Source organism: Juglans regia, chromosome 5 (genome assembly GCF_001411555.2).
Source record: "Juglans regia cultivar Chandler chromosome 5, Walnut 2.0, whole genome shotgun sequence".
Lineage (NCBI taxonomy): Eukaryota > Viridiplantae > Streptophyta > Magnoliopsida > Fagales > Juglandaceae > Juglans > Juglans regia.
Genome location: NC_049905.1, coordinates 4,159,304 through 4,300,931, shown reverse-complemented (window position 1 = coordinate 4,300,931; position 141,628 = coordinate 4,159,304). Strand labels below are relative to the sequence as shown.

General features: G+C 35.5%; 15 protein-coding genes, 1 long non-coding RNA gene and 2 pseudogenes across 23 annotated transcripts; 10 read left to right on the top strand and 8 right to left on the bottom strand.

Annotated features, from left to right (window-relative positions):
* Positions 1-1,081: 1,081 nt before the first annotated feature.
* On the top strand, positions 1,082-3,264 carry LOC109019925 (calcium-dependent protein kinase 1-like). Its single transcript, XM_035690259.1, has 4 exons — positions 1,082-1,880; positions 2,315-2,458; positions 2,596-2,748; positions 3,128-3,264. Exons 1-4 carry the CDS (start codon positions 1,082-1,084, stop codon positions 3,262-3,264), a joined length of 1,233 nt encoding a protein of 410 aa, XP_035546152.1.
* A 5,415-nt stretch (positions 3,265-8,679) lies between these two features.
* On the top strand, positions 8,680-19,174 carry LOC109019924 (nuclear pore complex protein NUP1). Of its 2 annotated transcripts, XM_019002305.2 has the most exons (9): positions 8,680-9,077; positions 11,273-11,340; positions 12,753-12,868; positions 13,185-13,383; positions 13,530-13,832; positions 13,919-13,999; positions 14,091-14,825; positions 15,079-15,626; positions 17,003-19,174. In XM_019002305.2, the coding sequence occupies exons 1-9, from the start codon at positions 8,765-8,767 to the stop codon at positions 18,720-18,722; spliced, it is 4,083 nt and encodes a 1,360-aa protein (XP_018857850.1). In that variant the 5' UTR covers positions 8,680-8,764; the 3' UTR covers positions 18,723-19,174. The 2 variants fall into 2 exon arrangements, with proteins under 2 accessions (XP_018857850.1, XP_018857851.1); XM_019002306.2 differs by lacking the exons at positions 8,680-9,077; positions 11,273-11,340; positions 12,753-12,868 and having other exon boundaries at positions 13,305-13,383; positions 13,561-13,832.
* Positions 19,175-22,377: 3,203 nt separating this feature from the next.
* LOC109019921 lies at positions 22,378-25,078 on the top strand (annotated as a pseudogene).
* Positions 25,079-25,645: 567 nt separating this feature from the next.
* Positions 25,646-31,510, bottom strand: LOC109019929 (7-methylguanosine phosphate-specific 5'-nucleotidase A-like). 2 transcript variants are annotated; one of them, XR_002000847.2, is made up of 11 exons: positions 31,315-31,509; positions 30,993-31,140; positions 30,173-30,233; positions 29,945-30,077; positions 29,647-29,770; positions 29,376-29,432; positions 29,157-29,253; positions 28,472-28,679; positions 26,695-26,755; positions 26,307-26,408; positions 25,646-26,119 (listed from the first exon to the last, which is right to left on the bottom strand). XR_002000847.2 is itself a non-coding variant. In XM_019002319.2 (10 exons), the coding sequence occupies exons 1-10, from the start codon at positions 31,407-31,409 to the stop codon at positions 26,358-26,360; spliced, it is 1,035 nt and encodes a 344-aa protein (XP_018857864.1). In that variant the 5' UTR covers positions 31,410-31,510; the 3' UTR covers positions 26,121-26,357. The 2 variants fall into 2 exon arrangements, 1 of the variants encoding a protein (XP_018857864.1); XM_019002319.2 differs by lacking the exon at positions 25,646-26,119 and having other exon boundaries at positions 26,121-26,408; positions 31,315-31,510.
* Positions 31,511-32,707: 1,197 nt separating this feature from the next.
* LOC118348407 lies at positions 32,708-35,625 on the top strand. The gene is made up of 2 exons (XM_035690008.1): positions 32,708-32,798; positions 35,081-35,625. Exons 1-2 carry the CDS (start codon positions 32,708-32,710, stop codon positions 35,623-35,625), a joined length of 636 nt encoding a protein of 211 aa, XP_035545901.1.
* A 7,125-nt stretch (positions 35,626-42,750) lies between these two features.
* Positions 42,751-45,648, top strand: LOC109010603 (annotated as a pseudogene).
* A 2,902-nt stretch (positions 45,649-48,550) lies between these two features.
* Positions 48,551-60,808, top strand: LOC109010599 (zinc finger CCCH domain-containing protein 19-like). Of its 6 annotated transcripts, XM_035690258.1 has the most exons (12): positions 48,551-48,606; positions 48,880-50,329; positions 50,440-50,519; positions 52,449-52,636; positions 54,820-55,741; positions 55,839-55,966; positions 56,162-56,221; positions 56,301-56,351; positions 57,118-57,188; positions 58,202-58,356; positions 58,429-59,191; positions 59,231-60,808. In XM_035690258.1, the coding sequence occupies exons 2-12, from the start codon at positions 48,960-48,962 to the stop codon at positions 60,660-60,662; spliced, it is 5,220 nt and encodes a 1,739-aa protein (XP_035546151.1). In that variant the 5' UTR covers positions 48,551-48,606; positions 48,880-48,959; the 3' UTR covers positions 60,663-60,808. The 6 variants fall into 6 exon arrangements, with proteins under 6 accessions (XP_035546151.1, XP_035546150.1, XP_035546149.1 ...); XM_035690257.1 differs by having other exon boundaries at positions 58,202-58,332; positions 58,438-60,808; XM_035690256.1 differs by having other exon boundaries at positions 58,202-58,332; positions 58,429-60,808.
* A 741-nt stretch (positions 60,809-61,549) lies between these two features.
* LOC109010598 (blue copper protein-like) lies at positions 61,550-62,393 on the top strand. Its single transcript, XM_018991477.1, has 2 exons — positions 61,550-61,784; positions 61,897-62,393. Exons 1-2 carry the CDS (start codon positions 61,550-61,552, stop codon positions 62,391-62,393), a joined length of 732 nt encoding a protein of 243 aa, XP_018847022.1.
* An 8,347-nt stretch (positions 62,394-70,740) lies between these two features.
* Positions 70,741-82,709, top strand: LOC109003835. Its single transcript, XM_035690007.1, has 15 exons — positions 70,741-71,469; positions 71,603-71,881; positions 72,018-72,026; positions 72,343-72,544; positions 73,246-73,880; positions 74,185-74,919; positions 75,143-75,624; positions 75,716-75,779; positions 79,755-80,489; positions 80,607-81,287; positions 81,404-81,472; positions 81,583-81,957; positions 82,046-82,124; positions 82,229-82,378; positions 82,492-82,709. The coding sequence occupies exons 1-15, from the start codon at positions 70,741-70,743 to the stop codon at positions 82,707-82,709; spliced, it is 5,442 nt and encodes a 1,813-aa protein (XP_035545900.1).
* Positions 82,710-86,469: 3,760 nt separating this feature from the next.
* On the bottom strand, positions 86,470-86,949 carry LOC109003834 (RING-H2 finger protein ATL70-like). Its single transcript, XM_018982147.1, has one exon. It carries the CDS (start codon positions 86,947-86,949, stop codon positions 86,470-86,472), a length of 480 nt encoding a protein of 159 aa, XP_018837692.1.
* Positions 86,950-93,373: 6,424 nt separating this feature from the next.
* On the bottom strand, positions 93,374-93,913 carry LOC109020220 (RING-H2 finger protein ATL70-like). Its single transcript, XM_019002642.1, has one exon. The coding sequence runs from the start codon at positions 93,911-93,913 to the stop codon at positions 93,374-93,376; it is 540 nt and encodes a 179-aa protein (XP_018858187.1).
* A 6,844-nt stretch (positions 93,914-100,757) lies between these two features.
* Positions 100,758-101,249, bottom strand: LOC109015402 (putative RING-H2 finger protein ATL71). Its single transcript, XM_018997874.2, has one exon. The coding sequence runs from the start codon at positions 101,247-101,249 to the stop codon at positions 100,758-100,760; it is 492 nt and encodes a 163-aa protein (XP_018853419.2).
* Positions 101,250-104,559: 3,310 nt separating this feature from the next.
* Positions 104,560-105,575, bottom strand: LOC118348485. The gene is made up of 4 exons (XR_004801555.1): positions 105,545-105,575; positions 105,354-105,446; positions 104,951-105,253; positions 104,560-104,686 (listed from the first exon to the last, which is right to left on the bottom strand). It is a non-coding gene; the product is annotated as an uncharacterized LOC118348485 (long non-coding RNA).
* Positions 105,576-112,097: 6,522 nt separating this feature from the next.
* Positions 112,098-115,819, top strand: LOC109003855 (glycosyltransferase BC10-like). Its single transcript, XM_018982175.2, has 2 exons — positions 112,098-113,513; positions 115,304-115,819. Exon 1 carries the CDS (start codon positions 112,420-112,422, stop codon positions 113,500-113,502), a length of 1,083 nt encoding a protein of 360 aa, XP_018837720.2. The 5' UTR covers positions 112,098-112,419; the 3' UTR covers positions 113,503-113,513; positions 115,304-115,819.
* LOC109005597 (vacuolar protein sorting-associated protein 60.2-like) lies at positions 115,781-119,906 on the bottom strand. The gene is made up of 7 exons (XM_018984606.2): positions 119,613-119,906; positions 118,976-119,127; positions 118,242-118,335; positions 117,212-117,283; positions 117,010-117,121; positions 116,435-116,592; positions 115,781-116,217 (listed from the first exon to the last, which is right to left on the bottom strand). Exons 1-7 carry the CDS (start codon positions 119,679-119,681, stop codon positions 116,164-116,166), a joined length of 711 nt encoding a protein of 236 aa, XP_018840151.1. The 5' UTR covers positions 119,682-119,906; the 3' UTR covers positions 115,781-116,163.
* Positions 119,907-120,841: 935 nt separating this feature from the next.
* On the bottom strand, positions 120,842-129,634 carry LOC108987561 (exocyst complex component EXO70A1-like). The gene is made up of 12 exons (XM_018960490.2): positions 129,342-129,634; positions 128,930-129,025; positions 127,069-127,274; positions 125,254-125,511; positions 124,146-124,284; positions 123,861-124,073; positions 123,114-123,319; positions 122,301-122,495; positions 122,106-122,205; positions 121,836-121,945; positions 121,597-121,743; positions 120,842-121,237 (listed from the first exon to the last, which is right to left on the bottom strand). Exons 1-12 carry the CDS (start codon positions 129,501-129,503, stop codon positions 121,120-121,122), a joined length of 1,950 nt encoding a protein of 649 aa, XP_018816035.2. The 5' UTR covers positions 129,504-129,634; the 3' UTR covers positions 120,842-121,119.
* Positions 129,635-132,446: 2,812 nt separating this feature from the next.
* LOC108987563 lies at positions 132,447-134,552 on the bottom strand. The gene is made up of 4 exons (XM_018960492.2): positions 134,239-134,552; positions 133,800-133,970; positions 133,386-133,596; positions 132,447-132,828 (listed from the first exon to the last, which is right to left on the bottom strand). Exons 1-4 carry the CDS (start codon positions 134,452-134,454, stop codon positions 132,707-132,709), a joined length of 720 nt encoding a protein of 239 aa, XP_018816037.1. The 5' UTR covers positions 134,455-134,552; the 3' UTR covers positions 132,447-132,706.
* A 1,720-nt stretch (positions 134,553-136,272) lies between these two features.
* Positions 136,273-140,675, top strand: LOC108987564. Its single transcript, XM_018960494.2, has 7 exons — positions 136,273-136,470; positions 136,645-136,771; positions 137,196-137,279; positions 138,772-138,811; positions 139,580-139,648; positions 139,753-139,862; positions 140,132-140,675. The coding sequence occupies exons 1-7, from the start codon at positions 136,320-136,322 to the stop codon at positions 140,265-140,267; spliced, it is 717 nt and encodes a 238-aa protein (XP_018816039.1). The 5' UTR covers positions 136,273-136,319; the 3' UTR covers positions 140,268-140,675.
* The last annotated feature ends 953 nt before the right edge of the window (positions 140,676-141,628 follow it).

Sequence of the window (141,628 nt, the reverse complement as noted above, 5' to 3'; positions counted from 1 at the left end):
TCCAAAAGTTGTTTTTTTGGTTGTTATTGAAAACAATTTAAAACTAATAAAAACAAAAAATATCAAGACAATGAAGTGATGATTTCTATGTCAATATGACAGTTAAACTGTCATTGGACAAGAGGCCAAGTATGGTGGACCCGCTGATTGAAACCGAATGCATTTGCGGGTTTTAAGATAATCACACTTCTTTCTTTTGCGTTCAAAACTCAAAAGATGTCTGGCTTGAAGTTTATTTATTTTATTTTTTTGAAAGCTTTGCAAAACCAAGCATAACCTAAGATTTCTTCAAAGTTGGTGAGAAATGTACCGATAAAATAAAGTTGGTTATAAATACTTTCATTTTTGAGTAATTCTACTGTAGACACACCACACCTTACCTTACACGTCGTACAAAACAACCTATTATTTCACTCTCTCTCCTTAATCTCATCTGACACCTCTCTCGTCAAGCTCTCTCTCTCCTCAAACTCTCTCTTATCTCATCGGACTCCCCATTTTCTCTTTTCAATTTTTTCTTTTCTCTTCAGACTCCCCTCTCTCATCATTTCACTCGCTCTCTCTCTTATCATTTTCATCCATCATTTCTCTATCTCTCATCTCATAGGACCCTCACTCTCTCTTTAAATTCTTTTCATTTTTTTTTCTCCTCATTAGACCCCCTCTCTCTCATCATTTTCACCATCATTTCACTCTGTCATTTTATCATACTCCTCTCTCTCATCAAGCTCTCTATCATCTCATTGGACCCTCTCTCATTTTTGTCAAATTCTCTCTCATTTTTGTTAATAGAAAGAAGAAAGAGAAAAAAAAAAGAAGTCCACGTAAGGTGTGGCGTGTAGGAAGGTATTTCTTCATTTTTTTCTCTATTGGAGCTGTGTCATGATTCACATCACATGCTATCGAGATTTGATTTTGTTATATTTGTGAAGTTTAGAGCAAAATACGGGGTGTTTAACTTAAATATATCGCTCAAGTTGTGAAGATCAAAGCTACCATGTTTTGTGTTTGACACATCTAGTGGAATTATATCTTGGTGTTGGGAGTAAGGAGTTTCAGAAAGAAATCTGTTTAGGGCTACATGGGAAATGCTTGTGTCGGACGCGGCATTACTAAGAGTGGTTTCTTCCCTTCGGTTTCGCCTGCAATGCAGAGGACCCAGATGCCTGATGACACGGTTTCTCCTCATACTAAGGGAGAAAAAGTCAATGAGTTGACCCTTAATCAACCAAAATCAACTTTGCCGGTAAAAAATAAACCCCCGGAACAAGTGACGACGATACCAAAACCAGACACTAAAACGGAACCAATACAACCCACAAGAGTCGAGAAGAACCCTCATAAGGAGAGGGTGGCGAGCGCAGGGCTTTGTGCTGAGGTGTTAAAAACGAAAACCGGTCGTTTCTGGGAATTTTTCAGTTTGGAGAAGAAACTAGGACAAGGGAATTTCGGGACAACGTTTCTATGTGTGGAGAAGGCAACTGGGGAAGAATATGCATGTAAAACTATTGCAAAGTGGAAGTTGAAAACAGACAAAGCTGTTGAGGATGTGAGAAGGGAAATTCAGATAATGCACCATCTGAAGGGGCATCCAAATGTTATATCTATTAAAGGAGCTTATGAAGATAAAATGGCGGTTCATATTGTGATGGAACTATGTGCAGGAGGTGAGCTTTTCGATAGGATTATTAAATGTGGGCACTATACAGAAAGAAAGGCAGCTGCACTTACTAGAACTATAGTTGGGGTTGTAGAAGCTTGTCATTCACTGGGAGTGATGCATCGTGACCTTAAGCCTGAGAATTTTCTCTTTGTCAACAATCAGGAGGATTCACTTCTCAAAACCATCGACTTTGGCCTATCAATATTCTTCAAACCAGGTATATTCCAGCAGTTGTCCTTCTTTTGGAAATTATTCAAATTGCTGCATTGGTGTTTTTCTGAAGTTGATAGCTGGGTAAGATTTCTCTAGTTGATGACGGGATTCTATTGTATTAATTATTGGTGTATGTTTTCTGTGTTAATTATAAAACAGCCTCTACAATTCTCTTTCTCCTAAATAGAGTGAGTTGCTCATTTTATGTCTTAAAATTATTTTAAATCATAAGTTTCTGTACTACATGCATTAAATAAGATGCAATGATACTGCATACTTGCAGGTATAAGCATGTTTTTGACTTCTTTTTCTTTCTCAAATAATTGTTTGATTTGTGGTTGAATGTGTAAGTTACTTATTGGCTTGATGGTTCCACCACTCCTTGCTCTGTTTCGTGGAGACTGCTAATAAGAAACCAATGGTTTTATACCCTTCTAGGTGAAGAATTTTCTGATGTGGTTGGCAGCCCAAATTATATAGCACCAGAAGTTCTGCAACAACGTTATGGTCCAGAAGCTGATGTTTGGAGTGCTGGAGTGATTCTTTACATTCTATTATGTGGTGTGCCTCCCTTTCGGGCTGGTAAGAATTTTGGAATTTACTTGTTCTTGAAACTTCACGCAAAGGTGTCTGTGTATGTCCAAGTATGTTCCAGATTTTGGTTTATTGTTTCCTTTTCGCTGACATTCTTTTCCATCCTCGCCATGATCTTGTAGTAGTATCTAAGCAAGGGATATTCCAACAGGTCCTGTATGGTGATCTTAACTTCTCATCTGACCCGTGGCCTAGTATCTCCGATAGTGCAAAGGATTTAGTGAAGAGTATGCTTGTTCAAGATCCTAGAAGGCGTCTAACTGCAAAAGAAGTTTTGCGTGAGTCTTTTTTTACTGCCGTACCTATTTCATTTGAAATGCATGTGTGGTCAGTGTAACCTTGAAGTGCACAAATATTCTTGGTCTATCAAAAAGGCACTGGATTTTAGCTCAGTGTTGAACTGGGATAATGGTAAATACAGTTCTAAATTTCTAATTGCTGAATTCATATTTTTCTTGTTTCCCTTTAAGGTTTTTTCTTTTATATCCTGATTAAGTGACTAATATATACTAAAATCACATTGAAGGAATGATGAGTCATTTGCTCCCGAAGTCTGTCTTGAATCATTGACGTCATCCCTTGTTCATGTATAAACCATGTAAGATTTCATGCAGGGTTTTGTTTTTGTAGCTAATCTACTGTTCAAATTCCTGTCAGGTCATCCCTGGTTTCAAGTTGATGGAGTTGCTCTTGACAAGCCTCTTGATTGTGCAGTTTTGAGTCGGTTGGAGCAATTTTCTCCCCCGAACAAGCTGTGGAAAATGGCTCTTAGAGTAAGTATCTGTGAAAGCTGAAGACTTTTGAATATCAGATCATTGAAAAGCTCAATAGTTAATTGTTTCTGCATAAATTAACATATTCAGATGCAATTTTTATACATAAAACTGCTCGAAAATGCGGTTAGAAATTTGCATTCCTCTCTTTCTCTCTTTCCCCTACACTCTAATGCGATAATATAAACGCTCTTGCCTTGTCCTCAAATCCAGTTTTCATTTGACAAAGCACATAAAAAGTGCTAAATTGTGATAGGGACCAACTATTTTTTCTAATAGTTCCACTTTTTTTTCAAGGACTTGCAGGATTTGCAGGAATCATTTTCCACTGTGATATCACTGTAATGTTCATCTCCACTCATGATCAGGTAGCTGATGTGTTAACAAAGAGACCCCTTTCTCTCGATTTCATTAACTCTAGTCCAAGTTGATGGTGGTTCTTCCCCCCACCACCTTGTGGGGAGTTGTTACAAAATGAGAAGCAAATTTCTGATTTGAAGGTAGTGGCAGATCATACTGCTAAAGATAAACTTCAGGATAAACTTGGTGTGAATTTTCAGCAGATAACAGTGTTTGAGTACTTGGAGTTTTTTTGGAATAAAGCCTTTTTTAGGATAAATCCCCTTTAAATTACATCCCAATTTACAAAAAATTGCAGAGTATCTACCCATAAAAGAATTTGATACATATACCCTTGATTAAAATGAAAATTGAAAAAATATAAAGATAAATATTAAAAATAAAAATTAGAATTATACAGAAGTAAAAAAAAAAAAAAAAAATTAACAACATGAAAAATTTAAACTACTTTTTACAAAAATTCTAAAATATTAAAAAATGAAAATATTTGAAGAACATAAAGATGTTAAAATAAATAAAAAATAATAATATCTTTATTTTCTTAAAATATATATTTTTTAAATTATGTTTTGATAAAATTACTTCTTTAAATTTAATTGGGTATTTTGTCATTTTTTAGAATTTGCAGGAATACCCAAGTCTTTTTAATGGAAAATTGTGGTATATTGCAATGTTTTGGTAGTTTAAGGAATGATTGCTCTGTTCAGTCACATTCTGATGCATACCATGTCAATGAGTACGTTGGACGGACGCATAGATTACGATGAGCATGAGGCCATGATGCAAATAGATTTTCTTTTCTTTTCTTTTGGAAAAGTTTGAATTTTCTATATGAGTACAATTTGGTACTTATATTTTTCGTGCTCTATTTGTAAGCTATAAAGTTAAATGTCAGCATGCGGAACTTATCGCATGGTAATGATTTGATCGAATTATCCACTGGAGACCGCATTCTTGAGGGAAGGTCGTATCGGGCGAGTAAGGGCGATGATGATCAAACGGAGAATGAGCATAGCACTGGACGAACAAGACAAAGGCGAACAAAGAGTAAGCGAGCAAGGACGATAGCGAGCAAACGGTGAACGAGCATAACATTGGGTGAGCGAAGTAGAGGGTGAGTATAGCATTAAACGAGCAAGGATGAGGGCAAGCAAAGGGTAGGTGAGAAAGTTGAAGACGAGTATAGGACAGGCGAGTAAATTAATGAGCCAGCAAGATAATACTAGTCTGAACTCAGTTCCCCGCCTTACCATGAGTCTGAGCTAAAGCTCGGAGTACATTCCTTGCACTGTGATGCAAATTCGAGCAAGTGCTTGAATTGTGTTTCCTCGCACCTTGATGTGAATTTGTACCTCATGTTTTCATGCGAACCCAAGTTGCTTGAAATCCACTTCCTCATGTCTTGAAAAAGGTTCGAGAAAGTGCTTCAAAGTGACTTAAAAGTGCCCAAAAACGTACCAAGTGCTCTCACGAAATCCTCATTTCCTCCAATATGGCATCATTTGCAAGAAGGATCACGGACTCCACACTCCACCCTGACCGTTCGCAGTTGGCGTCAGAAACTTTATCAACACGTGCCTTACATTCACAAGTGACAAACAAAAGGGATCAGCCACGATGGAGGAGCTCGTACCTCCTTGGTGGAGCACCAGGATCACAATAGAGCACATCATTATTGTATCTGTCTCTCCTTCAATCTAGCATACACCTTGACCAACGGATGCCACCCAGCCGCCAAACCAATCACTAGTCAAGTGTATAGAGAACCCGTGAAGGTTGTTTCCTCTTTTTATCTAACCAGCCACGATGTTATATGTTCAGTTCAATTCACAACTTTTGTATCGCTAAGAGTAACTGGGTGATGATCCTATTTCCTTCTTGTATCTCGTTACCTCTCCGATTGCTTTGCAAGTTGTCTTGCGGTTTCCAAATGTTGTACAAGGACTATATATTTATGTGTTTTCACTTTTGTACCTTGCACTTTGTTTGGTTGGATTTTCTATATCTTGTACGTTAATTTGGTAAACGATTTTAGTGTTGTATCTCGCCTTGTTTAGATGATAAAATAAATATTTGCTTCTTGTTTCAATAAATGGGGGTATGTATGGATAATTCAGGATCTAAGTTAAGATGGAGTAATATCTCGGTGGAACTATCTTAGTCATTTAAGAGCATGTAACAATAGATTAACATCCACTAGGTTAATGTTGGCTATCAATGGGCTCAGACGAGATTGTAACGATCTCAAGTCGAGTTGTTGCCTCTCGGCTAGTGGAGACTAGATATTGCTTGTGGTGAATGACGATTATGTGAAGTCAAATTGATTATTAAGAGGAAGTCACATCAACGGTCGTTATCCACAATGTGGCAAAGGGAGCTAGGGCCTGTGCATGCTTGTTTTAGGGGAGGTCGTGGTGCACGTGTTAATAAAGAAATTATTTTAGGTGGTTATTTGGATGATTGGAGAACCTAGGGATCTTAGACTTAAGACCTTTCATTTGATGTTAGGCATTGAATGCTCGGGTTGTATATTGTGTCGAGGAGGTATATATATATATATATATATATATATATATATATATATATATATGTTGCTCGGGGAATTTATGTGGTTAAGTTAACGAGTGTTTGCTTGGGCTTCTCAAGGTTTTAAGGTTACATATATATATAAATATATATATATATATATATATATCTGTTGCTCGGGTTTCTTGATTGTTTTAAAGTTCCATGACTGCTGCTCGGTTTCCTTATTGTTTTGAATATATATACATGTTGCTCGTGGTGCTATATTACCCTAAGGTAAAATATTTGTTTTGCTCGGTTTCCTCGTCATTGTAAGTATACATTGTTGCTTGGATCTTTATGTTTTATAATTATATATTCATTGTCATTACATGCATTGTATAAATTGTCGTGATTTTTAACTTATTGAGGTTCTTGAAATCTCACCATGATAATTTTAATATGGTTTAGCTCTTTAAAACCGTAAATTTTGATGCAGACGTAGGCGACGAAGGTGCGTACAAATAGAACGACTCAACTTAGCTCGAGGAGTGAGAATGTGAGACGGGGGGCTTGTCCCCATTTGGGCTATCTTTTCATAGTTTGATTATTTTTGTATTTTTAATGAATCTGTTGGACAATAATTTGTAGTTTGTAATTACTTCCTAACGGTTATGGAGTTAAGACATTATGACTTATTTTAGAACATCTCCAATAATACATGTCTATAGTTATAATACATGTCGCTTTTATTTTAGAACATCTCCAATAATTTATCTTAACTGTTATCTATTTAGGATCATCAAAACTTACTTTATTTTGCTATAGCTAATAATTTTTACAATGCATTTGCTGCACGTTAACTTATTTATTCTTTATTTTTATCATTTAAAAATAATTTTTATTTACTTAAAAAACCATATTTATTTCCTCTAACTATCAATAAATTTGCATTATCACGTATATTTCAATATTTGCAGCGTTTTTATATATATATATATATTGAAAAATACGAATCAAAAGATGAATAATTGAGGATTAAGATGAAGGGAAAAGAAAAATGTAAAAATAATAAGGAAAAAGAGAAGGAGAGAGACAAATAATAAAAAGGGCTTAGGCAGATGAATTATTTTTTGCATAATCTGATAGCTCATTTTTTTGCATTTCATTAGTTACTTTGCAACGTGTATTTTATTTTTTAATTTTTTTAATGATTAAGGATATGACTACTTCTAAATTTGTATGTATTTTTTAAATATTTAAAAGTAAAAAAAAAATAAAATTACACTAAGGACACGCCCAACCGTACATACTGGATAGCAAAGTAGTATTATCCTTTCAATATATGCAATGTATAATAAGCATTTGATGCTCCACATCTCACTAGGTCATATCCAGCACTTTCCAATTCTCTCTAGACAAATGCTATTCATGTTAAATTTAATGATTTTCCCTTGTATCTATTGATGTCACATATTTTAAATAGTATTTATATTAAGTACATGACTTCTGAAACTATTTAAAATATATATATTGTTTTTTTTTTTTTTTTGAATTTGAGAATAGCTGAGAACGGTCAAATCATCTTAACTATCCAAACGACACATTACATGTAAAACTATTTCATCTCATATTTATCAACTTTTCTCATCTTTCTTTTAGACTCTAATCCTACTAAGAAATTCAATGGATGCATATTCAGATTCAAATTTAGAGAATTCATATTCGAATGAGAGTCATAAGGTCTCGTTTGTATTTAAAACTCATCTCATTTCATCAATTTTTTCAAATTTCTATACAAAATTTAATAAACAATTATACTTTTTTAAATTCTAAAACAATAATAATATTAAAAAATAATATTATAATAATATTTTATTCAACTAATCTAAAACAATCTCAACTCATCTCTGAATACAAACCAGACCTCAGACTTTATTAATTGTCTATGGTGAATCTCTATTTGGATTCAAACTTAGAACTTAATACATATCAAATCACTTGGGAGTATTACTAGAACCTTTGAACCACTATATTTAGTGTTAACATATTAAATCAATTTGTATGATTAAAGATCACAAAAATCAAAATCAAAATAATATTCTTCGTGACATTTGAAAATGTTCCCTCACAATCTCAAACAAAATTACAATTATAATGACAAGAGTAATATATATAAACTCATACTCAGTTAAAAAAAAAAAAAAAAAAGGCAATTCGGAAATCAAAATTGACATTATATTATTTATCTTAAAATTTTTTATTTTATATTAATAATTTAAATAAAAGTTACTTCAAATATATAATATTAGATGTTGAAATAAATATAAAAAATATTTTTTATTTTTATAAAAAAAAATCAACAGTTATTTTACTATAAAAAAAATTATATTTACCAATGATCATAGAAAAATAGTAATATTACACAATTCAACATTTTTTACATTAAAAAAAAGTAGGATATACTCATTCCAATTTTAAAAAATAACTTTTTATATTTTCCTTTAAGAATAATTTCTCATTTTACTAACAATTTAATTTCATTTTCTCGCTCCGAACATTAAAAACCCTAATTTGCACTTTTCTCGCGCGCGCTCTCCAGACTCTGGGTTCTATTCCAAGACATTCCAAACCCCTAGCTTTCTCTCTTCCTAGTATGGAGACGGCGCGTCAAGGGAACCATTACGACGTCGTTTCTGAAGAGGGTTTGGGCACCGGCGGCAAGTTCCGGAAGCGGCCCTTTCGGAGGAGCACCCATACGACGCCGTATGATCGACCGGCTACGGCCCTCAGAAACCCCATCGTCAGCGTCGACACCAACAATAGCAGAAATGGGTGGCTCTCGCGGCTTGTCGATCCGGCTCAGCGGCTCATCACCTCCAGCGCCCAACGCCTATTTTCCTCCGTTTTCCGCAAGCGCCTCCTTCAGCCGCCGTCGTCGTCGCCTCCGCCTCCACCGTCCACTTCTGGTAAGATTTCATTGTTTTTGAAAAGTTTAGCGTTATTAGTTGTAAAAAGGGAGTATTTCATTTTGGCACATTTTTCTAGGGTTTAATGCGAGTGTTTGTTGCTCTCTATTTTGGATGGGTTAGTTTGCCCCCTTATTTGAATGTTAATTTAAAATTATTATTTTTTAGTTGTGATGTAGGTTTCTTTCTCTTGGGTGATACTGGTGTAGTGTTGTGGAAGCAGCTTTTGGGACTAATCTAGGGTTTCTTCGCTCTTCGTATTTGTTAAAATTAGTTCTCTTTGTAATGATATTTCTATTCGAGATGCTATATATTTCTTGAAATCCCTTTCTGCCTGTTATTGATTTTTTTATTCCTGCCAATCGCATATGGTAAAGTTTAGTTAATTTTGTTGTCCGAAAATCCTAGGCATTTTACGCTATATTGAACTCAAAGAAAGACAACGAGTCTTTGCGTTATAGGATATGAGAGACCTCTTCTAGGCCTGATAATCCTGGTCTATGCAGTGGGTAGGGAGGGAGGGAGATTACCTCTTACGATGCAACTGTCAAGTGTTACATTGGAAATGTCAATTGTTGTCACTTTGTCTCAAAGACTCGTACAGTCTCTTTTTCCCCATATTGATGAGTTTCATAGTATCGTTTATTTTTTCACTTTGTATTTCAGGAATTTGCTCATGAGTTAGGGCATCTTCTTGTATACTTTCTGCATGCTTGACTACGGGTTTTGCATTTTGATAAAATCTTTGATTACTTATAAAAGAAATCTTGGAAAAATATTGGGGAGGTGTATCCAATTCGGGCTTGGTGTATTTTGGGTAGGTTTCATGGGATTTTTGGGTCATTAGGGGCTCTCTTGTATGGGCTAGGTGTTTTCTTGTATACGTCTAGTGTACTTGTTACTCCTATTAATAAGAATTTTATTACCAAGAATAGGCACAACCAAAGTACCCAGGAAGTATACAAAGGAAATACCTACTGCACACTAGAAAGCAGGAAACTACGACAGAAACAGATTCAGTACAATATCATCATTCCTTACAAAGATCCTAGCCCAAAAACTCAAAGTAGAAAAGAAAAAATAACGAAGATCTTCAAAAGAATGCTCTTTGTCTTCAAAACATCTCCCATTCCTTTCCAGCCATAAACACCACATTAAACACAAAGGAATCATTCTCCATCTGGCAGCAGCACATTTCCTTGCCTCGAAACCACACCAACATGCAAGGAGATCCACAATTTCCTTAGGCATCACCCAATAAAAACCTGACCGACCAATAACCTCATTCCACAAAGACTTTGCCACCTCACAATGTAAAAAAAGATGATTTATAGATTCACTATCCTTCTTGCACATGACACACCAATCAACTATACAGAAACCACGTTTTCTAAGGTTATATGTGGTCAATACTTTCCCTAGAGCAACCACCCAACTAAAGAGCGCCACCTTAGTAGGTACCTTCACCCTCGAAATGCTTTTCTAGGGGAAAACACAACCAGAATGACAATTAAGCACCTTATAAAAAGAACTGACTGAAAACCTGAAATTTCCAGCATGATCCCACAATAGCCTGTCCTCTCTTCCCTGCATCACTTTAGAGTTATAAATTCTTCCCATAAAATCTGAAACAACATTCACTTCCCAATCATTTACATCTCTAATAAAGTCAACATTCCATAGAATATTATTATCCGTACATTGAAGATAATCTGCCACAGCAACCTTTCCTAATTCCCTTCCATAAACTCACCCCATACACTTCTCTGACTTCATTAGAACACCATTCTCCCCACCCACTCCCATATTTAAAAAACAACATTCTTCTAGAAAGCATCTCTCTCTTCATGATATCTCCAAAGCCATTCTAATCTATATTCAAAATATCACTGGAATTTCGACTGTAAAGGTTCTATTTTGCCTTTGATTTATACTCAACATAAAGTCCAAGGAGATTTTCATTCTAATTTAAAGTGGGCATTGTTGACTGTGATTTTCCTGAATCTGTCGCTTATCTTTAATTTCTGTTATTTTCATCGTGCTTTTTCTGCCAGTATTGTTGTTATATTTTAGCTCTCGTATTTTGTTATAATTTCTTATTTGCTTTTCTTAGTTGCCTAACATTTTTGTTGAACACATATGGATTTGCTTGCATTATAGTAATCTCATGTAATACAAATGTAATGTTTGGCCAGAAGCAAAGCATGAAGTAAGGGATAAGCACCGGGAATCAAGGGATCAGCACCATGATGGAGTTGTCACAGTAAGTGCAAATGCTTTTATATATCACTCATTGATTGTATCCAGTTGTCATCTGGATAATGCTATAATTCAATTTTAGCTTTTTATTTTTTTTTATTTTCTACAGATAGAACTTTTGCATATTTTTAAGTTTTTAATAAGCCTCATTGCTAAAAGGTTCTAGCTAAGAAATTTGGGAAAGTCTCTTGGCATGGTACTTGAGATTTGGGACCAAATTCTGCCTTTATGGGCAATAGGTTCAACAGTATGCTCTCATTTTCTAACATATAGGTCCACCGGACATCAAATCCCAACCCTATTTACAGTAAAAAAAAATCTCATTTATTTATTTATTTGTTTTATTTGTTACTATGGTTATGTGATTAGTTACCGAGTTCACGGTTTTGGAACAGAATGTGAGGTTGATAAAGTGGTGAAAAGTATCTCCTATTTAGTTTCCTTATAGTTCTTTTACATGCTAATGCAATTTGGTTTTAAGCTATATGAGCGTCTAGTTGAAACCATTAGAGGATATTCTACAATTTATATTAGGTCGTCTCAACCTGCTTCTTAGATGGGTAGCTTGTATTAATTAAATAGACGTGATCTTTAATAGGTCAATTATTATACTTAATGGTCAACCACCTACATTATATGTTTATTTGACATTTCTGCAAAATAAATCTTTGAGTCAAAAGAAATATGCATACTTTCCTCTGCATTGTGGTGTGCTTAAAGAAGTTAAATGAGTTCCGATACTTGACTTTCTATTTCAAGCTCGACTTATAGCGAGACTCCGCTTTGATCAATGTAGAGGTTCTGAGGGGAAAGCATGAAACGAATTTTTCTTGTTAAGGATGAATTTTCTCAAGCAAATTATTGGCTGTGAACTTGGTTTTGGAATGTAATATCTTAGTGTCGCCTAGTTAATTGAAGGGACACGGCTGAGTTGCTCTGCGTCTGGACTTGAAGGCAGGATTTTTTGAAGGTGTGCTATTGCTGCAAAATGATCTCCATTTTTTTTTATTCGAAAAGAAAAGGGAGTAATAGGTAGCATTTTTCTGTCTGGTATTTTTTCCCATGGGGATGGGAAGAAAATAAGAACATAAATTTTGAATAACGGCATGTGTGAGGGTACCTCACAAAGGTTTTTGGTACAACTCCTATTGGATGGTAGAATTCAACTGCATTCCAAATTCTAATTGGGTACTCATTAGTCTTGGTGATTTTTTTGATCACATTTCTCAATGTTGACCGGTTTCTGTAGTTCTGTTATCCATTTGGTTCCGCGAGCTGTATTCTTTAAGTGGAACAATGTGTGGCCAACTAGGTTTATATAGTTTAGTTTGGGTTTGTTGATTTTGCTAGAGTATTGTTATCTACCGTGTGTATCTATTTGATGTGTCTGTCTTGTGTGCAAATTTGCACGTAAAGGATTCTTCTGGAGTGCAGCACGTAGTCATTGATCGAGGTGACAAGTCAACGAGTAGTTCTGACGGAGGTGGCTTGACTGAGCTTGAAAAAATTTTAAAGCAGAAGACCTTTACCAGGTAGTCTTTGTAATATCAATATTTTAGTGAGGTCTTACTGAAAAGCTTCCTGTTTTGGAACCTTGGACGATGAATATTTCTCATCTCATGATCTATTGTACGCTTTATGCAATTTTTCTATGCACTTTCTATCTAACTTTAGCATTGTGGCCTGCATTCAGCAGCAGCTCTGATTCTTATGTTCCAAATTAACCATTCTGTTGTATATCCCTTTACGGATGTTTATATTCCTTTTAATCATGTAGATGCGTCCTTTTTTTAATATTATTTTGTAACGACTTCTTTTGATCCTGAATGAAATTCAACTGCTCTGCAGATCTGAGATTGATCATCTTTCAGCCTTGTTGCATTCAAAAACTGTTGATATACATATTGGGGATAAAGAGAAAAATGCTGAAGTGATTCCACGAGAGCTAGTGGTGCCTCATGACCGGAAGGAGAAATTTCCAATAGCTCAAGCTTTAGGAAATTCGATTGGGGAGCACCTCATATCAGCCCCCGTCAGTAGTTCAAGAGTGAGAAAAGCAGCTCATCCTCTTTTAATGGGTTACAAATTTAAATTTCTTTTTGGGGGTTGTGCATGAGGCTTTATCTCATAAAAGTAAAGTATTTGCATATTGCACGCACTTCTTTCACATGTAGTGGCTAAAAATGTCTTCAGGTCCTTGATGAAGGTGTTGCTTCACCTGCAGAGCTTGCAAAAGCATACATGGGCAGTAGGCCTTTAAATGTCTCCCCATCAATGCTCGGTATTCGCAGTCGAGCCTTTGGGGAAGATTCTACCATTATAAGCAGCCGGCCTTTTCCACCAAAATTGCCTGTTATGTCACTTGTGCCCCGATCTTCTGGTAATGTTGGGTATACTGAAAATGGTTTTACAACGCCTAGATCTCGAGGCAGATCTGCAATATATAGCATGGCTAGAACGCCATATTCCAGAGTTCACCCAGCCTCTTCCCTCAAGGTGTACATGCTTGGGAATATAACTCCCTTTTTTATGTCAATGTAATTCTAGATTTCAGTTCTTATATTGTTTTCCTTATTTTCCAGGGTGTTGGGCCCATTGTTTCATATGATGGGCCATCTACAGCTGCATGGGAGCAGGATAAACTTCATGGCTCTGGGCAAGGGGTACAAATCCCAAAGATTATCAGATGCTATGCTCTATGTTTGGTGTTCACCAACATGATCTTATCACTGAATATGTTTCTTTCCTTTTCAGGCTTTAAAACGCAGAAGTTCAGTCTTAGACAATGATGTAGGATCTGTTGGTCCTATACGTAGAATTCGTCATAAACCTAGTCTTCTATCTTCAAGAGGTTTGAGTTTGCCAGTTCCTAATAGTCCACTTTCTATTCCTGGAAATGGAGTTGGTCTTGGTGCTGCTCAACACCCTTCCTCTTTGACGCAAACACAACTTTTGTTGGGAAAATCTAAGGAGAACTCAGCAAAGGCATCAATAGTAAATGGAGATAACAGTGTGCCAAGTACAAGTTTCCCCCCTGTTCCATCCAAGTCCAGTGAGATGGCTTCAAAAATATTGCAGCAACTTGAAAAGTTGGCTTCACCAAAAGAGAAATCATCTGAATTCAAGGTAGTTTCTCTGAGGGACAGCACACCCACTAAATTGTCACCATCTATGTTACGTGGAAGGGCTCTTAGAAGCCTGGAGACTGTAGAATCACCAAGATTTCTTGAGAATGTACAAGATGATATACTTGACACCTCACTGCCTGATGCTCTAGGCAGCACTTCTCAAAAGCAAAACAAAGCTGAAAATGGCCCATTGAAGCTTGTTGCTCCTTTAGAAAAATCGGTTCCAGTAGTAAAGGGCATAGATTATAGATCTTCCAACAAGGACACCTTACCCGGTGTCAAAACTGCAGATTCTGTTGTGATGGACTCTGTCACCCATCCTCCACAAAAGAAACGGGCATTCCAGATGAGTGCACATGAGGTATGTTGTTTTTTGGCAAGCCTCTACTGGCCTATGTATGATCAGTTATTGTTTGATAAATTCCATGGTTGAATTTTTGTTCTGCAACCTGTCAGATATGACACAAAGGCTTCTTACTTTTATCAAAATTTTGGTTTTTTTTGGGCAACAGATACAAAATTACATTATTCCTTTAATGAACCCTCCTGAGGTTTCTGATGCATCACTTTCATGAACCATCAAATAAATTCAATGCTATGGATCTGCTTTGTAGGATTATTTGGAGCTGGATGATGACTATCCTGATGGTGCAGCACCTACTCCTTTGGTTGAGGAGAGAGAAAAGGGTGATGCTTCTGTGGCAGAGAGGAAGACCCATTATACTGAAGCAGTAACAATGGAGAAGCCTCCATCTCTATTGGGATTTAAGTCCCCTGCAAGTTCTTCGTCAAACCAAAACCATGATTTGGCGTCTTCTGTTGGACCTGTGGTTGCTGAAAAGGGCACTGGCTTTGCCTTTCCCAGCGCCACCTTTACCAGCATGGCTGCCCAACCTGCTGTGCCGGTGACAAAGTCAACCTTCACATCTGATAAATCTGCACCACCTGAGCAATTAAAGGTTGCACCTCCCATGTTTGGCTTGGGAGGTAAAGCTGCTTTGCCCAAGGAACCAAATGCTACTCCCCCAGCTGCTAGCTTTGCATCTGTTTCTAGCGCTGACAAGGTTCCACAGTTCGTATTTGCTTCCTCATTTTCAGCTAGTGAATCTGCAGGCCTCAAATTTAGCGTTTGTCCGGATGCAAAACTAGAAAGCTCAAGCAGGTCTGCAGAATCATTAGAACTAACCATTTGATGTTTTACTGATTTATCTCCTTTTTCTTTATGTTTTCTTGTGATGGGGGGGTGGAGGGGGTGCTCAATCTGATTATGAATGCATGCCACTTTATATTCTTCTTGTTGTTTTAGATAGAAAATGAATTTCTATAGAGGAATGGACTGGTAAAAGTAGAGAAAGGGTGCTCTGAGTTTCTTAAAGATGACAACGACTCAATAATGACATAGTTCTTGCATCCATCTGAGGGGAATGGTTTGAAATCTCTCTTAATTTGTGCATCAACGACTTCTGATGTCCAGTTTTGACCCATTTTAGCAGATCACATCAGTAGTATGCCTTTTATAAGTGCCGTTGAGACCAAGACAAGTTTGTTCTCGAGGCTAGGACCAGTCGAGAATTTTACCATAACCATGAAAATCTGTGAAAGCATGGTGATGATTCCCATTTTGTTTAAGAAAATTCTCTTGAATATCATCTGGCTGTGATACTGGAAATAGAATACTGTCAAGTCCATGTTCAGTTCTTCTGTTTGGTATTATAAGGCTATTTTAGAACTTTGGTTTGATTTGTGCAAATACATGCAGCTGTTATAGAGTAGGGGGTGCAGGGCTTCATTAGAATTCAGCAGCACCATGGTTTGATTTAAGGCTATTTTAGAACTTTTTCTATGTTGGCTTAGGGATGTGAGACTGTTGATTTATGTTCTAAAAACTATTCTTATAGACAAGGTGGTCAATTTTCTTTTTGATAAGTACGTTTACGTATAAAAATTCTTTTTGATAAGTAGATAAGCTGGTTGATTTCCATGTGAAGTTTTAAGTTTAAAGTTAACTTAGTTTTTTTTATATATGTAATAAAGCCTCACTAAAATTACAAAAGGGGCATCTTGGTATATGGGGTTTATACAAGACAGTCACCTATCTAGAAGTAGAAAATGATACAAGAAATTAATGAAGACATGCAGAATGTCTAGATTATGGAGATTGCTTAGTTTTATAAGAGCAGTTCAGATATATCATCCTTTGGAACTTGAGGGATATGAAATGCATATTATCTACTTCAGCAGTGCCTTGTCATGTTTTTGTGATTAAGTTATAATGTCCTTAGGAGCTTATGGGATACAAAATGCATTATTGACGTCCAGTTTCTCTGTCATGTGAATATTCTCAAAGGTGCTAGTACATTTCTTGTATTTGTGAGACCATCTATGCACTTTTCTCGTTATCAATATCACTTCCCGAGTTAAAGCCTGATGTCTAAAACACGATGTTTGACTTCTTAGATTTAGATATAATAGTCTTACATTGAATAATTGATCTTCATGAATTGGAGAACTTGAATTTGTTTGCATCTCCATGTGCAGCTTTCCAACTGTTGATGCCACTGATTCTGTACCCAAAGTACCTGACATGGATAAAGCTGATAATAAGAACTACTCAAATGCTGGAGTCACTTCTAGCATAGCAGAAACTGCACTTTCATCTGCTGCATCATCACCTACACCTACTGCAAGTATTGGTGCCAGCACCTCTGTCAATACTTCTATCTTAAATAATGGGTCTGTTGCCTCAAGCCCTTCCTCATTCTCTTCACCCATTGCACCTTTTGTTTCTAATAATATTTTCAGTCAACCTTCATCCAATAGCTCTGCCCTGACTGTTACTTCCACCGGTAGCAGCAGCAGCAGCACCACCACCACAACCACTGCATTCACTGCCATTAACAGCAGAAGCATACTGTCTACCTCTTCTGTAGCAGCACCTTCATTTTCGACAGCACCTATATTTAAATCTGGATCTATAGTACCATCAACTTCAGCGTCACTAGTAACAGCTGCTTTTGGAATAGAATCAGAAGCAGCCAAGACCAGGCCAGAGAGAAGCGTTGGCAATCTCAAGAGCTCTCCTTTTATTGGCACTTCTGCTGCAAATGCCAGTGCAGGAAGTAGCATTTTTGCATTCAATGCTACAGACACTTCAACTGCTAATAATAAGCCGAGTTCTACTGTTTTTGGCACCGGCAGTGGATCTGTGCTCAGTGCACAGGCATCCCCCGCTGGTACAGGGGCTGCATCTTTTCAATTCAGTTCATCTGTGCCATCCGCCTCGTTTGGATTGGCTGGGAATACAGCTTTCTCTTCTGGCAGTTCTCTGTTTGCTGCTTCTACTCCTGCTTCTGAACTTTCCAATTCAGGTACTTTTGGAGTTAGCTCTTCTGCTTCCTCTTCCGAGGCCAACTCCAGTAGTGCCATAGGTGGTACCACTTCAAGCTTGTTTAGTTCCAGTTGGCAGCCTACGAAGTCTTCTATATTTAGTTCAGCATTTAACTCTAAATCGGCCTCAGCTGGTTCGTCCTTCGCGGAGTCTACAGCTCCTGTTGATGGAACTACATCGCCCATAACTGGATTTTCCTTCCCAGCTTCTACTGCTTCTGTTCCCACTACTGCATCGCCCCCAACTGGATTTTCTTTCATGGCATCTACAGCTTCTGTTGCTGCTTCATCACCCTCTACCGTGTTTCCTTTCACAGCATCTACAGCTGCTGCCGCATCTACCTCTTCCTCGACTGGGTTTGCATTTGCATCATCGACTGCATTTGCGGCATCTACACCTGCTGCTGTTACTAGTAGTGCATCTGTTGTATTTGGATCGAATCCTGGCTCGTCATCTGGTCCCACTTTCTCGTTCACTTCAGCTATGGCTACTCCCTCATCACAGCCTGTCTTTGGTAACCCCAGTCCAGGCTTTCTATTTAATTCAGTTTCCTCAGGAACTAATGATCAAATGAATATGGAGGACAGCATGGCAGAGGATACTGTTCAAGCATCTACGCCTACAGCTCCAATATTTGGTCATCCTCCTGTCTCACCTCCTCAATCTGGCTTTGTATTTGGTTCAGCAACTCCATCAGCAGCAAATCCCTTCCAATTTGGAGGCCAACAGAGTTCGGCCACCCCATCGAACCCGTCTCCATTTCAGGCTACGAACAGTTTAGGAGGGAGCTTTTCAGTGGGTGCTGGTGGTGGGGACAAGTCTGGCCGGAAAATTGTCAGAGTTAGTCGTAACAAGGCTCGGAAGAAGTAAATATATCGACCATTATAGACGATCGGTTTCCTTGTCAGGAGCTACTGTTGCAGCCGATGCTCAAATAATTATATTGGTAAGAGGTCAACAGCAATAGACTACTGTTTCTGTTGGTAAGCTGGATTTGATTGGGGCTGAAAAAGGTAAATGAGCCTCATTAGGTGCAAAATTTGATGATTCTCTCTGCTCTTTTACAAATTTTTTTGCGTTATCATGGTTGCGGTGCAGTCACAAAGGTTTCACAATTTTGTATCAGTGTAGCAAATCAGAGAATTGTGTTGTACCAATAGTTGTCTTCGACTTTCATAGAATTTGTGTTGTGTACTCTTTATTTGTAACATAAATAGAGAAGCTGAAGGGCATGAATCTGTTCAAGAGAACAGATTGCTCCCAATATGATTTTTCTCTTGGCCCGGAATATGTGATGAAGCTATCGTTATTTGGCCTTGTTTTATTTTGTTTTAACATGCTACCATTAATTGAAATCTGAAGCCAATGAACCCATTTATGAATCGGTTGGGAGAAAAACTAAGCAACAGAAGGCACTGGCTCTAGAACATTTATTCATAAGCAACCAGAATAAGGAAAGAATATTATGAGAATATACGGCTGGGGACAAGGTATTCTTCTCGTGTGCATGAAATTGAAATTGTTCCCTAAACTCTTTCAGATGTCAAGTAATATTTTTCATTTTCCATGGAATTCCTCGAGGATTAATCAGAAAATTTATGAATTCATGCATTTACAACCAAACATCATACCATAGTCCACATCCTGTTTTGGTGGTTAATTTGGGGGAGAGTTTTTTCTTTTTAAAGGAAGTAGCATCTCTTATTGAAAAGCCTACATGAAATGAAGGAATGAGTACAAGAAGGATAATCTTCCATATCAACCACATCCTCCACCAACTCAAAAGTGCTCTTAGCTAACATGTGAGCAGCCCCATTAGCAGTTCTTCTAATATGATTAACAGATCAACTGTCAAAACAAGAGAGGTGTTGTTTAACATCAGAGATGATCATCCCTGCACTATTCCACATCTCAAATTTTTGAGTGATACTCTTAACAACTTAAGAGGGAATCCCCTTCCAAACTAATCTTCCTCATACCAAGTTCAAAAGCAACAATCGCTGCATGTAAAGCTCCCATTGATTCTGCCAATAGAGGATCACTGAAGCCTTCTCTCTGCATCCTCTTCCTCGTGATCTCTAACTATAATGCCAAAACCAATACTGCCCCTAGACTTGTTGATAGTTGCACCCCAATTCACTTTATAGAAACCTTCTGGAGGGGGCTCCCATTTACAGACCTGTGCAAGAGATTCCTGAATCTCAGGACTATTACTTGACTGCACTTCTTTAAAATCCACTAGTAGCTGTTTTGACTGCTGCACCACCAAAGATGGATGTAAAAAAGAGCCTTCTAACACAAACTCATTTCTTCTCAACCATATTCTCCTTGCTATGACAACAAATTCCTCCGTAGTATGCTGCTCAGCTACTACACTAAGGCCTTCAAAGAGTCCTCCAAAACTATCTGCACAGTACTTTTTTGAATAAGTTTTAAGTACCGACTCCATACATTCATTGCTGAACTACACTTCCAAAGAGCATGAACAATAGACTCCTCTTTCAAACAGATGGGACACATTGGAGATTCCATAATTTGTTTCTTAGACAAGTTCAGGTTTGTGGGTAGGGAGTCTAGATAGGCTCTCCACAAAAAAACCTTGGTGACATTAGGCACTTTGAGCTTCCAACAGTTAGCCCATTCTTCTCTCTTAGATGCAGAATTAGAAGTTTGCCCCTTCGTAAGATCATTGAGCTCCTCCTATAAATGGTAAGCACTTTTCACTGAGAGTTGGCCATTAGCAGTGCACCTCCAAGTCAGCTTATCTAGTGCATTGGAAAAATTGGTTGGGACCCTTTTATAATTTCTGCTTTACTACTTGAGAAGATTTCCTTCACAAGATCCAGTTTCCATTGTTTAAAGTCAGGATTGATCAGCTCTGCCACAGTAGCATCTTCATCAAGTACCATAACTGCACTTTGAACCTTGTATGTTGAGGGCTTAGGCAGCCATCTATCCTTCCAAATTCTAGTTCCTTGACCATTCCCAATCCTCCACATAAAGCATTCTGTCACTAAATTCCTTGCTGCTACAATGCTCCTCCATATAAAAAGAACGTCTAGACCCCAACTTGGCTTGAAGAAATGTAGTGTTAGGGAAATACTTCAATTTTAATATATGAGTAGCAAGGGACTCAGGTTGTTGTAAGATTCTTCATCCTTGATTGACCAGTAAAAAATTGAAACTTTCCAAATCACGAAAACCAAACCCTCCTGTAGACTTTGCCTTCCCCATTTAGCTCCATGAAACCCAATAGACTTTTCTCTCATTTTGTTGTTGTCCCCACCAGAAATGATGCATCACCTTATTAATCTTGTTGAGCAAAGATTTAAGGAGTTTGAAAACCCCTATGCAAAAAGTAGGAAGCGCTTGAACCACAACCTTGGAGAAGGATTTCCTTTCCTGCCTAAGAGAGGAACTTTGACTTTCAGTTGCTAATCCTGCTCCTAACTCTGTCCGGAATGCTTTTAAAAGTTTTGTGCCTTGATCTACCAATGAGAGCTAGCAGTCCAAGATACTTTTCATAAGATGAGGAGGATCTGACCCCTGCAATAATGATTATAGAGCCCTTTGCAGCACTGATGATATTTGCACTAAAATGAATAGAGGTCTTCTTTTTATTGAGCTTCTAAACTGAGGCAAGCCTGGCTCATTCAAGTGAATTTTCTCTACAAAACAGTAAGCCATCATCTGAAAAAAATAAGTGATTAATACAAAGCTTACCTCTTTGCAATTGGAATGCTAGAGATTAATTTCGATGCCTCAGCTTGATTTAGTAAAGAGTTTAGTGCTTCAAAGCAAAGGATGAAAATATAGGGTGATAAAGTGTCACCCTGCCTTATTCTCCTCGTAGAGAGTAGGAAAGATCTGATCTACCTTCCATTGAAACCCACTCTCAATTTGGGGGAGAGTTTGCCAATCATATGTTGTCATGTGACTAATTAAACGAGTAATTAAATAAATAAAAAATACTAAGGAAATAAAAGATTCTAAAAAAATTATATAGGAGAAAAATCTTAGCATTTATTAATATTGGAATCGACTATCTTGTTTGGCAACTTTTTAATGTGCCAACGTGTGGAATTAGGACGATAAGACAGCATAGCAATGTGATGACTATGAATTATTCTAAAGTCTATACATATTATATACTATTTACATGGTATAATTTAAAATTTAAATAATAAAATTGGATTGATAAACTTTAAAATAAAAATTTATTTTGTAAATAAAATTATATAAAATAAGCAATGTGTGATATAGAAGGTCACAAATATAAAATTTTCTTAATTATCTATCGACTGTATATAATGACAAGATGATGACAAAAAAAGACGATAAACAGCACTTCCCTTTATCGAATGAAGTCAGTTCGAATCAAGATCAGATGCAAGGCAAGTCCATCTTAATACATAGAATGATAGAAGAATGCAAGGAGGTTTCTAGCATTCTTCTATCATTCTATGTATAGAGTATTTTTTAGTCAATGATGGTAAAGCTGATAGGGTGGCCCACTGTCGTCGAAGAAATTGGAAGCCATAATTGTCGTTCACCGGCTCGAAGGTTTGACTTCAACTCAATTTGAGAGCGGGAAGGCATTGGTGTGTGAGCTTAAGTGGAAAGGTCAGAAGGGAGCTTTGAGTTCACTGAGGCGCTCTGTAAAGAGAAATTTCACCAAAGAAGTGGGTGTTGGAGATGATGGGGTGTTGGAATGGAACGAGGGGTTTCGAAGTTTGTGTAGTTTCTCGGGCTACAAAGAGGGTGTGTTTAGTCCATGGGAGGTCTCATTTACAGTGCTTAGTGTAAGTTCTTTTTTTTTTTTAATTTTTTTTCGTTTGCTTGTGATTCTTCCTTTTTAGGTATTAATTCTTTTGGCCTTTGGATATTGTAGTTTTATTTTTCTCAACCAATAATCTTTATTAAAACCAACTGTCCTTAGTACATGAAAGTAGAAATGAGATAAAAACTAAGAAAAATGATTTGTACCAAGTATCGAATAAGTCTTTGTAAAAAAGTAGATCTCACGTTAAAAAAGTATTTAGTGAGATTTACTTTTTTACAAAAGACTTACATGAGACTTGTATCTAGCATTACTCAAAAATTAAAAACGGAAGGCCGAATGAAAGCTATTATATCTAGATAGGTGGATCCTTTCTTTGGATATTGGAATTACTTCTTAAAGTTGGCTTCTTCTTTTCTTTAGGGGTTTATTTTTCATGTTGAATGAAATGTTTTTTGTGTGTGGAACTGACAATTCTTGAGTTGAAGTCATGCCATGTTTTGATAGCCGCAGTACCTGCAAACACTCTTGGTGTTGGATTTTCCTTGAAGGTGGATTGTTCTGTGAAGTACTAATCTTTACTTTGTGGTTTGTCACCTATTCTAGGCTAATATATAAAGAAGACAGGTTTTTGCCTCATATAAATATATCACATCAGACATATTTGGAAATGATTTGATTTGCTCAGTGTTTATTGTAGAGGTTGAGATTCATTAGGTGGGCCGAAGATGATATTGATGCTGCATTTTTTTTTTTATCCCTTCCCAGTATGTTCTATACTGTTTCTGGAGCTATCGCCAAGATCTTTCATCACTGTTTTTGTATACAACAGGTTACTGTGTCTTATTGATTAACCGTTTTGATGATCAGACCTTTCTTTTTTCAATTATAGGGTATGAAGGAAGGGTCCAGGAACAGGGTTCGAGTTGTTGGAACTGGATCATTGAACTTGGCAGAATATGCTTCTGAAGCTGATGGAAAAAGAGACCCAAATCAATGTTTCTGTCGAAGTCCCAAATGGCACTACTGAGTGTAGTCCCTCACTCTGGGTGAGTGCGTTTTTATAAATGTTTCTCTTATTCATGCCCGCTTGCATTTTTTGAAAATTTCTTTTAACTCATCCCAAGTTCATCCGTAATGCAGTTATCTGTGAGTTTACTGGAATTGGTAACTGATCAACAACCTTCAGAGACGGTGCAGAAGTCATAGTGTGCTTTCCACTGTCACCCTGTTATGCAAAAGCTAACTCAACTAAAGCTGGTCTGAGAAAAGTGAAAAACTTCACAGATTATTTCTCAGCAGTTAAAACAAAGAAGGCAAGCTGTGAAGAAGAGGGAAGTGATGGTAGGTGTTCCGAGAAAAGCATGGATCCCAAGTACAATTATCCCTTTTACACAGATTCACTTGATAATTATGATGAGTGGCAATCAGAGGAAACGAAGGATGATTGTAGCATTAACGGCCAAAATGACTTCTGGATCTATTACAGCACCAGTAAACTGGATGATGTGGGATGCTGTAATATTGGCAATTCACATGCTCTAATTTCTGAGCAGATCCTGAGGTCAAATTTGAAGCGCAATATCCTTTCTTGGAAGAAGAGAAAACTAAGCTTCAGGATTCATAAAGCCAAAGGGGAACCTTTTCTGAAAAAAAATACATTACGGAGAAGAGGGTGGAGATGATATTGATTATGATCGTAGGCAGCTTAGCTCCTCTGATGAGTCTAGTTCAGGGGTATGTATCAAACCTTCTGCTTAGCTCATATTTTTACTAGCATTTCAATAAAGGTATCTGATTTTTATCCAACTAATGATAGTTTTCTGGCAGTTGCTTGAGAATGAAGGTTTTGGTACGGATGGGTCATCAATATCTGAGTTTGATCTATTCGAGCGCATGTACAGCTCTGGTTGCAGTCATTGCTGATTGGTTGCATTCCAACGGAGATGAGCTTCCCATCATGTCTGAATTTGACTGGCTGATTAGAGATGGATCATTGGAATGGAGAAATCTTTGCCACAATGAGGCACAATGAGGCCTACATAGAGCAGTTCCCCGACAAACACTACGATCTTGAGACAATTCTCCAAGCTAAAATCCGTCCTCTTTCTATAGTTTCAGAAAATTCCTTTATTGGATTCTTCCATCCAGAAGGACTGGAGGAGGGGAGTTTGGACTTCCTACACGGTGCCATGTCCTTCGACAATATATGGGATGAGATCAGCAACCGTTCTACACTAGACTCTGCTCAAGCAATGATGAGCCACTTCTTGCTAAAGGTTTTTTCGTGCTAAAGGTTGAGGAGGATGCTTACTACATCATCGACACTTCTGGGGAGAGACTCTATGAAGGATGCAACAAAGCATATGTCCTCAAATTTGATAAAGACATAACAATTGTACAATTGTCAAACTGAGAGTCAAGCATCAGATTAAAAACCTGCTAGTGATAAGGTGCAACATAAAAGCTACCTGTATTCTTCAGCTGATGGAGCTCCGGTCGTCCAGTTGAATGAGTCGGAGAACAGTGAGAGAGAAAAGAGGTTGTGTGTAAATCATGCAAGGAATATATTAAGAGCTTCTTGGCTGCAATACCCCCTAAATCGCAGGCTACAAATCGAGTTATACCATTCCCGGTTCTTGCAGCCAATGGTTGAATCTCCGATTTCGGAGTCAACAGGCGATATACAAGGGACGGCAATAATGGTTACATAGGTGACATGAGAACTTTATAAATTGCAGAAACTGTTATACTCACCATGTCTTTTGCATGTTTACTTGTGGTGACAGTTTAGGTTAGTGGCTTGGGGGAGGGGGGGGGACTCTTTTTGATGTTTTTTCTCCCATATCTGACAGGGAATGTAAATTAGTGTTTATTCACACTGCTAATTTCCTTGATTTGTAAACTATTGCTCCTTGTAAACTTTAAAAGTCTAATTTGAACGTTCGACTTTCTATACAGCCCAAAAACACTGTGTCATCCATGGTTGCCAGGCTTAGCCCTCCATGTGAGTTTTTTTCATGGCCGGATTTTTTATTGACAGAAACTAGAGAAAAATCTAAAAACCACTTTGTGAACGAAGAATGCATGCAACAAATCAGCAGTCTGTGGGGGAAAAAAGAAACAAAAACGAGAGAAGAAAATGGGGAAGTAAATTTAGATGGTGGTGCTGCATGTTAAAGAAGCTGATGAGAATCTGATAGATTTTAACAACAATCATGGGCCACTAACTGAGAAGGCTTGTTTGCACGAGCCTACAATTGGATGATTTATCTTCTAATAGTCACCGTAATTCCTGCCCACCTCATAAAACTACCCATCTTTATAGCATCCTCCACGGTAAAAAATGGGCATGGAGCTTCCTAGATAAACAGCAGCCATGCCAATATTTTCTAGCTTGAAGCCATGAAATCACTGCGGAGGTAGCCACTGGAGCCCGAAACGAGGACCATAGACATGCAATATCTTTGGGTGTAGAGGTTGTACACTAATAAAACCAAAATCAGAGATTAGAAAACGTTCAAGTAGACATATTTCAACAGCCAATACCATTCTAGTAAAAATAAATAAAGGCCATTAAATGAAGAATTTATTCATCAAAGAATAAATAAATATTAACGTTAGCATAGCTTGTCCTGGTAAGGAATATGCCTCCGGTGAATTTTCATAATCACCTCCAAATAAACAAAGCTGATAGGTTAGCTGGCAGTCAATCACGTCGGAGTCTAACATAGCTGAGAAACAAGCTCGACTACTCCCCACATGGGTGTGTCATTCTGCAAGTAAGATGAGAAGCTGAAATTAACAGTATAATACTTATTCATGACTCCAATGCGGCATGGTCAAGAAGACTACCAAAGGATGAAGCCATACCACCGCATTTATGTTGCTAAATTTTAAGTCTAGATAAGATCTCTCATTAAATCTTTAATTGCTTAATTTAGTAAGCTCTCTCATTAAATCACTTAGAAAAAATAGTCAGATGAAGTGATTACCTAAATAGTCAGAACAAGGAAATAGACAAACCAAGACATTTTGTATAGCAAGAGGCATTCAACTCACCAGGTAAACGATATCAAAGGACTTCCTGTAGCTATCAAGAGAGTTCTCAACATTGTCATTCCTGAAACGGAATTTTACAGGGATTGGTAACTAGATCAAATTACAAACTATAACCTTCTAGGACTATAGCTGATTACACAATTAAATAGTAAACAGAGGAAATGCACAAGTAAAAGAAGCCTCAGTCTAGCCATTAAAAGTCAACAAAAAAAAAAGAACTTCCCTGTTTTTAGTAGTATTTGATGCTTTAGCATGGCTGTGCAACATTAATAGCGCTACAAAAATTTCATTTAAAACAAGTGAAATTTCCGTTTGCCTATGAAATGACCATACAGCTACACCTTCCATCTTACCTTCCTGCAGAAACAAATCAATGATCCATTTCATTCATCAGCTCTCACACTCCACACAGTTATATTAATATCCATACAAGTTCCAACTTGCCAATCGTTAGGGATGCACCAATCTCAAAAACCACTTAATGAATCCCTTGTGCTAATCTGTAACATAGACATCTCTTTTTGGAGAATCTTTTGCTCATTATTTGAAGAATCAATTGCTCTCTCTTTCATGATTGCAGAGAATATGTTATATTGTCCATCCTTACTAACATCCTTACTAACCTGCTGGTTGTAAAGCATTCCACAATCCTTATCTTGGGCTGTTGGACCAATTGCAATCTCTACAGCATGAAAACGCTTCCATGAACAATCTATTTTCATCAGGCTTGCTACCATTCTTACCTTAAAACTTGGACATTTCTGCCTTCACATTTTTTCCTTTTGATTTGTATATATGAACTGCACGCCTGCCTTGTTGGTTTGTGTCCTACATGAACTACGCAGCTCTATATGTGATCGTTCTTCAAAATTCGGTCAACGATGAGATTCATTGTTAAACCCAGAACTCCCTCCTTGTAATTAGATATTCTAACAGAGAGTTGCATGCAGCTGATTTGTTGGCTAAACTCAAATGACAATGTGAGCAATCCCTATCTCATTCTCTCCTTCCAGTTTCTTGGATTGCACTAATATCATCAAGTAATTGAATTACCTTTCCACTCCACTTTTGATCACTGTGATACCGAACCTAGGCCCTGTTGGGTCACCTCCGCAACACAAATATGAATGACATCATTTTTTTTTATAGGTAAAATATGAATGACATCATTGGTTCTCATGCCCTTTCTTTGAAACATCATAGCAACCAAAGTAATTTGTTATTATCATTTTGAGTAAATGAGTGACATACCTCATTTTTTTTACAGGTAAAAGAAATTTCATTTTGATATAGCTCATATTTGTTTTGGTGGTTTCAATGTCTTTTACAAGGATTTGGGAAATTGAACATGTTTGAGATTTTCTAAGAGTGTGTAGTCAAGATACTAGGAAGCATTTTGCATTCTATATGCCTTTACAATTATGATTGATAGACATTAGTCACTCAAAAACTGTTGATTCAGAGGAGAGGTTGACAGAACATTACTCAAAATGTGTTTCAAATCATGACAAATGAAAAGAAAGAACCCACAACCATTTTGCATTCTGTTGATTCGGTGGAGAGGTTGGATATGATGCTGAAAATGAGCATCTAAGTACAAGTAGACAAAACTCCATAGATAATAGTCTACTTAAAACCAATGAACTTTAGAGTGAACATAGATAGAAGAAAGCATGCATGTCTAAAAGGGCTTAAAAAGACGGACGTAACTTCAAAATCTATCCAGGTGATATAATATATATCTGGTCGATGGAGTTGAGCAAGTTTTAAAACTTACAGAAAACCCACGGATATTCGTGTCTCATAGTTTAAACCATCAGACATCCCCAAGTCTCCTATGTGATCACCAAGAAGCAGCACGTTGGTCCTCTTCTTCACCAAGGCATTGTTGTTATTTGGCCCATCAGCATCACCCAATTGCTCATGTAAAGGAGCAGCCATATCAAGAGCATGCTCGTTTTTATTAAGGCTATGAATTGTCTTTCCTGTAAAAAGTTTACCAAGGAAAAATAGAAACAGACCTTGCATTCAAAACTATACACAAATTCATCATAAAGAAACTCATCACTCTCTTCATCCTACAAGAAACTATATTTTACTTTTTAGGCTGTCTGAAAGTAGACTCAAAAGTAAAGATTCATTATCCATTTAACTTTCAATATTACTCCCCTTAACTGTTGTATTTACCTATCAAAAAACTTTCTATATTACTCCCAGAAAAACTTATCACAGATTAAATGTGAGCTCTATTGTGTGTCAGTTTTGTCAAATAGACCAATTTTCTACAAAAGAAATAACATCTGCTGCCTCATGAAAAAGTTTATAAATACCGTTGCAAGCCAATTATACTGCAATGGCATAGGAACTCCCGATGCATGTCAACTTTACATATGTGCATGCAGTGGATCACACTCATTACATATATTATGATAGTCTTTTAGGTGCGAAGCATTAAAGGATACCTTTAAAAGAGACAAGGCAACCATCGCTGTCAAATACCATTCGGTTTGAGACAATCTTAACATTTTTAAAAGATCTGTGAAGTTTCTGCCTCAGGACCTAGTACAGTGGGAAGAAAGACACGGGCATGAAAAAAGGATGCAGATCAGAATTAAAGTTGATGAATAATGCTATATGTGCAGAAAATGGCAACTAGAAAAAGAAAATTTTGTTTAACTAACCTCCTCTATGATATCTGCAAGCCCTGCAGAAAATATAAGAACGGGAATGTCTCTTTCCTGCAAAAATAAGAGAAAGTAACATATGCAAGATTAGCAGAATGGTTTGGATAACAAATAGCCAAGATAATGCAACTCTCAATACCAGCTAGTACTATATAAAGTAGAAACAAAACCAGAAGATCAATCTCCTCATTGGATTGCTTGTTAAACAACTATCCATGTGCCAAAGTCGTGCTAATATAAAAAAGAGATTGAATAAGATTAGAGTTACCTCCAAATACTCAAACAGTTCAGCAACACCCTCCCTAAAAGCAATCGTGGCATTAGCAACGGATTGCTTTATCGCATCATATGTAAGGCCTCCCTCAATGAGAAGAGCATGAGTTTTTCCCCACCTGTACAAATGGTACAACAAGTTTTATTCATTAGCCACTTACAGCAGCATACCTTCCAAGGAACACAGATGAATAATTGATTTATCTCATTTAGATGCTTAAAAGCTACAATTGAGGCTATATCAAAGCATATTTGATCAACATGAAGGCAGCACGGTCGTTGATTTCACATACCACTCCTCCATGAGCTTTGTTTTCTCTTCAATTGGAATTTTTGGGGAGAACTCTAATGGATGATAATATTCATATAATTGCTGCCTCTTGGCATCATATTCTGGATTCCCCTGTTGCAAGAGGCCATGACTGCCTACACATGTTATTAGAGAAAACTGAAAGCAAATCCTATAAAAAAAATCATAAGGAGAAAAAAATTAAAGACAACATGTTGCTGAAAAGACTTACTTTGCCCAGGTTGGCCATTGATCGAATACCTGGTTAATGTGCGATCAAAATCTACAATCACCTGATATTGAAAATATTCCTCAAGGAGGTAACTTAGAATATCCATTCCAAAATTTATTCAAAAGGAATGCACAATTGAATAATCCTCTTTTTTTCTCCACTTCCACAAAAATAAAGAAGTCCTACATCAATCCATTTCTTCCCTTCTCTATTTACAATAATTATAAAGGGAACGAGAAGGAAAATAAACATAACAATTTCTGAGCGTCAGGTGTGATCATCCTTAGCATTTGAGATTAAATGAAAGAAGTGAAATCCAGAACTCGGAGAAAATCGAGATCCAATCTCACTAAGACAAATTTATGCACACATCATATATTATTTTCCCATTTCATTTTTTTTTTCCAAGTGTAGCATTTGAAACCAGGGCGTGAGCTCATAGTAGCACCAAATTACCACTAGCCATAGACACCAAGGATCACACAAGTCACATCATACGATTAGAAAAAAACAGAAATGGACTGAAGTTTTTTTTTTCCTTTTTGCCTTGTTTGGTTATTAAGTAGTGCGAACCCTCAGTTTGGCCTCATGGAATTAATTCTGTAACAGAAGTTGATATAGAATATAATTGATGCAAGGCTACACTAAATGTGAATAGATTCTCTAGTATAAGTTGGGCATTCTTTGGTTAGAATCATCGATCCAACTACATCATATCAAGAGCACATAACTTGTTTCACGATGTAGGATTAATCTCCCTTGAAACCCTGACAATAAGCAAGAGAAATATCGAGAAGAACAATATAATGCAGCAGATAACCTGCATTTTTTGAGGACCCCCACTTCGTATTGCAGCGATTTTCTTGTCCAGCAGCTCACGGTCACCGACTAGCACCTCAGACGCCACGGAAATACCATTTCCGTCCATTCCAATTCGATTCCTATAACTACCACAAGGAAAAAAAACCCTACCCAAAAGAAAGGAAAAAATAACAATATATACCTTAAACACAGCGATTACATGAAAGAAAACAGTCTGTCTGTCTGTGTGTGCGCGTGAAAAAAAAAAGCAGAAAAAAGCAGAGAGAATTTGTGGGAGACGCAGCAGAGTTCGTATGTATTTGCAGGGTATAGATTAGGACCTGGGAGTGAAGCGGGGCGGAAGAGATAAGCAACGACTGCGGACGGTGGTTCGGAGAGGCTTGCAGATGATGATGCTTTGTACCCGATAACTCATTTGGCAAAACCTCTACTGTGCACTTACTCCCTTAGCATTTTGAACCCAAAACATATACTACGTTCTTCATCATTGATACCCATGTTCCCGATGATTGTTTGTGACCCACTCCAAAGAATCCATGATTGTATAGATAATATGCTCATTACTAATCCATATCAAAATGAGTTATTAAATTGTTGAAAAATTATAGATATAAGTCTCACACTCTGCACACTTATTTAAAAATATATCATTTTACTTTTTTTACTCAGGTAATGAAAATGATTCCAGACATATTTGTAAGTAAAATAAGATAAAAAAAAATAAAATGAGATGTTTTTAAGTGGGTGTGTAGGATATGAAACTTATAGATAACACTGCTCTAAATTGTTATGTCGGTACGTAGATTATACCGTTAACATTATTTAAATGGTAAGATTCGATTTATAATTTATAATTTATAATTTTTTTAAAAAAATTAAATTATGTCACTTAAGTATGTATCTATATCGACTTATAAATTTAATTTTTTAATAAAAATATTCTTAATTTGTTATGTTAATTAGTGGTATAAAAGTTGTGTCGTACTCAAAATTAGTGAAAAATTACTTATCATCTTAGTGAATAATTACGAGAAAATATTTTTCAAGTTGTTGTCCGAACTTAAAAGTTTTAAATAGAGAAGAGATAGACAATCATGTGGACTTTATAATTTTTACTTTTACTTAATTTAATGGTGTCCAAAATTTTATATGGATAATAATAAATATTGTAGATCTCACTTTAATGTATTTATGTTTAGCATTTAAAATCTTCAAGTTTTGATAAAAATTAAATAAATCTTTATCCAAAAATTCCTATCCTAGATCTGCGGATCAAGTTCATTCTTATTCTAATAAATTTTGATTTCATTGATGAATCGGTTTATATCGATTTTTAAATTTTAAAAATCAGTATATGTTAATTTGGTTTCAAAATTTCTCCAAAACTGGACTCGTTATACACCTACTTATTCATATCTATTCTCGTATGGAATGACAAGTGGCTTCCCAAACCTATGACTTATCCAACCCAATCCCTAGCTACTATACTTCCCCTCTCAACAAAGGTGAATGATTTGATTGATGTTAAAAATTGGAGATAGAATGCATAAACTATAAGGGCAAATTTTACAGGTGTGGATGTAGAAGTTATATTGCAAGTTCCTTTAAGTATGATAAACTGAGAAGATAAGCATATTTGGCAGTATACAAACTCTAGTATTTACTCTGTTAAAAGTGGTTATCACATACAAAAAACATTGATTGATAAAAGATATGGAGAATACTCAAGTAGATTGCTTGAAGAGACTTTCTGGTTATGACATACAAAAAACACTGATTGATAAAAGATATGGAGAATCCTCAAGTAGATTATCTGGAGAGACTTTCCAAAAGAGGTTATGGAATTTATCTACTCCCATGATGGTTAAGGTGCTTATATGAAAGGCACGTCATAATGGATTGCCAACTAGAACAAATTTAGTCTTAAAAAATGTGATTGACTCTAATCTATGTCCTATCCATGGATTGGATTCTGAAGATGTGGTACATGTTAGAATATTTTTAAATATGGGCTTCATTTGATTGCACATTTTATAAAACAAGTTAGACATATATATATATAGCTGACAATGATATTTTGTTTTAACCCACTAAGTTGAGTGATCATTTGGGGTTTGTTGCACCTTAGTAATATAGGATTATATCCTATTTATATTGTGGTATAATTACGTATGTAGGCCTGGAAAACCAAGGGTCTTGATTATGAAATTTTTATAGACCCATATTAATTTGAGTCCTTAATGAGTGGACTCCATTAGTTTTCATTTATAAGAGGCTAGGTCCCTCCTCCTCTCCATATGTCCATTGCTTGCCCTATTGATAGCTGATAATTTGTGAGGAGCAAGGAGGAGAAGATCTGTCTATATGCATTCTGCAAACATGGCTTCCGCAGGTATATTTTCACTATTTTCGTTTTCAGCATTGCTATCTTAGATTCTGATTTCTAGCAAGTATTTTCGTGTATTTTTACATTTGGTATTAGAGCCACCATGCTAGGATTAGAATCTCTCGTTAAGAATGCGATGATGCAGTTTTTGTTGTTCTGTTTTCGGTTTTATTTTCTTTATGCAAATCGATCTCTCAAAATGAAATGTGTAGGATTTATTTGCTGTAAATCTTCAATCTGGTTGGGTTTCTATTTTCTCTTCATTGCTTCCGCAACTTTACTATTATGGTTTTACCATTTATATTTTTGTTTTAATTTTCGGAACCATTTTTTGGGCAAGAAAATCATATTACATAATCGATTGATCAAACTCTTACCAAGATCGATTTTTTGGAATGCTATTTACTTGTTTTAGATGTGTTTAATCGATGCTTTGTTTCGGTTTTGAGTTTTTACAAAACTAGGTTTAATACCCATTTCAAAATTTGATTAATCTTTCTTAAATATAGATACCCATTGTTTTAAAACACCATATATGTATTTTTCGGCCACTATATATTGTTTTCCCTAAATTAATTTTAGTTTTTGATCCAAGAATTGCAAGAAATTGAGAAAAATCCATTTAAAAACTCGTAGACCCGGTTTTCAGACCCGCTTGCAGACTCGGCTGGAGGTTGAAGATGAATTCACCTCCAGCCAGAACGTTGCCCACGCGCAACAGGTGGCGCGTGCGGCGCGTGTAGCACAATGAACAGTGTTTTTTCTGGTTTTCTTTTTCCAGTATTTATGTACTCGCCCTATTAAATCTATATATATTTTTTGAAAATTTTTGTAACATCATAAGACACTGTTTTATATTTTTGAATGTTATTTACACATTTTTCTGTGGGTTACAGTGTACTGAATTTTATAATATTTTTTGTGGTGAATAGTCAATATCTTATATGATCTGTGCATATGTGTACTCTCTCTCTCAACATGTTTTGGATGCGTGTTAATTTTGTGACTTGTTATAAGTATTTTGCATATATATGCTTTCCAAATTCATATTTAATTTTAGACATATTTGTTATCTTATATATTTGATCTATTCACACTGTTTTAGTATCACAATCACATTTGAATTCTAATTTTGATTGTATCAAGTTGATGATTATTATTATCATTTTGCGATTGTAATTCATGGGCATTTAGATTATCCTTATTATTCCTTTAAATAAATTTTTTGAAATATTTGTGGGTGGTAGCCGCCAAAGTGGCACACTCATTGATATTTAAAAAAAACAAAAAAAAAGGGATATCTTTGTTTTCTAATTTATTGCACATAATATCTTGTCCAAAGATGTTATTGTGTGTGATATTTTAGAAAATGGTGTGAATTAGTTAATGAGATTATATTAGTCTAGAAATTTCCTTCTGCCTAAAGGTGATGGTATTTTGAAACTGATGTGATTTTATTATTTAGTTTTGTGATATATTTTAAGAGTACCTTATAGCATGTTGTTTAGTTAGCTCAAATGTGACTTTACAATGATGCACCAAGGCTCTTACTGTAATGAAGCTCATATGGTTCCGAGCTTAATTATGGATTGTCTAATTAATAGCTCATATTAATTAGATAGATTTGATATCATCTATTGACTGCATGCTATCTGTTTGGATGATAATTAAATAAAATGTATTATTTCATGTTTCCACAGTTTTGAGTGCCTCCTCTATTTCAAGTCAATTATCTGCTATTGAAACTTTGACTGAGAATAATTATGTGAGATGGAAACGAGACGTAGAAATTGCTTTTGGTCTTTTGGGATTGGATTTTGTCCTAGAAGACCAACCTTCAAAACCTACTGATAAGAGCATTGCCGAATATGTGGCTGAATATCAAGAGTGGGATAGGGCAAACAGACTTTGTCTAAAGATTATCAAGCGTTCTATATCAGATTCCATTATGGGAGCTATTCCAGACAATGATAATGCTAAGCAATTTTTGGGTGCCATAGGACAAAGGTTTGTTGAATCCAATAAAGCTGAAACTGGAGACCTGATGGATAGACTGATGAGTATGAAATATGATGGTTCTAGTGGAGTTAGGGAGTATATTATGAAAATGATACATATAACCTCTAAGCTAGAAGCCCTCAAAATTCTCATTGCTGAACCTTTTCTGGTTTATCATGTTCTTAATAGTCTTCCTAGCCAGTTTAATCAGCTAAAGGTAGCTTACAATGCTCAGCGAGATAAATGAGATTTAAATGATTTGATAGTAGTATGTGCCCAAGAGGAGTGTAGGATGCGTCATGAGACTGTTGAAACTGTGCAATTAGCTTTTCAACCACAACAGAACAATGGGTCCTTTCATCATCATATGTCTAAGTTCAACAAGGGAAATAAGTTACACCGAAATCAGCACAGTAAAAGGTTTGAAGGTCAGACTTCTGGTGGTCCTAAAGAAACTGTGAAGAAAAATGATCAGTGCAAGTTTTGTAAGAAGAAGGGTCATTGGCAAAATGATTGTTTTAAGTTTAAAGTTTGGTTGGAGAAGAAGAAGAAGAACTCGACAGGTACCCTATTGGCCTTAGTTTGTTTTTAGTCTTCTTTAGTAGATGTGCCTTTAAATTCTTGGTGGATAGACTCAGGTGCAAGTATTCATATTGTGAATTCCTTGCAGGGGTTCGTAAGCAAACAGAGGCAAAGTGAGAATGAAGTAAACTTATGCGTTGGGAATGGAGTTCAAGTGAAAGTCGAGTTTATAGGAGTAGTAAAGTTGTCTTTGGAGTCTGGTTTTTCTCTTGTTTTGGAGAACACAATTTTTGTACCGTCAATGAGACGAAATTTGATTTCTATATCAAAACTTGATGAATCTGGTTTTTCTTTTAAGTTTGGCAATGGAAAAGTTGAATTGTTCTATGATTCTCGTTTGGTTGGAAATGGTCTTTTGTGTGATGGTTTATATAGAATGACTTTGGCTTCTTTTGGTGAAATCTCTTGTGTTACCAATGTAGCGAAGAAAAGGTCTTTAATCCGTGAATCATCTTCTATATTATGGCATAAGAGATTAGGACATATTTCAAAGGAAAGAATGGAGAGATTGGTAAAAGTTGAAATACTTCCCTCTCTTGATTTAACAGATTTTAACACATGTGTGGACTGTATAAGAGAAAAGCTGACTAAATCCACAAGAAAGGGTTCTACTAGGAGTGACGGTATTTTGGAATTAATACATGCCGACATTAGTGGACCTTTATCTTCTACCATATGTGGGAATAAGTACTTCATAACTTTCATTGATAATTTCTCACGCTATGAATATGTTTACCTGATTAATGACAAATCTCTAGCTCTTGAGAAATTTAAGATATTCAAAATGGAAGTAGAAAATCAATGTGGGAAAAGTATTAAAGTTGTAAGATCTGACCGAGGCGGCGAGTATTATGGCAAGTATGATGAGTCTGGTCAAAATATGGGCGATTTTGCAAATTTTTTACAAGGGTGTGGAATAGTGCCTCAATACACTATGTCAGGAACACCCGAGCAGAATGGTGTCTCTGAAAGACGAAATCGGACTCTAAAGGACATGGTTAGGAGTATGATGAGCAGAACAAATTTGCCAGAATATCTATGGGGTGAAGCTTTGAAAACTACTATGTACATTTTAAACAGGGTTCCCAGTAAAGCTGTTTCAAAAACCCCTTTTGAATTGTAGACAGGCCGTAAGCCAAGTTTGGCTCATTTCAGAGTTTGGGGATGTCCAGCTGATGTTAGGATTTATAATCCTCTTGAAAAGAAACTAGACCCAAAATCTACTCCTGGTTATTTTATTGGGTACTCAGATAGATCAAAAAGATATAAGTTCTATTGTCCTAATCGTGGCACCAGAATTGTTGAGTCCATTACTGCAAAATTTTTGGAAAATGATGTTGGTGTCAGTAGGAGTTCTGTATTGAAGGAGTTATTTGATGATCCTAATCCAATTGTTATTCCAGTTCCTGTTGTACAGGAAAGAGCTGTTTCTCCGCAAATTGAGATTGTTAGTGAAGAACCTGAACAACAAGAAGAAATTCCAACAATGGTAGAGTCAGTTTCTGAGCCACAAGTCAGAAGATCTCAAAGAGAAAGAAGGTCAGCATTGCCTAATGATTATATTGTCTATTTGTTAGAAAGTGATTTTAATATTGGGCATGTAATTGATCATGTTACTTTTAAGCAAGCCTTGACATGTTCTGAGTCAGATAAGTGGTTAAGTGCTATGGAAGATGAAATGAATTCTATGGAAAAGAATAGAGTCTGGGAACTTGTTGAACTTCCTCCAGATGCTAAAGCTATTGACAACAAATGGATTTTCAAAAGTAAATTAGACTCGAAAGGGAATGTTGAACGAAAGAAGGCAAGATTGACTATAATGAAACATTTTCACCAGTTTCGTCTAGAGATTCTTTTAGAATTATCCCGGCACTCGTGGCACACTATGATTTGGAGCTTCATCAAATGGATGTAAAGACAGTATTTTTGAATGGAGATCTTTATGAAAAAGTTTATATGAGACAATCTGAAGGTTTTGTTGAGAAGGGAAAAGAAAACTTGGTTTGTAAGTTAAATAAATCCTTATATGGCCTGAAGCAAGTGTCTCGACAGTGGTATTTGAAATTTGATGAGGTTGTAACTTCGCTTGGTTTTGTTGAAAATACAGTGGACCAGTGTATATATCGCAAGACCAGTGGGAGAAACTTTATTTTTCTTATTCTGTACGTAGATGACATTTTGCTTGCCAGCAGTGACTTGGGACTACTTCATGAAACAAAGAAAATGTTATCTGCTAATTTTGAGATGAAAGATCTGGGAGAAGCTTCTTTTGTGCTTGGCATTGAAATATGTCGTGATAGAGCTCGTGGTTTGTTGGGGCTTTCTCAGAAAGCTTATATACGGCGTGTACTGCAAAGATTTGAAATGCATAACTGTGCACCTGGTGATGTACCAATCATAAAAGGAGATAAGTTCAACAAAACTCAATGTCCCAAGAATGAACTTGAAAGAGAATCTGTAAAGAACATACCATATGCTAGTGCTGTGGGGAGTTTGATGTATGCTCAAGTTTGCACTAGACCAGATATTGCCTATGCAGTTAGTGTTCTTAGCAGGTTTCAGTCGAATCCAGGACAAGAGCATTGGAAAGCAGCTAAGAAAGTTATGAGATACTTGAAGAAAACTGAAGGTTACATGCTCACATTCCAGCGTTCAAATCACCTTGAGGTGGTAGGCTACTCAGATTCTGATTTTGCTGGATGTCAAGATGATTTGAAATCGATCTTAGGTTATGTTTTTATGCTAGCTGGGGGTGCTATTTCTTGGAAGAGTGTTAAGCAAACTCTGGTGGCATCTTCTACTATGCAAGCTGAATTTGTGGCGTGTTATGGAGCTACTATCCAAGCTGTTTGGTTAAGGAACTTTATTTCTGAACTAAAAGTTGTTGATTCCATCTCGAGGCCAATTACTATTTATTGTGAAAATAATGCAGCGGTATTCTTTTCAAAGAATAATAAAAGTTCTAGTGGATTCAAGCACATTGACATCAAGTATTTGGTGGTCAGAGATAGAATTAAAGAAGGGCAGACAAAGATAGAGCATATTAATACAGAGGCGATGATTGCAGATCCTTTGACTAAGAGACTCGCTCCTAAAGTTTTTAAAACACATGTTACTAATATGGGTATTGTGGAAACTTTTGATGTTTTTGGTTAGTGGGAGTTACTTATGTAAAAAGAACTACGTTTTGGCTTGATCCCTTTACAGGGTACGTAGGTAACCCATTTGTTTTAGGGTGCAGCCCCTTTCCAATAATAATAAATCTCCCCTATTCATACACTAAGTTTTTTGTGCATGCATTTGGCTTATGTCTTTTATTATAATATCATTATGATCTCGAGATATATGGGCAAAAGACATAAGATGAGTCTCTTTTAGAGACATGGCTTCATTTTGAAGCATTATGAGGACTGATATGAATTATCACAGCTTTTGATCACATTGGTGCTAAGTTCATACTACATACTACCACATTGGTCGGATGATGGAGATCCATGTCGATAAGGATATTAGCATTTGTAGCTGTGGAGTGGTCTTACATCGTTTAAGTGGTGTAACGATTTCCATATTCGATGTTGATATTCTTGTTGGACCGGATCGTGTTTTCTAAGGTGCTATCATTTGAGCTATGTATTTGTGTGGCCACTTATGTAGTCTAACCCGAAAGTCATTTTTTTTTTAATTTTTTAAAACAAGTTTTATTTTATAGCAATCAATGTTTGCCCAAGTGGGAGAGTGTTAGAATATTTTTAAATATGGGCTTCATTTGATTGCACATTTTATAAAACGGGTTAGACATATATATATAGCTCACAATGCTATTTTGTTTTAACCCACTAAGTTGAGTGATCATTTGGGGTTTGTTGCACCTTAGTAATATAGGATTATATCCTATTTATATTGTGGTATAATTACGTATGTAGGCCTGGAAAACCAAGTGTCTTGATTATGAAATTTTTATAGACCCATATTAATTTGAGTCCTTAATGGGTGGACTCCATTAGTTTTCATTTATAAGAGGCTAGGTCCCTCCTCCTCTCCATATGTCAATTGGCTTGCCCCATTGATAGCTGATAATTTGTGAGGAGCAAGGAGGAGAAGATCTGTCTATATGCATTCTGCAAACATGGCTTCCGCAGGTATATTTTCACCATTTTCGTTTTCAGCATTGCTATCTTAGATTCTGATTTCTAGTATGTATTTTCATGTATTTTTACAGTACATACTTTGTGGAATTATGTAATTGTAGGTGATGTGTGGAGTCGAATCATTTAGAAAATGGAAAGTTGGGAGAGGAATTTTATAACTCTGCTAGAGCAAATGAATAGCAAAGTTGACCAACAACAATTTGATGAGATAACTATATTATGAGAAAAAAAATGGCTAAGGTGAAATTCTGTTATGTATGAAAAGTGTTTTCTTCATCCTACTGCATTAGTTACACAAGCAATGATGCATTTGCAGGAGTTTCAGAATGCCATAGTTGAGAAGGTGCAGCCTAATAGTATCACTTCATATAAGCAACAATGTTGGTTGCCACTAATATCTACATGGATAAAGGCAAGTTAGGATGTAGCTGTGGAAAAGAAGCACAAAAGGATGGGATTGGGGTGGTGATCAGAAATTCAGAAGGGGAAGTGTTGGCAACAATGAGAGCACTTGTTGAGTTTTCTACAGATTCCATTGCAGCAGAAGTAAGGGCAACACTAAATACTTATTTGCTTTGTAGGAATTTGGGACTGTATAATGTTATTTTGGGAGATGATGCAAAAATAGAGTTGATGTTGTGAATAAAGTGGAGGAAAATTTAACTATGGACATATGGTGAAGGACATTACGTTATTCACAAGAGGCCCAGCTGCTTGGAAGATACAATATGTCGAGGGATTTCAATCAAGTGGCAACTCATTTGAATACAGAAACCATCTCAACTCATCTCATCTCATCATTACAACTTTTTCAAATTTCTACACAGAATATAATAAACAATTCAACATTTTCAAATATCAAAATAACAATAATATTAAAAAAATAATATTCTAATAATATTTTATTCGCTCATCTAAAACTATTTCATTTCATCTTATCTCACTATTCAAACTATCATTAGCAAATGATGCTTTATTGAGTAATTTTGTAAGAGTTGATATAAAAGAGATACATAACTGTGTTAAAGTGGCTGTATTATCTTATATGAATACTTAGTAATGAATGTAAGTATGTGTTTTTTTTTACATTTCATACTTATTCGTGTAAGGAGAGTTATTATTTATTTTGAGGTGACATTTGAGGTTATGTTCCTATCATCTGATAAATTGTATTTCATGTAATTATAAAAGAATTAAAAAACAGAAAAAAAATAATTAAACTTTCTAAATTAAATAGAAAATAAAAAGAAATCCCATTAAATGACACTCACGAGCCAACTTCATTAGAATTAAAAAAAAAAAAAAAACCCAAGGCCCAGCTCCCAAACTGAAGCTCCGATATGTTCGCTCACAAGTTCACAAACCCTAATTTAGAGGCTAAAAGAGCCAATCCCTGGCCATACGAAACCAACCATTCACGGCAACGTCATGCCGACCATCTTGCTCTTATCCTGTCCTCGAAGACGGACATCTCATTTAGCTGAAGGTCTCTACTCTCTATTATCTCAGTGAGCTCTTTTCTTTACCAGGTATCAATTTTCATTTTGTTCCTTCAATGTTTTTTTCCTCATTTTGGTAAATTCTTGCATGTATTTTTTATTTTTCTTGCTTAGGTATATGATGTGTTTGAGATTGGATGTTGTTTGTTGTTGTTGTGGTTGATCTGTTGTGTGGTTGGAAATTGGGTTCTAGTGTTGTGTTCCTGTCTGATGGTAGTTGTGGGTCGTGGAATTTGGGAGTTCTTTATTTGTTTATGATTTCCAGTTCAAGTATTATTATCCTCGTTTCCCTTTGCTTTCAATGTATTATTTGAAATTATACTTTGTTATGGCTAATCTTGACCTCTAACTTTTTCCTCAATGGTCCAGTTTTTCAAAACCAAAACCATGGTGATGTATTTGTTTGAAAATGATCTCCCTTGTGTCAAATAATGAATTTGTCCCACCCTCTTAATCTTTTCTCCATTTTTCTCTTATCCATTGCTTGTACGATCTTCATCTGGTTTAGATGATTTCATAAGTATATAGATCTGAAAAGAATAAGCGGTGCTTTGAAAATAGGGAGCACACAATGGCAGAGCTTCAGAATTTTTTTGTACACACATTATTGCTTTGGTTTTCAATCATTATGCTTAAATATATCGACCCTAGAGAATGTATTTAGGTGTTCTTTTGTATATTTCATGTGTACATGGGCGATGCCTATTTCATTCGTATAAATAAAATTTACCTATTAAGTATAAAAAAAGAAGAAGAAGAAGAAGAAAGAAGCTGGATCTGAATCTAGTTGATCTATATTCCTAGTGTTGAATTAGGGTTGTTGACTGTTTGCAAGGGATGCTTAAATTTCCATTGAAGGGTGTGGTTGTGGAACTGAGTTATCAATGTCTGAGTGCTGCATACATTGATATAGCTGTTGGGGTTGTGATATGAGATGGTTGCTGGTTGAAAATTATATGTTTGCTGTTGGGGTTTGGTGTTATCTATTTTGAAGATGAAAGTAGGTGGTTTGTTTTGGGGACATGGAAATGATCTTGGATGTGTGGTTGTTATTTGGACAGGGGGAAGGCAACGGCTGTGTGGTGTTGTGCTAGTTGCGTTTTTTCATATCAGTGGTGGTTGTTGTTGAGGAGAATATTAAAAATGAATTCAGGCAGTGGGAGCAGGAGCAGGAGCAGGAGCCGAAGCCCATTGGATCATAAGATCTGTTCTGATCGCTATTCCTATCGCGATGCACCTTACAAAAGAGATCATTGTCGGGGTTTCAGGTTTTCTGATTATATATTATTTATTTATTTGCATAAGATGTGGACTAGGGTGGGAAAAGTAAACTCTTATGTTTCACTAGAGATAGTCTCTGGATGTAATCATCATCCTATTTGTGCTAAGGAAGACTGATTTTTGGATTTGCTTTGTTTTTAGCACTATTATTTGGAAATATTATAAGGTAATCTAAGCGGTAGAAAGCCTTCCTCCCCTTTCTCCCAAAAATTTGTGCTCTGTAAACAATGATTTTTAATGTATGATTATATGTCTTTGTCACTTTTTTCTTTACATATATTCAATGTTTGAGTGATGTAATTTTATTTTTTGAATGCAGTATTTTTGGACATTGTTATTTGATAATGTATTGGTTATTTTGACAATAACTTGTTTAGGATACTAACTTGTTATCTGGAATTTTTATGGTTTGTAGTTGATCAATTTCTTTATATAGGGAAAAGGATAGGGGTCACTTTTGACCTTTTAGAGGTTAAAACTTTTGGCACATTTAAAATTGATGTAAATTTTTGTCATCTATTGGCCCCTCTCTCTCTCCACCCCCACCACCATGGGCCCGAGGCAATTTTGTTCTTACTCTCACTAAGAACACACTAATAGATTAATATTCCGTGGGCTTCTTTTTTTCTGAAATCAGTATTTATTTATGATGTCATGCTTTGCTAAATTCTTTTTTTTTTTTCAAAAATGAAAGAAAGTGATAGAAATTTGATATTGGAAGTAGAATTTACCATCCATTATTTTCAGCATAATGTTTACTTTATTTGGTTTTGCTTCCAGCCGCGACAATCTTTGTAAGAATTGCAAACGTCCAAGTCATTTTGCTAGAGAATGCCCTAATGTGGCAATTTGTCATAATTGTGGCCTGTCTGAGTGAGAAAACTTTTTTTTACAGTGTTTTCTAATTAGAACACATGTTCATCGAAATTAAATTGCGTGTACATACTTAAAGGTGTTGCTCTTTTCATTGTCTCACTTAGTTTTTAAAGACTTCCCAAAGTGTATGTCATAGAATATAGATTAGCCAGTTTATGCTTTTAGTTCAAAAGTGCAAATCCTTATATCTGTAATTTTGACTTTTTCACCACATCTCACAATGTCACCTCCACCTACAATTTAACCACATTTCTGCAGTTGCTATTACAGCCTCCATAACTACCGTAAACCAAAATCTTACCTTATCATAACCACTACTAACGAGTAGTTATTCCATCCCATGCACTGTGTTGAGGTTCTAGTGCTACTTCTAAAATTACTCAATTTTTCATTATCTTTATCAACACATTATTTGCTCCATTCTCACCCTTAAACCAATGCCACTGTCACTGCATAACAGTGGCGTCAATCAATTTATGATGCAAACATAGAGTTGCCTTGATTGTGGTACCAGTAACAAATTTTTTTCACCACACCCATCAGAATGTTGTCTCTGCCACCTTATCTCTGCCTCCGTTCCACTTCATTTTCACATCTACCTCTCCCTCATCAACTTAATAAACAATGGAGACTTTTGGCTCGACACCCTCTCGTCAATTGCAGCCAACACTATCACTTCCCTTTTGTGTCTTATGTCTATTGTATCGTTAGTGTCTGAAAAGGAAGGGGGTGACCCTAGGCACTAACAAGGTTGTGGTGTGTAAGAAAAAAAGCTCAGTCATTAAGATTTTCCTAACTTTTCTAATTTGCTGCAGACCCAACCTACATATGATTATATTTACCTTAAGCTTAGACCAATCTCAGTGCAAAATAATGGGATCCTCAAAGGATGAAAACATAAATTTTTGCATGGTTTGGATGGTCCAGAAGTGGAGCTTTGACTTCTTAAGACTTTCATTTTTTCTAGCTAAACGAGAGCAGGACCTTATATGCCTCTTCCAATGGTGTTGATAGCATTTCTTATGTTTTTCATTTATTTTAATGGGACTTTCCATTCAATATTGGCATATGATTATGTTCAGGCAAATTGCTTCAGAATGCAGTACAAAGTCACTATGTTAGAACTGTCGAGAACCTGGCCACATGGCCAGCAATTGTCCAAATGAGGGCATCTGTCACACTTATGGTAAGGCAGGGCATTGTGCTAGAGGGTGCACGGCTCCCGCACTACCACCTGGGGACTTGAGGTTGTGCAACAACTGTTATAAGTAGGGCCACATTGCAGTTGACTGTACAAATGAGAATGCGTGTAACAATTGTAGGAAGATAGGTCACTTGGCATGGGATTGTCCAAACGAGCCAATCTGCAAACTTGTGTAATTTAGCTAGACATATGGCTAGACAGTGCCCAAAATCCAATGTTATCGGAGAGTGCAGTGGTGGTGTTTGTAACGGCGGTTACTGCGATGTTGTATGCAAGAACTGCCAGCAGCTAGGTCATATGAGCAGGGATTGCATGGGCCCCATGATGATCTGTCACAACTATGGTGGACGGGGGCATCTGGCATATGAGTGCCCTTCTGGCAGGTTTATGGATCGTTATCTGAGGAGGTTTTGATGGATGTTGATCATGCTCTAGGATTTTCTATATTTTTATGCTTTTACCTCAAGGACAAGTCGTCTAGTTTTGGAGAAATTGAAGGTTGAAATTTAATAGATTCCAAGAAGAGGATTTGGAACTCCTTTTGGTAGGGATAAATGCTTTATATTAATGTTGAGGATTTATTTTTCTTATTAGTAGGATCGTGCTTGATGACTTTGGAATGGATTTAACTGATAATAAAAATTGAATGCCAATTGTGTGACCAGATGATGTGATGATGTATTATGCCCTGGCTGAATTAATCGAACTCTATTTCTAATGTATTATCATTATGACTTGTATTTTCCATGATTTAAAAGCTTGCATAAATCATAGTTACAGACTCTACGGCAACCTCAACGACGGCGTCTTCATCCTTTTGGTAAAATTGTTTATGTGCATGTGGTGTTGGTGTTTTGATTGCATCTAAGAAAGAGTATAAATCAGAAATTACAGTTTGGCTTCTGTTTTTATTTTTTTAAGCCCACCATTCTTGCCGTCACCGACCCTCCTAGGTTAAGAACATGATACTATTTTTGGGTCAAATATCAAAACAGTCCATGATTTTAAACAATTCCCTATTTACTCATTGGGCTTTTAATTTTACTAATTTACTCTTTGAATATTACAATTTTATCAATTAGATCTCTCAATCAAATTTCTGTTGAATAATCTAATAGAATCCAACATGGCATGCCACTGTGTTTGAATGCTTGAATTTTTTTTATTGGCACCGGGTGTTTGAAAACAGAATCCTAACTAATTCTGGAGGTGCGCAGGCTCTCGACAATGAATTTTTCTCAAGTACAACTCAAATAATTCAATGGAGAAATCTCTCAGTTTGATAGTCTATAAAGATTGTTGACACCCAAGAAGATTCAAACCGTAAGTTTTTTAGGAGACATACTATCAAAACCAAGACATTTATCACTTGAGCTAACTTTTAAGAATTTATGTTGAATGCTAAGTGACTACAAATAATAAAATAGTTTAAAACATTGAAATTACATAAAAATCTAAATTCATTTAAAAAAAAAAAATTATACTAAGAACTGGGGGCAACGAACTCACGTTGCCCTCATATTTGTTTTCAAATTATTTTGTGTTTTTCAAATTGTTAATTTTCAAAACTATATATTTTGTTAGATTTCTTTTCTTAGTTTTTTGTATTTATTTTTTAATTTTTTCTCTTTTTTTTTTTTAATTTTATGTTTTAGAAAAACTTAAGCATTTTTTTAATATTTTTTGAAAATGTGGAATGCCACGTTGTATTTTTGCTAAATTTATTAATGAAAATCTGACGGATGTTTTAACTTGGAAAAGTAGTCAAATCCAAGAATCAACTTAATGAAATTGAAAATCCAAGAAATGAAAATATAAATGCGTAAAATCCTATGACTGTGTTTGGTAAGTGAAGTATATTATTCAATATTATTCATAAATAGTTCACTACTATTTACAAATTATTCACTATTTTTTCATTACTATTTATTACTATTGACAGATCATTTGATCAAACACTTTCAACACTCCTAAATAGGGATTATTGCAGTGATCTCGATTTTGATAATGCTTTGGAATCAATAAGATGGTTCTCTCTAATAAGAAAAGAAAGCTGGTTTTCTTAAGAAAAATAAAATGTTTTTGCAAAAGGCCTTAGTTATACCATATCGGTTATTTTTTCCTGGTCACACAGAAAAGAGAGGTTTTCAACCTGAGAGTACCCCTTGTAAGCTATCCAGTATAATTGACAAAGAAATTAAAAGAGCTATGGTTGTTACATGGTCTACAACTTCTTTCACATTGCTGAAAGTGTAACAAAAAACATGTCAGTTGGCAATAACGGTTGTGCTTACTATACTTGTCTTTATGATTGCAAGAAACAACACAACAAAGAGAGCAACACGAGCAACTTATGGGGTTCCCTGCTCCTAGTTAATTTGAAACTCTGGTGCTAAACCAAAAACAAGAAAAATTATTATTTGTGCAATTTAAACTACAATAGACACCTATAACATGCACTAATAAATAGCTTATGTGTGATTGATCAAACCTTGCCGCAGCACCAAGTCCATATGGTATTGCATACAAGATTGAGATGGTTGTGAGGCTATCCAAAGAGAAGTTGACAATAAGATTTCCAAGCATTGAAGCGAGGGGTTTATGAGGAACATGTATTAGTTGTGCATAAAGATTAGAAATTCTACAAAAATCAAAAGTGCTTTTGATATGCAATACTCCATGAAAACTCACCATATCGAAAGCACAAAAGTTTCAAGTTGTGGATTTGGTAGAAGTCCAGAAAGTAATATAAGAAGCTCAAAAGACCACCACTCAAGGCTGCAATTATCAAAATGAATATATATATATCAAACAAGAATAGTACATTTGAACAACACATACAAGCTATTCTTTCAACATCACATGCAAGTGGCGACGGGAGGGATGGAGGTTTCATGGTTTCAAATGAAGAGAGGGTTCGGTTTTAGGGTTTCAAATTACAAGGTAGGGAGAGATGGAGGCGAGCAACAACAAGATCTATGGGGCGAAATAGGTTGAGGGAGAAAGAGAGGAACCCAAGCCACGACGGAGGGATGGAGGTGAGCAACGGTATTGCTTTAGGACTCGGGGTGGTAGATTGCGCTGAGGGACAACGAGGATTCAACAAGAAGCTTAGGGTTTCAAAACTGAGAAATGAGAGATGAGTTCGGCTTACCGAATGAGAGCTAAGGGACGACGAGAGGATTTAGGGTGGTAGGTTGTGCTGAGGGACGGCGAGCGGATTTGGCCTCTTGCAAGAGGCTACGGTTTCAAATGGAGAAATCAATCGAAATAAGAGATGAGAGTTCGGTAGAGGAGATCTCAACTAGCAAGAAAAACTTTTTTTTCCACATGGAGGTAGCCACATCACTCGATAGAGGTATTCTATAGAATAATTATGTGGAAGTAGCATTTTTCTTTTCATTAAAAGAAATGACATTTGTAGTCCAAAAATATGTAAGCGTTGCATATTTAAAAAAATAAAAAAAATAAGAGATCTTTATAAAAAAATTAATTTTTTAATAATAAATTACATTCTTTAAAAAAAAAAAAACGTAATATTTATACTATAATTATACCTATCATTACAATTATTATCCCCAGCTCTCGCAGCAGCAGCAGCAGCAGCGCCCAGGACCGCTACATACCACTAGCATCAGGTTCGTTCCCATCTCATTTTTCTCTAAGTTAATATCTAGGGTTAGGGCTAATTTGTTGTTTTCTTTTCTTTTCTTTTTTAAAGATTTTTATTTATGTATTCGCATTTGTATGGTATTTTTCAATAATTGGTTTGCTCGGTTTTGATTTTCCCACCAAGACCTAATGATGTTGCATTCCCGTTTGACTCGAATCTGGGTTTGTGTTATTTTATTCTATTTTTTTAATCTGGAGGTACCAATTTTTGTGAGGGCGCTGATTTGAAAGAAAAACAGGGGTTTTGATGCTCTTGGGAAAAGAATAAAAGTGCAGAACGAATAAAAAGATATGCTTGCTAGTTGGAGTTGAGCAGGAGATGGGTGGCATGACGCAGGAGACGGCCGGTGCCGTGCAGGAGACTGAAGTGGCCGACGAGGCAGGTTCTTTTGGAGATTTGGCTGATGTAACTGAGCAGACGGGGTCGGCTGATGTTTCTGATGCAGCCAATGATGTGCCTTACGTGGTGGTGGAAAAGGGTGAGTCTCACTTGGCAGTCGTGATGGAGGTTGCAGAGAAGGATGATGCAGCTGAGTTGGCGGAGGATAAGGATGTGGCTGACTTGGTTGAAATGAAAGAGGTCATAGAGAAAGAGGATGTGCCATATTTGGCAGAAACTTCAGAGACTGCAGTGAAAGAGGATGTGGCTGCTTTGGTGGAAACCACGGAAATGACGGGGGCCACGGAGGATGACTTGTCTGATTTGGCGGGAATGACAGAGGCTGCAAAGAAAGAGGAAGTGACTGACTTGGTGGAAACACATAAGGTTGTAGAGGAGGATGGTGTGGCTCACTTGGCAGCAATGCCGGAGGTTGCTGAGAAGGAGGACGTGGCTGACTTGGTGGAGATGACAAAGATTGCAGAGGAGGATGGGGCTGGCTTGGCAGAGATGGCAGAGGTTGCAGAGGAGGATGGGGCTGACATGGTGGAGATGAGGGAGGCTGCAGAGACAAGGGGTGGGACTGACTTGGAAGAAGTGACGGGGGAGACGAATTTGGATGGTCAAGTAGCAGAGAATGTGGATTTGTCAGGCCCAGCAGCTGTGGAAATGGATCTAACTGGCCCATTGGTTGAGGAGACGAAATTGGCAGAGGTTGCTGAGGAGGATGGACCTAGGGAGGCTGCAAAGATTGTGGGTGGGGCTGACTTGGCAGAAGCAATGGAAGAGACAAATTTGGATGGTCGAGTAGCAGAGAATGTGGATTTGTCAGGCCCGTTAATTGGGGAAACAGATTTTATGGGCCCGTTGGTTGAGGAGACAGATTTGAGAGGTCCAATGGCTGAGGTGGCGGATTTGGCAGTTCTAGTGGATGATGAGATGGCTATAGCAGGCACAGTTGTGGATATGGATTTTGGTGTCCATGTAGATGGGATGAAAGAAGCAGTAGACGAAGCAAATGTGACTGAAGTGGAAGATGAGATTGTGGAGGCAGGGGAGGACTTGTCAGAGAAGGCTATGGAAGCAGTAGAGGTGGCAGAAAGGGCAGAGGAGACCTCAGAGGCTGGGGAGGAAATGGATGTAATGGAGGAGATAGAGATGGTGGAAGCAAGTGGGGTTAGTAGTGGAGGGAAGAGAAAGCGTGGCAAGAATTCTCGGGCCATGGCGAGAGTCCCAGCAAGGAAGAAGATGGAAGAGGATGTTTGTTTCATTTGCTTTGATGGGGGCGATCTGGTGCTTTGTGATCGCAGGTCTGATTACCACTGGCATTTTTCTTTGTGATATTTTTCATACCAGTATTTTGCTTCCTCACCAAGGTTTGTAACTAATTCAGTGAAATTGGTATTTTGGGAATTATCAGGGGATGCCCTAAGGCGTACCATCCTTCTTGTGTTAATCGTGATGAGGCATTCTTTCAGACTAAGGGTCGATGGAATTGTGGTATGTTGCTGTTTTGGCCTTTGATTCTCTTTTTTTACTTTGAATTTGTGTTGTTAAGGTTTTGGTAAGTGATGGTGTACATCCGAAGTGACCTCTAAAGCACTGAACTCTAGACTCAGATGAACCTTAGCTGTAACTCTAGAACCTTGATGGTAATAATTGCATTGTTTGTTCTTCTACTATAGGCATTATTATCTGTACTTGCAGTTTAGTTTTTGCACTTTATATGATCTTTATGTTCTTTTTGCCAATCATCATATTATTGAGAACATTAGAAACTACCCATCTTTAGTACTCATCTGGGTTCGAATGCATGCTATTCTTTGCAAAAGGCTGATGTACACAACAGCCAGTGGTGGACTGGTGTGATGGACTCATTGGACAAGAAGTTCCGTCGATAATCCTCGACCAACACACTGTTTTATGTTTTGCAAAGCTCGTCATGTTGGTTATTTTCGCATGAAGTATAGGCTCTGTTGGCTTAAGAAAAATTTTCAAAATTTTTTCAGCTTCTATCCAAACATCTTTCAATCTAGAAAAAATAAAAAATTCTACTTCAACATTTCATCCAATCATCTGGCTAGATTTTAGCGAAAACGCCGAAAAGTAAAAAACACAAACCAAAGCAATTTTACAAAAAAAAAAAAAATTGTTCAAATTTTCTTATCTACTTCACAAAATTCAATTAACAATACAGCTAAAAAGAACACTAAAGAATTCGCTTTAACATTCTCAAAACTTCTCTTAACCAAACATACCCAATGACCCATAGTTGTTTCTGGTGACAACTAGGGTCTTTGAATACCTGAACCGTAATGAACTAAGGTTACTACTTACAGATGTTGTCACTTATGCTGTTCAGCTAATTACAGGATTGAGGTGGTAATGGGGAACATCACTGGCAGCCCCTTTTGAAGACTTGTAGGCAGTGAGGAAAACCTGGTTCAAATGCTCAAGCTTTAGTTTGGGATATTTCATATGATGGAGAGCTCTCTTGGGACCTTGCCGAGCTAATCTAAGTTGAATCGTGTCTTAATTTGTTGTTTATCTAGGTTAGGTTGCTTCTCATTCAGTTTCAATTCATTTTGACTGAAGTAGGGGTAACTGAGTAATTTTATACTTGCGGGATTGGGATGTATGGTGTTTATCTTTTTTTGGACATACAGGTTTGAGTTTCAACATATGAGACTTTGAAAACTTTAGAAGCCCTTATTAATAAGCCTTGTATTCTCACATACAAATCAAACCTTTGCTGTCATTTCACCAAGTCAGGCAATCGCTACCATGCCAGTAATTCTTTTTTTTTTATTATAAGTAATAAGAAACTTTATTCCCAAGAATAGGCAAAGTCCAAGTACACAGGACGTATACAATACCATGCCAGTAATTCTTGTGGTTACATTTCTTTATCCATTGGCTAACCCTAGATTCATAGCATCATGTGTAAATGTTGATCTATATATTTTCAATAGATTCATGTTGCTGTGGTTAAGAAAATGATTCCTCATTGTGTTTTGTGGTGCCTTTTGATGGAGAGGAATGGTAGGTATTTTGAAGACCGGGAGCGTTCCTTGATGAGCTGAAAAGATTCTTCTACAACACTCTTTTTTCTTGGGCTTCGGTCATTGATTGTAATGGGGATAGTTTTCACAATTTGCTTGTATCCATTTCTAGTTCCTAGATGATGCTAGGTGTAATCCATGTATACTTACTGTATACTTGGGCTATGCATCTTTCCAATAAATAAAACTCTATTCTTACATATAAAAAAAAATGAGGCTGTCATATGACCTTTAGTTTTCATGATCTGTTTTTGTTAAGTTACTGTCTTTTTTTTATATGTTAGTTTTGTTAAGTTTCAATTACCTACTGAAATTCCCAAATTTTAACCTGATCTAATTGAAGCATTATTATGTTAATGGATTTTAGGTTGGCACCTGTGTAGCAACTGTGAGAAGAATGCCTACTATATGTGTTATACTTGTACATTTTCCTTGTGCAAGGCATGCATCAATGATGCAGTTATCTTATGTGTGAGAAGAAACAAGGGCTTCTGTGCAACATGCATGAAAACGGTCATGTTAATCGAACACAATCTGCAAGGAAACAAGGATATGGTATGTGTTTTATGCCTTTTTTTCTCTGCTATTTTTTTTTCTGTCTGTTTTTCGTATTTTATTTATTTTTGTTATGTTTTCCTTTTCTGTTCTTTGCATGTGCTTTTCCTTGGACGGGTCATTCTCCTTGTTTTTTTTGATAAATAAAAAGATATATTACTCAAAGAATAGGCCTAGCCCAGTATTTACAATAGCGGACCCTGATTAAGAGGGCGCAAAAGAGACAAGAAAATCATGAAGGGCCATGCCATTAAAATCAACTGCAATAGCCCAAGTACAAAGAGTGCTATAAAATGATGCTAACAGTTCCTCTAGCGATCTCTCATTGTCTTCAAACGTCCGCGCATTTCGTTCCTGCCATAGACACCACATGATACACATTGGGATCATCTTCCAAACCCTTTTAATCTGATGTATACCTCCAATGTTTGGCCAACTAGCCAGCACTGCCACCACTTTCTCTGGCATGACCCACGCCAAGTCTACCCTACTAAGTACCTCATACCATAAAGCCCTTGCAATCACACAATGCAACAGAAGATGGTCTACTGACTCACCCCCACCCCTGCACATACAACACCAATCTACTAAAATAACCCTCCACTTCCTCAAATTATCAGTCGTGAGTATTTTACCCAGCGATGCTGTCCACACGAAGAAAAGAGCTTTAGGGGGCGCCTTATTCCTCCAAAGCCTTCTCCACAGAAATTGAGGAAGCGGAGGGTTGTTAGTGATGTGAATGATGAACAATGTAGATATGAATGATGAACAATGTAGTGATGTGAATGTGAATGATGAACAAGCCTTAGGGGGCGCCTTGTTAGTGATGTGAATGATGAACAATGTAGATGCAGTTTAAATTATATGTGACATGGTTGGGTTTGAAGTGTATTAAAAGGCCTCAGAATTTATACATATTTATAGTTCAATTGTTGGGCATTATTTATTATTCCATTTTCTCTTTATTAATTGAGACTTTACTTTTCCACCAACTTTCTTCTATTCAATAAAATCTTATTTTATCTATAAAAAAATGAGAACTTGCTTGTCCTTGGATGGATCGTTCTTTGCTGTTGCATTTTGTTACTATTTGTGCATTCACCTCGGGTATTGCTGCTCTAGCTGCACTAAATGTGTAATACTTTTTTGAGCAGTGCATAATTCGACTCTTAACTCTGTAATACTCAGGTTGTTCTACCTTTTATATGAAAGCTCAGACCAGTTCTCTTTCTAGAATTTATGACTTTTTGTTCTTCAACTTCTCCCTGAGTGGGTTCTTTCTTTTGTATGTTTCTTGTATACTTGGTTTGTGCTACTTTGTACTTTCAAAATTGACTTATAGAAAGAAGGGTTCATTTTTTTGAGTCTCCAATGCTCAAACATCAGTAAAGACTACTACTTATTGTATGAAAAATTACACCTAACATCTTTAAAGTACTAGGGGTTTTACACTTTGCACCCTAAACTACCAAACAGACGCATTGCGCTTTGAAACTACTAAAAACTGACACTTTGCAACTTCTATTAAGATCTTAATTTTTTCTTTTCTTCATCACGAACTAGGGTGAAAAGGGTCAGCTTTTGGTAGTATGAAGTTGCAATGTATTGGCTTTGATAGTGTGGGGTGCAAAGTGCGGAACCCTTGGTAGTTTGAGGGTACAAAGTGTATTTATCCCTTACTGACATGTATAAGTCTATGTTTGACATCAAATAAGCATGGCGATCATTTTACTGTTTTTTAAGGATTTGTTTCATGAGATTCTCCTCATTTCCCCCACTTAATTTTTTTTTTGATAGGTAAACGATTATATTATATTAATGAGAATAGGCTTAGCCCAGGTACACAGGGGGTATACAAGAGTTAAACCTATCTAAGAAGAAGGGAGGGATCCCCCACTTAATTACAATCATTTTTGTGAAACATACGGTTAAATGTAGTCTTACCCCCTCCCACCGGCCTGCTCTTTATATCTGCATAGTGTGTGCTTTTGTTCCTTTTGCTTTTATTCCACTATTTATTGGCTGTTAGTTTTGTGATTCTTTTTACTCACTTTTCTATGCTTATACATTTAGGTGTTTTCTTTTGTGCACGTCCTGTGCACATGGGCTACGCCTATTTCATTCATTTGAAATAAAATTGTCTTTCTTACTTATCAAAAAAAGACTTTTCTATGCTTATGCAGGGTCAAGTAGATTTTGATGACAAAAGTAGTTGGGAGTATCTTTTCAAGGATTACTGGATAGATTTGAAAGAGAGGCTGTCTCTGACTTTAGAAGAACTCAATCAAGCTAAAAATCCATCAAAAGAATCTGATTTATTTGCTGCTAGACAGGAATCTCCTGATGAACTTTATGACGCTAATAATGATGAGGGGTCAGATTCAGACAGTTCTCCTGGTAATACAGAAAAAAGTAGCACTAAAAGGAGGGCCAAGAAACGGCTGAAGCCCCGATCCAAGGAAACTGATTCACCAGCCCTTGCTAGAGCAACTGGTGCCGAAGGTCCTTCGACGGATGAAAATGCTGAATGGGGATCAAAAGAACTCTTGGAGTTTGTTATGCACATGAAAAAAGGTGACAGATCTGTTTTGTCTCAGTTTGATGTGCAGGCTCTCTTGCTAGAGTACATAAAGAGAAACAAACTCCGAGATCCCCGGCGCAAAAGTCAAATCATTTGTGATTCAAGGCTTCAGAGTCTGTTTGGGAAACCACGTGTGGGGCATTTTGAAATGTTAAAGCTTCTTGAATCCCACTTTCTTATAAAAGAGGATTCTCAGGCCGATGAGCTTCAAGGAAGTGTTGTTGATACTGAAGGTAGTCAGGTGGAGAATGTTGGGATCTCTGATGCCCTTGTAAAGACCGGTAGAGATAAGAAACGTAAAACTCGTAAGAAGGGTGATGAGAGGGGACCCCAATCAAATCTTGACGACTATGCGGCCATTGATATTCACAACATTAATTTAATTTACTTGAGACGTAATTTAGTGGAAGAACTAATTGAAGATACAGAAATGTTACATGACAAAGTTGTTGGTTCTTTTGTGAGAATAAGGATTTCTGGTAGTGGTCAAAAGCAAGATTTGTATAGGCTGGTCCAAGTTGTAGGTAATTATTTCGTTAAATTTTCTTGCACCTCATTGATCCGAGTGTATGGGGAATAAGTCTCGCAAGATCATAAAGTTTCTTAATGGTTTTGTGACAGGTACATGCAAAGCTGCTGAGCCCTATAAAGTTGGTAAAAAGATGACAGATATCTTGCTAGAAATATTAAATTTAAACAAGATAGAGATTGTATCAATTGATATAATCTCAAATCAAGAGTTCACCGAGGTGATTCAAGTCATTAAACATAGAACATTTCGTACTTGTTATTTGCTAATGCAATTATTGTTATTGTCATAGTTGTCAATTATGTCCAAATTTGTAGCACTTACACGTTGGTTGAAGATTTATGCACACTTGTTTTATGTTGGCTTTTAGTTTTTATATATAAAGGATCTATTCATTTCTTCTTTTCATCTCTAGGATGAATGCAAGCGTCTGCGCCAAAGCATAAAGTGTGGACTTATCAACCGGCTGACTGTGGTGATTATAATGCCCTATCCCCAATTTTATGTTTTATCATCTAAACTATCGATTTGCTGACAAAAATGGTTGTTCATAGGGAGATATTCAGGAGAAAGCAATGGCACTTCAAGAGGTCAGGGTCAAAGATGTAAGATTCTTGTCAATTGTCATTGCCGTTCATTTTTTCTGCTTGTATGTCTATGCTCAATATTATAGAACTATTAGTAGATTTTCCATAAATGTTTGTTGTATTGCAAGAAACATTTTAGAAAAACATTAACTGGTAATACGTTTTTGAGAGGGTAGATTCAAAAAGTCTCATCCTGCAAACCTTGCTATGAGAGCTGATGATATCATTAGGTCCTAAGATCATTGGCGGAACTTGTCTATCCAACAGTACTCATGTATGGATCAAAGTAACCTATCCGAGATGATACAACAGGTAGGAGGTGTAACCTTGGTTGCAGATATTTTTCAAATAGGCAAAGGTTGTGGCTGGGTGGAGTCTTCTGTCCCAAACCTTCCTCATCACCATCCTAGGTTTGCATTTGCGAATGGAGAATTAAGGCCTAGTGATGTTCCTTTGTGAAACTCTATTATGTTTGATATTATAAAACAGAAAAAAGTTCTGCAAAGACCTCCTGACGTCTTCCCATTTAAGTTCCTAATTAATCCTACATGATTTTTCCTTCAGTAACTTTACCTCTTGAGAGGTAATTATACTCAAAACTCTATTCACACTCAAAACTCTATTCATTGTTTGAGTTGCTTCTTGTAGGAGTTTAAGAGATTGCTACATCCCCACGTTTATATTTCTTCATATTTGATGTTGTTTTATTGCATGGATAGTAGATAGCATCTGATATATTCTCTCTCTCTCTTTCTGATGTGTTATGTTCTCTGTCCTAATCCAGTGGCTGGAAACAGAGATAGTGCGCCTCAGTCATCTTCGTGATCGAGCTAGTGAAAAAGGGCGTAGGAAGGAATATCCTTTACTCTTCAAGACCTTTTTGTTTTCTTTCTGTCTTTGGTTATGTAGTTGGGTTGCTTTTATTAGGTTTTTTCAGTTTCCAACATGCAGGAAAGTGTGGCTTGAGGGCTATAGTTATTGTTGCCTTTTGTTTCTATTTCCTTTATTTTTTTGACTGGTAAACAAGAAACTTATTGAGGAGAATGATGGGCATTGCCCATGTACACAGATCATATACAAGAGGGACACCTAGGCACGATTAACTATTTCATTTTTTTTTTTTTTTTAAAAGTCCTGTGGGTTTAGTTTTTATATTTTTTGGTTTTTTTCAAAGCAATAAAATTTCATGCTACTGATCCAAAGAAAAGTTGTAGAGGGAGGACGATTTAGATATTCAGAGTGTTATTTTAAAAGAATGCTGATGAGCTGAATATCTCGGCTGGCTCCATGGCTTCTCTCCTCTTTGATTGCATAAGTAAAGTCACTATTGTTGTTTTGTTGCTCTGTTACATTCTTCGTAATTTTTTATACATTAGGTTTTGGTAGATGAACAGATGCATGGTGTGGACCATTGTGATGGTCTTATATGTCATTTCACCATTTCATTTTCCTCTTACCGTGTGTGTAACTTTCATTTTTTTTTAAATAGCTTTTTTCATATCGTTCCAGTTATTCCCTTTAGTTTCATTCTGTTGCTACCTACAAAAAATGTTCCATTCTGTTGCTTTTCCACTATTATAAAGCGGAATTTTATTTGTTCACTGGCTTGAATGAAGGCAAATCTTGAGTTGCAATTTTGATAATCATTTATATAGTCAGTAAATTCAATCAGTAGCGCATAAGGAACTTGGTCAGAGGTTAGTGGGAAGGCTTACGATGAATTGTTAGCATTTGAGTCTGACCCATTTTTAAGTAATTTGTTTTGGCAGAGTGGTTGCTCATGAAAAAGTGGTTTGTAATAAATCTACAGCATTTTCGTTGTGTTGTATCACAGAGTAGTCTACAAATAATCCTTGACTTCCTTTCACGCTCAGAGAATGTGTAGAGAAATTGCAACTCCTCAAGACACCTGAGGAGCGCCAGCGTAGACTGGATGAATTTCCAGAAATACATGTTGACCCAAACATGGATCCAAGTTATGAATCGGAAGAAGATGAAGGTGAAAGATACGATAAGAGACAAGGTCTATTTCAGCTCGAAGTTTGTCTTTTTGTTTCATTTTTATTTATCAATTACTGAGTGACTTTGTTTCTAGTGCATGCAGAAACTTACATAAGACCAAGAGGTACTGGCTTTGGCCGGAGGGCAAGTGAATCAGTTTCTCCGCAAACAGGAAGTCCCGCTTTTAGTGATTCCTGGGGTGGGACTAGGAACTATTCTGACACGAGTAGAGAATTAAGCAGGAATATGTCAAGTAAAGGGTTTCCTTATAAAGGAGATGATACTACTGGTGCTGGCGACATAGTGAATGAACGGAATCAAGGAAGAGACAGAGACACACAGCAAGCAAGCAGTTGGGAGAAGCAAAGAGGTGCTGAAACTTCAGGAATTGGTGCTTTTACAATCCAATCGGTGGCAAAGTCTGAAACAAATCCTGCTGTCTCAGAAATTTCAGCAGTATCTCACTCTACCGTGGTGGCTCAACCTGCTGCCACAATCAATGAAGCAGAAAAAATGTGGCATTATCAGGATCCATCTGGAAAGGTCCAGGGACCATTTTCCATGGTTCAGTTGCGTAAATGGAACAACACTGGATATTTTCCTGCTAATCTGAATATTTGGAGAGCCAGTGAAAAGCAGAATGATTCTCTACTTTTGACTGATGCATTGGCTGGAAAGTTTCAGAAAGACCTCCTGTTAGGGGATAACAGTTTTCCAAAGGCTCAAATGGTGCAAAATTTGCATATGTCATCCTCATATTCTGGGATACCTCATGGAGCACCCTTACAGCAAGGCATGGAAGGTCAAGTTGGTGACAGATCAAACTTTGATGAGAATCGTGGAGCTCTGAATTCACATACAAACTTTGATGAGAATCGTGGAGCTCTGAATTCCCGTACTAGTGCAGGTTCTTCAGGCCAATCTATAGGAGGAAGTTGGAGGACTCAAAATGAAATCAGTCCTGCAGGCAAGCATGCAATGTCTGTTCAGGTCCCTAATATTTCTTCTGATGGGTGGGTTCCCAACTCCCAAAAGGATTCATCAAACCTTCCTTCACCTACTCCACTCCAAACTACCACAGAGATGACAAAGGGGCATCCTTTTGAAAGTAAGCGGATGCAAAATTATGTTCAGACAGCTGGTTCCATTAGGGATGCCAATTCTTTCTCAGGTGGTAATGGGATGCAATCTCCTGCTGCAGTTATCCTGGAGAGGGCTGTTCAAGGTGCAGAAAATACTGGTGCAAGTTCAAATCCTGCGGTGGTCCCTGTACCCAAGCCAGATAATAGTATGCTACTAGGCTCTTTAAATGCCCTTTTAATGCATGCTCAATCAACGGTGCCACAATCTGTTTTGGCTGATGCTTCAATGAGTCCCAACGTAAATATGAAGAATACTGGCACTAATTTCCAAAATTTGAATCAGTCTGTGGCTAATCCTGAATTTCAAGGATGGGGGTCTAGTTTAGTTCCGAAACCTGATATGACTTCTTCAAGCCCATTACCTGGGAGTGAATCCCAAGCCTGGGGAAGCGCTCCATCCCAGAAGGTGGAACCAATTAATCCTGCTACTCAGCCTGTGCAACCACTTGCCCAAGGAAACTGGGGCGATGCTCCATCTGTCCATAATTCTGCTTCATCATTCAGTACAGGAAATCCATTGGGGACTTACCCCACTGCAGGCTATTCGGGCCTGCCTCCAGCTAATCCTTGGAGACATCCGGTTCCAGGCAATCGATCAGACATTCAGCCTCCGGCTCCAGCCACCCTAACTTGGGGCGTAGGTGTTGGAGAGAACCAAACTTCCGGGACAAGACCAGGGCCAGAGAATCAAAATACTGGTTGGGGTCCAGTGCCAGGAAATCACAACATGGGCTGGGGAGGACCTGTTCCAGCAAATGCGAACCTAAATTGGGGTGCTTCCGGTCAGGGACCAGCACCTGGAAACGGAACTGCAGGATGGGTTGCACCTGGAACTGCGGTTCCCGGTTGGGTATCTGCCAGTCAAGGGCTACCAATGGGAAACGGAAATCCTGGTTGGGTTGCTTCTGGTCAAGGGCCAGTACCTACTGGAAATGCAAATCCTGGGTGGGCTGCATCCACGGGGAATCCGGGCAACAATGGAGACATGCTAGCAAACCAAAATGTTAGAGGTTCTCATGGTGGTGGAGACTCTGGTTATGGTGGTGGCAAGTCTTGGAACAGACAATCCTCATTTGGTGGAGGGGGAGGGGGTTCTAGGCCTCCTTTCAAGGGGCAAAGAGTGTGCAAGTTCCATGAGAGTGGGCATTGCAAGAAAGGAGCTTCTTGCGATTATCTGCACACTTGAGTCTCAGGATTTTGTATGAGTAGAGCAGTTAATTACTGTACAGTAATTTTTCATAAAAAAAAGGTTTTTGACTCTGTATAAGCTTTTTGTTTCGATTTATATTATATAGAATTAGTGCATTTTAGAATGTCACCGGATTCTGCTTCCTTCGTTTTCGTTATACATTCTTTCCTTGGATTCAGTTTGTGAGGTGCTCCTATTTCAGATTCCACTCCTACTAAAATACTAGCTAGGGACTGGATGGTGGTTTAAGATGTCTTTTCCGATAATGGATGATAATATGGACACGAGTAACGCTAATTTTATCGTGTGTAAGTCTTGCCTATTTCCTTAAAAAAAAAATTAGGATCTAGTATTAAAAATTTGCGAGGGATCTACTAGAGCCTCTATAACTACATAGTGAGATGAGTTGATATGATTTATAAATAGTAATGAGATTATTAGTTAAAATTAGATGAAACGAAATGTTGTATGCCGGACAATTGTAATTAAAAAGTTGCTGCATTACTCATTGTAATAAATATATGAAGATGTGTTATAGATGAATGTATCTACACATAACAAAGCGTTCTAAATTTTTAAGATTTCAAATTGTTAATATCTACAGTACTACCTTTCAAATTATATATAAATGGTCAAAGGCCTTAAAGTTGACCGGGAAAATCCTAGCCTTCGTATTCGTTAATAACTGCTGATGAAGGCACGTTACCGTACGTTTCTTTTATCCCATATTAACTAGACGTTACATTATCACGAGTGCTGGCTGTGTGCTTAACGGCCTCCTTCACTCTCTCCATTCATTGTCTAGGCCATGTATAACATCAGAATTACAGAACATTTGCACCCCTGCATACCATCTCTCTCTCTCTCTCTCTCTCTCTCCTGCAATGGCTGGTCTCAGAAACCCTTTCCTTGTATTAGATGTAATCATGTTAGTCATGGTGGTGGTGGTTCAGTTCTTTGGCTTTACATATGGCTGCTCCTCAACTTGCCCGCCATCAGCATGCCCAGATTGTAGTGGTGTAAAATACCAAGTTGGTCCGCTCTGGTCCTTACCACCATTCCCAACTTATTACTCCAATTGGTCCCTCTCCCATTTCTTCCGGACCGGCGACTTTCTCAGTAACTCGAACACCTTATTCAAGTTCCATTTCTTAACATGATGATCGATACATACATATATACATGATACGAATTCCAATGGTTTTTTTTTTCGTCTATCTGATTCATGCAGGTTTTGACTTTGAGACCGGACATAACGACGTGATTCAAGTGTCGAGACAAGAGTACGAGAGTTGCACCGCCTGCAACCCTTTGAGGGTCATCAACATTGGTCCCGCGCTCGTACCATTGGCCGAGAAAGGTGTCTTCTATTTCATCAGCAACTTCTCAAACTACTGCGGTCTTGGGCTGAAGGTTTCAGTCTGGGTGCACGGCTGCTCCGACGGATTGCAGCCAACTCCAACTCCATCGCCGTCTCCGTCACCTCCTCCACTTCGAGTTCCTCCACCTTCATCGCCTGCACCAGCTTCACGTACGAGGAATGGATCCAATTCTCCGGCTCCAACCCCAGCACTGTCTCCTGATGATGATGGCTATCCTCCAGAAGCTGGCGCGCCTCCCAATGCAAAGTCTATGGCTATCCGTGTTGGTTCTTCTGAAATCCTGATCTTTCACTGGGCTTTTGATATTTGTTTGGTGGTATTTGTCATTCTTGGATCAATGATCTAGCTAGGAAATTTATTTAAGTTTCATTAATGGGCGATAATAATTCATAATATTATGTAATCTGCATGCATGCAGCAGTACTTGAAATTTGATTTTTTTTTTCTTTTTTTTTAGGACGTGACCACTTTTATTCGATCCACTGGCACTCTTAGAATTATGTGACCATCAATAGTACTTTGGATTTATGATTTGAAGATCTTTCATCGATAAATTTACGTTAATTTTCAGCATTTTCCCACCTCGTACGTCGAATTCGTATAAGATCAAATTACTTCAATGATATTTTTATGGGGAAAAAACTTATTTTCCTTCCATTTTCTTTTCTGTGAAGTGATGCTCCGATCCACAAATGTCAATGTTTAAAAGATAAACAGAAACTACAGGAAGACACGAATTTATAGTTGTTGGTTTGATATATATCCTACGACAAGCGCGAGGAATGATAAAATTAGACAGAATAGCTCTATCATATATATATATATATATATATATATATATATTCTCTGTAAATTATAATTACTTGATGGTTACGTAATAAAGTTTTATGGTTTTGATTGAGAAGGTGGTGACCTTGGGTGATTTTGTTACGACGATATTCTTTCCGACATAAGAGAGAATTGTTTCTTGAATTAAAAAAAAAAAAAAAAAAACTGACTAATCATAAAGCTGCCTGTACTACGTACGACGTTATCAGGGAATTTAGACGTTACCGTCTTGAATAATTCTAAACTCACTAGGGAGGTCCCGATTATTATTATTTATTTAATCGCGTTTTTTAAATCTGATTTTTTTTAAATATTTAAAGATATGAAAAAAATGAATAAAAAAAATCAGAAAAAATAAATTTTTTTTTTTATAACACAGCTTGTTGCCCCGTCTGTAGCCCTGCATCCTCGTATATATTATTCAATATAAGTACTACTCTCTACATGAAACTTCAGACATTTTGCAAACCATGCATATATATAACATTTACAAGCAGTACTGATCATATATATATATATATATATATATGTAGTACCGTTTATTTCGTGTTCATTAAAGTTTTCGCCATCGGTTTGTATGATTCTGTTCAATTCTGATACAGAATCGGATCATGATCAAATTTGAAGATCAGACGCGAAACTGTGGAGCATGCAGCAGCATTACTACTGTACTGGATCTAACGAGAGTACTGTAGATATTTTTATTGAAGAATATGCAGGCCAGTATATTATATATTTTTAATCAAATATATATATATATATAGGAAATGCTTTAGCCACAAAAGTAAACTCACCAATTGATGTAATTTGATGTGGTACGTTTGATTATAAAGTAGATCTAATTATATAATATAAAACATGCATGGATGTTAGTTATGGGTTTAGGTATTGGCCGGGCCGGATTTTGTGCATATATATATATATATATATATGTATTAAAGGGAATTTGAAAATGAGAGATCAAGATTTTTTCCACGATTAAACTCTTTTTGGATAAGGCAAGAACATTTCATATTAATTCAAAAAAATTAAAGATATATATATATATATATATATATATATAAAATGCATAAAGTCTCTACTTTTATCCAACAAAAGATATATATTGTCTCTTTTAGCTTAATTCGATTAATATTCATGTGTGCATTACTGGCTTTGACCTTCATTAATTCATCTTTTATTTCATACAACGATCGATGTAAATATGCTAAATATATATATATATATATATGCGATATATATATTAAAAAGCTGGAAGTGAACCTTTTTAATATATGTTACCTGCATGAATGTGCATGTGTCATATAAAGTACAGAACCTTGAGATTAGGGGACCAAAACAACAGGGATGAAGATTATAATAATATATATATATATATAGATAGGGAGTTCAGCAACTTCTGATCATGATCAATTTTAAAACAGGCCAGGCCAGCAGATAAGATCTCGTTCCTTCTTTTCTCATGGGAGGGATCGAAGAAGATGGAATTAGATTTTGGGTCTTTGGGACGATGTCAAACGTCCAATATGCCATGCATGCACGCACAGTGCTGGCTAGCAAGTAACGTATACAGAGCCTCTTTTTTTTTTTTTTTTAAATTATCCTAATTAACCAACTAGACTATATGTATACAAACCGAGGCGAAACAAGAATTTTGTCTTGGCCGGCCAAACTTGAATGATGATGATTGTTAATTGTCATCATGTACACACACACACACATATATATATATATATATATATATATCAATTTTTAAATTTTCGAGATAAAATCTTCGATTTTAAAGACCCAAGAAATTAAATATTTCTTCATATTAATTAATTTAATGGAGACTCAATAATTTCAGGTGGTATTAAAAGAGATTTGTGAAGAATTCTGAGAGACTATTTTGACTTTTTTAAATAATAAAAATGTTTTTCGAACTTTATTTGATAATAAATAGATCAGTCAGTACTACTAATATGTTTTGGAGGTCAGGGGCTCCGGCCATGCATATGTAGGTCCGCCAATGACTCCAACGAAGCAAATTAAAACAAAGTTCAAACCTCTAGATAAAATATAGAATTCAATAAAACTCTATCGCCTTTCCTGTCCTTTCCAGAAAATGATCAGACACTTTTATCTAAAAATAACATAACCAAATACACAAGAAACTTCATGATACTTTTGTCTTTAAACAAGAGATGCATAGGAACCGACAATTAATATTATATGAATCACAAGTGGTAAAAACACTGAAAGTGACCAATTAATTAACTATCTATGAATTGAAATTTCCCAATTTCTTTCTTCAATTGCATGCATAGTACTCGACTCTACTACTTTCTCCATCAAAACCAATACACACTCATAATAAGGATAAACCACAAAACCATTTGAAGGGGAAGGAAGGCCTTGATCTGTTTTACAAAGTACTATAACAGCAATCAAAGGACCAACGAAAAGTAAAATAAGAACATAAGATAACAAAACCTTTAAACTCCCAAATCATTAACTATTTACAACAATGAAAAAACACTTAATAAAAGAGAACCAAACATTTTCTCGTGCAAAGCTAAAACTATTCTCGTTATTAACAACTAAACACCATAGGAACTCGAAGTCCAACTTTCTTTTTTCTTTTTGTCACTCCTGGCAACAAATAGAGTCCAAGCATAGCCAAGATTGTTTTTTTCAAAAAAGAACCTTGGTGAAAGCCAGCCTCGAATGAGAACAACGACAGAGAAAATGGCTGTCATCGGTGAGCTATAGAGCGTGAAAGAAAACAAACAACTTAAGAAATTTTGTACTTTCTTTCATTATCTCCTACACTCTATTACCTAGCAACCAAAAAATGAAAAACCTTACGGTTACAAAACCCATTTTTCTCTCTTCTCACATTTCCCAGCAAGCAAACAGATCAGGAAAAAAAATCAAAGTGGCTGGCTCAAATAATGAACAACTAAAATTCCTCAAAACCCAAGATCAGTGTAACACACCTCTATTACTTAAAAGAGAAATACACAAAAAATAGCTCACTTCGAGGTGCTCCATTGAAGAAAGGAAAAAGATGATACAAGAGAGAAATAGAATATTCAATAACTTTTTGGATGATCAAACCCTAGAATCTTTGGCTCATACATAAATGAGATGACCCCTATATGGGCCCAGGCTAACACTAAAAACATACAGGGAAATAAAACTAAGGTCCAAGGCCCACTAGCTATCTTATAGTCCAAATACATGCTGAATTGAAATTGTAAATGAAACTGGCCCAAGGCCCATAGTCCATGTCCTTCAATATTTGGGGACTGTGACAATCAGCAACACCATTTCTCCCTCGCGCCATTCCAAAAGCCCTTTCTCTATCTCTAGGATCTCATTAGATCCTTGTATTGCCACCATGTGCCGCCCACTGGGCCCAACCTCTTCGGCCTGAATGCCACCAATCTCCCCATGCTGACAACCAACGTAAGGTGGCAAGCCCTTTCCCTCCCCTTGGATCTCTCTCCCTCTCGGATCTAGACAGATCTGTGTACTCACGCATAGCCCCTTTGCCCATAGCCGCTGGCAGCTCCACCACAAGGCATCGTGGGCCTCCTCCCGGTCGAGCCACCCCGATCCACTACTCCAACCCAGCCCAGCGTCCCTCTCCCATTCTCTGTCTCTCAACCCATGGCCTCCAGCCCTCCCTTATTGTGGCTAACATATATGACGCCTTCTCTATGAGCATTGCTGGGGTTATGGTATCTGAAGTCGTGACTCCTACTAATGGTGGTGATCAAAGTTATGTTGTGGACTATTTGTCTGCGAAGGGCAACCTTGATGACTGTGGGGACCAAGGCTCCAATCTAAGCTCCCTTCTTACGACCATCTCACGGGGTGAGACTCCGCCTACAGACCATGAAAGAGTCTCCATTCCCTTCCCTTCCCCCTCCTCCTTTGGTGGTGACGTGGATTCCTCAATCCCTAGGGAGGGGGTGGGTCATCCAAGGAGGGTGGCGTGGAAAGGGGAGGCCGAGGAGATGGTGGCCTTGTCGACAACTTTGAGTTTGTCAACCTCACGGACCAGTGTGCGTCCGTGCCTGAGGGAGAAGTTTCAGCCACCTCTTCTACGCCTTTGATGCATTCTTTGGGGAGACCCCATCTGGAGGGGTGGCAAGCCACGACAGGAGGGGTTGAGCGGCCTTCTCACCTGTGTTCCCCTCCCCAGGATGGAACAATGGCGAAAATGGCTCAACGCCTGAATTTTTTTTTTTTTTTGTCTTCAGTATGACATTGCTGGCTTAGTTGTACTTTCTTCTACATGTATGGTCCTTACCTTATTGTGTCCTTGTGCCTTGCAGGGCGTGGATGACCTGGCAGCTTGGATTGTGGATGACTGCGCCAACTTGGACTCGGAAGAACGTACTAGGCAAATGTTTGGGGTTTTTTGCTAAGAATGAACTGAGTTGGCTACTGGTTGAGAAAACTGAGGTGGAGTCCTACCTGGAGCAGTCTGATCGGCACATCCACTCTTGGTGGGCGAACTCGAGCTCCTTCATGATGAAGCATCTAAGCTCTATAGTGAGCTACTTCGTGCCAAATCTATCAATAGTTGTTGGCTACCACCGACTAACGAGATTCTTGGTTGTTGGCTTAGTTTTGCCTTGCAATTGGCAAAATCTAAACGAGATTCTACTCGTGCCCAGTTATCTGGCTTGAGTGGAGAGTTGAACTCCTCTCAACAGTTGTTGGCTGCCATCGAGTAACGATGCTTGGGGTCCACCCAGGCGTTAGTTTCTTTTAAGGAAACCTGCAGGCAACTTACCCTTGACCTTTCAGAAATGAAGGCATCGCATGAGGAAACTCGTAGGCAATTTGACCTTCAGATGCTAGAGATGAAGGGATTTTACGAGGATCTACGCAACAAGTATACTGCTTACAAGAAGGACATAGAAGAAGTATATGCCAAGAAGGACAAAATGAACCAAACCATGCTACACTTAGATGCGAAAGTGAAGGAGCAGAAAACATAGTTGTTGGAACTGGATTCAAAATTGGCTACATCGAGGGGTGAGCTGGTCCGTTTGCTTCCACAACTGGCGGCCACCAGGGCTGTTAGGGATTGGGCCTTTGGATATGGATATGGGGCTGGCATGGCCCACTTACGATCTCACCTGCTGGCACATCCTCAGATGGACTTGAGGCGGTTGGACCTCGATGCCTTTAGACCTGATGAGGTTTCATGCCAGTTCGTGGATGCTTTGGGGCACAATACAATGTGTTCAATTCTGTTCCTTTTAATTATATACAGTGAGTACATGGACAAACTTAGGACACAAAAAATAGAGAATATAGAGGCGAGGCATGAAGAAGGATTTTCCGGATGGTTTGAACAATGCGTATGCATTTAAATCAAGATATAGTAGAATATTTGTAAACCGTTTTCATTTACAGTAAATTTATATAATTTTGTTACTATTTCACGTGTTAGATTTTGGAACAATTTGCTCATGATCAAGAATTAGTTTCTTCTAAATTGCATGCATTGGCTCGTGGTCCTTCAAACAAAGCACTTTGATATACTGCATGCATGATTCGAGATTATATATTCCATATTATGGACCGTAAACATAACTGAAAGATGCAAAACTGTGATGTGTTGGTCGAGGGAAGTCATGGAACAGAAGACATTGACTACAATGGTATCATACATGAAATTATTGGACTGAAATAGTTAGCTGGAATGTGACATTTGTATTTACTTGTGATTGGTGAGATCTAGGCAGTTGTCAGGTATCGATACATAGAGACTTTACGAGTGTCAACACTACATGTAAATGATATAAAGATGATCATTTTATATTAGCTTGTCAAGCGACCTAAGTCTATTACTTGATTGATCCAAGTCCATGTTTTCTTACTATTTCTTTTAATATGTTACTTATTGTGTGGTTTACTTCCTAATTCTTGTAGGAAAAAATGATTGAGATGCAGTTTGCCTCTGAGAAATCTTCTCCCAGTGATATCGATATATTTACGCAAGTCCTCGAGACCAAGTTTGGTTTGGTCAGAGGTTCGAGATATTTTTTCAAGCGTGTCGGTTCATTCTCCACGGCCTCAACTTCATAAGTTAATAATCTTGCCAAGTATTTGGATGCCGCACACCAAGAAATTGAGCAGATGAAGTCGAGACAACAAGAGTTAGAGGCCGAATATCTCCCCTAGATCGGATAAATATTTAACCCAAATTTTCCAATTAAGAAATGCTGTCGGTCATTAGCGAAGATCATTTTGAACAAATGAAGAATTTCTTCATTGATAATTTCTTACACAGAACTGAGTGTATTTATACAAAATGAGTAAGATGATAAAATAATTGTTTTTATTACAAATAACCGTAGAGAGTAGTAACTGATTTCTCTACTGTTCCTTTCTAGACTTTTCTTGTTGTTGTTGCGTGGTGCTCTGCTGTTGTAAAAGGCAATGAGATTGTAACCGACTGTCTTCATCTGCTGTGGTGCAGGGAGTGCACACCTGCTGCTTGTGAAAAGGCGCCATAAGGTCTTCTAGTCTAATAAGGTTCTGCATATTGAGTTGCAAGCGGTGACGTCCATGGATCAGTCTCCAGCTAATTAGATAATGATGGTGTCCAGCTGAAGGTCCTTAATTTGCCTGCATGGTTGAAAATTATGAGATCATGATCTGTGAAGAGATCATGATAGGTGAGATCACAACAAGGCATGCATGCATTCTGGCTTGTCTAGCTTGACTTAGTAAGTGCAAGTTGCCCTAGCCGTTTTTTAATCTTCTTGGATCATGATCAAGAGTCTTTTAAGATCATGATCGAGCAGTGGGAAGGGTACTTCTACTACTGATTAGAACGTATGGGTTTCCTTGGCTGGACTCAAATATTTCTTAGCAACAGTATTCACTTGAATTCTTTCTCCTAGCTACCATGGTGCACCTTTTTGATAATAAGAAGTGAAAGCTTTCAATTGCGAAATCCAAGCAACATTTGGAAGCTAAGGACGTAATTGCTTGAACATATATGCATTGTTTATCTCTCTTTATATATATATATATATATATATATATAAAATATAATATATTTGGGAATTAGATATATATTATATTTTTTATAAATAATATTAATTATTTTCGCGCATTAATAATTGTATGGCTAACCGTTCTACTACGTACTGGCCATATACATTATATATATATATATATATTAATTATAAAGGAAAATATATATTGCACCATTTTTTTTCAAGAGAAGAGGCCGACGGAACCGCATATATATTGCACCTTGTTTTATCTTAATTTATATTATAAAAAAGTAGCTCAAACAATGAAGACCTAGCTAGTTAGCTTATAAATGGGTGAAGCTAAAATCAACATATATAATAAGAAAATGTTTTAAAGAGAAACTTGAAAATTATTTTGCGCCTTTAGTACTTGTACGTCAATGCAGGCTAGTCATGTTATCTTATAAAAATAACTGTTCTCATGTACGTGTATGCGCGCTTTGCAGGGATGAATCAACAGCTATTAAAGAAATCGTTGGAAAGATACGTAGTCAATTGAATCATACATGCTCGAGCGTTTCAGAGGAACTTTTTGGAATAGACTCCCCAGTTGATGAGATGTGGAAGTTATTAAGAAGAAAATCTGATGAAGTTCGTTTTGTAGGGATATGTGGGATGGGTGGAATCGGTAAAACAACACTTGCAGAAGTCGTTTTCAATAGAATCAGTAATCAATTTCAAGCTACCAGCTTTATTGGTTGTGTTAGAGAAGAGACTGGATATCGTGGTCTAGTCTCTTTACAAAAACAACTTCTTTCTCAGATCCTCGAGGAAGAAAAAATAAATATTTGGGATGTTCGTGGGGGAATAAATATGATAAAGAACAGACTTTTCAGTAGAAAGGTTCTTATTGTTCTTGACGATGTGGATAAAGAACAACAGCTAGAAGCATTAGCAGGGAATCATGACTGGTTTGGTCCAGGGAGTAGAATCATTGTAACAAGTAGAGATGGGCATTTGTTAAAAAGACATGTTGATGATATATACATGGCTACGGGCCTTGGACATGCGGATGCTCTGCAGCTCTTTTGTTGGAAAGCCTTCAAGAAACCTTACCCTGAGGAAAATTGTGTGGATCTATGCAAGGAGTTTGTGAAATATGCTAATGGACTTCCTTTAGCTCTTAAAGTTTTAGGTTCTTCATTGTATGGTAGAGGAACAAATGAATGGGAAAGTACCCGAGATAAACTAAAAGCAAATCCTAATAGGGAAGTTTTAGACATACTTGAAATAGGTTTCCATAGCCTTGGGGTTGCAGAGAGACGACTATTTTTAGATATTGCATGTTTCTTCAAAAGAGAGATAAAAAAAGATCTCATAATAGATTTATTGGAAAGTTCTGGTTATCCCCCGCACATTGACATTGCTATTCTTGTAGACAAATCTCTACTTACTGTCTGCGTTGGAAATAGTTTCTCGATGCATGATTTGCTACAAGAAATGGGGCAAGAAATAGTTCGACGTGAATCTCCTGAAGAGCCTGGCCGACGTAGTAGGTTGTGGCTTCTTGAAGACGCCCTTGAAATGTTGAGCAATAATACTGTAAGTGCATGGATTAGTCAAGACATCATGAACTTAGAGAATTATTATAATTTATATAAATTCCTCAAGCATTTGCAAGATATTTCCACTATGCAATATATATACTTTGTTAATCTCCTTGTTTTAATTGTAGGGAACAAATGTTGTTGAAGGGATAGTACTAAACTCACCATTTCAAAAAGAGGAAAACTTGAATGCGGAAACCTTCTCAAAGATGAAAAAGTTGAGATTACTTAAAATTCGTTATGGGCAGCTTCCTGAAGACCTCAGTTATCTTTCTAACGAGTTATGCCTTTTGGAATGGTTTGGATATCCTTTAAAATCCTTCCCAAGCACTTTCCAACCTGACAAACTTGTTGAGCTAAGAATGCCTTGCAGTCAAATCAAACAGCTTTGGATTAATGGAACCAAAGTAAGATAGATTTTTCAACCTATTAAATGCAAATGGGCATGCATTTTAATTTCTTCTCGTTGTAATTGTTGTGTAAGTGCTATGAAATTAAAATACTTTAGCATTTTAAATTAGTATGTTTTACAAGCTGATGCAGGTTGATGTGGTATGTTAGATTGTGAAGTTACTTTTATTATAAAAAAAATATATTCATCATTATTTTTCTCATCATCCTATATATGATCATGTGACATTAAACGATAGGTTCACAAGTGAAACATACTAAATAGTTTTCAATCATCTAATATCACATCATAGGATGATGAGTATCATTGTTCTTTATTATAAAATTGATCTCATATATTATATGAAATCATGTCAATTTATAAGTTTACTTTTGTGAAATCTATATGCGGCTATAACTCGTCTTATTAGATTCATTAGTTCTTAATATCATCTAATTATTTTTTGTGTTATAACAGAGGTTATGCAAGTTAAAACTCATTGATCTGAGTTATTCTCGAAACTTGGACAAGATGCCAAACTTTAATAAGATCCCAAATCTTGAGAAGCTAATTCTTCAAGAATGTACAAGCCTGTCTTCGGTCCACCAGTCCATTGGAGTTCTCAGACGGCTTATTGTATTGAATCTTCAAGGTTGTAAGAGTTTTGCCAACCTTCCAGGTAAGATCAGCTTGGAATCTCCTAAACTAATACATCTTCTGAACTACTCAAGACTCAAAAAGTACATTAGATCTGTTCAAAATGATAAGAAATATTACATGTTGAAGTTTTTTTTTAAGAAGAGGACGGTACTCTAATTTTATTAATAAACCCTCAGTGCTCAAATAAATACCTTATATAAACAGAGCAAGGGGTTACAATAGAAGTCCCAAAATCAGGCTCTTAGGAAAAATATTATTGGAAAAACCAGCTACGTACTCACTAAAAACTAACAAAGAAAACATTACAAATTAATGTCGAAAACTATGAATACCTCACAATCAAAACCAAAAAGGCCGACCATATGTTTGGGGAGCTAGCTCAAACTAAAGAGGCACAATGTTTAATTACAATATATGTTGAATATTACATGGGTCACACAACCTATACAAACATTTATCAAACATATACCACAGCAAAACATGACAGAAAAAACACAGCCACAACAATGCACTTTACATTTGAGTCTCTTAATATATCTATATCTTTCTCATTTGAGTATCTTTATATACTATATTATCATTCCATTTTCATTGTGTTGTAATGTGTGGCATTGTCCATAAATTCAATAATTGGTGGATTGAGTAACATCAAATATTATAGTATATGATAATTTCTTTGAATGCTACAATATGGTTGCTTAACAATGCACAAAATGGTAGAGAGCATCGGAAGTATGGAATGCCTCATGGAGCTTGATGCAAGTGAAACTGCTATAACTCGAATACCATCCTCTATTTCGTTACTGAAGAACCTCCAAAATTTGTCTTTTCACGGATGTAAAGGTCTGGCACATAAACCATGTGAATCAATCTTCTCTAGTTGGTTGTTACAAAAGGAAAGCTCGGATCCCATAGGCAGATTGTCGTGGTGTAATACCTTCTCAAGTTTAAGCTCTTTAAGATCACTAGACCTAAGTGACTGCAATCTTTTGGATCGTGCAATCCCCGGTGACCTTAGTGGCCTATCCTCATTGCAGTCATTAAATTTAAGTGGGAACGAATTTTCAAGCTTAACGGATGGCATATGTCAAGTCTCCAAACTTAAAGAAGTTTTCTTCAGAAATTGTAGCAAGCTTCAAGCATTGCCAAAGCTTCCATCGGGTATAGCGATTGTATGGGCTGAAAATTCTGTCTCGCTGAACATTTATTCTGATCAAATTTACTTGTGGTGTTCGAGTGAACAAGTCGTGACTCTTTGTTGCTCTAGAATGCAATCTTCTGAAGAGAAGTCACGTAGATCTCTTTTAGTCACAGACCCCGACCGACCGAATCCATCGTTGCGTCTAATCCTTAAGGTGACTCTCCACGTACTATATGTCAATATTTCTCTTCCTATATATATATATATATATATATAATGTTCGGTCTTAATGCATTTTGTTTATAAAATAGATATAACGTATTACTTTAAAACATATCAGCGTATAATAAACTTACTTTTATAACATCTCTATAAATCTAACACTAAAACATATCATACTTGTAAACTTGCGTTTTTGTTTGTTGTTGTCTGAATTGAAAAAATAACTCTTTCCCTCAAAAGCATTATTAATATACTGCAATAACATCTTTATTTTTTTTTTTTTTTTTGTTCTATAGAATTATTTTCAATCTCCCAATGTAAGATGTGGCCCTTCGTGGGCGGCTGAAATCCCAAAGTGGTTCGACAAGCAAAGCACTAGTTCCTCTGTAACAACGCAGATGTATCCAACATCGTGCGGTAATGAGTGGTTTGGATGTGCTCTGTTTGTTATTTATAAAGTCCATGAGCTTGAGACTTCGAATTTTAGGAGTTCTGAGAGAAGTGACACTACTTTGGATTTGAAGGATCTTCACCAGTTTGTTTGTGATTTTGAGACTAAGAAAGGTCGTCTAAAACAACCATTGGTTCTTAATAACCCTAAAGTCCATTTTGTTGGGCCAACTGGGTTTTGGGTATATATACCATATGTGTGGTTTTCGAAACAATCAAATAATCCGCAGAGAAAAGAGAAAAAGAAACGATCAAATTATAAGCCAGATAGATGGAGGTACATTGTGGCTTCAATTACAACAGGCAGTCCGGGCGTGGAGGTGAAAAAGCTTGGGATGCGTATATTATATGGACATAAAGATGTTGAAGAGTTTGCCGAATCTATAGATCGATGCTCTTTAGGGGTTTTTTCTGGAGAACGTTCAACTTTTCGAAAAGTTGCACAATGTATGTCGATTTTGCCTTCTCGTCATGTGGGTGAGGCAGAATGTGTTTCCATGACTTGCATTCCTTGCCCCTTATCAAATGAGGATCATGGGCTGAAAGGTGTCCTTCTTTCGTTGCTTTTACAATACTTCGAGGTCTCTCTCTCTCTCTCTCGGCTAAACAATTCTACCATTCTATTTGTTACAGGTAAAACATGCAAAAAACAAAGTGAACAAATATATTTTTCCTTTAAAAGCATCACCGCCATGGTTCATAGATCATCTTTTCGGGCACTCTATCAGAATCCCCCTGCCCGCCAATTTGTATGATGATATAGGATGGATCGGATTTTCTGTATATGCTTGTTTTGCTGTGAAGGAGAATTCATCGGTTTCCCATGACTCAAAATTAACTTCCCGTAACTTTTCTTGTCTTTTGTCTACGGATGATGGCTGCATTCAATCTTCTACAATATTTCCCCTCACCAGAGACATTTTTCGTGAGTCACATCGACTTTTGGTGTTTCACATACCACGTCTGTCTTTTACCCATAAGTTAAATCAACAAAATGCAATTCGGGCTTTATTTGGAACCTCCAGTTCAGATGTGGAGGCACACGTGTGTGGAATGCGAGTAGTGTATGAGCACCAAGTGGAAGGCTTTGTTCAAACAGTGGTTGACTGCATCTTAGGTAGTCCGAAGGGATACCATCAAGGTTATAAGCGAAGTCTTGTACATCAAGTGAACAGTGATATGCCAAGAAATGTTCATCGGGGTGAATTTGAATCTGAATCTGGAAATGCATCTGGAAGAAAAACGCCGAGTACTAGTCATTCTAATTACTCTCCCACATCGCAAAGGTTAAATTTTTGGTCAATAGATATAGTTTGTAATAATTCTAATGCCTCAACACATCTTAGTATTTCATTGAAAAGTTAATTGGTTGTGCAGGCTGAGGATATGCACGTCGACTGAATCCTTGCCAAAGCTTCCATCAAGTGTTGAACACCTAGCGGTACGTACAACAACATTTTGATTCACTTGAAACATACTCTGTTGATGTCGTGTTTTGCGATTTCTGCAACTCCACATTGTTGAGCTAAAGATCTGATTGCTGTTGAGATAGATAATAGGGGGCTCGGATGTCGTTGTACCTCCGACGCTTAAGTTAGTGATTAGGAAGACAAGAAAGAGAGAAATATCCAGTCAAGGAGAATGAGAGCTGAAGTATTCATGAGTGTGAACCCCTCCCCTGTCTGAGGGAGGGGGTATTTATGCCGGGCAGGGGCGATTCCCGAGGTGAAGGTAGTAGGTGTGCAGCTCCGTACTGGGATCGAGTGTCCTTGCCAGCTCCCTACTGTGCTGTAGGCTTGCTAGACCTGGTAGTTGGCCATTATTGACACCCTAGGGGGCATGTTGTGGTGTGCCGAGTTTCGAGACGCATTAAATGCAGTGTGGCTCCCTGTCATGGCATGCAAGCTTCCATCTCATTAAGGCAGCGTGGTTCTAGTCAGGCACGTCCATTCCTTTAACCTGTTCGGATGTAAGGATTCAGGGACAAGGGATGTCCCCGATTGTTAGCCAAAAGTGGTGTCAGATTGTCCTACTCTCCATCCTTTAGTCAGCGTGCCTTGCTCGATTGCTCCTCTTCTTGAGCCAACTGGGCCGACTCAGCTTAGCCCAAGCCTTAACCTCAAGCCTGGCCCTAGGGATTACACCCCTCACATGCTTGGTTGATGAAATTGCTACAGGCTGTAAGACCCAGCATTGCCAGACCCCTTTGAACTGGTGCGTTACTTTGAGCCTAAAATGTTTTGGCAGTATATTTTATTTTATTTATATTACTTTCTTCTAGTTGATTAGAGACCCGAAGCTTTAGATGAAAGCAATACATTAAGCTCGTTCAGAGCCTAGCCGTGAGATCGCGCGGGTCCAGACTTCATCGCACGGCGTCCAGCTAGTTCTATTTCATGCACGTCCATCCTTTCCTTTCTAATTAGGTTTGTTCTACTTTCTACTTATAGTTATGTATAAGTTTAAGTCTTCTCAACCCTAGTTCATGTGCCGCAGCCCTCATTTCACGCCTCAGCACACTAGAACCGTGGCCATTGCATCAGTTCCCTACCCTCAAGGCATCAAACCGCAAGCCTCGTTCAGCTGTCCAACCACCCGCACAGCCAGGCCAGTGCATTATTCTCCGCCGAACGCAGTCCTCGCACACGGAACGACAACCACACAAGTCCACCACTCAAGCCGGGCGCCACTACCCTCTCCGTGTAAACACCATCTCGGTTGCACCTCCGAAAACAGAATACCACCCCAGCCCGAAAATCTCCTGTTTTTAGCCACCTGAAACAGAGGTTCTAACACCAACCCGTTGTACTGCACCATTCAAGCCAAGCCGTCGCCTCTCGCTCGGGAAGAAGGCACTGGACGCCCACTGACCACCTCGGTCGTAACCACCTTCCACGGTGAGCATCCCTTTCGGTCTGCACACTTCTTTCTCTCCGCCTCTTGCTCGCTCACCTTACTCTCTCTTTTTCTCTCGTGCTCAGCCCAGCTCGACGGCCTCCCCACTGTGTTCCTGCTTTTTAGTCGCACCGCCACTGTCCCGCCAGCCAGCCATCGCGCCGTACTCCTCCACGCTCGCCTCGGTCTCCTGGGAGTAAGTCCCTGCCATCGCATGTCCGGGTGTTGTGATCCTCTAGTTTTGGTTCTTATGATATATACATATATAAATATATATATATATATATATTATTAACCTAATAGTTGAATATTATTACTGGTTTACCCTTAGTGCATGTTTCCGATTCATATTTTTCGAATGAGGGATCTATTTGAGTTGTGTCATCTGGGTTTTGTTTTAAGTCTCATAGAATATTGTATTTTGTTATAGATGATATTTTAATAATATTTTTTTGTTTTATTTTATTTTATTTTCTGCTCTCTTATAGTGCGCCTCCAAAGTTAGTGTTGGGGTGTTAGCTTAATTAAGTTATGTTAAGTATTTCGGATTTGAAATCATGAGTATAATACGTGGTTTGTAAAGGGTGTTTTATTTAGGCGCAGATGCATGAATTTATTTCGTTAAATGGATATATATTTTTGGGGCTTATGTTTTATTGGAATGGTTAATAAGTAGACTGATAAGTAACACTTAAAAGAATATTGTAAAATATCCTCTTAAAAGAATATTTTTGTTTTGTTATTATTTAAACAAAAGTACGAGTTTCTACTTATAATGATTTTGTTATAGTTATGTTATTTTTGTATTATAAATTATAGTAAGATCTCTATCGTAAATAAGTTAGAATTAAATGTTTTAGTCGAAGTTGGATATTGATGAGTTTAAAAAGTGATGTTGGTGTTTAAGAATATTGAGAATTTTGGGTTGAGGAATTAAAAAAAAAAGGATTATTTTAGAAGTTGTAGGCTTGAATATTGAAATACGAGATTGATTGGAAATTTATGAAAATTTACGTGATTATCTTATAGGTGACGATTAATTTTTATTCGGCATTGTTGAGGAAATTTTCGAAAGGCTAAGAAGTTCAGGTAAGCGGGGTTCCTATGCTGGATTTGCATAAAAAGAAATGAACTGAGGTTGGTTTGTAAAAATGTGCATATTGTTTTAAAAAGAAAAAGTGAAAAACAACCTCAGTATATGTTTTGCATTCCCTCATGAGATACGTATGAAAGAGAAAAGAAATGTTTGACATGAAATGTGTAGACATGAGCAATATTTGACATGTTTCTGAAATATACAAAAGAGCGAATATGATATCATTGAAATTTTTATGCATATGATATGAAATGATATGGATCTGTTTTTGATCAAATAGAAAGGATATGAATATGTTTCGCACGTGTTTTGATATGATATGGATATGATAAAACTTTGGCATACTTATCTGTTCTGAATATGGTTCTGATATGATGATACTGTTCACGTGATATGGTTGGTACCACCATGATATGATATGAGTGCACCCACTTTGGAAACAAAGTTGTCTTTTTACGTGTTCTTTCCTGTGTGCACACTCGGGGCTCCGAGATTGAAAAAGGGGAAGTTCACCACATGATACTGCCTGGTTTGGCCACCGGGGATAGCACAACTCTACCACGGGGGTTAAACATGGTATATGATATGACATGATAAGATGGAGATGTTCAGTTATGTTATGCCAAAGTGTTTTTGAATATGAAATGGATCCTCAAATATGAATTGTTGACTTGGGTATGAAATGTTTGAAAAGTCGCTCTGATTTTCTGATAACATGTTTTCTGAGATCTGCATACAAAAATAAAATATTTTGTTTTTGCATATTGAATTTTCTGAAAAGGCTCATGTTTACATGCTAGTATATGTCCTCTGCTTACTGAGTTGTTGATAACTCACCCCCCCTTATCTTCATATATTTTCAGATGATATTGACTTTCCAGCTGGGGGTCAGGAATAGAATTGAAGCGGGCTAGATTTGGAGGGAAGGATTGGGTACTTAGAGTACCATTGTTAGTAGATGGATTTAACTTGAGTATTTGAAGTACTTTACGTTGTTTAGACCTATTGAGACCTAAAGATGTATTGTTATATTTTTGAGGTTATTGGGAGATTGTGGACCCCTTTCGGTTTATGTTTTGTAATGATAACTTATGGAGTGTTATTATGGTCATTTGAAAAATATATATATATATATATATATATATGAATTGTGTGCTAATCATGAAGTCCTTGGAGTTTTTAGTGCTTGGAGAGACAGGTTTGTTAGTGACATGAGTTAACTCTCCGGACCCTCGGGTTCGGGGCGTTACACAGGCGCTTCAAGGGATCGATTCAAATTCCAATATTATTCTAATGATTGTGAAAATTTTAAATTAAAAAGTAAAACACTGTTAAAATGGGGCTGTCACTCAACGCGTAAAATTCTAAATACGTGTACTTGTCTCCTCAGCTTAATACTGATTCCATATTTCTATGATCTCACAGGACTGCTTTGATCATCAGCGAGTTTTCAATAATTGTTTTCCACAAAGTGATATTCCGAAAAGTTTCTGCAGTCACCCTGGTCCTTTGCTGACATTCCGGCCATGCCCAGATTTATACAGTAGTTCTGATTGGCGTGGAATTGCAGTGTGTGCCATTTTCACATTCCTCAAGCATTCCACGCTTGTCCATAACGGTACTCTAGGTTTGGAAATTTGTCGTGGCCTTACTTGTTATTTTGGAAGCGATGTAGGTTGGACAATATCGATTCACAAGAACAACACCGAGTCAGAATTTACCAAATCTAGTTGGTTAAATCAATGTGAATTCCTTTGGCTATTGTATATACCGCGTGTTTCGATTCTAGAAAAGCTGAAACCGTGGAATCTCTTGAAGGCCTTATTTGTAAGCAAAAGCCAAGGCCTAATGGTGCAGAAGTGTGGGCATGCTGATCTAGTGTACCAGCAAAACGTGGATGAGTTTGTGCGAATGATAACTCACTGCTCATCCACGTTTCCTAACAAGTCCCAACCAGTCCATCAGTTTTCAGTAGATGACTACAGAAACAGGGAGGAAAACTATAATGATGAAGGAGAAACCAGTGTAAGCAGAAGCTCTAGTGATCATAGGTTAAGAAGACGCATTTTTCAGGGGGAATCCAATTCAACTGCCAATTCCTATACAAACAGTGATAAACAGATAAAGAACGCTAGCAATTTTCTTCTAAAAAACTTTGAGGTCGATCTCTCTCTCTCTCTCTCTCTCTCTCTCTTTCATTTGCTGTTGTAGTTTATTTTACAGGAATTCAATGGATTGTATATCTATGATCGTTGTTTCCCTCCAAGTGAAATTCAGAACTTGTTCAGCCATCGCAGTGCCGGACCCAGCGTGACAATTGACTTTCCTTCAAATTTTTGTGACGCTAACGATATCGCGGGATTGGTTCTCTGTGCTACATTCTCGGTACCAGACGAGTATCCACTTGATCAGTTTCTCGAAAATCTGGAATCACAAGTACCTTACGGTCTTATTTGTCGACTTCTAGATGCAAATTTATGTTTCATGAAATTTCACCATACGTATTGTCCCACTAAAGAAGAACTCAAGTGGATATCACATCTACGTGGATTCAATTGGCTGTTCTACCTACCGTATTGGTGGCTTTTGGATAGGATGTTAGGTTGTCATCGGTTAACGGCTTCAATGGCAACCAACTGGCCGTGCCTGGTGGTTCAGAAGTGTGCCCTCCGGGCGCTGCACCTGCAAGATGCGCAAAAGATGTTTCAAACAGTGTACCATTCATCGGTCTCATTTTTTGACAACTGGCATCTCTTCCACAAAGATATAGTCCGTGAAGAAGATTGTATACGTCCTATGGAAACATTCTCAACTGAAATAGAAGAATGCGATCCCATGGATCCAGGTTCTACCTGTAATGCTCGTCCGGCCACATCGGCTGAGAACCAAGTCTCTAAAACCAACTCAACCATCCTGCATGAAAGAAACTTCAAGTCCTTGCTTTTAAGAATCTTTGAGGTCTCTCTCTCTCTCTCTCTCTCTCTCTCATGTAACGAGGTTATTTTATTTTATTTTATAGGGTTTTGATCCGTTCTCTGCAAGTAATACTTGCTTATCCGATACGAAAATTCCAGAGTGGTTCAGCCATCACCGTGGTGGTAGTTCTGCGACTATACAGCTACCTTCAAATATTCATGGTGAAAGTAATTGGATGGGACTTGCTGTATGTACGGCATTTTCAGTCCACGAGCATTTGACTGTCTCACAAGATCATAACATGAATTCCAACGTTTCTTACCACCTTATATGTCAGTTGGATACTGGTATAGGAAGCCTGGATCCTCCCCATGTCTTTCCCATAACAGAAGAAAAACTGACTTGGTTTTATCCTCACGGATTCATTTGGCTGTCCTATATACCATGCCGGTCAGTAAGAGATTTGGTGGGACAATGCAGACGGATTGAGGCTTCAGTTGTAAGCGATTGCCCTCGCTTGATGGTGCTGGACTGTGGCCTCCGTCTCTTATACCATCAAGATTCAGAAGAGTTTGAGCAAACAATTATCAAGTGCTTGACCTCACCTTTTCCCAATATGAATCTTATCCTTCAGTCAGTGGCGACTGATACTGGATCAAATGACATGCAAAACAACGACGTCTGCATTAATTCCTGCGAGTGGCAAAGCAGTGTAAGTGGAAATGATATGCAAAGCAGTTAATAAGCCGCGGACATATAAATATGTTTCTTTTCAGTGTCTTAATGCTTACTCATTGTAGATCACCTTTCTATTTTACAGGACTTTGATCGATGATCTGTGTATAATTCCTGTTTCCCCCCTTGTGAAATTCTGGAGTGGTTTAATCATCACAGCGACGAGCCTTCCGTAACGTTTAAGTTACCTTCAAACTTTTACGAGGATATTGACTGGCTGGGACTTGCTCTATGTGCTTCTTTTTCAGTCGACAAGGAGGACTTGGCTGCTATCATCGAAAATCTTGAAATTACTTCACAGCTGGAACTTATTTGTCATCTGGAAACTGATATTGGTAGCGTGGAACCTCTCCATGTCTACCACCCCACTAAAGAAGATTTCATGTTGTTTCAGCTGGGTATGTTCACCTGGCTATCCTATATACCACGAGGATCACTTTCGGAATGGTTGAACCAATGCACTCGTCTTAAGGCGTCAATTGCTAGTGACTGCCCAAATTTGGCCGTGCAGAAGTGTGGATTCCGTCTTATACACACCTGCACGATGAGGTTGAGTTTAAGCTAACAATAAGGCAGTCCGTGGCCTCATTTTCTGATGCCTGGGGTCTAATTCGTCGGTTGGGGACTGATAGCAGACAAGGCATTAAACGAAAGCGTAAGGATGGTACATTATACAAGACCCATTGCTATATTGCTCAAAGACATGAAGGCGAAACGTGCGCATTGTAGGATACCCGGCCATGCATGCACCTCTATCGATCAATTAATATCTGCAGTACTAGTACCGCTGTTTTTGTTGAAATTTAATGCATTTTTAATATTCTAGAATTAACTTCATGGTCATTAATGCACTTTCAATGTATATTAAGAAGTCGAAAGGGTTGATTCTGTATAACGTGATGATGGGACCTTTTTTTTTTTTTTAATCTAAAATGCCAGCTTTTTCGTTTAACTTAGAGGCTTAGAGCCGTTTGGTTAATTTTAAAAGAGGTATTTTGTGTAATTTTTGCAATGTGATTTGCTAAATTAGTTGTTTTATAATAAAAAAATGACCCAATTAATTATAAAAATGATTGCACGTAAAATTTTTTTATTTTAAAAACGAGTGTAGTACTAGTGCAAAATTGGGACTGCGGTGCTACTTACAATTAGACTTTGAGTACGTAATAAGTTTTAGTATTAAAAAGTTATTCCTTATTTGATAAATATATGTCTAAATCACTTTTAAATATATTATATTTGTATTGAAATAATATAAAAAAATATTTTTGATGTAGAAATGATATAAAATGTCATTTCAATGTTCTAGTGTTATGCATGTGATAAAGTCAAAGGGTAAAGTTGAAATTATCTAAAAGTTGTATGGACATTTTTATCCATTAATAGTTTTTTCTTTTTTTAATTTGAACTATGTTTGGCATTATTCAAGAAAGCACGTTTCAGAAAAAATATTAAAATGATTTTTTTTTTCTCAAACGTACTTTTTAATTTATTTGAGATTAAAAATTATTTTAATATGTAACACATAAATAACCTAACTAATTTTATCATTAATTAGCTTAAAAATTACTTTAAGGGAAAAATATTTTAATATGTAACACCTAAATAACCTAATTGATTTTACTATACAATAAAATCAAACACTTCCTAACTCAAGTCTTATATACTAAATCGAATACAATTCATCAAGGCTTCAAATAGTACTATCTTACAGCAACTCGATTTATGGTCTATGCTTGTCGGGAAAAAAGAAGTTCAATTTCTTCAATAGATGTTGCCTACACAAAACTTTATGAAACTGAATGTAGATGATAGTAGCATAGGGAACCCAGAAATAAGCGGAGGTGGAGTTCTTAGAGATACAAAGGGTCATATGATTTGTGTTTTTACCAAATATCACGGCATTAGCTCAAATAATATTGCTGAGATTCGAGCGTTTTTGGATGGGCTGATCATGTTTGTACGAATGAATATAACTCATGTTGAAGTGAAAACTGATTCTAAACTTGTGGCTTAATGGTGGGATAAAGGTGGGCATGTCCCGTGGAGGAGTCAAACTTGCTGGAAACAAGCTAAAACGATATCGAGCTCGATGGTGATATGGATCTCCCACTCTTATCGAGAAACAAATCATCTAGCCGACAGACTTGCCAAATTGGGTTCTAGTGGAAATGAGGCTTTTTTTCAGTCCTCTCACAACCTACTGAAAGATATTCTGGGAGCTATTTGTATGGATAAAGCTGGAGTACACGTTCTCTATTAGAAATAACAGGTTTGGTTATAGGTTTTTTTTTTTTTTTTTTTGCCTTTTATTTTATTTTGGTTTATCTTTATCATTTGTTGCTTTTATTATTTTGTTAGTTTGGATGCTTTTGTTAATTTGCTGCTTTTGTTATGATGTACAGTATCGTGTTTAGTTAGTTTGGATGCTTGGATTTGGTTTTCTAGTTAGTTTTGAATATGTGTAACCCTCAAGTGTTAAGATATAATCACGATTTTCTTCTGTCATAAATAAGGACTATCAATAAAATTGAGGTACCGTCCTATTCTTAAAAAAAAATAACACTTTTAAATATTCGTAACAACTCAAACATATCTATTGTGCTTGATGTATCTATAATTTTACGTATAATATTATATATATTTACTACTATTCATCCCATTTTATTAATTTTCTTTTAATTCAAATTTCAAAATTAAAATTTTTTATCTTTTCAATAACTAACACGTCAATAGATAGAGGTATGTGCGATCAATAGATATATATAGGTACGTGCATAAAATTGTAATTATAAATAATATTTTCGTTTGCTATATAAACAATGGTGTTTTGGATAAAGCCTGCATGTTTCGCTCCTCCATTAAGAGCATTTGTATTGAATTATGGAAATTTAAATAAAATGGATAATTTAGTTAATAGAAGATAAAAATGATCTGCATTGAATTATACAAATGTAAACCAAAATGACTTTCAGCTACAGTAAATCTACTCTTGTGGTTATATTTGACCTTCACTGTAGCTCAACCAAATCTATTAAAAAACCATTTCTTTCATCCAAACACACTCTCTTCCCTCTGATTTCTTCCCTCAGTTTGTTCCTCCTGACAATAAATTCTCTCCATTTCACTCATGTGCCTTTATAATATTATTTTATTATTATTTTGAGATATTTTATTATTTAAAAATATATATATTATTTTATTATTCTTTCCATTTCCTCCCACCAGCATTTGCATTTTATTATTGAAAAAAAATGTTATTAAATTTATAATATTTTATTATTATTTTAACTAATATATAGATAATCCAATGTGAGAATAAGGTTTAAGTAGAATAGTCAAATGGAAAATCATATCAAATTATGCAGACTTTACATTTATATTTGCATAATCTAATACTAGTGCTCTGATACCCGGCATAGTACTAGATTGATAGGCAACGGGGAGGAGAGTTGAAAAGCAATAGTACCATACAAAATGAAACCGGCCAATTAGAAGACCCTTCTGTAGTTCTGTTTAGAGTATTGACACACAATCTCCACCACACTCCACACTCTATATTTTTTTAAATTTTTAAATTTTTTAATATATTTTTTTGAGTTTATTATTTTTAAATTATTTCAAATTTTCTATTCATTATTCATATAATAAATATTTTATAAAAGAAAAAAAATAATAAAAATTAAAAAAAATGTGAAGTGTGGAGTTGAAGAGATTGTGAAGATTTATTCTTCTGTTTAGCTATAAATTAAGGTGGCACCGTGGCAGAGTACCAATATTTCGAACAATATCGTCACCATGAACTTTTAAAATGTGAATTGAGATCCCTCAAGTTTCCTATTCAAATAATTGGATCAGATATATGTTTTTTAGTTTTGTTACTTATCATCCTCGCACACCACACATCATATTTATTTTATTTTTAAAAATTTTTAAAATTTTTTAATTTATTATTCTTAGACTTATTGAATTCTTCAATTCATCATCCATATATCACACATTTAGTACGAGAAGAAAAAAAAAGTACATTGTGTAGTGTGTGTGGATGAACATTATTCAAAAAATTCGCTCGAACAACATTCGATATATATGAAAGAATTTACGGATTAATGGAAAATGGCATCCTGAGCACTAAATTAGTAGTGTTTTATATGCTCATGATTGAACTACGGATTCGTATTTAGATGTGTGCTTGATCATCCGTATATATAACTGGCTCAAAGAATTCCAGTTTTCCTATCATAATTTGAAGAAGTGCATACTTGTTTATGTTAAAAAGTAGAAACTTTAGGAATGATATACTAGCACTGGCCATAGTTCCTGAAGGCAGTACTCGTGAAAGCTGATCAATTATCTTTTTCCAAAATGCATACCAAACAATAAGTCTAATTCTATAAGTACTTGAACTGTCTTTTGATCGATCTGTAGCGCTCATTGCGATTGTCTGTGATAATTTGCAGGGAATTAAACTCTATCTCTATCTTTCTAATCACTCTTGCTGTGTGGCCAAGGGAGCTGGCACCTGAATGGGAGGCCGAACCGCGCTTGGAATCGAAACTGCCGAGTTCCGACACATTGGGCAAGTGGGATGCAGCCTTAACCAGGGGTTGATGCACTTGAGATGGAAGGGATGGCCACAATCAGGCAGCAACTGCAGGACGTCAGTTTCTTTATAATCCATGAAACATATAGAGCAGCAAGAAGCTGTTGAGCTGTTGTTTTGGAGCTTGTATTGGGAGTAGAGGAGCTTTGGGAAGCTTTGGAGACTGACTTCATCAAGGCCTAATTCAATGGAGGCAAAGTTTCTGTCAGAGTTTGGAATGGTGATGGTTTGGTGGGTGGATGGGTTGCCAGCGGCGAGGCCCATGCGTGTGCAGAGATAGGAAGCAATGGTTAAGAATAGGGTTATCAGGATGAGACCGAGTGGGAATGTGATGTAAAAAGCAAATTGATCAAGGTTAGGATCCATGCTATGGGTACTGGAATATTGCCCACTACTGTATATATAAGTTCATGCACCAATTAAGAACAGCTGCAGAATGGGATTTTGGGAGTAGGGAATGAAGGTTGCTTCTAGAGAGAGAGAGAGAGAGAGAGAGAGGTTTGAAATCTATTGAGGCTGTAGTGCCAAGAAATATCTTTTTTGGTATGAAATATTTGATCAAACATTGCCTAGCTAGCTAGCAGTACATGATTTGGCCTTGCTTATTTAACTAAACTAAGGCTTGAAACAATAAAATATTTTCTTGAGAAGCTTGTTTTGGGCATATCCTTACTCCCATTAATATAATTAATGATTTTGGGCAAGATTACCTGGAAGGGAAGGAAAGCTGCAAAATAAAATATTAAAAAAAAAAGTAGAAGAAAATAGTCACTATCAACAAGGATTAGGAGAATAAACCATCTCATGATCTAGCAATTACTTAGCAATTAATCTTATGATGTTGCCATCCATTTCAAAATCTGATATTATCCCAAAGTAAGTGGACCTCTCCTATGAACGCACGTGCATATTGTATTGTCTTTGATGTTTCAACTACCTGTTCGGAGTTGCGATAGGAGTTTTAAAAAAATGCTTAAATACTCTTAAAAGCTTTTTAATAAGAAAATTAGGTTATTTGGATGTTACATATTAAAGTTGTAACGCCCCGTCCCTAAGGGTCCAAACAGTTAACTCATGTTACTTAAAAATAATTTTTCTCTATCGCACAAAATACTCATTAATTCACATCAAATATTCCAGTATAATTATTCTAAAAACAATACAAAGTCTTAATATAAACATCAACCTCCCAACAAATCACATCATCAGATCACAACAAACTTACTAAATAAAAATCCTCAATAATCATATAAACCTTATATACTTAAACCATCATTCTTAACTCCTCTCACCTATGCTCCATATTCTTGATCCTCAACTGGAACATTCAAATCATCTGAAAAATATTGTGGAGATAAGGGGTGAGTTATCAACAACTTAATAAGCAGAGAACATATAATAGTATGTAAACATAAACCTTTTCAAAAAATTCAGTATGCATAAACAAAATATTTCATTTTTATATGCAGATCTCAAAAACGTGTTATCAGAAAATCAGAGCGACTTTTCAATATTTTTATACTCAAAAACTAACTGTTCATATTTAAAGACCATTTTCATATTCAAAAACCAACTGTTCATATTCAAAGACTCGTTTCAAAATCAAAAAGCCTTTTTATATTCAAAAATCATTTTCATATTCTAAACCCAACTGTTCATATTCAAAGATCCGTTTCAAAATCAAAGAGCCTTTTTATATTCAAAAACTATTTTCATATTAAAAAACGATTTGGCATAACATAACTGAATATTTTCATCTTATCATATCGTATCGTATCGTATTATATCGTATCATATCATGTCATATTATATACCATGTTTAACCCCCGTGGTAGGGTTGTGATATCCCTAGTGGCTAAACTATGCAGAATTGAAACTTCTCATTTTTCAATCTCGGAGCTCCGAGTGTGCATACATGAAATAACACATAAAAGACCACTTTGTTTCTAAAGTGGGTGCACTCATATCATATCATATCATGTAGGTACCAACCATATCACATGAACCAATATCATCATATCATAACCATATTCAGAATCAGAATCAAAACAGATAAATATGCCTAAGGTTTTCATATCCATATCATATCAAACCACATGCTGAACACATTCATATCATTTTCAGATGATCAATAACAGATCTAAAATATTTCATATCACATGTATAAAAATCTCAGTTTTCATATTCGCTCTTATGCACATTTCAGAAACTTGTCAAATATTACTCATATCTATACTTTTCATGTCAAAAACATTTCTTTAATCTTTCATACATATTTCATGAGTGAATGTAAAACATATACTGAGATTGTTTTTCACATTTTCTTTTTAAAATAACATACACATTTTTACAAACCAATCTCAGTTCATTTCTTTTTGTACAAATCTAGCATAGCAACCCCGCTTACCTGGACTTCTTAGTTTTTCGAAAACTTCATCAACAATGCCGAACAAAATTAATCGTTGCCTATAAGATAATCACGTAATTTTTCATAAATTTCCAATCAATTTCGAATTTCGATATTCAGGCCTAAAGTTCTAAAATAGCCTATTTTTAATTCCTCAAAATCCAAAATTTTCATTATTCTTAAAATACCAATATCACTGTTTAAACTCATCAATATCCAACTTTAACTTTGACTAAAACATTAAATTCTAACCTATTTATGATTGAGATCTTACTATAATTTATAACACTAAATAACATAGCTATATCGAAATCATTCCATGTAGAAAATCATACTTTTGTTTAAATAAATAAAAAATATTATTTTAAAATGATTCAAAATAAGATTTTGCACTTACTGATCATTCTAAGAATTCATCAATATTTACTTAATAACCATTCCGATAAAAATATCAGTCTCTTAAAAATACCAACTTAACAAAATAAACCCACATGTGCCTAAGTCTAAATAAATAAAAATCGCATGCAGCCCACGTTTCAAATGCAAAATACAAAAGCAGTTGATGTTCTAAAAAAAAGGGTAAAAGGGTAATAACACCCTTCATCTACAAGTTACCCGAGACACACAACAGTTCCCTTTTTAAGTAACTATAAACAACAACAAAATAAAAACTAGTAGAGGCAAAACGTGAGCGACGACAAGGACCTACCCACAGAAAACTGAGGCAGTGGCACCGTGGGAGTGCGACGGATGCTGGGCTGAGGTGGTGGTGACTTCCCCGACGAAGTTTCACAAGGAGGGAGAAAGAGAGAGAGCTGAAAATGAGGGAGAGGGAGCTAATGTGAGAGAAAAGAGGGAGGGAGAGCAAGCCGAAAGAGGCAGATACGTCAAGGGAGGTTGGTGGCTTATCGAGAGACTGAGGTGGCGCGCGATGGACTTGGGGGTGACGGGGCGAAGGCAAGTGCCGTGGGTTGGTAGGTTGATGGCTCACGGTGGAGGAAAACACTCATTTGTTTCTTGGTGCGAGAACAGGGGCTTTTCGTGAGGTGGGGGTGGCTCTTGATTTCATGTGGCTGAGCAGAGGCTAAGGGTGTTATGGTGCAAACCGTTGGATGCAGATGAGCAGCAGCAAGTGGCACCAAGGGGTTGGGGTGGCTGCAGGTGTGGCTCTGTTTCGGTGATGGAAGTTGTGGTTGACGGCAAGGATCCTTGCTAGCACAGTGGAGTGGAGCTGTCGGTTGACCTTCTGTGAAGAGGAGGACGAGCGGCACATAAACTAGGGTTGAGGATGTTTAATACATATATATATATATATATGATATAAATAGTAAAGAGATAAAAACCTAGAGGAAAAGGATGAACGGATGTGCATGAAAATGGAAGGTGGACGTGAAACTGTGCGACGTGAATTCTGGAGATGCTTCCATGGGCCTGGGCCTGGCAGTGGGCTAGGTCTTACAAAAGTACTTTTAATCTCAAATAATCTAAAAAATATGTTTGAGGAAAATCATCATTTTGATGTTTTATTTTTCAGATAATGAGGAACATGATCCGAATTTTAAAAAGACTGTCAATAGACGAAAACACCAATACAACTTTAAGATAATTACAATTTTCAAATTTTCAAGAATATGATCATAATCTTTAAAAATTCAAATAATCGTCATTTCCATCTTTGAAAGTATTTTCATAATTTGTTTCCAAACAAATGTATCGTGTTTGAAAATATTTTAAACATATGGTTACCAAACAGTAAATAAATTTTTATTAGTATTACTTATTTTTCAAGTTATAAACTATAAATCCTAAAATATGAGCTATATTTTTCATCGCAATCCCAAAATACACTTAGTTCTACATGCAGTAGTTTGAATGCTTGAACTCGAATAGTTGTATTGAGGATTCTAATGGTTCTGTCAAATGAGGTTGGCAGCATGCATGCATGCATGGCTCTGCCATTTTCGACCTAATTCCTTAATATGGCTAATTTTGGCTAGTTTGCAAAGCAATTGTGTAGCAGACAAGAGTGGCATTTCGTGTTTGTGGGTCATATTAATGTCGTATTAATTAACTCATGGATATTCGGCTATATGAGTCAACCCGATCGAACACGATTCATTAAGTTAAACGGATCAGATCTTCAAACCTTCACAAGACTCATTTAAATAACGGGTGACACGACACGCAACCTGTTTTAACCCATTTAATAATTAGTAAGAAATACATCAATACGACACTACCCATTCAACTTGTTTCAACCCGTTTTATGTAAATAAATTAAACTAACTTGCCTAACCTATTCGACTGTCTGATTAACATAATTTTACATAAAATTTAAAATCTATATTTATTAGTAGCCACAAAATTTAAAAAAATATCAATATTTTTTTCAGATTTTAACATATAACCAATATTATAAACTCAACAATAACAAATATGAGCATAGGTCTAAAATTACAATTTCAACAATAAAAACATAAGTCTATTGATAAACCAATATAATTACAACCCAACAATATTGAGAAATTTTAACTTTGAAATAAAATTTAAATGGGTTATTGCATGTTGATTCCTGGTTAAAAGAATTGATTCGTTATTAACTCATTTATTAATCGTGTCTTAACGTGTAAATCTATTTTAATCTAAACTCATTTATACCAAACTCAAACCTAAAATTTTTGTATTGAGTTCGTGTTAAATTTATAGATCGTGTCATATATTACCATTTCTAGTTATGTTTGAGTTGTTTGTAGCAAAATGTATATGTAGAATTCTACAAAACAAAACATGGTGGCCAATACTGTTGTAAGGTTGGGGAATGCAACCAGATTGGGCTCGACTAACCAAGACTAAGGTTTGATGTGCCCACAACTGCAAATGAGTTGCAAGCTCTGTTCCTTCAAATTCAAAATAATATATGGTTACTTTTTGCCCTGATTAGTGCTTTTGACCTATGACTACCTTTTTTGTTAATTCTAAAGCCAAAAAACTAAAAATGTTAAGAAACAAATTATTGAAGTTGGACTTTTCAAAACCAAATTACTTCTTTTAAAACCAGGGTCCAAACATGCCAATTTGGCCTAATTTGTTTTGAGAGATGAAATATAAAATTTTAAATTTTTTTTAAGTTTTGTATGGTCAGACATTCTTTGAAAACAAATACTTATTTTTTATCTTATCCTATTTCATTTCATTTCATCTATCATTATTTTATCACTATTCATCAATTATGCTATACACAGAAAAAGCTATCTGTGGAGCCTATCATTTCTTTCTTTCGGTAGCAAATAGCTTTTATGAGTAGGTCTCAACGGTAAATATTATTAGTAAATATTAGTGGATCCTAGTGGCAGTAATGCCAAAATGTGTGGGAAAAAAAAAAACAAAACAAAATGCAAGTGGTAAACGGAAAATGCCGAAATGTTAGGAAAAATAAAAAAACAAAACGCAACTCAACTCAACACAGCTCAAGAAAAAGCAAAAACAAAATCTATGGATCCCACAACCATAAATACTTCATAAAAAAGTCAAACTAATCTCATCTCATCTCTATAAACAAACATAATTTTATCTTATATCATCTATATTCAACATATCTCAATACTATTTATACACATCTCAAAAAATCTCATCTCATTTTATATTTAAAAACAAACGAGTCAATAAAACATGTCCTAATTTCCTTTTATGGATCAAATGAAACATTTGTTTTCATTTCTTTAATTTCTGTCTTACTTCACCTGCTTGCAATTAGATCATAAAAATGCAATCTTCAATCTGATATATATTAACCTTCCCATTTCTACTCCAAAGTTGTTCTAATTGTCTGATGACATTAATAAAATTAAAAAAAAAAAAAAATTCTTTCACCCTATCCATTTGTACAAAACTTGTCCCGAAAAACTAAGAAGTAATCACAAAAGGTCAGAAAGTTACACCAACATATATTTAATCCCATCATCAGGATGCCTCAAATATTGCACAAAAACTTTATTAGGCCCAATTTGATTCTGACTGGATTTTAATTATTTTATCGAATTATTATAATTTTTATATAAAATATAATAAATAATTTAATTTTTTTAAATTATAAAATAATAATGATATTAAAAAATAATATTTTAATAATATTTTATTCAACTTTCATCTCAATTCATCATCCAAATGGATCTAGTCTCGTTTATTTTCACAATTTATTTTAATTCATTTTATTTCATCTTATCTAATCATTACAATATTTTTAAATTTTTATATAAAATAAAATAAATAATTTAACTTTTTCAAATTTTAAAATAAAAATAAATTTTAATAATATTTTATTTAATTTTTAATTTTAATCTCAATTCAGTAAAAACATACAAACTCACTGATCGATCGATAATTCTAATATATATCTTGCCTCGTTGCCAAGGGGTCCACCACGGGGATAAGATCAATACTCGTTTGTGGACATATCCGACATGTCCGAGGCTCCGATATGTTCCTCCGACATATCGGACATGTCGGATGCTGCCTCATCCAGGGGTCGATGCAGCTCAGATGGAAGAGATGCTCACAATCAGGTAACAGCCGGAGCATGTCCTTTTCTTTGTACTCCACTAAGCAGATGGCGCAGGAAGAATCTGCAGAGGCACCCTTCTGGGTTGTTTCAGAGTAGAGGAGCTTTGGGTAGCTGCCGACAGTGGATTCATGGAGACCTGGTCCGATGTTTATGGGATCGGCCTGATCATGGTCTGCGGCGGAAGCACTGCTCCGGTGAGGTGGCGGCGGGATGTCGGGGAGTTTCAAGAGAGTGCAAGCAAAAGTGATGAGCAGGATGAGAAGAAACACTCCAACAAAGAAGATGATTCCATAGGTAAACCCACTCATGATACCATCGCCGGCATCAGTACCATATTGCACGCCGCTGCTGACCTTGATCATGATCTTCCTCGAATAAAGAATGTGAGGCCAACCGGTCGCCGGTGAGAATATTATTAATTATGGGGAAGAGGGTCAAGGGAAGCTTTTATACATGGTTTAGTGTTTGTTTGTTCTCAGCATCGCCATTTAAGTACATCTCCAAATTAGAATTTGTCACTTCAGCCGGTTTGGAAGTTGAGTTTAGCTGAAATGAGTTGAGTTTTATATAAATAATAGTTAGTTAAAAAAGTGAATTGAGTTTTATGAAATTTATTTAAGATGAGTTTAGATATATTTATAAAATTTAAAAAAAAAAATTATGAATCCTACATATAAAGAGATGTTGAGTTAAAAAAAATTATAAATCTTATATATATATATATATATTTTTTAAAATGAAATAAATTTTAAAATTTTAAAATTAAGTATTGGATGTTAAAATTACATTTATCAGTCTAAGTTTCAAACGAAACCACATATCAGGTCAAACGTATATTTCAGGATCTCTCTATCAAACACTAAGGCCTCGTTTGTATTCATAATTATCTCAATCCATCTCAACTCATCTCATCTCATCATTATAACTTTTTTAAATTCCTACATAAAATATAATAAATAATTCAACTTTTTTAAATTTCAAAATAACTTTCTCAAATTTCCACAAGATTTGAGAAAAAAAGTTGAAGAAATACTAGAAGAAAAAAAGTTAAATCCTGAAAAGATTATCAATTATTTATAATTGGATAAGAATTTAAGTCACAAGAGAGTAATGTGTACAGGGTATTGGTTTGTCAATGATATTGATCTTGATCAGCTGCATATAATATGCCCACAATGTAATTGAATATTGAATTGAGTTAAATTGAATTGAGTTGAATTGAGATGATAAAATATTATTAGAATATTATTTTTTAATATTATTATTATTTTAAAATTTAAAAAAGTTAAATTATTTATTATATTTTATGTTAAAATTTAAAAAAATTATAATAATAAATTTAGATGAGTTTATAAACCAAATGAAGAATCACTTTATTTTCATCTAAGCGCCCACTTGATTCAACATGATCACTTGATAGCTCACAACCTTTTTTTGTCATGCTAAGTTTTTATTTTGAGAGATGATATTTATAGTTTTAAAGCCCGTAAATCATATACATTCTTTTTAAAAAAAACAATTAATCAAAGAAAGAAATTGCATGTCCAATTGTCAAGAAAGGAATCATGAGTAGTACTGAAGGTACTTGATCAAAAATGGCTTTAGGATTGCGGCAAACCTGCAGTGATTTATAAATCGCCAAAATTGATCAAATGCAACGATTCCGAAATGTATTTGCAACGATTTTGAGCGCTGAAAAATGCTAGATTTCTTGTAGTGTGCAGAGATGAGAATCGAGCAAATCAATAAGGTTATTGAAAATGCTGATCCCTTGAGGAGATCCAATCATCATCCAATCCCAAGCCAACAATGTGATGAGAATTGAAATGGACGTTTTTGAAAAAATCTAATTGTAAGCGATTTTACGCACTAATATGCGTATTCATTCAATATGATTGGTCAGAAAATAGATTTTATTAAAAACAGTACTAATTTAAATTTAGAATATGATGACAACAATATTAATACGTAGATTGGTTTGCAAACTTACTTATACATAGCAAAACTCGACCTTTTTTTTATTTGCTGTGTGGCATGTAACTAGGGTGTTATATGTTATATATATAATATAATATGGATATATATATATATATATATATATATACTAGCGGTTGGGCAATGTGCGAGGCACATTTGCCCGGTTGAAAAACAAATTATTTTGTAAAATATAAATATGTTTTGGGTTAAAAAAAAAACGTAATCATAAGTAAAATAAATAGTATATAGAGAATTTTTTATGAACTCAATTTCTGCACCTAACAAGTGAAAAGAGATGTGGATAATTTTTGTGATAGTGATAGTACTTCATTGCATAAATCGAAGCAATCCAACCGAAGAAAAAAAATGAGAAGTGGTAAAATGAAATGTTGGATTTAAATCTTAAAAATTTTAATGTACCAACAGCAGCCTTATCCTTCAAAAAACAACACACGTAGACATCATATCCTTAGATATGATTTGGATCGATGTATTAATAGTAGTGACATGGTTTGTGAATAGTAATATATAAAATTATTTGGATTAAGATGTTTTATTTGATTTTAGAAAATGAGAGAAAAAAAGTTAAAATAAAAATATTATAAAAGTTAAAATATTATTGGAATATAATTTTTTAATATAGTTTTTGTTTTAAAATTTAAAAAATTTATATTTAAGAAAATTGTAATGATTAGATTAATAAATTAAAAAATATTTTATATTTAAATAATATTTTAAAAAATATATAAAAGTTTATGAAAACCTAAGAATCTATTAATCTCTTCCTCGAACTCAATAATTTTGTTTGGGAAGAGATAGATTGTCAATTCCCTCATGACCCAATGATGTTGTAAATTTTTTATTTTTTTAAAAATGTTTATGATGATTAAAAAAATACATGAAAAAAAGAAAAGAAAAATAAAAAAATGAAATACACATTCATGACATATTTTCAGGTTACTTTTTTATTAGTTGTAGCAGTTCTCTTTAGTTAATTAAGAATATTATCATATTTAAATTATGTTAAAACTCTAATTATTTATATAGTTATACTTTTTTAAAAATATTTAACAAAATTTTATTATTTATTTAATGATGAAATATTAGTATTTTATAAATGGCTTGGTTATTTTGAAATTAGTGGTACTTGTGTAAAATCCTGTATGGTGTAAGATTTTCTAATTGATAAAAAAAAGCACGTTTGCCACATCTGTCAAATTGAAGAAAAAAATAAAGTATAATTTCAAATATTAAAATAGTCTAATGTATAAGAATAAAATTATTATTTATTTATATTCATCATTTATTATGAAATTTAAATTATATTAAAAATTCAAATTAATTAGATAGTTTTTTTCTCTTAAAAATGTACAGTAAAATTTCATCATTTATTTAATGATAAAAAATTAGTATTTTATAAATTAAAGTTAATTTTTAGTGTATGATATAATAAACAGTAATAGGATATGCGAAAAAAACATGCGAAGAAAAAAAAAATAACTTCTTTATTGATCATTTAAAACTCAAAAATCAATATTTTTTCTATTTTTTCTTTTTCCTTTCTCTCATTCCCTACGCACGATTGCGGTATTACGTCGCACATTGGCATTCACACGGATTAAAAAAAAAAATTGTTTATTACTGTTCATGTCGATGAACAGTAATAAGATTTAAAAAAAAACGGTTGATTTAGATTTACTGTTTACGATGAACAGTAATAAATAATAATATTATTGCGGCTTTTAAGTATAGGTAGATATATGTGTGTAATTTAATTTAATTAGTAAATTCTCTTGTCATTTTATAATTTATCAGATCATACCAAGCTAGTGGCCATGCAGAGCGTATTTAATTCATGGATTGGAGAGACTAGCTAGTCACCCTCACTAGCGTGGATGATAAGAAATCAAAACCCTTTTCAAAAGATCTTTTTTTTTTTTAATTATTTTCTTAAAAATAATTCTTTTAGGTTAGTGGCTGTATCTATAGTCAAACGAGCTTCCAAGTTGCAACGTTTTGTATATAAATAATATTTCATTATGATCTTTAATTAAGCCTAGCTAGCTGCAGTACTAGAATATTGCCGGATACATTCCGCCTTCTGATCCATTGTTTATGCAAACCAGCTGCATGCCAAACGGTGGATCGAAGCACGCTTTTAAGAGCTAAAAAGTAATCAAAGAATAAAACTTTACGTTAGTCATTTTTGCATATTTTTTTACGTACTCCATTATGTGATTGATTACGCGCGTATTAAAAGCCTTAAGAAAGAATGCATATATATATATATATAAATATATATATATATCTCTCTCTTATACTATAAAAGCCTCTATTGGCATATGAACAGAAATAACCAATAGTTTTGTTTGACATTTTTTGTTTTGCTTATGCTCCGCTGTAATTGAGTGTAATTACATTTGTACCCCTGACTGCTATGTTCTTGGTCTCTATAGTGTCATGTCATCTTGCCTGACCGAGTGAGTTTTCCTTTTTTGTCCCTCTGGTTGGTCGAGTGTATTGATTTTTATGTTTACATTTTTGCCCCTGTTCGACTGAGTGTAGTGATTTGAGTTTTTGTCTATGTCTGAGTATCTGTTCAGTTCACTTTTTCTCATTCCTTTATTCGATCATTTGAGGACAAAATCGGCTTCTCATCCATTGGCTTCTACACATTTGATTCATCTACAGTGTGATGCATGGTGTGATGTATTGTCAGGGTGAGGAGATGTTTTGGTTGCTTGATGGGAGCGTTGGAGGCCTAAGTTCTCGATTCTTGGTCTTGGCTATCCATCCGAGGGATTTTGGAGGTGAAACGTCAAAGAGGAGCTTCCAGTCGCAATCATGTATCTCAGTTTCTCTTCTTCATTCTTGTGTCGGTGCTGTGTGGGTATGGTTTTTGTCGATTCTATTTATTTTCACTCTGTGGGTGTTATGAACCCTGTTGTAAATTATTGTGATGTAACTAGGAAAGAGAACGGAAATTTAACGATGGATGTTGTAATGGAAATCATAGATGGCTATGAGGTGTTTGAGAAAATGATAAAGAGAGTCTCAAATTCTATTAATAAAAATAAATGTTTCGAGGGATTCCAAACTCCTTACATACTTCATAAACCTTGACAATTTCCAGATTCGTTCTACTTTCCCTTTCTGCTCTCCCATATACCCCTCATAGTTCATACAACATAACCCATAACAGAAATAATGATTGTGATAAAATGACTGAAAAAGTAACAATCACTAAATGATAGACAAAGGTCCCCAAAACGAACAACTTAAACAAAACGCATAGCTTAACTAAAGACCCCAAAACGCTATGTATATTTCTATATTTATATGCTCATAAATCTTTAATAACCATACTTAAACTCCAAATTCATTTCATGCAGAAACATTTACCGTATCTCCAACACATCGCAATATTGTGTTCAGAAAAATAATGGATCATACAGCTAGGCACAAAGGTGGATCAACTCGTGAAGCAGCACCACAAAAGATTCAGGGCAGGTTTGGAGGGTGGGATGAGACACAAAATTCTCATCTCATCTCATCTCATCATTACACTTTTTTCAAATCTCCAAACAAAATATAATAAACAATTCAACTTTTTCAAATCACAATACAATAATAATACTAAAACATAATATTTTAAACACTAAAATAAAACACAAAATTCTCATCTTACCTCCCAAACCTACCCTCAATGTTCTCTCGATAAATGCCGTGAATGAAGACACCGCATGACCTCTACATGCATAACTCCCAAAACTTTGTAACCACCATCTCAATGACCAAGAAAACAATTCCATGATATTTTTTTGTTTAAGGAAGAAACTGTAATTTGAATTCCTGGCAAACATGCTTTATTTCTCAAAATTGCTTAAACGAATGGTTTGTTTAAATTTATTAGTGTTTGGCTCAATTGTTTATAACTGGAATGAGATTATTATCTTTCTTTAGCCTATCATTACAATTTTTTTTTTTTTTTGTTATATAGAGCCTATTTATATTTTATAACAACTTATTTTTAATTCAACCGGGCAAACATGTCTCGCACGTTGCCCCACTACTAGTATATATATGTGTGTATATTAATATTACAATATATATATATATATATATATATATATATGCCAAAAACCGTTGAGGGACCAATGGACCACACCATGCATGCATGCATGCCATCTCGACTATACATATTATATAGGCCGCAATATATGTTAATTAAAGTCGTATTTAATCCCATATTATATGCTTGGAAGACAAGAATCGCCTTAATTTTTAGCCTTTAAAAAACAATATCACAAGCATTAATACCATATACTCATCATGAAAGCTAGCTAGCATATAACTTTACTTATACTCATGTGATGACCTATGTTTACCGGAAATTATTCTCTATATATTATAAGAAAGTTACTTATTTGTTACTAGTTATTTTCTGTTAAAATGAATATGTTTGTCAGCTGTTTTTTTGTAGTGGGCCTGCAAAAGGGCAATGGCGGAACCAGAAATTCTACGTTGGGGATATTGATCTATGAAATGACGATGATGCTTGTATACATGTCTATATGTATGTGTATGTAGATATCAAAGTACTTTGTTGTTTATAATTATAAGAAAATACATTCTTTTTGGATTGTATATTAGTTTCAATGGGCTAGTACTACTTAATCATATATATATTTGCAGTGTATCATGTTCTCATACGTACGTACATACCAATTAAAGAACAAGAAATCAGCCGAAAATAATTAAGGTTGTCATGATTTCCTATTATTTATCTTCTTTTTTTTTTTTTAATATAAGTCCTATGATTTATCTTGTACTTTACAAAACACATCAAAATCAATATTAATTTTTGTAGCGCTGCATGTAGTTTCTAATTATAACAAGAAGGAAATCAAAAGTAAAATACTCTATAAAGAAAGTGGTTATATAAAAATAATCTCATAAATTAATATGATTTGATGGAGTTTATCAGATTGTAAAATTATTTTTATTATAAAATAGTATGACGAATCACATGAAATCATATTAATTTATAAAATTATTTTTGTGTAATCTATTTATGACTGTAACACTACTCACTATAAAAATTAAAAAACATCATGCCAAAGTTAGGGTAAGAATTAATTAATTCGAAGAAAAAAAAAAGAGGAAAAAATATATATGATCTCTAGCTTCAAACCTCATGTATAACTTATAATTTGAGCCTCCATCTGATCAAATATCTCGTCCTACTGCCAAGCTGGGAGCTACCTGATCATTAGAGAGAGGAGTCTTCGCTGGAGGAGTTGGGGCTGGCGAGCTCCGGCAGACGGGACAAGTAGGATGCAGCCGTAACCAAGGATCCACACACTTCCCATGGAAAAGATGGCCACAATCCGGCAACAGCCTAAGCATATCGGCATCCCCATAATCTGCCAAGCATATGTAGCAGCAGGAAGCAGTTGAGTGATGATCATCACCTTTGTGGAGCTTGGCTTTGCAGTAAAGGAACATCGGGTTGCTCCGGAGAGCGGCTTCGTCGATGCCGACCTCAATATCAACGGCGGAGTCTTCTTCTTCGGTGCTTGTAATGGAGTTGCCGTTGGTAGAACCTTCAGGTTCATGGCCTGAATGCCTGCGGGTGCAGTAGTAAGATGCCACGGTCATCGTTATGAAAACCCCAATCACGACAAGGGAGAGTCCCAAGCTATAAGCAAAGCCATCCATGGAGTTCATCATGATCCTGATCTTAATTTTTGGTGGTTGAAATAATGTTCAGATCAGAGACCCAAAAAACTTTGATTTTCTTTGTTGTATGAATATTGGATCAGAGAAATAGAGAGAAGAATATGATCATGAGCTACACCGAATTAAGCTGTATTTCAAGAGTTTGACAAATTAAGAATATAAAGATCAAAACATGAACAAGACATATCTAATTGCAAGCTTGGGAAGTTGCCGTCCGGTCACTGTCTGCTCCCTTAATCTCATATATATACTTGTTATATATAATATATATATATATATATGTATAAGGATTGTCAACGGTTTATATATATCACGTTGCTCTCAACATACATCCCTCAGGAAAATATAATTAAAACAATTAATTAAAAAAATACCCTCCAATTAATTGTTCGTCAGTACGAAGAGACGTTGTTTACTTGTCATCGCAGACGATCAACAACATTTTGCTTAAGAAAAACTCACCCGGATTCTAAAATAATTATTATAATCTATTTGATCCCCGCGAGGATTCATGGATAGAGTGCATGGACTTTGTTTTTTCATGACAGATTAGAAAAAGAATAATTTTATTCGAAGCCGGCACTACAATACCACATGATCAATATGACATAATTTAATTTAAAAAATAAATTTTAAAATTTGAAATTTAAAAATTAAATTATATCATGTGAATGGTGTGTGTTCCAGAATAAAAATCTTCAAATAGCACTACTCTTCTAAAAATTGCCTCAATCTCTATTAATAATAGTAGGGCGTGACAATTAATATATGGTGGATGACTTTTGAATCTTTTTTTGTAAGCCATTTTTTAATCTATTAGTATTATATTAACAGACAATATTCTTACTTACTTTCTTCCAATAATGATTGAGTGGGTGTTCATCAATCATCCTAGTTCTTGATATTTTGACCTATATATAGTTTGGTTTATAGATCAGATCTATGGTATAAACTTTTTATAAATAATTATTTTGACATGATGTTCTAATTAATTTGATGCTGTTGATACAAGTGGTATTAATTCATGTCCTATTTTTTTATCACAAGTTGCAATGCTAAATTAAACATGTTCTAGTTTCGATTACAAGTTGCAATATTTTAGTGATCTCTTTCCTTTCTTTTTCTTTTTCTTTCATTTTGCAAAAGAAATATATATAGTTGCTTCCAGTAGTGCAGCAACAGCAGTACCAATGACCATCATTTTTGTATCTTTTCGTCCACATGATCTCATGACTTTTTTTTTTCTAGCTAAAAAAATATTTAATTTTACTAAAATTGAAGATATATATAGAGAGAGATCAGAGGGGAATACTTTAGCCATAAAGAGATTACAGAAAAATAAACTCACAAACTGATGTGACTTGATATAGTACGTCAAATTGTAAAGTTAATTTTATTATAAAATAGATCTAACGGATTACATTGAGCCACATTAATTTGTGGGTTTATTTTTGTATACTCTCATTATGTATGTAGCATTTCTCATATATATATATATTAATATACAGTTCAAAAGAAACAAATAATAATATTGAGTAATGTTAAGTACAAGTTTTAAATAGACAAATTTCGTGCAAGACTGTTATAAAAAATGAGTACTACTAAAAAAATAATTTTTTTATACTTTTTTAAAATAAGATTCATATTTTTACACAAAATTATACGAGACTTATCTATTTAAAATTTTTACAAATCATTTCTCAATAGGCAATTAAGTAGAGAACTAGCTCTTTATGTTTAATGAGTATATAATTAATGATACTCACATAATATATTTCACAATATATTTTATAATACATATTATAAAATAAAAATATTTTGATAAAATGATGTTACTTTTGTAAATTACATTCTTTTTAAAATATTATTGTATAGAATATTATAAAAATTGACGTGTGTTTATCATTTTTTATGTTTAATTAGGTAGTGTTAATTCTTCTGCGCCGGCCAACACGTACAGAACCATTGCAGATGTTGGAACGAACGAGCAGGCCTATGCAGCCTAGCTATCGGGTGGCAAATCATGAACTAGTGTCCTTGGAATTTGGTTTTAATTAATGATGATCTTCGGAGTCATGATCTCTCAAATGATCATGTTAATTTTAAGGTGCGACAAGTTCTTTGAAACCCATTAATTTCCCGTTTTTTATGTTTAAAACATTCCTGCCACAGATTTGCATGCCGTTTTGATTTGAAGTTGGGAAAAACAAAACTCAGCGTGGAAGGGAGCGCAGTCTGATCAACTCATTCATTCATCATGATAAATGAGTCTCATGAGCACCATGCATACAACACACCTGCAGGCTGCAGGCTGCAGGCATGCATATGATCCTCATCTTCATCGTATTCGTATATATGCCTCTTTGGCCTGTGCTTGCCTGCGACGTATTTCTTCATCATGCATTAATATTAATGTAGTCTCTTGGACCAGCTCGATCCATGTCTTTTGGAGGCAGGCAGGCATGCAGCACGGCCTCCAAGGGCATAGGGTGTCTGGAAATTCCACTGTGAATAGTGTTGCCAACCCCATCCTTGGGGAAGATCATGAGGAGCCGATTGAGTCGTGTATTGCAGAAACATTGATATGGATCGATAACATGATGATTGCAAATGTAGAAAAATTTACAAAATAAAGGACTGGGCTTGCTAGCATCTTTTGTATGCCAACCTCGTATTAAGCCCAATTTATTTTTTAACCACATTACAAACATGATTTTTTATTTTTAATTTTTTTTTCACTTATCAAATATGTAGTATATATATGATTAGTAAAAAAACTCAATTAATTTAAGAGAAATAAAAAAAAATAAGTGTGGTGTAGATTTCATCATGAGAAAGTGTGAAAATTTATTTATTTTTTTTTTTATGGGATCCACATTTTTACTAAGAAGAATATTTTAGTCATATTCATAATCAAAATTCATTTGGCATAGTATAAACTGAAACATCACATCTTATCTTATCATTAGGGGTGTTCATCCGGATCCGGATTATAACCGGATTTAATCCGGGTTTATTATTATTTTTTTTAAAAAAGACTTTAAAACTTAAAAAAATATTTTTATAGCACTTAGTTTTTTTTTTAATTCTGATAATAAATTAACAAACAAAATAAATAAAAAAGCAAAATAAATAAAAGTGTAAAACAAATAATATTGTTGTTACATCACAATGCAAGACATAAATTTACAAAAAACAAAAGAAAAAATAATACATCACAACTAATTAAACTAAAATATAAATTTACAAAGAACAAAAGAAATAAATTTACAAAATAGACCAAATGCAACCCATATTCCCTTTGGATCAGCAAGCATGTTAGTGATGGCTGCATCAATAGCATCTTGATTTTCCTGTCTTGCTGCTCTGGCTGCAAGCAAGACAACTGTGTCTTTGTCTATATCTTTGTTAAAAACCTGTGCATATATGAGTTACTGTTAGGATTATTAGAACAAATGAGGGAATTGAATTACTAGGATCTTCTTAGAGTTCCATGCACAGAAATTCAGAAGCTTCTTATTGAAATCAGAAAAGTGAATGGTAAATTGCTACGTTTTCCAATGGAAACCAATGAAAATAGCTAAATCATGCAACCATTAGCGCCTATCTTTAACTTGTTCTCGCATTCAATCCTAATGAATTAATTGAAGATGGGTGATTAATTTGTTTTTCATACTCACCTTGAGTTGGGAAATCTCCATTGAAATCATTGTCAGATGACGATATAGCCTTCGCTGAAGATAGTGCCCCAATATATGGAGAAATACTCCCAATGAAACCAGGAAACACAGAAGGATCATAATTATCGGCAGCGCCTAATAGGAGTTAGGGAATCATGCTTCTATAGATCGATTTCTGAGCAATGTGGAACTCTAGCGTATATGGTTCTCAGGCAAACCACTATGAAATTTGTCAGGATTCAAGTTGCTTCTTCAAACAGACTGACACCGCGGTTCCCATTGTCCTCTGAACTATAAATTAACCTAGTGGCACATCATTTATGGTCAGATATTTGTGTCGAAGCAGATAAGTCATTTTAATTCCAAAAGCAGACTGCATGTTATCATAAATCAAACACCTTACCTGTTCTGACATAGCATTCATGACTTTGGAATAACAAAAAATTTGTAGAAAGGCAATCGAGTACTTTGGGCAGTACCGTCACAAAGTGCTGGCCTGCAAATCAAACAAAATGAAGCATTATTTATATATTTTGTGGAGAGAAGGTCTCATGACCTGTCAAGAACAACTCAGTTACAGATCTTTACTCATACCAGAAGATTGAATTGCTTGTGAAAGAGCCCGACAAGCTGCTGTAGATAAACTACCATTTTCCATGTGTCCGGACATAAAAAGTTTCTCCAGCATGGGCCAAAAAACCGTGAGAAGTGCAAGTATAGGATCATCAGCCGAAGGCCCATTTGGTAAAGGCGCAAGATGACCAAATACAGTTCCAATTCTGAAATGATATGATCAGACATGAGAGATGGAGTACAAGAACATGTGATATAATTTTGTTGAGAAGGTAACAAATATCCAAGCATGGAAGGTTCCCACATTAGTCATGAACAAATGCACTGGATGGGGGGAAAAGAATCAACCCTTTAATCAAAATATAGCTTTTAGTAAAACTGTTGCATAAGATAGTCCACCTTTTAATTTGACATAACAAACTCTTTTTATGGTAAAAAAAATATACAATTTTCTAGTCCAGCAATTCTATAATGTGGAGTAATGAGCACAAATCGGTAATGATATTAATGGATCAGTTATTACCTTGGATTGGTAATCTTCCAGTAAGTTGGTTATCTCGCAAGATCAAGACCTCCAAGTTGCTTAGATTAGCCATTTCTATATCACATAATGAAGGAACACATTTGTTAGTTTGAAATTATTGTAGCGAGAAATCCATATATATAGAAAGAGGCCCTTCGATTTCTTCATGATATATTATATTCTTCACCAAAAAAAAAAAAAATGCTATTTCTTAATTGAAGAAATAGGCGCTGATCCAATGAAATAGGCGCTGATCCACCAACACTACCACTAAAACTACCTTCCATCTGTTTTAAACATAAAAAATAATGTATATACTTCAGCATTGTCCAATGTAAAACAAATGTAAAAGGATGTATAAAACAAATAAACAGAAAGAAATGGGATAGAAAACCAGAATAAAATAACAACTAAGCTTTAAAATATATTTCTGGCATGTGCATGCAGATCAGATAAGCATTAATTATTTTTAAAAATGATATACAAATTCACCAAATTTGTTGCTAGGCATTGGTTCTTCCTTGGGGTATAAGCTTTTGGACTCTAAATTAAGCAATCAGCAAAAGGATCATTTTCATGGTACGGCCTACTCCTGAAAGATTTATGAATCTATGGACTTGGAAAGAAGCTGTAAATACAAACAGTAGAAGTAAAATTGGGCTGGCAGGATGAGAGAGTTCCCAATCAATGTAGTATATGCAATCATGAGCTGTTTCATGTTAGGTGATACCCTCTAATTTCTTTCCAGCTTGGGGCTTAATTTGGACGCAGGCTGCAGGCAGGCATGTTAGGTATTTTCTGTGCATCTAATTTATCTTTATCTTTGACCCCAACCCCCCCCCCCCCCAAAAAAAAAAAAAAACCTAGCTAGCTAGCTAATATTTTCTTTGCGCGCTTTATTAATGAGATTAATGATAATAGATGATGATCATTAAATAATGTTCTTTTGGTAAGAACATTGTTAAGTCTAAAGATAATAGATGGGGCTTTATTAATGATCATTAATGATAATAGATGATGATCATTAACTTAAAAATGTGCAATGGAATAAAGATTCCTTCAATTGCCTAATCGAATTGGAGGTTTAAGTGTAAAGATAAGACATAGTGCGAGTTCTACATTATTTACTACTATTTGTACAGCAATTGATATGACCAAACCAAAATTTGAGAAAGTGATTTCTAGTTTGTGAAACTCTATATGATATTTTCATAATAACTAAAAAAAAAAAAATTTACTCCATTTAAAAATTTAGTTTGCAACATTCCATCCTACAAGCCACACCAATCTTTTGGTAATACTAACAGATAAATTTATACCATTTCTGCTTTCTTTCAAGCTTTTTTTTTGGATAGATGAGAAAATTTTATTAAGACAAGTAAATAGGCATGAGCAGTAGTATCAGGCACATGTTATTTTCCAGTAAAAGCATCCCAATCCAGACAGCCAAAGAAGGGCAAACTGCCACTACTTCAAACTATAAGGTGTTCTTAAAAGCCAAAAGTAAACCAAAAATAAAATTGGTGGGTGCATTCGCTGGTGATAGCACCAAAAATAAAGTAATATGTGATGCATTATATAGCTAAATGCGGGTTGACATTCAACCTGGATGTGAACATTCCCTCAGAACCTATACTGAATTCTTAACAATCAAAATTCACTAGGGATATTGCACGTCAGCATACTAAAAGGTTTGGAAAGTACCATTCTCATAGAAGGCATAATGCCATAGACCCACTGTAATGGCAAGAAAACTATAAATCCCATGTGAAAACATAGCAAATGAAAAATAATATAAACCAAACAAACAGAATATTACATAAAAAAGTGATTAAAACTAATGTGAAAAACAGAGAAAATGAAAAAATACCTTAAGAGCTTAGAGAGAGAGAGAGTATGGATGAATTTATGCTCAAAATTTCATATTCGCTTTCTTTTATAAAGTTCAGAACAGAATGTCAAAAATAAGCTCATGTCTACACCAGTCATAACAAAAAATACTTTCTTCTTAAACAGAATCTCATGAGTAATGCAGAACAAATAAATTAGGTAGTTCAAATTTATTTTCATAACCAAATATGTATATTTTTCAAAAATCAACCTCAGCTCATTTTATTTTAATGCAAAGTCTAATATAAGAACCCCACTTATCTGGACTTCTTAACTTTTTCGAAATTTTCCTAAAAAATGTCGAACAATAATTAAGCGTCACCTATGACATAATAACGCAAATTTTCATAAATTTCCAATTAAATACATATTTCAATATTTAAGCCTAAAATGCTAAAATGACCTATTTTATTTTTCCTCAAAACTTAAAATTCTCGTAATTCCCAAAATACCATCATTTCCCAAAACCATCAATATTCACTTAATCGAATTCGTACTAAATCAGAATTTAATAATCTAAAATTCTCATAATTCCCAAAATACCATCATTTCCCAAAACCATCAATATTTTATAAATAACTAGATAACTATAATACATTGGCTACTAAAATTTCCATAAAATAAGTCATGAAAAACTCATCTCTTAAGAAAAATAGGTTTACTTCCTTTAATTAACAATATTATCAAAAAAACAACTATAATATTTAATGTGACTTAAAACAAAACCCATTTAAACATAGATCCAAAAAAAAAAAGACCTTTCACCCGAAAACATACATCTGGAACTTTCCATATATATATATTAGGTTAAAACTGGTAAGTACCCAACTTAGGTTGAAACTTTACATATATATATATATATATATATATATATATATATATATATAAATACACCTTATGAACAAAAACTAGTGATGAACATAAACAAAACATATGAATAATATAAGTGCAGCGGCGTCAGGGACTCTCTGAGAAGGTAACGTGCGACGACACAAGGTGCGATGGGAGGTGGTGAACTCGGTAGCTATGCACTGGATGAGAGAGAGAGAGAGAGAGAGAGAGAGAGACAGAGAGATGCACGATGAGGGATGGACAAAGTCAGGATTTAAAGAGTGAAACACGGCGTGTGCATGGAGGTGTTACAGAGAAAGTTACTCGCGGCAACGGCCTGGGTGGCTAACTACGGTGGCACGGCTAGGCGTGGCTAAGATGCTGGACTGTGGGTTCCATTTGCGCCACGGAGGAGAAGTCTGAAAGGGTTGGTCAAAGCGCAACAATTGCCATGCTAGGAGGAGCAACCAATTGCTCTGTTTTGAGATGCGGAAACAGGAGTGTTTCAATGATGCGTGCGACAAAGCTTCTAAGTTGGGCAGCTAAGTGTGGAGTACAGTGGCTTACGACATGCGTGGGAGACCCCGGCATGCTGGTCAGCGTCGCTAAATGCGGTGCATGGAGTTGGACAGTTTCACACGGTGGCTAAACAGGGTGTTGCATTGGTCGTGCGTGGAGAAGTATTCTGTAGTGGCTATGTTTCGGTGTTGGTGGCTTGCGGTGGAGGGGGGGTCTGGCTGAGGAGGGCAGTAACTAAGTTTCGGTAGTGGGAAACCAAGAGGAGAGGGGGGAAAGGAGAACGGCTATACTAGGTTTTTTGTCGAGGATGAAGAACATATGAATATATAGATGGATGGATGACCAAAAGAAACCCTAGAGATGAGGGAGTAACGTGTATGCGGATGGAAAAGAGTCGTGCAGGTGAGGAACTGTTCATAAACTGAAAGTTTTTCCAAGGTTTAAACAAACAGACAAGATCTCCAGATAAAAAAAAAATCACTACTCGATCCATAATATAAAAATCAAAAAAATAAATAACCTAAAATATCACGCTCAAATGAATAAATAAATCCATAGTCCAACCATACAAATTCTGGATCCGGATGTTACATAGGGAGCATCATTCACTGTGAAACATGGATGTTTTATGCATTGTACATGTTTCTAAAATATTTTATTGAATAAGTGAGATGATAGAAATATTTCATATTTTTTATTAATAAAATAAACAAGAGTTCTAATCTTATAATAAGTAAGGAAATTTATCAAGAGGTTCAAGCTTGGTAATAAAATTAGGATAAGTGAAAGCTTCGAAATGGTTTTGAAATTTAGAGTAACGAATAACGATACATACGTAATTATTTTATATAGAGAAGTTGTATTTTGTAAAATAATAATATTCTTGCAACTCTATTTTATAAAAATACCATTTATTTAAAATGAGATTGCAAAAAAAAAAAAAGATCAAATTTCGGGATAGATGTTGTTTTAACCAACGAAAGCTAAGGTATTTTTATTTTTTATATTTTTAATAGATAATAATATCCTTACATCTCCTTTATTACTGTTTTACTACTTAGTTATTTGTTTTTCTTTTTTTATTTGAATTTGGATTAAATATCTTAGAACATGATTTTCTTGCATAATCTAAAAAAAATAAACTCAATTAACTAATGTAGCCTTGTAATTTAATTAAAAATTAATTTTTTTTGCTTTTTGAGTCAATTTTTATAAAATTAAATTTATTTTTAATTAAATTACATGATTAAGTTAGTAGATTGAATTTATTTTCCTTTAAATTTTAAAAGAATGTCATGTTCTGAAATTTTTAATTTAGATTCAAATAAAAAAAGAAAAAAATAATTAAATAATAAAATAATAATAAAAGATATGTAAGTGTGTCGTTACCAATAATTGGGACTACACAAATACTTTTTTCTCTCAAGAACATGTGTTGACATTTATTTTCCTTACTTTAATATTTGTGAAAGTGACTGGCCTTTTGAGCATGGTCACTGGTTAGAGAAAGTGAACATTTTTTAGAAAAGCTTTTTTTTTTTTTTTGGCATGATAGGAAAAGTGATCGAGCGTGTTGAAAAATATGTTTATAAAGAATTTATTTTTTTGGTGTTTTTCTTTTTCAGTTTCTATGCATATGGTATTATTAATTTATGGTTTTTGATAAATACTAAAATAGATTTTATTGATTTCCTCTTGGACAGGTTTTATACTGAACTTTCAGGTAGCATGTAGTTTTTATTTTTTGAGAAATATTTTAATCATAAAAAAATTATATAAAAATATATTTATAAATTGACATAATTTGATATTATATATTAGATTGTACGAATCGTATGAAATCGTGTTAGTTAATAAATTTATTTTTGTGTGAACTATTTATGATTATTTTTAATGAATTACTAACTATTCTTTATCTATATAATGACTAAAATGATCAAAGATAAAAATTAAAAAAAAATTAAAAATTATAATATAAAGATCAATATATTTAAAAGATCAGCCATAAAAATCATATTAATATAATTGATTCTCGAGGAAACTGATGCCAATGAAGAGACAAATAAGTTTTTAGAAGATGAAAAATCCTTTTCGTGGTTAAAATATGCCAGAAAATGACCCAAATGGGAGTAAATTTCTAGAAAAACATTGTTTAAAGCATTCTACCTTTTTTTTCTTTTTTGATACCTTGAAAAGCATACTTAGAATTTTGTTTTTGGCAGTAAATAACAATTGGTATTATCATAAAGTGTTTAAATAACAGTAAATGCAGGCTCAATTTGAATTGAAAAATATTCTTAATTCATCTCATTATTATAATTTTCATAAATTTTCACATAAATATAATAAAAAATTTATTTTTTTTAAATTTTAAAATAATAATAATATTAAAAAATATTTTATTAATAATATTTTATTTAATTTTTATATTTCATCTCATCTCAATTCACTGGCAAAACTTAACCTTAGAGTTTATGTCCACATTCTCGGTCCTGAAATGAGAGATACATAAAATAAATCTAGTAATAGTTGATCGAGTAAATTTTTCAGATTCAATTCATAATATTTATTTATTATAAACATCTATAAAAGAAATCTTTGCATTTAATTTGGCAAGAAATCTGACCGAATGAGTAATGTTTGATGTTAAATGTGGAGTGCTCAAGTTTGGGAAGAATATAATTTATTATTAAAAAAATTATTTTTTATTTATAGAAATTTTATATTTATTTTTTTTTTTATAAAATAATTATAAAATATTTACGCACGAAATATCGTCTTCTATTCTATTCCTTTGCTTTCCACTTCACCAAAAGCAAAGAAAACATAAAAAGAAGAAAAAACAGAGTGTATCCCAATCTGCAACTCCATTTTTATCCCTTTCACTCCTCTTTTATTTATTTATTTGTTCTCTCCACTTTGTCTTCCTCCTCATATCAGTAGATTCAGTAACAGTCCAGTGTTCACTTAAACCCTTGATTTTATCCCCCGTTTCCTGCTCTAAAATCCAACCCCAGAAGATTCCGGGAAATCCCAAGAAATCTCAAAAGCTATCAAAACAAGGGAAAAAAGCATTTGGTTGTCCCTTCCATTCCATTCCTCCAAGTTTTGATCTTTTTTACACAGACCAAGCATGTTGTCTTCAACCCCATTTGTCCTCTGCTTTTCCATCTTCCTCTCTGTGCCTCTCCTCTTTCTTTTCGCCCCTCAAGTCCTCCCTCCCAAAGACGTTCCTTTCTTACTTCCATACGAGCTCGATGACCTCGCCCTCTTCCGCAAGGCCAACGCCCTCGCTTCCTCGTCCTCTTCGAGGACGCGCTCCTCCACGCACTCCCGCTTAGGTACTGCCACAAACCCCAAGCCCAAGATCGCTTTTCTTTTCCTCACCAACTCTGATCTCTATTTCGCCCCCTTGTGGGAGAAGTTCTTCCATGGCTACCGTCAGCTGTACAATATCTACGTCCACGCTGATCCCTCCGTCAAAATCACCCCTCCCGGAGGCATATTCCAAGGCCGGTTCATCAAGGAAGCAAGGAAGACCGAGCGGGCTTCGCCGACCCTCATCTCCGCCGCACGTAGACTGCTCGCCGTGGCCATCCTCGACGATCCTTTGAATTTTTACTTTGCCCTCGTTTCCCCCCAATGCATACCGCTCCACTCCTTCCTCTTCGTCCACAACTTCCTCTTCAGAAACCCTGTAACCTCCTGGAAAGATGCGTTCATGTCACCTTTCCCGAAGTACCGCAGCTTCATCGAAATAATCTCCGACGATCTCAACTTGCCCGGTCGCTACATCGCTCGTGGCGAAAACGTCATGCTCCCGGAAGTGGCGTTCGAGCAATTCCGAGTCGGATCTCAGTTTTTCATACTGAACCGTAAGCACGCGTTGCTGGTTCTAAGAGACATCAAGTTGTGGAGGAAGTTCAAGATGCCATGCTTGAACATAGACTCCTGTTACCCCGAGGAGCACTACTTTCCAACTCTTTTGTCCATGGAGGACCCAAAAGGGTGTAGTCACTACACGCTTACGCGGGTGAACTGGACGCACAGTTTTGACGGACACCCCCACTTGTACAAGCCGGAAGAAGTGTCGACGGAGCTTCTACACAAGTTGAGAGTATCAAATTCGAGTTACTCATACCTATTCGCCCGGAAGTTCTCAGCGGATTGCCTGAAGCCGTTGATGGAGATCTCCGATGACATTTTCCAGGACTAAACTGAACTCGGGTTTGCTTCTTCCACTTTATCACTTTGCTTTTCTTTTTTCCTTTTATAACACAAACGAATTAGCCTGAGTTGACCCGGTTCGAGTCTGAATGAACCGTCCGAGTCTCATAAAAATCTCAGCATATTTTATAAGTAAAATGCTTTAAATCTCAAACCTAATTTTTGGCCACGTCTGCATCAATGATAAATGTATGTGTAGTAAAATATCTTTTTTTTTTTTTTAATTTGTAACTTTGGATTGATAAAAGTATTTAATATAATATGTAGCAATTTTTTGCAGGTAATTTAATTTGTAGCATTAAGTTAATCGAATATAATAGTGTTAAGCGTAAAATAAATATTAATAATTTAATTTATGATATTGGGTTGATAGATCAGAGAATTAATATATATTAATATCGAAAACTTTAATACATGATATTGGGTTGGTGGAGGCTTTTGATTTGGCAAGTTTTGGGCTACAGAATATTACACAGACAGAGATTATGTGAGGCCAAGAGAATATGGATTTCAAATGAACATGAACATTTAATACTGTCTTTCTCGTACCATCTAATTTGGACAAAGAATTAGTAAGGATTTTAATGAAATGTATGACATGGTGCCTGGTGGTAGGCAATTACTCTTTGTAGCAGGGGCAGTTCATTCCAATCAAATTCTTTGGTGGAGTTGAAAAGGAACCCTTTTGCAGAGTTGGAGTTGAAGGCCCTGTTTGGTTGATAGACTCAGCTGAGATCAACTCAACTCAATCTAATTTTAAGCTGAGTTTAGCATCCAAACACTCAACTCTCAAATTATTAAATTAATCTCAACTCAAAACCTCTTTACACGTGGGACTCATAACTTTTTTTAATTCAACAATTTTTACACGTGGGACTCACAACTTTTTTCAACTTTCTATAAATACATCTAAACCCATCTTAACATGCAAACACATTTAAACTCATCTTAAGTGGATCCCACAAAACTCATTTCATCATCTCAACTCACTATTATTCATAAAGAGCTCAACTTAACTTAACATCCAAACGCAGCCTTAAAAGTGCTACCACAATGTGAGTGGTCAGCCATCAATATATGGTGGTTGATGAGTTAACTTTTAGTTTGTGATTTTGAAAGACTTGGGCTACCAAGTTTGTACGTATTTCCCAATAGTATTTAAGTTTTGCACGCATGAAATTCCTGGCCCTAGTGGACAAATTCAGCAAATATCTTAACACTTTAACCTAAGAAAACTCAAAAAATTGAACCCCTTTCTGTTTTTTAGATGTGTTTGGAGAAGAATGGCATCGTATTAGGGTCCTTCCCCTAACTGGTAATGAGGGATTCTGTCTTGTTGCCGACAGCGGTTTTCCATGAATTCAAGAGAAGCCGGGACATGCCTTCTAGGTGCTAACCATGTATAGATATTATGATTACAGGGACATGTACTTGGAAATTTCTTTTAAGGTTGTTAGCAATAATAAACAAGTAGGCATGCATGCTGTCAAAAGTAAATGGAAAATGAATTGGTCCCCATAATTGACAATGAAGTTACAGCAATCTAAGGATGATGATCGAGCCTTAACATGAAGTATGGAGGGGTTTAGTATGGTTTTTACAAGATTATGATAATTCATATATGGCTAAGAATGGATTAATCTTAAGTCATATTGAGAATGAAACATAAACATATGAATATCCAAATATAAATCTGTCCTTCAGTTAGGTTGTTGAAGATGCCCTCACCATATCAGATCTGACTCTCAAGTGCAGCACTCACTGGATGCTTTGTGTATTTTATTTTTCAGGACACTGGAATGGAATCTTTTGGGTAAATCTAGGGAGTGGAAAAGAATTGCGTTTGGAGTGTGGAAAAAGACCCCAAAACCCAATACAAGTTGGGGGGAAGCTAAAAAAAAAAAAAAAAAAAAGTTTGGGGGGAAGCTTCAATGGTGTTGCTGTTTCTCTGTATAGAAGGTGGTGTGGACTGTGGATCGCGCCAAGTGTGATTCCTTGAACGTTTCTTTTTTATGCCTTTTTCTTTGTTTTTGGCTGTCCTTTTCTTTTTGTTTTTTTAAACTTGGTGCTTATATAAAGTGCACGGTGGCTTCGGCTCAGCGAGGAGTAGGAAAAAGCAAGTACACCAAGCTACATTGTTTTTTCTATATTATTTTGAAAGCAAAATCTCCCCTTTGCTCCTTCCACCAAACTTCTCTCCTTTTGTGTATGTATGAATTATGCAAAGTATGAAGAAGAAGCTGTTGTATGAATCATGCAAAGCTTTATTTCGTAAATAACAGTCATGCAGCATTGCTTCCTCTCTAGCTCCATATCCATGTTTAGAAGTCACACATCTTAATCGTTCCTTTCATATGCATTGCGCTACACCAAGTTTCTAATTCCCCCCCATCTTTTTTTTTTCTTTTTTTTTTTGGGGGGGGGATATATACAAGTAGGCAGCGTTCACGATGAAAATCCAATCCAAAGGAAACAGCCAACCATAAAAGATACATTTATATATATATATATATAGGTAATAGCTAACCACAAAAGATAAACCACTAGATCAATCAAAGTTCCAGTTCTGCAAAATGTTTACACGAGGTTGCTGCTCCACACAAATTATGAATCGATGCACAAGAGAGTCTCGGACAGACATCAATAATTTCTAACCCCGAATAGTTGTCTGAGGGACAGCTGGGAAACCCAGTTCATCCTCAGCCTGCCAGAACAAAAATTTTCAGGAAAAGATAAACAAGGTGTTACTTACAAGAGATGTGTGCGTTTAACATGAAACAAAAGATGGTAAATTACGCCAGTTTTAGATGCAATGTACAGCCTTAAAAATTCGATGTGAAGGAAAGATATACACAAATTTCTCTCATGAGAATTTCAATTAGCAACTTTCTGACGAGATCCAAAAGAAAGAAGGATTTTACCTGGGCATGGGATCTGCCAGCTGGAATGGCTTGCCCCGAGGGTGCTGAAGGCAAGTTAAGCTCTGAATCCAAATCGGGTTCTTTATCAGGTTGGAGATAAGAGGGCACCCCATCAGATTCAGTTTCCATTCCCATGTCCGCTTCCAAAGCATCAAGCTCTGCACCCAAAAAAATTAGTTAGAAAAGAAAGACGAAGAACATGCAAGTACTATGCCCGCCCCCTCCTCCTTTTCTCTTGGAATGAAGGGACTTTCCCACCGAAAAGATAGTGAGGAATGGCTATTGAAGGAGTTATGACTTTCCTTGCAATATCGGTCATACGAGTTTACTTAAGAATAAGTAGATTAGATTAATGAGGGCATTTCATCCTACTAATGAATGACCATAATGCCTACAATCCTGTCCTGTGGACACATTAATAAGAACGCTTTCAACAGTACCTCCAGGATTTAGTAGTTCTGACATCAGATAGTCAATGGGAAAATTCATATCAGGAACATCCTGTGCAATGTTTTAAAACAATCCTAAAGAATATTTCCCTCAAACTTTAACCTACACATAAATAAAAAACTTACCACCCATGAGTTCTTCCTCATCAATGTCATCTGGCACACTATAACTTCTACCCAGGGTCTCTTGAATTTCATTACTGACATCCATTAGGTCCATCATCTCGTCTTGCATGTTCTACAGAGAAAAAACATTCGTTCAGAACCAGAAAATTCCGAAGGCACTCAATAGAAACAAAGGAAAAATAGAGATCAAAAGATTACATACATCAATATCTTGGATCTTCACAGATTTCATCATTCCTTTCAACTCCTGGTTTGCAGATTTCAAAGCTGACATCTGGAGAGAAGAAAAAAAATAAATTGTGGCAAAATACAGAATTGGCTTTACTATCTGGTTCCCTAAACATGGCCCATTGACCCAAAGCAGTTGTCTTACAACCTAAATGACTAGTAATGAGTGTTCGAGCCTAGAGCCTAGATTAATAACAATTTTTTTTTTATATAAGTAGAGCCTAGATTAATAACATAATTACAAAGACTCCCTCACTAGTGATAAATGGTTCCTCCCCTACCTCTTGTGAGGGAGGCAGCCGGTTCTAATCAGGTTACAGATTAATTTCCACCTGACCTGCCTTGAACCATGCTGCTTAGGGCTCCGCCAAGAAAAACGAATGTTTGGAGGTGAATATAACACAACCCCAGCACAATGGAACTTAATGCAGATATAGCGAACTCCCATTTGTCCCCCAAGAAAGTTAATGTAATAGTCCCTCAAGCCCCTCATATTAAAAGAAAAGAAAAAACCATAATTTCTCCAAAAAAAGCTGAAAACAATTATATATAGATCGTAGCTAATACTCAAAAGCCTAGTACAAGTCCCAAATATATAAAAAGGATACTTTAAACTAAAAATCTGGTTCAAAGCTTTCTAAAAGTCAAAATGAATATTTTTCTGGAACCCCATAACTTATCCCTTTCCTAATCAATTCATCCTCCTTCTGAGTCTCTTTAACCCTTTCCTTGCTATCCTTTTTTCTTCTTTTCCCCTTTGAAGAGAAGCATGGAGCTTTCGGTGTCATCTTTCATTTCTATAGATGTGCATCATGTAATCTTTTTGGTCAATGCACATTTACATAATATGTTTTGCATCCTGAATTACGTTAGATGTATTTCTTATTACTATACATAACAGGTATACATGATGTAAACTTGAAAAAAAGATTAAAAGAGCTTTTAAGGTCAATTTTTTATAATAAACAGTATAAAGAAATGAATGAAAACTCGTTAGGACATACAGTTTGTTGAGCATCTTTAATACCCTCAGAAGCAAAGGCAACTTGATCAAGATTGAACGTCTGATTGTACAGCATGTCCCGTTGTCCTTCATACCTGTCCAGAAGATTAATGGATTGGATAAATTCAAACGCTATATACACCATACAGATCAACAATACCATATATCATCCTCATATTTATCCATTCTCAACAAACTAAATTAACTTAAATATCAAAAGGATCTGTCTTCACTCTGATCATATCCTTAGCAATTTGACTATCCATAAATCAATCAAGAACCTTAGGAATAATTTTTTGCAATAATTTCTTTAACCTATCTCTAGGGAACCATGGATAGTCTAATGCAAGTCCTGCAAGAAGTAGGAAGTTTTAAAATTGAAGTGGGTACCAAAAACTGGCATTAATACTAGTACAACCGGTGAGCCAATATATGATTTCCATGTCCCAGAGTTAGTTATAAGCCAATGTCAATTGTATCGCCAAACTCTGTGTCCTGATATCCTGAGCCAAAGGGACGCCATACGTATACCAAATTGTATCCCTTAAAAAGACATCAAAAAATAAACATGTTTTCCAGTAAGAAGATTAAAAAACTTCCTTGTCAAGTTTTTTGCCCACTCAATGCAAATTTCTTTCAAGAGGAACAATTTCATATAAACTACCAGCGGTTACAGAATCATATATACCAATAAAATTGCAAAAACGAGGAAATGACACGAGTAAAGAGACCTACATTCGCTTTTGCTTAAGAACCCTCATGGCTCGAGCTTTAACAGCTTCTTGAGCAGGACCAGGTCTTGTCCTTTTTATCTGTTCTTTATATCTATTAAGTTCAGCATCGAGCTTTTTGATCTTTTCATCAACAGTATCCCCTCTTTTATTGATCTGGGAAGAATATATTCAGGCATCAGTCCGAGCAAACTTCCCGTAGAGAAACAATGGAAAGATTGAATATCTGAGCATGCAATAAAAAGGCAGGAAATTTCCAGAAAACCTCATCCAAAGTAATAAAGTTAAGCCTATAAATACTCCCACCATAAATGCAACATGAATATCGTACAGAATATCTAGAGCACGAACTAATTTGTTTTCTCGAAGTGCCCGCCACCAACTGGTCATACTGTAAACGGACTTCTCGTTCTCCCCCATTTCTTGTCAGTTGTCCCCGCACCGCCGGGGAAAAGAAACCAACTTGACAAAGCGTGATAGAAACTATTACAAACCCAAACCCTTGCCCTAATTTCTGACCATTTATCCGTAAGCAAAACGCGAGTAAAAACAATAATTAAACAAATAAAAGAAAACAACAGGTCGAATTAACCATAGATTAAAAAAAACAATAACAAAATATTTTTTTGATAGGTACGAACCCTGTCGGAGGCATCATTAATGGAAGGAGGGGGCTCTTTTTCTTTCTTGACGCCGAAGATCTTCTTCATCTTCTTCCTCGGAAAAACCAAACAGTCGGTGGATTTTTATTCAGCTGACACCAAACCGAAACGGAGACTTGTCTCACAAACGCTGAAGAGAAATTCGGAAAATTTCTCGTTGTTTTGATCCAACGATTGCGAGAAGCTTCCTCTGTTTTTATCCGCCCCCTGTCCGTCTCTTTCTATTATCTTACGGGGAAAAGCAGTTTCCTTTCCTACAAAGAAACGGACCTTGATCTTCTTTCGTTGGTGTTCATTTTGTTTGAAAACGGTAGGGATCGCGTACACTCGGGTTTATTCAAACTTGATGTAGTCTTGGATTTTTGGTTGGGGCTACTGCGAGCGGTGACAGGAATATCGTGGACTTTTTTGTTCGCGTGTTGTTATTGGACCGTTATCGTTCCTTTAATGTATGCCTCGTGTACGAAATTCTTGGCGAGTCAACGCTACATTGCTCTTCATTCAACCCGTTTATTTGGAAATTTCCATCTCAACTTATAATAAAATAAGAGTAATTCATCATTTTAATTTTCATTATCATCTCATCATTTCATAATGTAATATTAAATAATTAAAAATTATTTATTATATTTTATTTATAAATTTATTATTTAATATCACATCATAGAATAAAAATAAATAAATAATAAATAAATTTTTTTATAAAATAAATAAAAAAATATTATATACAAGTCCCGTACAAATTTTTTATAAAAAAATGACCTTTACTAATAAAGAATAATTTTTTTAATTTTTTTAATCTATTTTTTTACAAAAATTTGTATAAAACTTTTATTTAAGACTTATATAAATTATTTCTCAAAAAATAAATATATAAGAAATAATATTTCCAATTTTAAGTTATTTAAATTTTGCACTCTTTAAAAAAATTAAAAAACTCTAATATTTATATAAAAATTATTTTTTAACAAACTTAACTGTTTTTTAAATAATGCGTAAAACTTGCACACTACTCTAAAATTATATCTACCTGAATGTATTGTATTAAATTTTTTTTAAAAAAAACAGCTATTTAAAATATTCTTTTCATTTTGGAAGATGATTTATTTCATATCTAAAAAATAAAGAATCTTTTTTATTGAACACGTATATGCTTGTTCCGTGGTTCTTGTAGGTACCATGCATGCATAACCTGTTACAATATTTTACGCAACAAATGCATTTATTATAAGAGAATGATACTGTCTCCGAAAAAATATTTTACAAAAATAAATTTACACGATATGAGAGTTTAGATTTATTTTAATTCACGATATAACGTATCATATAAAGCAACGTCCACATAACTCACCACTAAAGGAAGCTCTTCAGAACTAAATCAGTGACTCTCTGATATAGGAGAGTGATGCATACCCCACCATACTGAAGGTCAATGATCAGCCATATCATCTTTGTATTATCAAAACCAGAGAGATATAGTTCAAATCTACCGCCTGGGTTCACTCAAGTTCTTTCCCTCAAAAAATTCACCCAACATTCGTTCAAGATCGTCTGCCGAGTACTTGATGTACCTTTGAGGGTTCCTTCCATTCTCGACGAGAGGCCTGTAACACATCAAGAACCACATGTAAACAAGAAGGTATGATGCAATGTCAATGTTAGAGATCCAATGGAAGAATCAATGCATTTTACTTAGTTTTGGCATCAGTACCTTGGGTTATCTGTAGCTCTTACAAAGAGCTTTTCTAACATGTTAAATATGAATATTTTAATAATGTTAGGAATCACAATATTCATGCGCATCACTGTCACTTCCTCATTAATAAAATCTTCAACATCGATCTCATTGTTGATTTTGTGATAAACACAACGTGAAAGACGCAGCACAGACAACCACATATGCTTGCATGGATGTTAAATTTCGAAAAGACTGCAAATTTCACCATGATGTGAGAAAACGCACCCGAAACGTCTTACAAAAGATCTGTAGGCAGGCAACAAGACTTCTGCAACTGCAAGTCTCAGAGACTCGCACAACTCGGTGTCAGGCACTGTCCACTGCGATTGCTTTTGATGAAGTTCCTCAAATTGCGTATTGAATATCTTGACCCTGTTAACATAACACGGTTTTCCTATTAGTTCAAATGGTATGGACAAAAATACTGTAATGGAACTTCCACAAGGATGTAACTTCTCATCGACCTATCCTTGACCAATGCTCTTGAAACTCCACTACTATTTCCTCCATCAACACCCACCGAACTTCCACCCCCAGATGAGGCTAGGCCTGGAATGGAGAGGCACTGAAGAATCTACAAATGAAGAAAGCACCCACAGTTAGGAAGAAAAACCCCCGTTCCTATATCCAGATAAAATTATGTTTCTAAAAACAGATCCAGCAGTGTCAGCCAAAGCTACATATCGGTAAATGATGCAGATCATGTGGTTTGGTTCAATAGTGTAGAACACTACCTTTGTCCACGCATTCCTTTTGTATTGATTTGCATGCTGCTGCACAATCCTCCTGTGTCTTTGCACCCAATCATCCCCTAACAAATCCTTGGCTTCTGACCTGAAGACAAAAGCCAACAAACACCAGCATGCACATGCAAGAAAGGCTTGAAAATCTATAAAAGAACTCTGATAAGATGAATATACATGACATACCTGCGTACAGATCGGACCATATAGTGAATATTATTCATGAGAAACAAGTGGGTCAAAGCAGGATCTTTATACTGCTTAGATTTTCCATCCAAATTGTTTTGAAGAGCCTGCATTATTCTCATTGTTACAGATGCCAACTGTGTTCCATCTTTGTTGTCAAATTCTTGAAAAAGCTGCTTCAAGGTTGACTGGTAGCTGTAAAAATGTTGTGCAAAATCTTCAAGTCAATCATGAGATAACTGTAGTGTTAAATCAGCCAAAAGAGTAAACTGCAAGTAAAGAGTAAAGAAATACTAAGAAAACAAACAAATCTCAGAAAGACAACACATTTATATAACTTTTGACACACAGTATTAAGATCAAATCTGATTAATATGCGCCAATGCTATATGTGTGGATTCTTTGATGGTTTATTGATAAAAACTCAGTTCCTCCAGGTTGATAAGTCATAAGTCATCAATGTACAACATACAAGTACAAGAGAGAGAAGAGAAACAGAGCTACATGATTTGGTCTAATGCCATGAAAGCCAATGATGTGATCATATGCCATGAAAACTCAGAAGCCTTAACAAGTTAGTTAAAAATAATTTATAACACAATTGCTACTTGAATTCCATCCACAGAAACCGCAATTAACATCATGTACGACATATATCTTTTTTATAATAGGTCATGAACAATTTTATTATGAAAAGGCATAGCCCAAGTACACATGTACCACATATATCTTTCAATAGCTCGATCATCAACAACTAAAACATACAATTTATGGAACTCTAGTTTATTCTGCTCCAGGGTTAGATGAACTTACTCAAACAAGAACTTTACATAGTTAATTACATAACTTGTCAAAGGATGGACAGTTCCATCCGATACAGCAGTTTTAGTTGCATCCTTTTCAACAGCTTCTTCAAAATCCCCAAAAGTCTCCTGAGCTGTCTGTGCAAGCCGTTTTGTCAAACCAAAGGCGGCTTCTCTTGTTTCACTGCAAGCTTTACCTTGGAATTTCATTTCAATCTGTGAATAAATTTAGTTCTTCACTTAATAAGGTGGCACCATTGAGATATGAATTAGTTGAAAGAGTAAGTGATAATTAGCATAAGAACCTACTAAAACAGAGATTTGTGAAAGATTCATATACATCGCCAAAGAATAAATCAAGCTGAGAATGTGGCTACCCAAAAAATTAATCTTCTTCTCCTACCCCTCAAAAACCATCCATTTTCTATCATCAATTTAATAATAATAAATATAATTATAATTGCCATAATTTTACACAATCAATATGCACTTCATTATAAGCAAATCCTTTGAATATGTTTCCATCGAATAGACGTCGACAGATTGGAAGGAAATGCGGGGGGGGGGAAGATTGTGTTTCATCATTAGTAACCTAATGGTATATGGTGACTTCTCTTTTAACAATGGGGAAAAAGGACCAAGAAGATCCCTCAAAGTTTCGGACTGCCACTTAAATCAAAATGAAAACCTAGATCATGCCACTGTGGATGACTAGTGCTAACTTTTTTTGCTCGGTAAAGAGTAGTACTAATGATACCTCAGACTGAAGCTCCCGCATTATTTCATACATGTCCAAAAGTACAAACAACTTCTCTGGGGATCTCTTGCTTCTTGCAATCGCATCACCAAAACTAAGTAGTATCGAAACACTACTTGAAGTAACCACAGAATAACACTGATCTGTAAGAGAATCAAAGCCTTCAAATATTTGCTCACAAACTATCCTCTCTCCAGCAAAGAGCAGTTTGACCTGTTCAAGCATTATCATAAATTCAGGACAAGAGACGTGCAAAATTGACTCAAATTCCAGACAAATACTTACAGCAATACGCATGAAGTGAATCCAGTTCCCAATTTTGGCCTCTAAAACTTCCCATTGCATCTTCTGAACATCATCTTTGTTAAGCTTTTCAACTCCCAATTTTTCAAGACTTTCTTCCAAAACTGAAGAACGGGTATCCCTAAACCAAATAAAATTGTAGAATCTTTGTCAAACATCTTGATATTTAAACTCCAAAAAATTATATACATGCACATACTTATATGTTATGAATTTATGCTGTTTATATACATGTATATAAGTAAATGTCTGCATAAACAGGTATGTATCCTGAGATGCATATGATAATTGACCATATCAATGAGAGAATGACAATGCATACTATTTTTAATCATATATACATAATTTCCACCAAATAATCCGAATGCATTAGAAGAAGATCATAACATCGGCCCCAAAAATTTATTGGCTAGCTTTAATATTAATGACATAATTACTTACTGAAATGTATTAATAGAATAATGTCAATGGAGGACCAAGGAAACAACATATGGTGCAATTTTTTTTGTTTCCTTTATTGGATTTCATATTATTTTATTAGCTAGTTTCTGAACATGAAGGTCGATTCTTAAGAAGCTTTGAGGAGATACCAAAGACAGGTAGAACGGATAATGTGGTTTCTTAACATGCCTTGAAGCTTTCCAATTCAATCCCACTAAAATTTTTTTATCCTTTCCTGAAAGATTATGTGGTACGGTGTACCTTCATAAATTCTGCAATGCATTACTGGTGCACCACACACCAGTTATTGACAGGGGAGTGTTTGGTTCATATTAATTAATTTTGAATTACAGCTTAAGAATATTAAACACATGTCACATAATAGTGAAAACACAAAGAGTGGGTTATTTAAGGGGTAAAAAGGCTGCAATGTATGCAACCTAGGCATCAAGAAAAAAAATGGATTGCTATATCTCTTCTCATGAAGACAGTGTGACGAGATGACTGCACAAAGAAAGACAAGGAATGCATAATACCTGTGGGCTGGAGTTGGATATATATCTTCACATGAAGACAGTGTGATGAGATAATTTCATAAAGAAAGAAAAGTGATGCATAACACCCGTGGGCTAGAGCTGGAACTTCTTACCTATAAACTTCGAGCACCTTATGTTGGTGGCCAGCTTGAACCATCTGCTTAGCTAAATCATGCAGCAGTGGCAGGATCCGTGGAGGTATAAGGGTTGGAGGAGTGTATACAGCATCTTCTAAGTTACTCCTCCGGTGTTCAGAATGGTTATTGGAAGGATTCCTGTCACTAGAGTCACGCTGATGCCCGGGAGATACTGAAGATGGTCTTAATGAGTTTGGTAGGCCATCGAAAAGACGATCAGGTTCCACAGGTTTGCTGAAATTTCCAAAACCACCCCAAAAATAATAGAAGTAAATAATATAACTGGAGGTTAAAGCTCGCCCAAATAACCTGCATCAGTTATTGATGACACAAACAGGTATCCTATGCCAAGATCATTGTTAGCAAATACATATTTTCAATCAAAAAAATTTTTTTTTTATAACTATTTATACACAGATTGGGCAATTACAAACTCAGAATACACCAAGGAAGTGCAAAAAGCTTGGGGGGGAGGGGGAGGATTGTGATACCCCATGTGATATGGATAAGTGTAGATGGTGTATGGGATCCCACATTGCTTGGGAATGAGAAGTTCTTGCTTTTTATAAGGTTCCAATGGGGTTCCAATTGTATCATTGAATAGTCCTTTTGGAATATAGGCCATGTGGTTTGGGCCTTTTATTGGGGTGTTACAAATGGTATCAGAGCTTATCCCAACCAGAAATATGGGACTTGAGCCGTGCCACCTACAATGGACAGGCCCGACGAGTTCCCGACGTCGGGAATTTAAGGGGAATAGATTGTGATACCACATATGATATGGATAAGAGTAGGTGATGTATGGGATCCCACATTGCTTAGGAATGAGAAGTTCTTGCTCTTTATAAGGTTCTAATGGGGCTCTAATTGTATCATTGACTAGTCCTTTTGGAGTATAGAGCATGTGGTTTAGGCCTTCCATTGGGACGTTGCAAATGCTATCAGAGTCTATCTCAACCAGAAATGTGGAACTTGAGCCGTGCCACCTACAATGGACAGGTCTGACGAGGACGTCGGGAATTTAAGGGGGGTAGATTGTGATACCCCATATGATGTAGATAAGTATAGGTGGTGTATGAGATCCCACATTGCTTAGGAATGATAAGTTCTTGCTCTTTATAAAGTTCCAATGGGGCTCCAATTGTATCATTGACTAGTCCTTTTGGAGTATAGGTCATGTGGTTTGGGCCTTCTATTTGGCCATTACAAGGATAAGTCATTGACAGAATGAACAATTCGTAATTTGGTAAATAGACAATATGCACTCCAACTCATTTGTTGCTTACTGACCTTCAAATACATATTTTTATCCATAGAAGCAATGCCAGTAATAGACACCATAAAAGAACAACAAATGTTATTAAAAACCATACTCCACATATGCATTCAATAACCTAGAAATGATAATGATGATGCCCTAGAGATGATTCATGTTAGCTGCAAAATTAAAATGGAACAATCAATAGTGAGCGTCCTTTAAAACTTAAAAATTAAAATTCAGATCATAGATGTCACTGTCAAGGACATTGCCTCTCTCTATTATCAATAAAATTTTGTTTACCGATAAAGAAAAATCTCACTGTCAGGGAGAAGAATTAATTAGGTTTTTTTTTTTAGGAGTAGAACTGGAAATGTTAAATTATCTGACAGTGACATCAAGGCATCAGTTCGTTATAGGAGAAAAATAATTTTCTTTTGATCAGCAAATTATAGGAGAAAAATAATATACAATACCCTGGCAGAAGAATTAAGTGTGCATGCAAAAGCATCAATGAAAATGAAAATAAGAACCTGTAAGATGATAGTAGCTGCTTGAACTCATCTTCTAGCCTTGCAATAGCCTTAGCAAGTAGACTGTTTGCATTGTTGAGCACTTCATCGTTACTTTTAAAGCCTTTCTTGCTGCTAAAAAATTGAATGTTGCCTCTTAGTTGATCGATTGCTTCTAGATAACCCTCCAAGTCATCATGTGGCCCTCTAAGTATTTTCCTCTCTGCCTATTTATTTACATGATAATTATATCAACAGCCATAAACATAAAAAGTACAATACAAGGAAACGTTTATGCATATACCTCTAATTAGCACCTTTAATATAAATCCATTTCATTACCAGCCCCATGTTATCAAAATAGAATTTCCAAAGAAGATAGAACAATGTCAAAGAGCAAGCCTACATGGCAACAGAGTCTGAAAACCTGATAAACTCGTAGCAGCATCAAAGTGATGTTGACTGTACCCAACCCTAGTTGCCAATCTCTGAATCTCATCATCCCCCAATTTCCCTTCACACTCTCCACGAAAAATCCAATATTTCTAGATGAAAAAGACCTTGCTTGGAGGTGGACATTTCTCCGTCAATCCCTCTATCAATCTCAACTACCGGTAACTTCACAGTCTCACTTTCAAGCCAACAAACCATTGGACCTCACTGAGTGGCAAGGGCCGGTTAGTAGGCCTCCGTTTTCAAATTGGTGATTTCCTAAAAATGGAAAATTCGGTGGGTGGGCATTTCAACCGCACTTAGAAGTTAGAACAGCCTTAACAGGATGTAATATGTATGTCAATACATTTTATTTGTTGTTTTAATTACTCATGTGTTTCTGTTCTTTTATTAAATGTATTTAAGTGATAGATGTGCAAGTGTCGATTTGACTTACCTGGAGCTTATAAGGCAGAGTTAAAAGGAAGCACGTGAGATGCTCGTGGCTTATTTAATCTGAAGGGATGTGTATTGAACCGTTGGATATCTACACGTGGTGGCATCTGTTGGCACATATATATATATATATATATATATCTCATTGCATTGTAACCCTAGAAGGATGATTTCATTTGTGTAAATACGGCAGTTTGAGAGAGAGAGAGCAGAGGAGGGAGGCGATTCTAGGGTTTCTAGGGCTTTCTAGGGTTTGCTCTTAGAGGGAAGAAATCAGTGCGATTTCTTGTGAGTTCTGAGGGGTTTTATAACTCTGGTGTACTGAGGCTTCTCTGTGAAATATTCTTTATAAATAAATATCTTTGTAGCTTCTCTGAGGTCATTCATGCCGTGGATGTAGACCATTAGGGTCAAACCACGTATATCGGTGTGTTCTTTCCTTATATCCTTTTATTTCCTTTTGCAGTTTATATTTCTGTTATTTTCATTCCTTTTCTTGATATATGTTCTTTCGGTTCTTGATATATTTTGTGCCTCATTTTGATCTGTACAATTCGATATATGTAACCTGGTCATATATTGTAATATTGGTTATTCTTTGGTTGTGGTTGATATCAAACTGCGAGACTTGTGATAAATGTACTTTTCTGTTTGGGTGAAAAACTGACAGTTTTATAACAAAGAAATAGAAAGGTTTTATCACAAATTTATTAATTAGTTTTCATAATAAAACTAATTCTTTTGTAACACAGGAGTTATTTATGAGAGATTTCATTACTGGGGCAAAAAATTAGAAGGGAAAAAAAAACATTTCGATCAATTTGTTCTTAAATTGGTGACCGCGGCCTAACTGAAATCGAACTTCAAGTTAGCAAACCCTCAAACTAAATTTAGAGCGAGGAAAGGATAAAGAAAAATAAAACATTCTGGATAACAAATAACAGGAAGAGTAGGCAAACAAGCACGTAAAATATAGACAATATGAGAAACCAACCTGACTAGAAAGGTCGAAATGGGTCAGTAAAACCTCAGCAGCCTTCAAAGTCTTGTCGATATTCTCGTGAGCTTTCCTAATAGAATGCGTTCTAATCTGTAAACACAAAATATTTCCAAAAACAGAACAGTTAGGAGACAGACAGCAGACTCACAAAATGGCTCTAAGTGTAACATCGTGATCTGTATTTGATAACCGAGAAAAACGGAGAAGAATGAAAGAAAACAAAATCACGGGTCTTGCGCATTCTTTACTCGGGTTTCCAAAGTAGAAGGGAAGTGAAAATGGTCGGATCCAACAGCATATAAGGGCAGTTCTTTTGTTTGTAATATTTTGTGGGTCGTTTCCTCGAGTAAATTTCCCGGAAAACAAACGTTAAGTATGAGGATGAGGTGAGAGAGAATTAATGGACCTGAGTGGGACGCATGGCGGTCTCAAGGGCGGAGAGGCGGTGATCAAAGGAGCCGAGGATGGAGACAACTTTGTCGGTGATGGTCTGGCTCTTTTGCATCGACTCTCTCATCGAAGCGGCTCTCTCGCTCAGAGAATCCGTGCCTACAACCGCCACCCCCATCTTCTTCTTCTTCTTCTTTCCTTAGCTCTGCTGCGTTACTTTATGACATTTCTTCGGCAGATACTTCGATGTTACGTGTTTCATTCGACAGGGTGTACTATTTTCCTCCATTCAGGTCTCTTAGTCCAATGTCGTCCGCTATGCGCCGTACGGCTATGGTTATCTTTATTTGGAGTTTGCACTGTAGTTTTTATTTTATTTTATTAATATCAGATTCAGCTAATAGGATTCTATTGACTTGGCCAAATAAAAAAATTTATCTAAAATTCAGATAATTTATATAAAAAAAACTCTACATTAGTTTGGTCATCTTTAAAATAATTTACATTTTTTTTACAGTCATTGGCCAAATATAGAAAACCATAATTGGTTCTTCAAATATTAAAATATTAATTTCTCACTCCAAGCAAACAAATTAAATTAATTAGAATATAATTAACATTTAACATTTAGAATATAATTATTATTAATATTCGATAATACTTTTTAAATATTAATTTAATTAGAATATAATTATTATTAACATTTAATAAAAAAATTTTGATATTAATTTAATTAAAATATAATTATTATTAACATTTAATAAAAAAATTTTGATATTAATTTAATTAAAATATAATTATTATTAACATTTAATAATACTTTTTTTAATATTAATTTAACTAGAATATAATTATTATTAACATTTAATAAAACTTTTTTTAATATTAATTTAATTAGAATATAATTATTATTAACATTTAATAATAATTTTTTTTAATATTAATTTAACTAGAATATAATTATTATTAACATTTAATTGGTAGAACTATAAAATGTGATAAAAATAAATTTAATTAATTAATTATTAAAATAATAATATTTTAGTATTATATAGAATGTGAATGACTAATCCATTGTAGAGATTGAATTTAAATGGAATAGGCAAATGTAAAAAAGTGTGATATTAGCTAAATTTTGAAGATGCATTTACTCAAGCCAATGAGAATGCTCTAATAGAGTGCACAAGAATATAGAAAAGTGATTGCAGATAGATTTTATTTTTTATCACGTAAATCTATCATTAAAACAATAATTTTATCACGTAAATAAATAATATTACTTTTAAAAAAAAGTACAGAATAATTGAAAATAAATTTTAAATGCAAATACGAAGAGGTCTCGTTTGTTTTTAGAGATGAAATAAATTAAGATTAAATTTAAAAAATTAAATAAAAAATTGTTAGAATATATTTGTTAATATTATTTTTAAAAAAATTGAATTATTTATTTTATTTTGTATGAAAATTTGATAAAATTGTAATGATAAGTTGGAAGGTTTTTAAAGTTTTCAAAATTTTAAGTTTAGAAGAGTTAGGCGAAGGAAGTAGTGGCACTTTCTCGAGTCAAATTTAAAACATAACTTAAATTCCAATCTTAGTAAGAAATTAAATAAATTAACTAATAATTTAAAGTGAATTTCAGTTTTAAATATAAAATCTAAGAGAAATGATACTTGCAGTCGTGAGCGTGCAGTCGCCGTGCAGTCGCTTTGAAAAAAGTGAATAAATAAGGGACCCACCTGAAAAGAAATTAATTTTTTAATAGTGGACCCCACTCTTTTTCAAAGCGACTGCACGGCGTTTGCGCATTCCACGACTGTATGTAGCATTACTCAAAATCTAATACATATCAAACTCTTTATATATTCAAAAACTATTGGGCAACCACCTTAATGTTGTATTTGCAGATTATTTATTGTGGTGATAAGGTTTGGGCCACTTCATGTGAAGAATAGATTTTTTAAAAAATACATAATTTTTTCATATTAATACTTTATTTTCAATCCGTTTTTTTAAATCAATTTTGATGATTATTTTTAAATATTAAAAATAATAATTTTTCTCATTTTCCTTTTTTTAAAAAAACTATTATAAAAAAAGCAACATAATTGTAGTAAAAAAGATAAAAGTGACTCGCCCATGGGGGTATTTGCCATTTGGGGGTATAATCCTCTCCCAAAAAAACCTTCTTGTTTATTTATAACCCACCTACTGGCAATTGTAGTAAAAAAGATTGGTCGTGCTACTATGCCGCCCAATTTTTTACCGTTAGGTTTGACCACTAGTTAATTCTATTTTTTTAAATAATTTTAAATGTTTTTTTTAATAATTTTAAACATTTAAACAAAACATACATATAAATTCATTAGTGATAACGTTTTTAAACATTTTAAAAAATAAATAAAATACACTAGCAGTCAAACTCATAGACAAACCTAGGAGGCATATTAGCAATTTCCAATTGAGATTGATAGATGTTTAGATGCTGAGAAGTGAGAAAAGTTTGAAATTTTTTTAAAACTTTGAGATGAGATTTTATGAATTTTTGTGAAAGTTGATGATCCCGCAAAGCTAAACCCCCGTTTAGAATTTGGACTAAAATGAGATTAATTTAATTTTAAGTTAAGTCTAATATCTAAATACTCAACTCTCAATTCACTAAATTCATCTTAACTCAAAACCTCTTTACACATAGAACCTACAAACTTTTTCAACTCAACACATTTTTACACACCGGATCCATTATTTTTTTCAACTTCTCATAAATACATCTAAACTCATCTTAACATCCAAACACATCTAAACTTATTTTAGGTGAACTCCACTAAATTTACTCCACCATCTTAATTCACTATTATTTATAAAAAATTAAATTCATTTCAAATCAACTCAATATCCAAACCGCCTAAAACATCTCTACTGTTGGCTTTAGACTTTAGAAAATGTACTGATCAACGGCCTAGTCCCACCTAGCCCAAGTCGGTTGCCCATCCCACCCAAAATTCCAATTTTTTCATCCAAGAAAAACCATCGGAAATTAGCCTCATATCTTGCCAAAAAAACACAACCACATTTCAACAAAATCGACTAAATATATGTAGGTTGTGGGAAGGCTAGAAGGGGCCTGGTCAAGTGCCATTTTAGATTCGTGCATGCATGCGTGCATGGGCAGGAATTAGTTTATGCATACCTGCCTTGATCATCTGCAACAACAACAGCAGCAACAACAACAGTAAATTTAGGCGTTAAAAGAGTTCGAGAAATAGTAATATCGATTCATCTCTTTCTTTTATTTAATTTTGCTGCAAATGGGGGGGATCCATTTTTCTGAAACAAGGAGGGTCGATCTCCTTTTTCAATTTGTTATTTGAAGATAATTAGCTAGTATGTCCACTCTTGGGGCAAACCAATCTCATCTGAAATTTGAGACTCCTCTTGCTCTTCCAAACTTCCCTTTATTTCGTACACGCTTTTCTTTCGATTGCCTTGCCCTTTCTTCCCACCTAAAAGGACATGACAACATTAGTAATATCGAATAAACCTCGTACTTACATTAAGAATAATGCTAGAAAAAGTTTTGAAGTGTGCAAGAAAGAGAAAGTGAGGTCTATTTTTAAAAAAATAATTTTTTTTATACGGATCACATATTTATCCACTATTTTCAAAAGGAGTATGCTATGCTTAAAAACCGTAAGATTGTAAATATAATTTCTCTTATATTAAGAACTAATGATATTCATTTATGAAAAATACTCTAATCACAAAAGAATTACACAAAAGTAATCTCATAAACTGATGTGGTTTGATGTGATTCGTCAGATTGCAGAGTTACTTTTACTGTAAAGTCAATTTAACAGATCAGATAAAACTACGTCGATTTGTGATATTTTTTTGTGTAATTCATTTGTAACTATTCATTTATTGTTAAAAAAAATGACATTCATTTATAAAGCATCCATATATTATTATTTCTGTCATTCTAGATGCAGAGCAATCCAAGTTTGCAACATCTCCAAGAGCTGATGCATGCATGATGATCAGATTAATAAATTAAACTTACTCTTGTTCGTTTTGCCACTGGTTAGATAGGCATGATGGTGATTAAGGAAAACCCCAGTGTTCATAGTCTGTTCAGGTGCCTCAGAAGCATCTGTGGAACGGGGTAAAAAGACACCAGTTCCTCCAGATTTTCCTGCAAAGCTCTTCACTTCGTCTCTGATGACGCGCAACGATCCTCGTCGAGATTTTTGCTTCCCGGCTTTCTCAAAATCCTATTTTAAGACAACTGTGTGAGTTTTTCTTTTTTTTATAAATCAGTGCAGAGATCACACTCATGACGGATTTTACATGCCATGCCTATACATAGGCTTGAAAAGACCCGTCAGGGGCGGGACCTTCGCAACAACTTGCAAGTATAATTTTGCTCGGGAAGATAATTAGGCAACTGGGAAATGAGTTACAATGAATTATTCACCTTAGGTTGAGTCGGTGGGATCGGATTATAGAGGAGAATACGTCCAGGAAACAATGAATAGCCACCGACGACCCAAGAGGCGCCATGGTCAAAAGCAGGTACTGCACGAGCAGCTGCACCATTGCCATTTGGCTTAGAACCAGGGAAACTGCAGCAAGCGTGCTGTGTTATCTGGAAAAATCAGAAACGAAGGTCCAGTTCACATGGATGTTACTTCACATGCATCATTAATTATGGCTTCTGACCCATAAGGGAAATAAAAACACCAAGCAAGAAACAGATGCAAACCATCGCAAATCGTTGGAATTATAGTTCGAATGAAATTATTAAAATTGAAAAAAAAAAAAAAAAAAAACTGCGTAGCCAATTAATCATACGGTTTGAGGGCGAACTGAACAACTGAATTGGAAAACAGAGCAGAAAGGAAGAAATGCAAGACCTGAAATTTAGACACAGCTTCTGACAAAGATCTTGCAGCAGCAGAACTTTTGCGCTGAATTGCAACGTGATCGAGAGCAGCATTCTTGACAAAAGCTTGGTGGGAGTTGCTTCTTTCGGGCTTGATGGTTGCAGAAACGATTTCATGGAAAACATCAGAGGGTAGCCAGAGTTCTCCATCCTCAGGGTTTGGAGGGAAGTCTGCCATGGTTCCCATTTCAACATGGGAGAGGAAAGCAAGGCCGAGAAAGCCAAGAGGTTTAGGACTCCACAACTCTATATATAATTAATACAGCCGTAACCGTCAAGGCTCTGTAATGAGTAGAGACACAGATGCTTCCCTGTTATTCAATAGCTTTTTTTTTAGTTCAATTATTACTTTTTAAATAGTCATAAAAGAGTTTTAAATTAAAAAATTATTATTTTAAACATAAAGTTTAACTCAAGCAAGTGATTTTGGGTAGTATGCATGGGAATTGTTACCACTAATTAGTGAGAAAGTAGTCAATTTTATAAAATAAATTATTTATACAAATTTCAAATATATAAATCTCGATTTTTATAAAAACATGTAATTCATTATGAAAAAATGTAAAAAAAATCACTTTATTCTAGCGGAGCTCGCATTTAATTTAAATGGGAGACCTATCCTTATGTTACTATTTGAATACTTAATTTTTATTTATTTAAAAATAAATGATAATTTCACGTGATTAATAATCGAGTTATTAATATATAGAGTTAGAGCTAGCGAGAATAAGAAAGTAATGAATAAATAAGTGATTATTTAATATATCATCCGTTACGTTTGTTATGTGCGCATGTGTCATGTAACGTATATGTGACACATGTGATACATGTACTTGAAATAATTAAGCCTGGTTTGAATAGTGAAACCGTCTTAATTTATCTAATCATCATAATTTTTTTAAATTTTGGAACAAATACAATAAATAATTCAATTTTTTCAAATTTTAAAATAAAAGTAATATTAAAAAATAATATTCTAACAATATTTTATTTAACTTTCAATTTTTATCTCATCTCAACTCACTATCCAAACCAGACGTTAATGATTTCACATGTATTAAATGACACAACCATAGATATACAAATTTACGGCTAGTGATTATTTATTTAACTTATCCATTACAGTCCATTTTTTTCATTTAAAAGAAAATTATTATTAAATTTTTGTCCTAATTTAAAATTTTCAAGTGAAAAATACACATTCATAATAAATGAGTTTTAATCCTTTAGTTGTCCAAATGACCCAGTTAATATAATATATATATATATATATAATTCTCTAGAAATGATATTTTTAATTATAGATGTGCAACTTTCATAACATTCTCTTTAAAAAAATAGATAAATCTTAAATCTATATAAAAATATATATATATATTTTAAATAAGTATGCAAGATTTGGAGACTAGAACTGTTGGTAACTCTCTGTCCAAACGACAAGTTGAGAGTGTCGAGTTGTGATAATGGGTAATGATACTTTTATACCTTATTTATTATTATTTTATTATTCATTTTTTTCTTTTTTTTATTTGAATCTAGATTACAAATTTCATAATATGACATTTTTGTATAATTTATAAAAAAATAAATTTAATCGTCCAATATAATTATGTAAATTAATTTAAAATAAATTTAATTTTATAAAAATCAACATTCTTTTGCTCTTATTTAATTGAATTTATTTTTTTAAGTTATGTAAGAAGATTCAATTTTTAATTCTAATTCAAAAAAGCAAAAAAACAAAATAACTGAATAGTAAAAAACGAGGGAAAGGCCAACATTAACCTTCACAATATTTCAAAACAGTTTGATTCTAGAGTAATTTTATATATAATTATAGAATATATAAATATCGTATAATCGTTTTAAAAAAATAAGATTTATTATAAAAAAATTAATTTTTTTATATAAATTTTATATTTATTTATTATTTTTAAATAATTATATAATATTTATAAACTAACCACTACAAATATAATTTCAATTGATTCAATGCATTTATGCCATTATGCCAAAAGGTGTAGCAACCGCCACGTTGCGCCACATGAAGCCATGAGACCTCCTCTTTTGTTGGCTGTTGCTTCGTCTTCTGCTTCCTTCTCTCTTGTGAAAGCTTCATTCACTCACTGTTTTCTTAATCAGATTACGGCATATTTGGCTGCAAAAGAATCCCCAGAGTCCGCCATGGACAAATTCTCACAAGGTACGTTAGAGTAATTGTCAGTTTTTCTTCTTATTTTTAAATTTTTTTTTAAATCAGCTCGTTTCTGCTTCGATCAAGATTTTGGGTTTGTCGTGTTATGAAACATGCTGCTTTTTTGCTTGTAAATATGATTCTGACTGTTCATATGTTTTGGGGGGATGTGTGACTGTGAAGCCAAAAGGGATCATTCGAGGGAATTGGGTTGCAAGGAATCATGTGAATTTAGTCCCAGAAAACTCGATTCCAATGACAGTAAGAAAAGCTACTCTAGCAACGACGTCATCCCTCATATTCTAAACCTGTAAGTCTCTCTCTCTCTCTCTCTCTCTGAGATATGCACAGGGACACATTTAGAAACATGATAGCAAGACCACACCAAAATAAACCACCACTACTTTCTGGCAATGAATATAGTCCTAAATACAGCTTTTGAGTGAAACTGTAAAAGAACAACCGACTGTTACGGACGTTATGTGGACTATTGGAGGAGCAACTCATGAAGTCCCGAAGGACGTTATGTTGCTAACAGGTAAGTGTGTGCTGTGCATCTTTGGAAGTTTTAGGGGTATACAAGGATAAACTGAAGAACGCATTTTCAAATGCCAAGGTGTTTACATTTCATAGATTCCCATGCCTCGATGTTGATAAGTAATTCTTATTTGCTTCAAAATTCATTACTTATAATTGCACAATTCTCATCCGAGTTTTGTGAGTGATTGTTTCAGATATGGATCTTGTGCAACACCTCGTGACTTTGAAATTTATGCTCCAGATGCTTCTTTTGAAGATCCGCTCATGTGTGCTAAAGGGTAGGTATTGTTTTTTTATATTTCCTATTCTATATTGAAGACAAATATGAGCACGGTGATATATGCCCAAGACTTTGCCATTGAGTGGATACTTTTTTTTTTGGTCGCCTCCCTTTCTTTTTTTTTTAAGAAAGAGGACGGAACCCCAATTTTATTGATTGTCCTCACTTGTGACGGAGGAAAACCGTGGTTACAAACACGACACCTGGGAGGTACATAAAGGCTAAATCTAGAAAAAGAGAACCCAGGCATCAAAACCAGTATAACCATATAGAGTACACGGTAAAGAGGGAAACCTGCAAAAGCCAAGTACACAAGAACAAAGAGACGCAAATAATTAGAGAGCAATGAGAGACAAGCAAATAACGCAAAACAAACCTGGCACGAAACTTATGATATCCTCAGGTAGGGCATACCCAATTTGTCTATGCGAAGAAGACCCCTCAACCGACTAGGCAGCATGTGAATATCAGACCAATCAGAGTTCAAACCTTCAGCCCCACACTTAGCTAGAAAGTCAGCCACAACATCAGAGTTCAAACCTTCAGCCCCATACTTAGCTGAAAAATTCACAAAATTATATTCCATGACAGTAAAGTTATATGGTGCCTTCAGGTTTTCGTCGTGTGGACCCTGTTAACAGTTAAAAGTTTTCTGAAAGCCATGACATGGTGATGGATGATAAGGATCCTTACTTAGTTTTTGGGGATGCTTATTAACATTCATTTAAATAGATATAATCTTAGTGTTCCATCTGGTTTACTTGAAGTGTCTTAAATGTCTTTGCTGCTGGGTGGAACCACATATCATTTTGTTAGAGATTTTGAAAGCTATATATTGTTGTTGTGCCTCTGTTGTATTGGTTGTATCTATAGTGTTGCAATCACAACCATGTTCGTGATCCATTTTTGGACTCTATTTGTGTACTTCCTAATTGGTTGGAGAAACTACTTTTTGGTGAACTTCATCATTTTAGTCCATTAGCGAACTGTCTCTGCTGGAATTGAGAAATGATTCACTAGAAATATTCTTGATATTGTTTCAAATTCATATCTTCAAAAACCTGGATTTCAATCTAATAGCTAAATCTTTTTATTTTTTTCAAAGTGCATTCATTTCTCTTTACAACACGAAGACTTCTATTACCATGACAGTGAAAGCACTTTTCACTCTTTCACAGTCTAGGGGACTTTACTTCAAAAAGATCGTGTCCATACTAGTGGATTAATTGGGTCCATAACTTATTTCGTTTCTACATTTTAGAACTCTTAGTTTTCTATGATGTCTAAGGGATAAATGTTTTCAGTGACTAGCAAATCACTATGAGTTTTTACTCTGTTTCCAGTAATTTTTTAATATCTTTCAATGGATTCATCAATTTCTTCTTATTCTTATCATGGTAGCCTGGTCTTTTTTCTTGGTATCTTTGATTTATTTGGTATTTACTTTTATGAAATACTGTCTTACATCATTTGTATTATTGATTGTTCAGGGTGCAGCAGATAAAATCAGCCTTCTATTCACTTTCTAAGGTTTTGCTTTATTTCTTTGTTGGTTATTAATTTGCTTCGCTTCAAGCATCATGTATTGGAGGCTTATTTCAACTTAGTCGCCAAGTGCAATTTTAGAAAGTTTTCCTGATAATTGATGCAATTTTTCCGCAGGGAATTATAAAATTGTAGAGCATACTGTACCGTTATACTAGTTTCATTTAAGCATACTGTTGTTTTCCTCTGGACTTCCATCTCATGGCCAAAAATGGAAGTGGCTCGCTGCCCTACAATCATGTCAATTATGTAAATGCAAAATGCAGGAACAATGATACCTGAGATTATTTACAATTATACTCGAAAGGCATTGCAAGTTTACTGAAGCTGCTGGTTCGATACAATGATAATAATACAATTGCATGAAATTGTTTGGTAATCCAAGCAGAGTAGAATTTGGAATGGTGCTCTGTAGAGACCCCAGTGCTTGCATATATATGCATACATTTGTACTTTATTTGTGGTAAAAGAGGAATGTGGACTTATCAATATATAGATATGTATATATGAATGTGAAGTATATCTGAAAAATAGAGTATTGATCATCACTGATTGTACATGACTTCCTTTCCTTATACTGGAGAACATAACTTGTTCTAGTTAAAGTTTTAACTTGTTTAGATGTATTAGTGGTGAGATGTTTCTTAGAAGTTTACTTTGAATTGAATCTTATCTTGCTTTAAGTAGTTGATTTATTCTTCGGTATGGTCAACTTTTTTGACAGACTTGTCTATTCTTTCCCATGTTTTCCAGGTCTTTAGTGAATCAAAAATTGTGGAATATAGTGTTCAAGAAAATCTCATTTCACCAGGAAAGCGAGAGGTTTAAAACTTTGATTTACCATTCATCAAATGTTGTTTATTGTTTTTTTCTAGTTGAATATATTCTGTTTGAGTACAGAGATTGGAATCTCTTTTCAAATCCAGATATTAATTGACAACAAGCAGCACTACAAGTTCTTGGGGAAAGACATAGATATGATATCACTCATCAAGCTGTATTTAGCAGATGGAAAAGTTGTTCGCCATGAAGATTGGTATGCCCTAAACTTTTTCCTTGTTACCTTAGCTGTATTTTGGTATACACTATCCTTTACACCCAATTCTTTTCCCTGTTATTATTCTCTCTGATTGAGTGGTAAAATATGTTTTTAATGCATTTTCCCATGTTATCCATTAACATCATATTTGCTTCGTAAATTCTCAATATAATTTAAGCTATTGTCCTTTTGATTTCTCAATAATGTTTTTTATACTATTCATATTGGCCAAGTAGTCATATGAGGTTCTGCATAATGTGTATTAGGTGGAACAAGAAGCCTCTTTTGAGCAGGGAGACAGCAAAACTACCACTCTTTGGCCAACTTGTTGAAACGGCTCGCAGGGGTTCAATGCTAGTAACACATGCAATGATGAGGTTTGGGAAGGATCCAACCGTATAAACTCTAGAAACCATCGATGGAAATTTGTTTTGCGACTGTTTATGGTTGCAGGTCTTAAGTATTTGTTTCTTGCTTAGGGATTTCCACGTTCTGATTGTTGTGTTATTCATTGTGCATGTTGTATGTTATTAGACTAGGAAACTATGCAGGCTTTAGGCAAATTTAGTTGAGTTTTATCTGCTTGCAGGCAGAGTTGAACAGCCATGCACTGATCTTCACTTATTTGTGCCTGAAATTGAAACGACTATGTATAATAGATCTATAGTTACCCATCATGAAGCTATATTTTGTGGTGGACATTTTAGAGTATTAGTTTCGCATTCTGCACTTCATCTTTCTTGTATCATATGCAAATAAATATTCTACATTGATGATTCAGAATATATATTGCACCTCTGGTCGTGAATTCATGAGATTTTAAATTCTTTGCAGCGTTGTTCATGATCATCTCATGAGACTAGGAAATGCATAAAAGACAGACATTCTACAAAGTGGGAACAATACTTTGCAAATTTTAAGAGTCTCAGCGGATCCTGCATGCAAAAACTTCAGCTTTAGGGGGCCAAACTGTAAAAAATGGGGCCGGGGGGCAGATATTAATTTTTATAAAATTTATCTTATGAAAAGTTTAAAAAATTAAAATTTTGGGATTTTTAAAAATTGCAGGCTGCAGCCCCCAACCATGGCTGGTTGGCTCTAGGTTCATCCCTGCCTAGCTTTACACTTCAGATAGTTCAATTTTAAAAAACAAATGAGAGAGAGAGAGAGAGAGAGAGAGAGATGATTGAATTATACAGTACTAGTACTGATTATTGGGAGTTGGAGATCCAAGAAGTCCCTTGCTTTCCTGTAAAACTCACTTGTAAGAGAAGGATCAGCTTTAAAAAGATGGTGCCTTTATAGAGAAGGGTCCGGTCCTTGCAGCCTCTTTCTTTCCCTAAAGACTGCAAAAGCTCGAGCTGTGGAAACATTGTCCCCATTAGCCAATCCTTTTGCAGTGGAGGGAAAGTTACGTTGCCTTCAAAAGTATGTACATTTTGAATAATTTAAAGCCTTAATGACCCCTAAAAAGAATACAATTAGTGGGATCGATCTTGCTTTTCCATTTCTCTTTTCCTTTACTTTTTTCACTTGCAATGATTTCTAGATTACGTTCTAAAGACCAGCTGCGCTAGCAGATATATGTGGAGCATAGTATTTGTGATCGATCAGTACAATATAAAAAGAAGTGTTACAATCATAAAGAAATTTTATAAAAGTAAATCTACAAACTGACATGGATTCATATGATACGTTAGATCTACTTTGCAATATCATTTTATAATTTAACGTATCATATATATATATATATATATATATAT

Excerpts from the sequence above, each read along its gene's own strand:
- LOC109019925 (XM_035690259.1), top strand. The coding sequence starts at position 1,082 with ATGGGAAATGCTTGTGTCGGACGCGGCATTACTAAGAGTGGTTTCTTC. Across the intron at positions 1,881-2,314 it reads ATCAATATTCTTCAAACCAG|GTGAAGAATTTTCTGATGTG; the intron begins GTATATTCCAGC and ends ATACCCTTCTAG. Across the intron at positions 2,459-2,595 it reads TGTGCCTCCCTTTCGGGCTG|TATCTAAGCAAGGGATATTC; the intron begins GTAAGAATTTTG and ends ATCTTGTAGTAG.
- LOC109019924 (XM_019002305.2), top strand. The coding sequence starts at position 8,765 with ATGGAGACGGCGCGTCAAGGGAACCATTACGACGTCGTTTCTGAAGAG. Across the intron at positions 12,869-13,184 it reads AAGCAGAAGACCTTTACCAG|ATCTGAGATTGATCATCTTT; the intron begins GTAGTCTTTGTA and ends ACTGCTCTGCAG. Across the intron at positions 13,833-13,918 it reads ACCCAGCCTCTTCCCTCAAG|GGTGTTGGGCCCATTGTTTC; the intron begins GTGTACATGCTT and ends CTTATTTTCCAG.
- LOC109019929 (XM_019002319.2), bottom strand. The coding sequence starts at position 31,409 with ATGAGTTATCGGGTACAAAGCATCATCATCTGCAAGCCTCTCCGAACC. Across the intron at positions 29,433-29,646 it reads AACTGTTTGAGTATTTGGAG|GAAAGAGACATTCCCGTTCT; the intron begins GTAACTCTAATC and ends TTATTTTTGCAG. Across the intron at positions 26,756-28,471 it reads CGAATATCCGTGGGTTTTCT|GAATGACAATGTTGAGAACT; the intron begins GTAAGTTTTAAA and ends ATTCCGTTTCAG.
- LOC118348407 (XM_035690008.1), top strand. The coding sequence starts at position 32,708 with ATGGAGAATACTCAAGTAGATTGCTTGAAGAGACTTTCTGGTTATGAC. Across the intron at positions 32,799-35,080 it reads AAGATATGGAGAATCCTCAA|TTTTGAGTGCCTCCTCTATT; the intron begins GTAGATTATCTG and ends ATGTTTCCACAG.
- LOC109010599 (XM_035690253.1), top strand. The coding sequence starts at position 48,960 with ATGGGTGGCATGACGCAGGAGACGGCCGGTGCCGTGCAGGAGACTGAA. Across the intron at positions 50,330-50,439 it reads CTGGTGCTTTGTGATCGCAG|GGGATGCCCTAAGGCGTACC; the intron begins GTCTGATTACCA and ends GGGAATTATCAG. Across the intron at positions 56,222-56,300 it reads TTATCAACCGGCTGACTGTG|GGAGATATTCAGGAGAAAGC; the intron begins GTGATTATAATG and ends GGTTGTTCATAG.
- LOC109010598 (XM_018991477.1), top strand. The coding sequence starts at position 61,550 with ATGGCTGGTCTCAGAAACCCTTTCCTTGTATTAGATGTAATCATGTTA. Across the intron at positions 61,785-61,896 it reads CCGGACCGGCGACTTTCTCA|GTTTTGACTTTGAGACCGGA; the intron begins GTAACTCGAACA and ends TGATTCATGCAG.
- LOC109003835 (XM_035690007.1), top strand. The coding sequence starts at position 70,741 with ATGATAAAGAACAGACTTTTCAGTAGAAAGGTTCTTATTGTTCTTGAC. Across the intron at positions 72,545-73,245 it reads GAGTTTTGCCAACCTTCCAG|AGAGCATCGGAAGTATGGAA; the intron begins GTAAGATCAGCT and ends ACAAAATGGTAG. Across the intron at positions 81,958-82,045 it reads CCTGCGAGTGGCAAAGCAGT|ATCACCTTTCTATTTTACAG; the intron begins GTAAGTGGAAAT and ends TACTCATTGTAG.
- LOC109003834 (XM_018982147.1), bottom strand. The coding sequence starts at position 86,949 with ATGGATCCTAACCTTGATCAATTTGCTTTTTACATCACATTCCCACTC.
- LOC109020220 (XM_019002642.1), bottom strand. The coding sequence starts at position 93,913 with ATGATCAAGGTCAGCAGCGGCGTGCAATATGGTACTGATGCCGGCGAT.
- LOC109015402 (XM_018997874.2), bottom strand. The coding sequence starts at position 101,249 with ATGGATGGCTTTGCTTATAGCTTGGGACTCTCCCTTGTCGTGATTGGG.
- LOC109003855 (XM_018982175.2), top strand. The coding sequence starts at position 112,420 with ATGTTGTCTTCAACCCCATTTGTCCTCTGCTTTTCCATCTTCCTCTCT.
- LOC109005597 (XM_018984606.2), bottom strand. The coding sequence starts at position 119,681 with ATGAAGAAGATCTTCGGCGTCAAGAAAGAAAAAGAGCCCCCTCCTTCC. Across the intron at positions 117,122-117,211 it reads TGAAGATCCAAGATATTGAT|AACATGCAAGACGAGATGAT; the intron begins GTATGTAATCTT and ends TTTTCTCTGTAG. Across the intron at positions 116,593-117,009 it reads TGAGGAAGAACTCATGGGTG|AGCTTGATGCTTTGGAAGCG; the intron begins GTAAGTTTTTTA and ends TTTTGGGTGCAG.
- LOC108987561 (XM_018960490.2), bottom strand. The coding sequence starts at position 129,503 with ATGGGGGTGGCGGTTGTAGGCACGGATTCTCTGAGCGAGAGAGCCGCT. Across the intron at positions 127,275-128,929 it reads ATTTCGACCTTTCTAGTCAG|GCAGAGAGGAAAATACTTAG; the intron begins GTTGGTTTCTCA and ends GTAAATAAATAG. Across the intron at positions 124,285-125,253 it reads AAGGTGCTCGAAGTTTATAG|GGATACCCGTTCTTCAGTTT; the intron begins GTAAGAAGTTCC and ends TATTTGGTTTAG.
- LOC108987563 (XM_018960492.2), bottom strand. The coding sequence starts at position 134,454 with ATGGGAACCATGGCAGACTTCCCTCCAAACCCTGAGGATGGAGAACTC. Across the intron at positions 133,971-134,238 it reads AAGCTGTGTCTAAATTTCAG|ATAACACAGCACGCTTGCTG; the intron begins GTCTTGCATTTC and ends TGATTTTTCCAG. Across the intron at positions 132,829-133,385 it reads CAGTGGCAAAACGAACAAGA|GTGGGAAGAAAGGGCAAGGC; the intron begins GTAAGTTTAATT and ends ATGTCCTTTTAG.
- LOC108987564 (XM_018960494.2), top strand. The coding sequence starts at position 136,320 with ATGAGACCTCCTCTTTTGTTGGCTGTTGCTTCGTCTTCTGCTTCCTTC. Across the intron at positions 138,812-139,579 it reads CCTTCTATTCACTTTCTAAG|GTCTTTAGTGAATCAAAAAT; the intron begins GTTTTGCTTTAT and ends CATGTTTTCCAG. Across the intron at positions 139,863-140,131 it reads GTTGTTCGCCATGAAGATTG|GTGGAACAAGAAGCCTCTTT; the intron begins GTATGCCCTAAA and ends AATGTGTATTAG.